At 39.9% G+C, this 144,179-nt stretch overlaps 5 protein-coding genes across 5 annotated transcripts; 2 read left to right on the top strand and 3 right to left on the bottom strand.

Annotated features, from left to right (window-relative positions):
- Positions 1-20,246: 20,246 nt before the first annotated feature.
- On the bottom strand, positions 20,247-70,882 carry ube2f (ubiquitin-conjugating enzyme E2F (putative)). Its single transcript, XM_069663818.1, has 10 exons — positions 70,689-70,882; positions 67,882-68,068; positions 63,739-63,768; positions 60,108-60,173; positions 51,419-51,486; positions 47,845-47,915; positions 47,649-47,706; positions 40,130-40,162; positions 39,281-39,343; positions 20,247-23,780 (listed from the first exon to the last, which is right to left on the bottom strand). Exons 2-10 carry the CDS (start codon positions 67,994-67,996, stop codon positions 23,730-23,732), a joined length of 555 nt encoding a protein of 184 aa, XP_069519919.1. The 5' UTR covers positions 67,997-68,068; positions 70,689-70,882; the 3' UTR covers positions 20,247-23,729.
- An 8,545-nt stretch (positions 70,883-79,427) lies between these two features.
- Positions 79,428-87,220, bottom strand: LOC138592480 (putative methyltransferase DDB_G0268948). Its single transcript, XM_069663299.1, has 6 exons — positions 87,079-87,220; positions 86,816-86,976; positions 83,217-83,433; positions 80,720-80,823; positions 80,027-80,164; positions 79,428-79,649 (listed from the first exon to the last, which is right to left on the bottom strand). Exons 1-6 carry the CDS (start codon positions 87,187-87,189, stop codon positions 79,553-79,555), a joined length of 828 nt encoding a protein of 275 aa, XP_069519400.1. The 5' UTR covers positions 87,190-87,220; the 3' UTR covers positions 79,428-79,552.
- A 3,697-nt stretch (positions 87,221-90,917) lies between these two features.
- On the bottom strand, positions 90,918-93,359 carry LOC138592834 (putative methyltransferase DDB_G0268948). Its single transcript, XM_069663714.1, has 6 exons — positions 93,249-93,359; positions 92,939-93,099; positions 92,572-92,788; positions 92,085-92,185; positions 91,155-91,292; positions 90,918-91,008 (listed from the first exon to the last, which is right to left on the bottom strand). The coding sequence occupies exons 1-6, from the start codon at positions 93,357-93,359 to the stop codon at positions 90,918-90,920; spliced, it is 819 nt and encodes a 272-aa protein (XP_069519815.1).
- Positions 93,360-99,664: 6,305 nt separating this feature from the next.
- LOC138592664 (olfactory receptor 6N2-like) lies at positions 99,665-100,612 on the top strand. Its single transcript, XM_069663505.1, has one exon. It carries the CDS (start codon positions 99,671-99,673, stop codon positions 100,610-100,612), a length of 942 nt encoding a protein of 313 aa, XP_069519606.1. The 5' UTR covers positions 99,665-99,670.
- Positions 100,613-105,116: 4,504 nt separating this feature from the next.
- LOC138592594 (olfactory receptor 52D1-like) lies at positions 105,117-106,046 on the top strand. Its single transcript, XM_069663428.1, has one exon. It carries the CDS (start codon positions 105,117-105,119, stop codon positions 106,044-106,046), a length of 930 nt encoding a protein of 309 aa, XP_069519529.1.
- Positions 106,047-144,179: the final 38,133 nt, after the last annotated feature.

Below are 144,179 nucleotides of genomic sequence, written 5' to 3' on the forward strand. Positions count from 1 at the left end.
TGTTAAAACCCTCAGGTTTAAAACGAGTCCTGGTCAATAGTACCATTTTTACATTGCTGACAACAAGTCCTTTCAGTGCACTGACCTAGAGATTAAATATTCAAGGTGTGCTGTTATGCAACGCCTGCCTTACGCTGCCCTATTAATTTTTTATTGTTCCAGGATTTCAACATTTAAGACTTGAATGTTTGTCCCGTAATGGCTTGAGGCAGGCTCACAGCTGTCACAACTCCAGTCTCACTTCAGTCTCACTTCAGTCCAGATCTCCGGTCTACAAACCTGGCATAGGATTGGCCTTGTAAAGCGTAGAAGAACTCTCTTTAACCAGCCAATTTGTAAATGTTAATTTAAGAAAAGCACCATGTAACCTTAAACAACCTGGTGCATGGAAATTTAATGAGAGTGCTACCTCCCCCCTCCAGAGCCAGTCATGTGCATTCAAGGGCAGTAAATACTCCTTGTTTGTGACATGCATTTTCAGTCTGAATAAGATGCACACTCTGTCCACATGTTAGTCCTTGAACCTTTAAAGAAAATAGGAAAAAAGAGCAGTTTGCACCCACCCAACCCCCCCAAGTTTCACCATGGTCACCATTGGATACCAAGGTACAAAGAAAAATTATGTTATTCTTTCCCTCAGTTCACCAGCCCATGGCATTGCACGTATGAGTCTGGTTCTTCTCGAGGCTTCTGCCTGTTAAAAAGACATTTTTCCTTCCCGCTTGCCAACTCCTGCAAATGGAGGATTAAGGATTAATGGTGGATTAAGTTGGGTCTTTAATGAATATTACATAGAGTACCATCTAGACCTGCTCCAGTGTTATGAGATAACTTTTTTGTGATTTGGAGCTATATTAAAATTGATTGATTGTTTCAGTTAATGTTTACTCAAGTCAAAGGCCAGACAGTCACCCAAGTCAAAAAGTCAAAAAAATAAAAAAAAGGCATGTCCTCGGTTGCATTCAAGAAAAACACCCAGAAAATAAAGAAAAAACGTATTTAAAAAATTGTACATCCTACCGCTCATACTGCTAATCCTGTTCAGGGCCTGTAGGCCTGGAGCCTAATCCAGCTGTCATTGGGCGAGAGGCAAGGTACACACTGGACAGGTTACTCGTCAATCACAGGGCTGACTAATAGAGACAGACAACCTTTCGCGCTCACACCTATGGGCATTTTGTTTTTAGAGTCACTAATGAACCTAATGAGCATATCTTTGGACTGTGGAAGGAGCCGGAGTACCTGTTGAGAACCCACGCATGCATGGGAAGACCTACCTCTGAACTGGGATTTGAACCAGGAACCTTCTAGCTGTGAGGCAACAGCGCTAACCTATATATGTTATCAGAATATCATGGGTTGATTAGAACCCTCACAGTACTGTGTTGGCGTGTCCGGACTGTGTTAATTTACATCTCTTGTTGCCTTGGCAATGACATTATGACCATTTATCTTTTTGTTAGTAGTTACCTCATGTCATTTAATAATGCCTCCACCCACCTTCAACTCTTTAAGCCAGAGTCATTCAAAACCTGTGTGCATGTCCTTAACATCAGGGAAGTGCAATAAACCGGTCCACTTGGCATTTAGATGTCACCTTTTCTAATACGGAAAAAAAAAAAAGCCCTCATCTATTATATCATTTGGAATCTGAACAATAACTTCTCACAACATGCCTTCATGCTGAGGAAGTGGACACATTCCTGTCCATGTGGACAATTTGGTGTTAATTGGTTAACTTATTACCTAATTTTCAATGAGTCATATTTGCCACACTTTTATAACCAGTTAAATTACTCTGGTTTTAATATATCAGTGATATTCTGAAGAATTGGAAAATAATTACCTCAACAACAGCAGAAGGAGGTACCCACCCAGCTTCAGAGTGCTCTGTCAAAAAGAGGAAGTGCTGAAGGTTATCCCCAGAACCATACAGGGCTTCTTGGTGCTTCCTCTAGAGCTATAAACACGCTTAGCCCCTCTCTTAAATGTTTCCTAGCTTATTTGCCTACTAGCTAACAAGGTATAAAGTAGCAGTTTTGAGCTGCAATGGGAGAGTCTTTGTGTTTTAAAACGTCTAGCGACTAGCCTTCATTATAACGTAGTAGAAAAAGGCTGTTTACAGTTTGATTAACATGCCTGTGAAGTTAACACTCTGTTAACATACATGCAAAAGACTAATTTCAAATCAATTCAAATTCGTACTGTACATGGCACTCCTTGACTATGTGTGTACCTGATATTTCCAAATATCCTATCACAGAAATATATAATATTACAAATTCAAACTATCTTAACTAAGAGGGTTTGCTATCAGCCGTAACCTTTGCCACCTACGCTTACTCATCTTATTAAAGACTGGACTCTTCGTGGTGAATTATTTATGGGGGAGAAAGGTAACCTGAGGAGATAAGGTGATGAAGCCACATGTGACCAATGATGCACCAATCTGTTAAATGTAACAACGAGGGACAGTGTGTGGGCTGAGGTCAGATAGATCAGGGTCAGTGATGCAGAAAAGTCCAGAAGATTTGCCCCAGAGTACTTTTTTAGTGTTTAGATACAATAAATCTTATTATAAATGGTTATTTTGGTTTAAACTAAATAATTTAATAAGAGAATACTGACTCATGGTACTGAGCTTTTGCCTGTGAATTGACTTTATTATAAGAACAGATATATTTTAGAAACTGTAGGCCTTTGTGTTAGTGTTGCACTTTTTAACCTTTAACAACAAGACTTATTTAAGGAACACGCAGAACAAGAACTGCAGATAAAAAAAATAATATGCAAATTATTTTAATTTATGATTTTTTTTTAAAAGATTTTATCAGAGAAAAGTATAGAAAATTGAGCCGGCAGGCAAGTTTGGAGAAATCTGTAAGAGTTAGCTGGACTTGAAAGTAACCAATGGCCAGCCCTTCCCGTCAGGCCTCATGAACCTGCACTTCCTGACTGCTGCTGGAGGACGAGTCAACTACAGAATATTTGGAAGAGGAATCTAGTGAGTGGTTGTCATCGCTAACCGCATCCAACTATCTTTCTTTAGAACGTAGAGATTCCACGAAGAGAAAACTTCCATTCTACTACTACTGTGCAGAGCAGACTAACCAAACTATTGGTAAGTAGTATTGATCACACACTTTGAAAAAACAACAGTGTGATGTTTGGTAAGTACTGTTATGGGTGTATTCTCGAACAAGCCTAGTTGGTAGAAAGGTAGGTAGACCATCATTTCACTTTCAGTTGTTTCTACAGCTCTGATTATACCTCAACTTTTTCACACCGGACTCATTATCTCATATCTCTAAGCTGTTCTAAAAAGGTGAATTGTAATGAAAATGTTCATCAGAAGAAGGCTGCTAAAACCTGCACAGTATTGGCCGTCTTTGCTTTGACACTTGAAATAAGTTACTTCTTGTAGAGCAGTCATTTGCTTCCAAAGTCTGCTTGAGAGAACTCTGACATTGCAAGATTAGGTCTTACTGATCCCAAGAGTCGACACACTATACACGCCTACTTGGGTCACATTGAAACTTTACCCCCACTTTGTTGTTCGTCTAACTGAACTTTCTAAGCTGTAAGCTATTATTATTAGTTTCTGTCACGTGTATAATGCTATAATGAGATGTCAAATGTCACATTAAATATGGCCAACATTTCAAATAATTAGTTAAATATATGTCAATAAATCTCGAAGGCTCCAAAAGCTCAGGAATAAAACTGCTCTGAGTAGTCGGGCTCTAATGTTTCTTTCTACTTTCCGGGCATCAGCTATTTGTGGTCAATCCCATTCGATCTGTTTTCCGACCGCACCACTCAGGATGATTTGAGTTTCAAGCGATGCTTATAAAGATTGCAAGCGCTACTGGGTGCTGGCACAGTTGCTTTTCAGCCAATCAGAGGAGAATGAGATTTTTAGGGAATGGGTTCCAGAAGACACAGGAGCTAAAACGGCTTGTTTCAAAGAGAGGCTGAACTGAGGGGCTGCGTGAAGGGCCAGTATAAGATAAAGAAGGATTTTTTTGACCTAAGACCTATGCAAAGCTACTCTAGTGGAACTCCATGATAAAATTATAAACCTGGAAATGAGTATAAAAGGTCCTCTTTAATAACCCCATTTACTCTTGAGTGTACATAAAAGGTGTACAAACCTTTATGTAAAGAAAGACTATATTATAACCTGCCATCAATTAGCCAACCATCAAATGCACACAGACAAGCTGTTATAACTTTGCCGCAGAAATAATTCATCATCACAATCCCCTGATTTACACACTGGACCTTCAATACTTCACTGCAACATTAAATGTTTTATAGCAACATTTATATTTTAGTACCAAACCTCCACACCTACCCTATCCAACCTACACACATTAGCAGAATACACAGCTACACATGACAGTGTCACTTTACCTACAGTACAAAGTACTCTGATGTTTACCCAATGCTTTTCGTTAGGAGGACATGAACGGCCCTTTGGTTTCTGTTTACTGCCGTCTTATGTGTAATGATCTGCGGCGAAGGGGATCTGTGTCCCTGTGGAGAAAAATCAGCTGCCTCCGAGCGTGAGACTGACCTGGTGAAAGTGTTTACTGTGGTTTGTAAGATTAGATGGCACTACCTGATAAGAGGACACCCACATGCACACATGGGGCCTTTCTCTTCTAAGTAGAGCAGATTAACTGCAGGCAGATTCTCAGGCTCAGCCAAGTATTATTTACAACACTGAAGCACAGAATAAGGGCTTTATGTGGATGTAATTTTCACCTAGATTAATTGTATATTGTTTTTTGGGAATAATTCACACACTGAACTCCTGCCTAATTTGTTTCTCCCTCTGACAGATGCTCTGTTGCTATTGTCACTGTACATCTCAACTGGGGTGTACTACAGAGCCGGATTTGCAGTTATCAAGGTAACTTCAGGGTTAACTCCGTGTTTTCAGTACTATGAAGTTGGTTAACTTCTTACCAGGGTAGATCGCCATGATAACTTATGCTGAACACCTAACCTGCTCCAGAGTTCGACATAAGAGATTAACCTATACTAAACACCGCCTACTGACCAGTCAGGTCTCTTGATTCAGGAGCTCTGTGAGCAGATCGTAAGAGGGAGGAGGGACAGAGAGCGGTAAAACACATCTGCTATAGGCTACCGTCTGATTTTATGAAATATATTCATTAAAGATATTCATCATGTTTAACTGATGCATAGTTATTATATCTTGCTCTAATGATGGAGCAGTGATATTATAGACTTAATCTGCACATTTACACAGTCTGGGATTTTGTTGTCCTTCCTGTGTTAAAATGAGTGTATTTGAGTCTGGATTAGATCTAACTTCCTCATATCTTTCTAATATTATCGTAATATATAGCTCGGGCTTGACTGAATATGCTGATCAACTGATGGCAGACATGTGTGAATGGTCATATGCTGCAGACTCCGCCCCTTTTATGTGAATGCCCTCATAGGCTATGTCCAGACTGCAGGCAAACGTGGCCCAAATCTGATTTTTTTTGGCTCATATGTGATTCAGGTTTTTTTGTCATGACAGCGTGAACAGCACAAATCACACTGAATCTGATATTTTCAAATCTGATTTGGGACACTTTTATATGTGGTCCTAAATCAGATACAGGTCGGATTTTTTGCAATGCGACCTGAGTCATATCGGGATTCATGCAACTTTTACGTCACTGTCGATCAACATTCATCACAATTCTGCGCTGGTGGGAGTCAGACTGTAAATATAAACATGGAAGACGTCTCCGACTCCGTGTCCACACACACCTCCGTACTGTAGTAGCAGCCATCGCTCCAGAAAGAGCCATAATTAAAAATGTGTCTCTCGTTCTCCTCATCCTCGTCCTCTTATCATCTGCTGTCAAATTCGCTGTCTTCCACGGCACGTCAATACATGAAACCGAAAACGCTGACTTCCATGGCACCCATGTTTGTTTAAAGGGATAGTTCGGTTTGTCTGATGTGGGGTAGTATGAGATACTTACAATAGTAAGTGTAGCACATACAGTGGATGCTGGTCAGCACGGCCCCGGTGTTTTGAAACCGGACAGAGTGCCGGCACGGATTCTAAGCTATATGCCGCTGCAGATCAATTTTAAATGGAATTTATCCACTTATAAGGACGTCCCACCTAAAAATCAACAGTGGTGTCAATTGTACGCTATATTAGAATATTTCACCGCGTTTCACTCTTCAGTAAGAACGCCTCTTTATTTGGCACTACTTTGTGTTGACCGCAACACAAAGTAGTACGTGTTACTACGCCTGCAGCGCACGGTGTCGGATCAGCTGTTTGTGTCAGCGGTTTGTAGAAGAGACAACAAACAGAAGAAAATACAATATTAAGGAAACAACAAAGTGCCGTTCACGGTGGGGACCAGAGGACATTGTTGTGCTTCATGCCTGCATGTTTGTTTATATCAGGACAAAAAAGTAAACAGCAAGTCTTAGTTTGATGAGACGATGACCTTCATGACAAAGTAGTGCCCCCATGGTTTAGCTATTGTTGTGTGCACATATGTTTTTTTTCTCCTAAACTTTATTCAGCAATAGTGCTTATGTACGACCATGCCAAACAAAGTGTTTTGCGCCATTGCATGTTGCATTCTGAATGGTTGGTTTGCTGAAAAATGTGAGAATTTGGTCCTGAATTTCAGACACAAATCAAATATTCTGATATGGGTCTCTGATGATTTCTCATTTGTCACACAGTATACTTTGACCACAACTGAGTAAGTTCTTATAAGGTGTTTACATTGTACTGCAGACTTCAGTCTTTTAGTGTGACAATGTTTTGTTTTTGTGTCATCATCTTTATTTACGAAGCAACAGTATGATGACAATAAAATAAAATATTACAGTCTTAATGTAGAGTATTTTTCATTGTTTCCTGCTGCCACAGTTCATCCTGTCACCAGCTGTGATGCTGGAAAGTAGGAGGATGTTGGAGAGTTAAAAAAATTTCGTGTCTGAGAGCCCGACGTCAGAAAGTCCTCCCACTCGCCTCCTCCTGAAGTCCCCACAGGTTAATAAGAGGCACCATAATGTTTTCCACAGATGTCTGCTGTTAATGCTAATACATGTTATTTCCCTGCACTGTGTGTGAGTCAGAATCTAACTCCCTCTGTTCCCAAGCGGCTCGTGAGTATTTCTGTCTTGTTCACAATTTCCCAGTGGAACCTCAAGCTACATTTCAATCTGCCAGCAGCCAGCACAGGCGTTGGGACCTTAACAAGAACAACCCGAAAACTAGATTAACTGGTCAGAGTTTTCTGGTGGCTGCGTGATTGAAAAAAAAGTCTTGCTTTGGCTTGATACATTGCGGTTTTATATCTGTTGGCTGATTTGCTTTGTACTGGTATCATTTCCGTCTCAGAATGGTGTATGTTATGAAAGATCATGTGAAAAAGGAAATTGCCAAGCACATATTTTATGGGTCGTGTGGATCTGTGACGCATGCAGAGCTTATTTATCTTCCGAGTAACATTAAGCAGTTTCATCAGAGCAGTCTCACGCTCTGCATTAAGCAGCCTTACAGTACAGCCTGCATCAGGGGAGAGAGAGAGAGAGAGAGAGAGGGTGGGAGGGAGGAAAACAGGGAGGGGGAGTTATGCATTAGACAAAATCGGCGGAAAGTAGTTGATACAACGGATGGATAGGGCATCCCATGTGCAGAAGCTGCGGTCCTCGGGTTCGACTCCCATCCTCTGCCCCGTGCTGCATGCCACCCCCATTCTTTGTTCCCCTGTTTGCAACACTATCCACTGTCCTCTCTCTCTCTCAGTGAAGGCATAAAAGGCCAAAAAAACTAATTCAATTAAAAAAACATATTCAACATTGTGTAAATAACAACAGTGATGTCATTGATTGATCTATTCAAGCTAGTTGCATATATATATTGGCGCTGGGCTTCATGTCTGCTGATAAGACATGAAACAATTATGATGCCATCATTTTATCCAGCAGGGAGCACTAACTTCTTTGGATTTTTACTTATTTTTGAAGTTATATAGTCATCGATCTTTTCTTTGTTTCTTCAGCCATAGTAGATTACTGTTTTCTCGCAACACTTGCAGAGAGCGGAAAAGCAGCCGCTTAGCTCCGCCTACCCCCTCTGGCAGACCAACCACTGCTGGGTGATGGAAAACGTGTCAATAGCTGGGCACCGCTTCTGATTTTTTCCGCCAGTGTCGCCACAGACTCACAGTCTGTAATACTGCAAATGCAAAGGCTTTCATCAGTGGGCCATAGGCTCAATCACCATTGTGCTACCTCATTCAGTGATAGATAGTGACTTACCAGACATTTATTTAAATGAAAATCGTATTATCACTTTAAGGAAAAAATAAAAGTTATCCACTGATATGTTCTTATTTTAAAATTGTTGATACTTCAAATATTAAAGCAACCCTGCAGATTTTGGACCACTAGGGGCACAATGGAGTAATGGTTTTAATAGTGGTCCCATCATTGTGCAAGTGTACACTCATGCCCACGCACACAAAGGAGAATGTACTGGATGCAATACAAATTGCAAATGTTTTATAGAGCAAGACAATGCTATCAAATATAATCTGCTTATTCAATGATCATATATTATGAACAGTGTCTTCTCCAATGACTTCACTGCACTATTTCATTCTCTCACAAAAACATTATCTCTGCAGATTGCTGTTTCCTCAGCAAGGTTAAAGAGTACAGTAGGAGGATATCGGGTGGAGCCAAGTGAGACTGCTTTGCACAGTGAGACTAATTAGGGAGCGAACAGCGTGTGTAACCTTTGCTCAACAGGCAAAGTGAAACATTGCTTTAATATGTAAGTCTTCTGTATATTAACCTTTTCTTCTGTTGAATCAATCCCAGCTGTCATTTGGGCGAGAGGCGGAATATACACCCTTGACTGATCGCCTGTCAATCACAGGGCTGACACATATAGACAGGCGACCATTCTCGCTCACACCTACGGCTAATTTTAGAGTCACCAATTAACTTAACGAGCACGTCTCTGGACTGTGGGAGGAAGCCGGAGAGAACCTATGTGAATATGCAGACTCCACACAGGAAGTCCCCCGCTGGCTGGAGGATTGGAACCAGGAACCTTCTCGCTGTATCAGCTGCATCACTGTGCATAGACTGCGGAATCAATGGTTAAATCTGATTGCTGTATGTTAATTCGCAACTTCAATCTGATTTATTCCAAACTTGGTCCATCTTGTTTGCTTCAATTTGTCTTAACTTCACAACATAAGAGCTGTCAGTATGTTTCAGCAACAAGCGAGGAGCTGAATCGATGTACTGCACATAAAGCAGCTGGATGTATGTGATGCTGTTCTGCACTCATTATGCTCTTTTATGTGTGCATAATGTTGTGGGTGTACGTAAGGTGTTTGATATGCATGCAGCTGTACATCACTCACAGCAGTGTATGTTTGAATGCAAAAAATCAGGCTTGTGATATGTATGTGTCTTCCGTCGCAGAGTAAACTCTTTGATTTGCACTTGGTTTTGTGACTTATTGTTCGTGCATGTGGCTGATTACAGCCTCGCATCCTCCGCTGAAGTGCTCTGACACTGACATTGAATTGATAATGTCAAAATTGTGTGCGCATGTTAACTTTGTTCCAGTCCAACAAAGCAATAAGAGCGGAGATGGAGCTTTATTTAATTACAGTGATGTAGTCATTGTTTCTGCTCCTGTAAAGTTGGCATGACTAACTGTATTATGTTTGCAGGCTGACAGGCTAATCTCACTGCACAGTGAAACGCCTCCCACGTCTGGAATGAGCATGTGGGAAGCTTTTTATGCGGAACAAAGGAAGCGGAGAGGCGTTTACATCTCAGACGCACACTGTGGAACATACATGGACACGTGTCAGACTGCATACGGAGAAACACCTGGACACGTATACAAAGAAATAAAAGGGTGAGACCTAACACATAAACTCTTAATCGTCCTTTATAAAGCCTCTCAGGCCTTTCATGAGGGATGAAAAGGTGCAGGTGTAATTAACTGTGTCCATGTCACAAGCGTGTCATGCAGTGACTGTAGGTCATAGGTAGTAGGAGAGGCAGGTGTTAAAGGAAAACCCAATTTAGCCTCAGGAAAGCCTAACGAGATCAGAAAAGACAGCTTGAAATAAAAAAAATCCTTCCTGAAAAATGTATTTTTCACTTCATATTGACAAACATTATTTAAACTTATTGTGTGGGATGTTTTTTTTTTTTTTTTTGGTTGAATTTGTCTGCGAGGATATGTAGGATGAGAGGTTTGATTTCAGAAACTGAAGTTGGTAGAGCAGGCGCCCCATATACAGAGGCTACAGTCTTTAAAGCACTGATCGCAGGCTACACTCCCGGCCTGCCGATCATTTGGTGCATGTCGTCCCCCACTTTCTCCTCCCCACATTTCCTGTCTCTCTTCAGCTGTCCTATTGAATAACAGCCAAAAAATAATCTTAAAAATACATACATACCAAATCAATTTGCTGTTAAATGCACTTCATAAATGCACTCTAACAAACAAAGGTCAATCTGCCTTCTGGTTTTGCTTTGTTGAGTTGTTCCAATACCAATAGAAAATGCCTCTGATACAGCCTGAGACAAGCTCTCGGTTATCAGGTACGTCTGTACGGCTGTTCAACACCAGTCTGGTTCTGCTCGAGGTTTCTGCCAAATGTTGCTAAGTGCTACTCATGGTGATTCATGTTGGGTCTCTCTTTAAATAACGAAGAGTATGGTCTAGACCTGCTCTCTTTGTAAAGTGTCTCGAGATAATTTTGGTTATGATTTGGCGCTATACAAATAAAATTTGATTGATGGATTGATTGACATAATGTCACATGTAACAATATAAAACTATAACGATGTACAGAGTGTACGTTTAATGTCAAAGCCAGCAAAAATTTTAGCATCAGCGTTTTCCCGTCACACATTATAAGGCTGTATTTCTGGAAATTTAAAGTTAAGGTTATTAAACCAGTGAAAACACAAAATAAAGACTTAATGTTAAAAATGTGTTTATTCGATCGTCAGCAGACATAGGATGACGGGAAGTGATGCGAGTAGAGATGCTATGGTTAGCTTAACCCTCCTGTCGTGTTCCCGGTCAAAAATGACCGCCATATAGGAAATGAATGGGTAACAGTAGATTATGTTCATCCATCAAATGGAAAACGTCCCCATTCACACCCACACATCCCCCCACATGAACCACACATTTCAGACTGAACAACTGGACCGATTCTTTGAACCAGATGAAGAGGAGATTGAAGTTGAAGCAGAGGTAGAGGAGGGGGTCTTAGAAATGGAAGATGACATCGATGGATTTTGGAATACATTTTCAGTGTCTATTCTTTGTATATTCACTGCAGTTATTCATGTTAACCACTAGTCTGAGACATTGTTTACAGCTTAAAAAGGTATTAAATAAAATTTGGTGATGCTTAATGGTTTTTGTGTTAATGTAAGAGCAGTTAAATCAGACCGGTCAAATTTGAGGGGGTAGTAAGTAAGGGGGGAGAAACGAACACGACAGGAGGGTTATCTTTTTTTTTGGTTAGAATTCCTTCATCAATTATATCAACCATGTCACATCCATGCAGATTGAGTCATCTATAGATGTTAATATCAGGAAGGCTGAAATAGAAAGGGGATTTTTTTCTCAGAGCTTTATGTATTTATGTATTTTAGAGGCACAGAACATGCACACATGTAGATTTAGAGGAACTTTCTATACTTTAAACATTGTGTAGTACCTCGCATGCTCGCAAATGCTTACAAAAGAAGCCTTTCAGTACTCTTTGACGTGCTGTTTAATCAACCCTGACTGTATGGCAATAATTCACTGAACCATGCACAGCTGAATCAATATTGTGTGGACGAGGACGATTTTCCAAATGACTTCATGCTCATAATTATACTTACGTCCCAGGGACTGGGGCATCTGGTGAGCGATGTACAGTAGATACTGCATATGGTGTGCATATGTTGAAGTGGGTGTGCTTACTTAAGTTAAGTATGCTTACTTTTGCATGCTACTTTACCCTGCAGGGATACAGACCTTTCCCATAAGGATCCTGTCAGGTCTGAAATGGACCATTAGGAACATTAACAAGCAGCCTCCTTTATCTGAAAAACACAAAGTCGTCACTTTTCTTTTGGATAAAGTGAGCAATCTCTGAAGACCGAAGACAGAGAAAGTACAGAGTGGGAAGGTGTCCGGCTCTGACAAAAGATAGAATGCTCTTTCATCTGAAACATAACAGCAGCAAATAAAACAAACGATGCAGATGGTTAGTTGGCAGCATTATCACCATGGTATCATAATTTTCAAAGCAATGTCCAGCTCAGGTTTGCTCTGCTATTAACCTGCGGGGCCTCAATCCCAAACACATTTTCAAACTGCTGTCAGCCAATCCAGCATCCAGTGATGGGAACTGAGGTCTGACCCCCTGCAATTTCTCACTTGAAGCAAGTTTATTCCCTCTAAAATTTCAGCCTTCGGTTCCTGCTGCAGGGGTCAAACCCCGACAGTAAAACTTTAGTTTAGCTGAAACAAAAAGGGGTGTGAAAAAAGCTGCAGAAATGAGGTTCAGCTTAGAAACATCCAGAACCAGGCGGCGTGGAGGATGAGAAGTTTGCACGCAGCTGAGCGATGGGAGAGGAAGGACAGAGAGGCGGGAGAGAAATAAGCAGCTGGTGCAGAACGCCCACCAGGTCACCACAACAAACACACACACAGACAGACGGACGGAGAAAATACTTGCGCACACACACACAAACACAAACATAATGGCTTACATACAAATACAGTGAATTAAAGAACAAAGAGGAACCTTTGACATGTAATCCGTCTCACACTGTCTGGCTTCAGGGATAACTGACAAAGCTAATAATCCATGATTCCTCTACATACATGCAGTAAATCTGCTCATTAGCTTGCCATTCATTTCTTCTAAGTGTAAGGCTAATTAGCATGTGAGGGTAGGATAGGAGAAAGAGCTACTTTAAATATTAACACATGATACGGAAAGAACATAAAAAAGGAAAGATTGGATGTAGAGAATGGCTGCCCTCATTACCCAATCTGCGTGTCAGCTGAAAGTAAGAAGGTACAGGTGGATAATGATCCTGCTCAGACTGCTCTCCAATCTGTGATGCTCTTCAAATTCTGAAGTAACAGGAAAGTGCTCTTGATGTGATCTGCCACATAACCCCACCCTAACAACGCATTCACACACACAAGCACAGGCACAGACTCAGTTTAATATGACTGTATGATGATGGAGACAAACACAAACTACTCTCTCTGGTCATCTTCTCCGCGACACTAGTTTGTGTGATTTTTGTACGTCAGAAAGGTCGAGAGAGGGAGAGAAGGGATGAGCACGATGTCTTAAGTTCCACATGAGCCGAACGTTGTACACACTTTTCACACACAGCACGGTGCACTGGAAGTCAGAGTTTGCCTGATTTAAAGATGAGTTATGTGATTCTATCCAATACAAGTTTAGTCAGATTCAGTGTATATCTCCTCACAGTTGACCAGTTTTCAATTTGTGTGAGGGCACATTAACATCCAGCGTTAGTACATAGCTCTGGCTCAGTAAATAGGTAACTTATAAAGTGGCTCAGATTGAGCCATATGACATGATTCCAGCCTATTAAAAACATTAGTATTCATGTGCACTCTGCCCTCTACCTCTGTCGAATACTCCCCCTCTTCCACGTCCTAACCCAAGAGGATCGACGCTACTGATAGCAATAAAAATCGCCTCCCCTCAGAAGCAGCCAAAGAGCCAGATAGTTATAAAGTTTAAAAAACGAGCTAAAAAGGTTTCAACATTTTAAGGTGGTCAGAAACACAAGTCAAAGTGAATGTTAACAGCTGGATGTGTAAGTTTGACTTAATACATCAATAATATCAAACTTAAAAGTGGAGTTGTTTCAAAAACTCTGCCTAATAATAACCATGCAGCGTAGTCATAGGTAACTGTATCAGTCCAATACATTATGAAAGCATTTCTTTTCTTTGTGCTTTCCAAGAACAATAGAACTACTGTCCATTTAATACAGAAATTTAAATACTAATGTGTTTCACATTTGCTTGCATATTAGGTTTTAATTATAATTATATATATAAATAATGAGGTAGGATTGACAGAAGCCCCTTTCCCACAAGTCAGTAAACCTGCTAACACTATGCTTTTTTGGTTAGTGAGAAAGGTTACAACCAGCATTCAGATAACTCTGCAGTAGACCCGGGTAACTGTCGCCTCGGCTCCAATCAGCATCGATGACACTGACATGCTAATCTCCGCCCCCTTTCCGGTGGTTTTCCACCCGTCTCCATCTGAGCAGCGCTCAAACATCGTTCCAAATTTCTCTGCACCGAGTTTGATAAACAGACTGAATGAGTAATATATACAATACAGACCTAACGACCATAATATCTTCACTGTTTACTAACCCTGTTTCCGGCGTGTTTGTGACGTCAGACGGTGACGCAGCAGAAAAGACACTGAAAGGAGGATACTTCACTGGCAATGGGAAAAGAGACAAGCGGCATTTATTAGCGGGTCTTCTCAGGTCTGAAAAACCTGCGTCAACGCGCTAATTTCTGTGGGAATGGGGTAAGTATCTCGATTTTGGTTACATTTGAGTCAGTTTCAGAATAAACAGAATTTAGGTGTCATTACTTTTACATTACATTACATAACTCTTGAAGTATCTGACCTGAGGTGAAAAACAACACTCTCACAACACAAAAGATAGATAATTTCCACATCACATTTCATAGAGAGCCTTTAATTTGCCCTAATTTTACTCAATGTGAAAATGAAACAAGACAAAGAAAAAGAAAAAAAAAGCTCGGCTAAGTCGTCTGTAAAGTTGATGTACAATGTAGACAGACATGACATCATGACTTCTGAAGCGTGTGACTTTAACATTCAGTGAAGCTTCAGCCCCCTTGAAGAGGCAAACACAGTAACTGTGTGGAGACTGGGATGTGCCTCGAGTAAATAGATGGAACAAATATTAACCTCACAAACAACAAGAAAGATGCCATGCATTTATATATTTCCATCATGAATTGCTTCCTTCTGATGGCCCAGTAGATTATATGAGAAAATGACTCAGGAGATGAGTCACAGGATAAAAAAAGGAGATGGCTAGTCATCCAGATAGATGAACATAAGGACTGTGTATCATGGTGAGACTGTGTATCATGGTGAGACTGTGTATCATGGTGAGACTTTAGGCAAAAAAAAAAGGCGCTCTGCAGTTCAACAAAATACTATAAATATAAATATAAATAAATATAATTTGACTTATTTTTTATTCTACTTGTAACTTGTATTTTAAGATGTCTCTCAGATTCTACTCCCATACAAAACAAATGCAACACATATTTCAGAGTTCGACTTTATCCTCTTTAACCGATCAACATCGGCTCCAAGGCAGCCAATTTGTATGACAAATGACCCGTCACTGAAAACCATTTATCTCCTCCTTAATATCCCTGGCAGGTGTGCTGTCAACAAGAAGTCTGCAGGGATACAATATCTGTTGCTCCTCATTATTTTTTCACCCCCCTCCTCCCCGAGGCTTTTAATAAAAGTGGAAGTATGTACTTTGAGCTAATCGAGGCGAGTTCAACAGGGCTGGTTAAGAATGTACCTCGGCTCTGCAGGTGTGTTGCGACCAGAACATTCAACAGGGTGTAGAAATGTGATTTATAGCACTCAACCATCTCGTTACCTGGCTGTGGCTGTCAGCTGTCACTGAAATTTAGTCATTAGTAGTAGTAACACACACACTCACAGGACAATCATTAGGTAGTATAGCCACAGGCCAAGGTGCATTATGATTGTTTCCTCTAAAACCTGGCGTAATAAGCAGGTGTGTGGGTGACTGCCAGTTGTGTGTGTGTCTTCCTCAGCCATCAATGTGTGACAGGCTGTCAGTTGTCAAATGGGGGGAAACATTGTGTGCATTCAAGCATCCAAGCACATGTAGCAGACTCTTGGCTAAGTACACCTCAATGCATGGTCCATGTGCAGCTACAAAAAGCATTCACACAACACAGGTTAATGTAAAATACCTGCAAAATCTACAAACGTAAAAAGAATGCAGTGTGTTCACATAAAAGTGAGCTGACTGCTGAAAGAATAAACACTACCATTGTTTCAAAAATGTATTCAGTCAGGGTACACTTACTAGCAGTTAAGTGACATCTCAGACCTCGGTAAGTGGAGTGCAGATGTTATGGAGCTTTGGTCATGTCTGAACTGAGCAGCTGATGAAGGCCAAAGTATGGCTAAAAGCTCCAGAGTAAGGGTCTGTGTCCATTAACGGTGCTTTTTGCGCCAGCAGCGCCTTCGACCTCAATTTCAGAGCGCTTCTCACCGGCTGCTTACTGTTGCTAGGTTATGAAAGTTGTCTTGCGGCACTTCCACTTCCCTCAGTAGTAGTGATCGTTATGTCAGTTTTAAATTGCTCTGTGTGATCAATAATTGTTTTTATTCAAGGAAAATATAAAAGCAATGGAAAGGAATCGTGTGCTGGCATTAGCAGCAGCACTACACACGGAAATTTTACCCTCGAAAAACGATTTGCTTAGGATTAGCTTCTTCTCCGCCATTGTCGTTGACAAAGTAGATATCTGAAGTCCCGCCCCTTCATTATTTTTGATTGGTCGGTGAGGGAGAAATGACACTGAGAGTGCTGTGAGCGCAGCGACAAACATCTGATGCCGAGGGCATTTTTGTGCTGAGGACGCTGAGCGCTGAAAACTCTGTACTACATTAGGCCCTAACTCTGGAGATGGTCTTTTGTGGAATTTATTGTCAAACCACAATTGTAGTCAATAAGAATGACCTTTCAACTTCAATAAATGGGTTGTTTCAAATTAGAAAAGGAAGAAAAAGTAGTTCCATTTTATTTACTGTCTTTACATTTTTAAATAGTGTCCAGTGATTACTTGCAATGGTTTTTCCATTAAATGCGAGGAGCGTTTTTTCCTTCTGTCTGTATAAAAATAAAATTCTGATATGTGACAATTCTGACAATAATCTGATTACATAAATGAATATTACTCTTTTTATAGTAATCTCACCTTTTAAAGAGTTTTTAAGTGTTAATGTCAAATATTACCTTGGTGTTCACTGTCACTTGTAAGAACTTGCCACAGCTCCTGATCTAATATAAATGCAAAATTAATATATCAAAGGATTAAATACCCATCAAGAAATCATGGAAGTCGTGTTTTTCCCATTCAAGTCAATAAATGTTGAAAAGAGAGACAAGACTAAGACTCAACGCAGCCATGCAAGCACCTCCATGAGTTTGTAATTAGGCATAGCAGTGCTTCCAGCTACAAATAAAAAACATGCTGATGTTAAGCAAGTATTATGGTTTCCATGTAGGGTAGCATTTTAGCATGCTAACATTTGCTAATTAGCTAGGGGGCATTATTAGGCAGTCTGCTCTGCATCACACCTAACAATGCCCCACAGTCAAGCCATATTAGTCATAGTATTTTATATAGGAACTGTTTCTTCAATTTCATAGTTATATTGATGTTAATATTCACTTAGACTCTATAGAAAATGTTTTAGTCGATAAATATTGTTTCTTTAAACCTAATTCTTTTCTGTATGGGTCCACTTATTCTTCAACTTTAAGATGGATCAAATGTTGTAGTGGGGGGAGGACTCCTGTAGAAGCTCTGTGGTGTCAGGTGGGACGGTGCTGCGATGACAAATGGCTGAATTTCGCTAAGGGCCCCGGGGGAGCTCAGAACGGGCTCTGTTTGCAAGCTGTGGTGGGTGTAGATTGTCTTGGAGCCAACTGCTTTATAAATCTGTAGCAGCATGGAGCCAAGGAAAGTCACCCCCATAACCTCTCTAGTATACCTACAATAGCAGAAAGAAAAGAGAAATGCAGTGAAATTACAACCACATTTGAATCTACCATCAGCAACTATCATGCTCATTTTTGCCTGGCAGTGGCCATTTGCAAACGGCATCAAATATTTTACTTTAAAGAGAAACACTGCACTACACTATAACATTTATTTTCCTGTCAACCAACAACATAAGTAGAGAAAGGTTGCAAAATATTCAAATGTAAGCATGCAAGCTGAAGTTACATACTTACCTTAAACTGTTGGTGTAGTTTGTCAGATTTCAACAGAGATGTAAGACTGGTAGATTCTCCAAAGATGCAACATGACACAGCAGGTTTCCTGGCTGCTTGAAATATATCCCCATAAGCTGTGTTTGTTTCTTTTGCTGCCATCTTTGTGCTCTATTGTGCATTCACTGAACCACATCGTTTCGTACGCTGGATGATAAATGATTCAGGCTTTATTTTTTTTCATTAGTCCGATGAATATGTTGCTGATGGACAGTCTAGTAGCCAGATGTTTTTTCGACACATTTGGCCTGAAAACATTTCATTTCAAGACTTTCTTAGCCAAAAAGTTTCCCTCATTAATTCCAGCATTTTTTTTTTTTTTTTACATTGATAAAACAGAGTTTTGATGGGCGGTGAGAGCTAGCATGGAGGGGGGTGGTTCTGGGACGCCAGCACTAACTGTTGAGCCTCCCCGAGGTATTGTGGTTCTAACTTAACCCATGAAGGGAGGTGCCAACTTAATAACTCTGTTTATGTGCTGGCTTTTGCTACTCATCTAACTACAAGTTTGAGTTTCTCTCTCTTCTCTTCTCTCATGAAAATGGGGGAGAAGGGAGAGGTACAGCGTACAGCCTAACCCGGCAGGGGTGAGGGCTAGCCCTAGACAGGGCACCTCACCCTTGCTCTGCCTTCCCTGTCTTCTTTCCAACACATCTCTCTCTACAAACTCTTCTCTCTATATTTTTCTCTTGTGTGTTTAATTCAAATGTGGGGGCCAGTAGAAGCCATGTGGTAGGGTAGGTAGTATCAGCGTTGTCAGGACCTGGAGCTTGCATGAATGGAGCCTGGGTCTGATGAAGTTGGCAATGCTGCTTGGGTTGCAGTGGTAGGTAAGTTAATTATAAGTACTGGGATAAGGGAACAAGGGGAGGGGTCTAACATTTCTACATTAGTCGAGTGCAGAAATATCTACATATTGCCATCATATCTGTATTTACAGAGTATTTATAATGGCTTTGAACGCAGCTCAGTGCGTTATAAACAGGGACCTGAATTATCTGTTGTAATAGATTGTTTGGGATCCATGAATGCAAAATTAAATGAAGCATTTACATCCTCCTGAACACATTTGTGTTCGTATCCCCTGAGATAAAAGAGAGACAGAATGCTGATTAACCCTAACCCTGGTGAGTGTGAGGAGGTCTGCTGTATTCAGAAAATTAATCCATACTGTTTACATGCAGTGGATGTCTTTCCTCCTCTATAATCCTGATGGACATCTTGAGGATTACGACTGACGATCGGACAAAGGAAGCACTTTGAAGAGGATTAATCGAGCTTAAGAAAATTAACATGAACATTTCAAGGCCAAACTGTTACATTAATTGATAATATAGAAATTGTACCTTACTGAAACGTGTATCTTGCAATGCAATTATATCAAAGACCCCCTCCAGTGAAAATCAAGTCTTTAACCTTGTAAACATCTCCATGTGGTGTTCTTCATGTGCTAGACACATCAGGAACAACATAAGCAGTCATCTCCATGGCTGGGCCTGTTAAACTGCAGTGTACCAAGGACAGGCTGAACAACACGTTTTCAGATTGGCAGGTTTGAGATGTCACAAACCTAAGGAGCCAATCCCGTTAATGGACACGTGGTGACGCTATGCATATCATTATGTGCAACCTATGGCAACCACCGCGGCGATACGCAAGCCAGCTGTAACTGTCATTGTAATTTTTGCAAAATCAGTACAGACTACTAACATTAAAGTTACTACTATTAAGTACTACATTTCAAGCTAGCTAAGTTCCAACAAGTTGCCACTAAACGATGGCAGACGTGTTTTGTTTTCATGACGGAAGGGCTGGTTGGAAATGTGCATAGTGGGCGGAGACTATGCAGATTGAGGATTCTTTAATAAGGGAGAAGGAGGAGATGGTAATTTAACATATTTAGCAGATAAAACATATCAGACACAATTCATCATTATCACAAATAAAGAGACAAGACACGTCAGTTTTATTTATATTCTCTTTAATATATCTTAAAAAAATGAATATACAATCTGAGAAAGAAAAGGTTGAGGATTTGAAGAACAGACTGTTAATCTTCTCCTCTGGCCCAAAGATGGAGTTAGCCCAAGCAGAGACATTTCCCAATCACATCCTGGGAAAAAAAAAACATGGCAGACTGCCAAAATAAAGGACATATGGCAAACAGGAAGCTGAAGTCAGAGTATTAGTAAGGCTATAATTAGGTACAAAGTATTGGGCTACCATATCCAGGAGGCAACTGCCACCATGGCAATTAACTGTCACAGCAATTACACAGAATGGCTTCAAATTAACAGGCAGTTACATTAGCCTTCAAGGTTTATTGGAGCAAAACCATGCTACAAAACACCATGGAGCAACCACATTCACATATGCTTTCAATAGTCCTGGTATTTGTAATATTGTCAGGTCCTTTATTTTGGCAGAAGCCAGTGTCTTCTGTTGTTCTGCTTTCTTTCTCTCGGAAAACAATATGAATTTGAGCTGTTTACCCCTGGGCCAGAATAACAAAAAGAGGGGTAAAAGGGAACCAGAGCATGCTAACAAGTCACATCATTTCAACACGTCGTACTTTAACTGCGCTCACGCATACACGCACTCAACAAGCACAAAATTTCAACCTTAACCCACACACACACACTTCCAACATAAAACTACATTTCTGACATCCTTAGTAAAATGCACCACTGGCAGATCACATAGACTTTGCCTCATGCAGACGTGTGAACATAAAGCTGAATGGAGTGAGACCAGACATGATGTTCAGATATACGACTCAGAGGCACAATGCTACCCAGGGCCGAACAAAACACACACACATACACACACCACGCCTTCTCTGGCTGACTTTATGACACTTTCTTTTTCTCTGCAAAACACAAATACACAGAATGAAACACATCTTATGGCCAATATCCACAACAGCAGAGGTTCAGAAAGACAGTATCTGGTTAGCTGAGGTTGTTAGAAGAGGTTCAATGCACCTCATCATCTTCAAGTCATTTTAGCCGTGGAATAGCTGCACCTATACTCTAGCAAGCCAACTAGCTAACAAGTATTGTAGGGAGCAAGCTATCCCACTAGCTAGCATTCCAAACAGACTGAAAGCTAGCCTTGGTTAGCCTACTGTAGGCCACTTTGCCACACTGTGAGGATAACCAGAGTTCCTGCAATAACTAGCTAGTGCTAGCTAGCTCATTCGCTAGTAGTGTTACCTCACTAGCCTTCTTGCTAGCTAATTAGCTTGTTATCTAAGAATCTTATCTTAAGAACCTCTACTATTGACTTCTCCAAAGACAACCAGACACTCAAAGATGAAGAGAGAATAGAACACTGTCTTCTCAAAGACAAACTTTGCATGTTATCCTGGGAAAACTCCCACAGAAACCAGCATGATAGGTGAGATACAGTGGGGACAGTTAAATGTCTTATAACGTACTGCAGCTGAGTGACTAAAATGAAACAATGACTGTGAGGTTAAAGTTCTCACTTTTAGCTTTAAGGGAGTTTTCAGGTGTTCACGTGTTTAATAGTGTAGGACTTGTAGATCCTTGTACACCTAATCCCCTATTAAGGTCAATAATTCTGAACATACAGAACAAGGATTTTATTGGAGGAAAAGTGGATCGTTTTCTTCACACATTCTTATATCTTATATCAGTCAGTGTGTGCTTTACTGGAAGACCAAGCTGAAGGTACAATCTTCAAAAACATCAAGAAGTAAAGATGGCTCCATTACTGCCCTTAAACAACATCATCAATTTCTGCTCATGTTTATGGGCCACATTCTTCAGTCAGTCATCTACTGCCAAAAATGAACAACAAAATATTTAGGATAACTTTAACTTCAATACCTGATTTTTTTCCCCCCTTCGGAGCAACAGAAAATTCTGGAACACATGAACTCTTTTATGAACTTAGTGCTATGGTTTACAAACTGCTCTTTATATACAAATCCAGCATTTAAAACATAAAATAGTCACTAATTTTGAGTTGTCTTTATGTCCACTTCTAAGAAGTATGGACAACATTCACTCTCTTTTACCTCGCTTTTGGTCCCAACCAACTCTGTAGCACGATATCTGGCTGCTAAATGCTCCACTTTTCTTTCAGCATGTTGCTGTGTCTGTCTGCTAAATGGTGCCGGGCAGGTATTATATAATGGGTTTTTAGAGCTTTCTCCTGCCTGTGGTGGCTTGAAACGACACTATCATTGCGGACCAGAACAGTTGCAGGCAGTACAGCTGAACAATGAGCTGAAATGTACTATACAGCTCCATAAAGCCAAGAGGGAGAGCAGATGCAGGTGATAATTCTCTGTGGGTTCACATTTGAAGTTTATATGTTCAGAAGCATTTTTACCCATTAAACTTGTGGAACTGTACAAGAAGAGCAACAATCCTACACTGCTTTGTTAGGGTTGTCAAATTAAATCTCAGAGTCCTTCAAACTCAGTCATTGCTTCACTTTAAACCATTTTTGCATCACTGTCGTTGTACTGTTTGATTGCACTGGAAGTATAAAACATCTCAGTCCTCAATGAAAAAAAAGGTTGTTGTGGGTTTGTGTGTATGTGACAGAGACAGAAGGAGAAAGGGGGGAAAAGGACAGTAAGGAGAGGAGGAACAGGGGCTCAGAGGTGGAGCTGAAAACAGTACAATACATTTGGCTGTGGTTTTAGTAGTCGTACTTTATCCCACTGGAGACGAAAACACACGAGGGATGTATTTGTGTGTGCACATGCAAGGAGAATGACAACAAAACGAGACGATGTAGTCATTCACATGCTGTCTTGTGGGGCTGTTGGCTCTCCAACTTCAGTGTGTGTGTTTGACTTGTAGGCAAGTGTTCAGCAACCTGTGTATGTAAGTGTAGCCTTTACTCCAGGATGTGACACTGTGTGTGTGTGTCTGTGTGTGTGTGTGTTTTTCTTTGTGAACTCACATGCATTTTCTCTTTAGCGACACAAACATGGCAGGCACTGAAACAGAGAACTGATAGAAACAGATATTTCTTCTCTTGATTCGTCAAATTTTCAGACAGCTAAATGTCACTTCCTTTCAGGGTTTTTTTACGCCGGTGAATCTCCCCATCGCATCTCTTGCCGTTCGTTGCCATGGCTCGTTTCCATCCGGCTCAGGGACACCCAGGCGAGTGCGAGGCGGCGCCATTCAGTGATCTTACCACAATGGACAGACATTGTGGTCATTGTAACACTCATTGATTAGTATAATTAAAGCACATTTTTTCTTTTGTATGCAAGCCCTTTCTCATACGCATCATTTTTTTTCTTTTTTTCTTTTGTTCCTGCAACGTGGAGTTTATTGCAATCAGGTGAACAGCAGGTCATGGGCAGAGCCGTGTCAAGAGGAGGGGAGTGGTCAGAGTCAAAGAGTCAGCTGTTGAGTCACACACGTGGGGGAGTTGGCCAAGGTAAGCAGAGGCAAGGTAGAGCAGTTTGGTTGGTTGGTGCAGGCTGACGTAGGTAGCCGATGCGTCTATCATCTGGCGTAGTGCTTGATGTAATCTTGAACCTTATTCCGAAAATCCTCCTGGATTGGAGACAAGAAGAGGTAAAGAGAGGGTATGAGAGTTAGGTGGAAATAACTTTAACTATTTGTAGAGGTTAAGCATTGAAATAAAACACACTCACACAAGTTAAACTAAATACACCGATCAGCCATAATTTTATGACCACCTGCCTAATATTGTGTAGGATTGTCTAAACAGCCCTGAGCCTTTGAGGCACGGAGTCCACTAGACCTCTGAAGGTGTGCTGAGGGATCTGGCACAAAGACGTAGCAGCAGATCCTTTAAGTCCTGTAAGTTTCGAGGTGGGGCCTCTGTGGATCTGACTTGTTTGTTCAGCACATCCGACAGATGCTCGATTGATTGAGATCTGGTGCATTTGGAGGCCGAGTCAACAGCTTAAACTCGTTGTCGTGTTCTTTAAGCCATTCCTGAACCATTGTTGCAGTGTGGCAGGGCACATTATCCTGCTGAAAGAGGCCACTGCCATTAGGGAATACTGTTTCCATAAAGGGGTGCGCTTAGTCTGCAACAATGTTTAGGTAGGTGGTACATGTCAAAGTAACATCCACATGAATGGCAAGACCCAAGGTTTCCCAGCAGAACATTGCCCAAATCATCACACTGCCTTCGCCTGCTCCACCGGAACACACCCTACAAGAGCTGCAGTTTTGGAGATGCTCTGACGCAGTCATTTCATCATAACATTTTGGTCCTTGTCAAAGTCGCCTACATCCTTACACTTACTTCCAACACATCAACTTCCAGGGGGGACAACATGTTCACTTGCTGCCTAACATATCCCCCCACTGACTGGTGCCATTGTAACAATATAATCATGTAATTCACTCAAATAGTCAGTGGTCATAATGTTATGGCTGGTGTATGTACATTTAATTTTTGATATTATGTGTAATGTATTCTCTTCCTCTCTGGACGAGTCTTAAAAATCAAGAGAATAGTGCACTGGCTCCGTCATAAAACAACTACAAAAAGACCCTAAAGGCCTCCATAACATGTTCAACAAAAAACATTTTTTAATGTCAAAGTAAGGTTTTGGGCTAATAATATCGGCCTTGGCATTGATTCTGCAACTCTACTGGAGCTATGGAAATTCCCCATTTAGTGTTTTGATGACAGAAGTGGAGAGCGCTGTCTCACACGTCAGTCAAAATCCTCCCATAAGTGCTCAACAGGGTTGAGATGTGACTCTGAAAGCCGTAGCGGATGATTCACATCATACTTATCAAACCATTCAGTGACCCCTCATGCCCTATGGATGGAGGCCTTGTATTCCAGAAGAGAACACTTCCATCAGTATAGAAATGCTTGAGCATTGAATCAAGATGATCACATAGAACAGCAGGAACACCTCCCTCTAAGGAGACAAGAGGACCCCAACCAAGCAAGTAAAATGCCCCCTATATCATAACAGAGCTACCATATGCCCTCACTGTAAGGGTCAAGCGATAAGGTTTTATTTAATTTATCAACCGACTACCACTTCATTAAAAAGCATAATGAATACATTTAAGTTTGTTTTAGCGATTTTGTTTCCTTCCTATGCTTATAAAAGTGAGCTTGAATAAATTGTATCTAGGGAGGTCCCTTTTGTTTTCATTTCACTACCACTATTGGATCTGATGACGCCTAGGGCACCACATTCTGGGCACTGGCTTGAGCCTCCATCGTGTTGAATGCAGCCCTGATGTTAAATTCAAGCCTACTGCAAGACTGACACCTTCACTCCCAACCTTTCTCTCTGCTCCACTCACATGTACCGTCAATCTACCGCTCTACTTGCCTGACAACTCACTCACTGTGCACTTCTCGACACAAGTTACAACAAGAGGAGCGGAAAGATACGTTCACATCCAGTTGGAAAAACTCAAACTCGACCTTCTAAAGGAAGGGAGGGTAAGAAATGTTGTTTTGACATACATATAATGTACGTTGTGTTGTTTAATTTCCTCGCCCTACTCTTCTAATCACACAGACAGACAGAACGACAGACAGACAGCATATAATAGAAAGGGAGGGGAAGAGAGACAGCAACGTGATGAAAAAAGAGAGGAGAGAGACAGAACAAATGATGGAGAGAAAGAGAGAGGAGAGTAGCAGATGATGAGAGGTGCAGCACTACAATGGATACACTCTATCTGAGAATGTGTACTGTGTCTAGTAATAAAGAAAAGCCCTTTTAATATAACGATAAACTAATGTTAACAAATGAATTTAACTTTTTTACATTTCTAATCAATAAATTATAAATGAAAGCAATTGAGGTGCATATTTAAATTCCCAATGATTACTTTGAATGTAAATAAAGAGTACCTGGGGGATAATCACCCAGCACCCCCTACTGGGGTCCTCACAATTTCCTTATATCCAAACACATTGGAGAAAGCTGGATTGATCCTCATCACAATATCAAATGCAGTGGAGGTGCCAAATTCTAAACTCGCCTAGGGCGCCAAAATGGCCAGAACCGGCCAAAACTGGCACATAGTTAAAAAGAAGTCGTTATAATCGACAGATGTTGCTGTGGCAATAAGAAAAAAATGTTGGTAGTCTCTCCATGACTCAGTTAATATAGCTGAGAGTAAAAACATTCAAATTTATAATGACAGGATGAAGAAATTGTGTTCAAGGTAAATTGGTGATATGTTGATGATACCAGATCATAAGGTCGGTATCAGGACCAATACCGATCCGTTCTACTGTATCTGTGCAGCTCTATTTGTATCTGGTTATTATCTGGACTGGATGAGAGGCATTCAGTGCCTAATTTGACTTCAACTGTTTGAGTGAGTTGATAATAATTGTTCCACAAACTCAAAGAACTCCACAGTATTCAGCTTTTTTGTCTCTTATTTTTGCGTGTGATTGTTTTTCTGTTCTCATTCAGAGCATATCTCAGTAAGTGAATAAGAGTGAAACCATATTAAATCATATCTAAATGTCTATCATAGCAGTTGACTTTCCCTGGTCAGATTCCCTCTGGTCATGTGTGCCCTCTGCTCCCTCTTCTATAGTCTCTTATCCTCTTGATCATTCCTCTCCTGGTTGTGTTTCCTGGCTTCCTTCCACCCCCACCCACCATGCATCTATTCTGCCAGCCTATAACCTCCCCTCCCTTGCTCCCCTGACCCATCCCTCCTGGCAACATCAAGCCTGATCAAGCTCTGCATGAACTCGACTCTCCCTCCTCTTCTTTGGCTCTATCATTTCGAGCCTTCTATGTCTATATCTCTTCAACCACTGGGGCTGTTTTGGAAACACATTGTGTTATTTAACCTGCTTTGCTTCTGTCTACGTGCTCTTTATTGATCATTCAAACTATTCTTTTTATACATCAGGCAGAATGCTTACAGCATACAAAAATATGTGGTCAGAGGCTGTAGACTGCTTTTATCTGAGCTGCAGTAGTTTAGTAAATATTGCTGGAGCAGTTCATATCTTCTGAATGTGAGGGGAGGGACTTAGCAGAATTTTGGACACATTTTGTCCAACAGGAAAGTTTTAGAAATGTAGGTTTTTGCAAGGGCACCACAAAGTCACTGAAGACTACATGTACTTTGGCTGGATGGCTTCCTCATGCATATTTAATCGGGAATTTGCTTCCTACATCTCAACTTACTATTCACTTCCCTTAAGGAGTTTATTTGTGGCTGTATTAATAGTGCTGCATGTACTCAAGAGAGTATGTTATCCTTACTTTCTTTGCACACTCCTTCCTCTGCCCACCAAACCTTCTTACCTGCCCCTCTCTTTTTTACTTGTTCAAGTAGAAGTTCGGTATTTTTAATCCTGGGCCCTATTTGTACAAAAGGACCAAAATCGGTCCAGTAGATAGCCTCCGCGGTAGCCGCGATACGGCCGCAATGGCTGCAACATAATCCAGGGGCGACTGCACCTAATCAAAGTACATCCACTAAAAGTGCTTGTTTTTGCCATCGACAGGTTCAGATTGTTACTCCAGGCGTTCGACAACATTGTGGAAGTGATCCCTACAAATATCTTCCTTTTTTAATGAGTAAGATCCTTTTTGTGTAACCAGAAACAGAGGTCTCGCTCAAAGTCTTGCTCTGAAATCACGCGGTTGGTGAGATGTTACCTGAACAGGACAGTGGAAACGTGAGTTAAAGTTGGAGAGAGGATTTGTTTCATTTGAATTCGATGGTATTCAGGGATGATACCTCGGACACTACACAACGCTGTGTAACCACGTCGGAGGATTTCCCCTGATCAAATGTGCTGCAGACATTCTTTCATGTGTCCAAAATAAACTGGAGGCGGCGGCCAAGATCACATGGACCAAACAGGCAACTATCTATCGAGTAAGTCGACCTATCAAATTTACATGCATCTCATTTCTTAACCTAGAAATGTCACTGTTTCTGGTTACACAAAAAGGATCTTACTCTTTAAAAAAAAGTATGACCTTTGTAGGGATCATTTTTGTAATGCTGTCGGACACATGGGGTAACAATCTGAGCCTGTCAGTGGCAAAAACGAGCAATTTTAATGGAGGTACTTTGATCGGGCGCAGTTGCCCTGGATAATGTTAGAGCCATTCCAGCCGTATCGCGGCTCAGGCAGAGGCTATCTACTGGACCGATTTGAACAAATATGGCCCAGGTTTAAAAATACCGAATTTCTCCTTTAAATGTATCATCCTTCCATCAGCATCGTGGTTTGAGCCATTAAATGTATTTATGCTCCCATGTCCCACACTACAACATGGAATTTCCCATCCATGTGTCCCACACTGACATCAACAAACTGATCTATGCCACAGCCCCAATGGTTAGTTAGTCATGTGTGCATTTCTGGGGCTTCTGTGTACGAGCGAGGACGTGAGAAATGACACGTGTCAGAGGAAGAAAGGAGATGGGGAGAGATGGGAAACAGGGGCATGGTGTGTGTGTGTGCGTGTGTGGAAACACAGATGACGGACAGGAATGCTGAAAAGCTGCCAGCGACACAAACTTCAGCAGTGATGACAGCAGTGTGACTATCTGTCCACAGAGGGATGATGGAACGGCCAATTGCTGCTGAGGGATGTCTCCCTAAGTGGTCTTCGCCAGTGCACTGACGTGGGTTTTGGTTGTATGGACTGTGTGGGTGTCTCCATGCACACAGGCTACTTTTACTTATGTAAGTGTTGTGGCAGTATGTGTGAAACGGCTAGGCCTGACAAATTAAGAGTAAAGTAAATGATTTAAAAAAGTATTGCTTTAAATAATATTCTACCACTGGAAGCTCACAGATGCTATTTTTATGTTGAAAGTACTAGTAGTCTGATTTGATGTGGTTTGAAAGGTCAGTGGTTCAAATAATTCAATGATCATTTTAAACTTTGAGCTCAGAATCCAGGCGTATAACTCAAACTGTGAGCAATGTGCGAGACAGCAAAGAAACATTCTTATATTGTCAAACATATTTCTAAGAAAAAAAAGGCCCAAGGCAACAATCAAACAAAAAACTACTTGAAATGGATTGCTACATAATAACACATCATGAATCTCTATTTCTCTTGAACTAAGTGAATCAGAAAGAAACGATCCATGCCCCAATGAAACTGATAAATTCAAAAGAAGTACTAAATAAAAAAAAACACATGCCTGTCTCTTCATATAGCTTGTATTGTATCTGAAAATAAGGCTGAGTCTAGGCCCATACAAGCAGAAGAATGATTTTGACCTGATAATGGCACCTAAAGTGAAAAACTCTAACCAGCTCGTGGTGCTAGAAGAAAGACACAGAGGTTCACCTGCCAACAGGTGCTATCTTCTGGGCACTACGAATGTCCGTAGATCGTTTAATGCCAATCATTTTAATAGTTATTGAGATATCTGGGTCAGGACCAAAGTGGTGGCCCAACAGACAAACAGACATCGCCATCCCCAGAACCATGCATGGAATAAAAGCACAAATACAATATTAGAAATGTGAGACCCACTCTGACTTACAGTTAGCATGCATAGGTAGAATAAGCTCTCCAACTAACTGATGACTGTATTGAAGAGATTTGCAACATAGACAAAAGCCTTTATCTCAAGACTTAGCTACATCAGAATGATTAGTCAATGCAGTGTTTTCTATAAAGAGTAAAGTCCTAAGATGAGAAGGGATAGAGACCTGTTCTTACCCACATGGACTGTATAACAGAAACTGTTTTTTAGCCTCATAAAAACTATTTTCCAATACTCAATGTGGTAAAAAATGGTTGAATAATGATGCAGAAACATACCCCCTCCAATCGAATATTAGATTTTGTCTGTCAGTCTTGTGGTGTGTGAAATGGTCCATGCTTTTAAATATAGTATAATGGTATGTGTTTAACTGCTGTCTAGTCTTTCTGGCATCATTTGTCAACCCAGTTTTCTCTTGCAAGCTTCTGTAAGTAATCCACAATAAAGGCAGGCTGCCGAGCATTTATTGGGTATTTATCAATATTATTTTCAAAGAGAATTTAACAGCAAATGCGTATAGAATGCAAGACTACTCAATTCAGTGGATAAAATAAGGACGGAAAGAAGAGTTCTCAAGCGGCAACCTTGCTAAGCTCCTTGACATTGACCTGGAGGGTTGTGCAAACACAGACAGGCAGAGATCACCAAATATTGATTTTAAGATTGTAATTAAACTAGACCCAATTAAGATGTCAAACACAGGTGGGACTAATAGGTCAAAGACATTTCTCAATGGGTGAAATGAAAAAGCAAAATGTAAAGAAAAAAAGACGTATCACTACATTTTGTACTCTTTTCTTACTTTGCTCCCCCTTTCTCTCCTAAAGCACTAAACTGGCCAAGACTGCAAATTATTCAGCCATTCATTAGTTAGAAGACTCCAAGTAAACTCTGCAGTCGATTAAAACACTGTTAGGCTACAGCTTAAATTATTTTGGCTCTTTTTCAGCCTTGGAAGGCAATTAACTCTCCTCTCCTCCAGCGATCTGTACAGGTACACTAAATATGGAGCACCCTCAGAGGGAAGGAGATGCAAATTAAACCCTGTGGGTACAAACAGTTACTTTAGAATCTGCTAAAAGTTGAAAACTAAGCACTGGAAAGCCCCAGGATGTACAAAGTAAACAGATTGAAGAGAAGGAAGATAAGGGGGAGGAGGATAGGTGTGAACAAGGGAGAGATAAAATGGAATAGAGAAGAGTGAGATGATAATGGATTCAGAGGAAAGAAGGTGTTTCTATCTAAAACTTATGGAAAGTTCATCTAGCTAAATAAACTCTAGTCTGGTTTCTTTGACATTACCTGGAGCACTAATTATAAAGAAACTAAAGAGAGAGTTCAACGAGCAATTCATGCATGACTGTCAAGAAGGTCTAGACCCTTATACTCTTTTCAGTCTCTTTTCTGCTGCAACACCGTCTGGCGTCACAAACGTGCCTGAGTAAGTGTAGTGTTAGTAAACAGTGAATGTTTTATGGTGTTTAGGTCTTTATCTATGACTCATTCAGTCTGTTTATCAAACTCGAATTTTAAAATTATGTTTGAGTGCTGCTTGGACGGAGACGGGCGGAATTTGCAGCTGGAGTCGCAGAGGTGAACAACAGAGCATAGCATCACGCCAGAAAGGGGGCGGAGATTAGCGTGTCGACACAGGTTTTGTGTTCCCATCATTGCCAATCAGAGCCAAGGTGATGATTACCCAGGTCTACTGCAGAGTCATTTGACACAGGTCTAAATGCCGACTGTTACCTTTCCCATTAAACAAAAAAAGCCCACTGGATTATTGAACATGTTACCAAATATTCTCAGATTAGACTTGCTGAACAAATATAAAACTAGAGAATCCTATACAAACAATACTGTATTAGAGTAAAACATGTGTAGCTAAGTACAGCCACTTAAAGTCCTGAACACAGGGCCTTTATTAAACACAGTAAAATTAAACTCAAATAGCAACAGAGCTAGTCCTAATCATGACGGACGAACATCTCTCTTGATGAGGTGTTAAAACCAAGGTCTGATATTTAGACATATAGCAACGGGCTGCAGAAAGAACGAGAGGAGGTTGTTGTGACAGCAAGGTAAGATGAGCTTCACCATCCTCCGTAATTTGCATTGCTGTCGGTCACAGTTTGCATAAACCATTACCATAGAGCCAGTCTGCAAGGGAAATTACCTTGTTTGCATGGCCTTCCACCTCATCAAGAGTAGAACTGAATGAGTTTTGGCTCGAACAGCAAGACAAGACTAAGAAAGTGAAACAAACCAATACAGAAATAATACCTGTAAACAGAACTTTTTTAATCAGTTGCCCTGTAGGTCAACAACACCATCCACAACACAATAGCTGCACAGCTTCTTTCACACTCAGCAAAGTGAAACAAACTGCAGCAGAAAGCCAGACTGTCCTTTGAATACCATGTTAGCATCCACTGCCGCAACCCAACTTTAACACTAAACAGAACAGGTACAACCCTTATAGAGGTGACTGGTTCTGCATTTGACTGTATTATTTATAAGATGACCTCACTCGATGTGACATTAATGATGAATTACTGTCAGCTTTTGCTGCCGTCTTACTTTTCTACATGGTTTGACATGACACCAAGATGCATGCATGTGATAATAAATTCCTTAGCATAAAACTGACATTGAGATATGTACATACACTGGTAAACAGTTAAAAATGAACAATCATACTTTTTGTTATTTGGGACTTTAAGTCCACTCTCTGTGAACAAAACAAAACCTCTCCTGCTTGCTGAACTTGGTTCAGCCCTCTGCCAGCTACTCTTTGACACCTGCATGAAAACTGGACACAATAGGTGGCGAGAGTCCAAGAAGAGAGAACCTTAATAATTTATAAAAAGAATTGTGTGTAGGAATAGTGTCACTTATATGTCATCAACCATTTCTGATGATGCTCAAATGTGTGTTTAGTTTGTGCGAGCAGCCCCGTGACGGTAACGCTGTGAAACGAAAGCTCACCCTCTCTTGCAACCTGTTTACTCCATGCATGTCATTAGTCTCCTCACACAACACAACACCGTACATGCGCTGCAGGGGTACACACTGCAAACACTCTGGGGCACAATCTGCACATGTAGCCACTAAGGCTGTCAACGAATATTCTAAATTCAATATATAACTGAATTGTAATAAAAAACGGATACTAAATAATTAACTGTAGTTCTAGCTGAAACGAGCTACTACAACAACTGTGTGGCGTGTGGTAATGATGGCAGAGAATTTAAATCCCAGTCCAATTCTGGCCGGAGAGACAGAGATTCTCATTCCCAGCATAACATACAGGTACATGTATGTTGATATTTTTTAAGACATGTTTTTAAAAAAATATACCTGTCACAGCACAGCTCGCTTAGAGCGCTAAATGTCTGTTCTACCGTAAGCAAATTATTTTATCTGTTTATTTTGCAAGGTGTAGGATGCCAATGTCAATCTTTTAAAAGGCATGTTTATGTTTAAATAATTGGACCTTTGCAAGTAAGTTTGTCTCCCGTTGTATTGGTGGACATATTGCGCCAAAATAGGTATCCGAATGGTTTGTGTTTTTTTAGAAGGAATAATCGAACGTTATTTTGGGCCAGTTTGACAGCACGAGTAGCCACAACGTTAACCACAAGCAGGACGAGGTGCCACTGTTAACAGGAATACACTCACTCGAAGGCTGTGTTCGTACTGCACCAAGCAACAAAAAAGTAGCAGCGTGACATCTTTGAGTCAATTTGCTCAACATCACACGTCCTGAGAAGTGGCTATTGCACATGTGCACATCACAATTGCAATAGTTAAACGATATATCGTTCAGCCACTTAGAACACACTTACAGGGATTAATATTGTACCGTTTTTATCGTCATGCTTCTGTTAACAAACTCAGTACAGAGCTGGAGGTACTAGATAAGCTATAAAAAGCATACAGCTGCACTTCAGAGACATGTTCATTACTGCTCAAACCGTACAGAATGATACAATGAATTTTATTGGGCTACACACAGTTACAAGTGAAAAGCAAAAGAATAACAAAATAAATCTATATTGATAATCAGTGAACTCTAGGGGGGTTTGTTTTTAATCCAGACCGTGTGTGACTGGAGAACAACCTTGATGTCTCTTATTTTCCTCCATTGGTGCAGTAATGAGACCTATAGTGCCACAGCGATCAATGCTCAGGGCAGAGAGCTAATAACAAGGACAGAAGCCAGGTCAGGATGCAGTAAAAAATGGTGTGTGTGTGTGTGTGTGTGTGTGTGTGTGTCTCTGAGGCCCCTTGACTTGATTGTCTATTGATTGAAGAGGCTAAGCCACTTGAGGTACCTAAGCAAGAAAGATCGTGAGCATGTAAGAGGAACAAGTGTTCTGTCACACTGATGAGTGACAATCAATGTAGACGTAAAGAATTTAGTATGCCAAGGGGGATAATGGGATGCATGAACTTTGAAGCTTAACCACTCACAAACCCGACAAGATCCCACCCTGTCACTCTGTGTGCTTAAGCAGGAATCAATATCAAATTGCAGCACACACTGCAGTACATCCCAGATACACTGGACCTATTTTTTATTTTCTGTTAGAATGCCGATGTCTTTTCTTTGCTCTGCTGATTTTTGAACCTTTCTGCTTTCTGGCCTTTTGCCATTTTATTGACATTTGACATTTAAATAATGGCACATGCTGCTGGTGGGTTTGTTAAAGGGTAAGAGTCTTTGCACTTCTGATCACACCATTCAGGCTGTCTCACTCTCTGCTGTCTTTAAAACCGAATCTATCCTGCTTTAGGATGTATCTAAGAGACTGTATATGATTTGATGTATTTCCAGATTTTGGTACATTTTAGAGGTATCTTTTCAGTTTCCTCTTCAGTAACACATGCAGAGTGTATTGTGATACACTTACATGCAATATGATTCCGGGTTATTTACATGTACAATTCATTTTAATCAAATAAAAAAATCATTTTATTTAATTTGTCATATGAAGCTCATTAAAAGTGTATCAGATATTTGTTTATGGCTACACCAAGATGACGGTGTAAATTCTACAATATTTTTTGAGGCCATCATTAGTGGTAAGGGACTTAATTAATAATTAATTGAGTTGTGTTCTTAATCCCCTGCCCCACAAAAGTATCTTACAATAGCACAATAGAGGCGGATTGTCGGGAGAAGTCGTTCCCCCTGTGAGCCGGCAGCGGAGGGCGTAACAGAGCCGTAAAGGCTAACAGCGGAGCCAGCAGGACGGAACAGTGCCGTGTGTGTATGTGAAGCTCACGCTGTTTGATTACACTTCTGGCGCCTTTTGCTTCCACATCGCTGGAACGCTATGTAAAAGGGGTTCATGTCCTCCCTGCTGCTGTGGAGACTTACTCAGCTATTGTGTGTTCAAAATTATTCTCTATTGGAGTAAACATGTCAAATTGAAAGCAGAGGTTCTGCCTAAATGTTAAATCCTCTTTTGTTTTTCCAAAATATTTCTTTCTGAAGCTATGACAGATGTGTCAGCTGTTATTAATATATTCAATTCAATTTAAAACCTGCTTAGAATTAGAGTGTAGCACAGAATTAAATAGAAGTTTTCATTCTGAGTGAAACTCAAATGACACTCATTTTGTTAAAACAAGATTGGTCTATATCAATACAGCATCTTTATTCTGTTATCTCATTATCTTTATGCTTTGAAGAAGCCTAATTAGTATTTACAGATAAAATTACTCTTCCAGGGTTTCAAACGGTCACAAGGGAGTGCACATTTCAAAGCTCAGTAATCTTTAGAAGCTTCAAACTAAAACGTACTGAAGGAGTCACAGAGAAAAAGAAGGTGCTTTGAATCTCAGCTGGAGGATGTACTCCGACTTCCCCCTGACAATCTGCAAAGTCTACCATAAATCCTTGGAAGTTATTTGAGACATCAGGGTTACTGAGAAAAGCATATTAAACTTAAAATGTTGATGTAAAAATCAGAATCCAGTATTAAACAAACATTCGTCAACCTTTAAACAAAGCTAATGCTGGAGCTGTACGTGTTTCTCTTACAATGTGTTCCTATTCAGGTAGCTGTGCACGTACACACATGTACACAAACCCACACCCAACCGACAAGAGTACAATTCAACAGTCACCAACCACCTATACACACATACTTTACACACACACTCTAAATTGCCCATGAGGATGCTCCCTTTCAGCCACTTTAACCAACAAATGTATTCAAAGAGGAGCTACAAGAGGTGTTCCACTTCAAAAACCTCAACACGCACACATCCACACACACACGTGTGCTGAGACACACACTCCCACAGTCCCACCTACTCACTGCAGAAGTTGATTACAGCAGGCTGGGACTCAGTGGGAGGGGGTCATGGATGGATGGCTTTGTGTTTTCAGTGATTGTAACCCCAGAGAATCAGAACAGATCAGTGAGGCAGCAGGAAACTTTAAAACATGGATTTTTAAAGCACATGTAAATAGTAAAGAATAAAAAGTGTTTTGCGCCTTTAGGCTTCCTTCTTTATTTACAGAATTAACTTAAATTGGAAAAGGTACTATGGATTAGATGTGTGATAAAATATTGAGCAGACTGAGGTTTAATTTTTTGGGGTAAATGGTAAATGGACTGTACTTATATAGCGCTTTTCTAGTCTTTGTAACCACTCAAAGCTGCTTTTACACTACATGTCACATTCACGCATCCACACGCTGATGGCAGAGGCTGCTACCTAAAGTGCCTAAAGGTCAATCAGTTGTCACATTCATACCCGCTGGCTATGCCACAAGGAGCAATTTGGGGTTCAGTGTCTTGCCCAAGGACACTTCGACATGTAGCCTGAGGGAACTGGGGATCGAACCAAGACCTTCCGACTGAAAGAGGGCCGACTCTACCACTGTGCCGTACGACACATTAACTGGAATTCTGTTTTGTGAAGTTAGTGCATTCAGTAAATCACCTACCCTCTTACCCTGGCAAGGAAGGTTATCTATTTTTTGAGAAAATTTTCACTTCCTGGAAATCAACTTCAGTGATGACCTGATGCTGAAAGACTTTGCACTACAAAAAAGTCCAAGCAGAATTGTTGTAACTAAAGCTCTAAAATCTATTTACAGATTTACAATCTTTAGGCAGGGACGTGGATTTTAGGGACGGCAAGTGTTCTGGTTTTTGTTTGTACTACGTTTGTAGTCCGAGTTGTATTGACCAATCATGTATCAGCATGCTGTGGCGTATGCAGGAAAAACAGTCCGTGAGGAGAGCAAAAGCAGGAGGAACGTAATCCGCAGTAATGACATCCCGGCTCCCATCAGCGTGATCTGACGCTGATTTAGCTTCTTATTAATCTCTTTTAACAGACATCTGTAGCAAGTTCAGCTAACAATCTGCTCTGCAATTCAACTTAAGATATATTCCCTCGGAGCTGTGTCACGAAAGATGTCAGCGTTCAGATTTCCCGACTTTCTCTAATGCATCAGAAATTATCGATCCGACCTCCGTTCAACAAACGAGCATTTTAAAGTAGTTTTCTTCTCCTCTTGAGGACAGACCTGACAAAGCTTAAATTTTTACATTTTACTAAACTGCATCATAAAGGTGACATTTTGACAAAGGTAAGACCTGTTAATTAAAGTCAATCACAAGTAAAAAAAATCTGGAAACAGTGCAGCACGCAGAAAAGCAGTCGTTTATCGCTAATCGCTGGCTACACGCCTGACATGTTCACCGTTGTCCCCAGAGGCTATATTTTCGTCAGACTACAGCCGATGGGATTCGAGATTGCCAAAACCGTAACTTTCTGTCAATCCTATTAAACTACACTACCTTTAACAGTTGCCTTTCAAAGCAACACAGCTTGAATAGATGTCCAATGGTACGAAGAAGCCTGCCTTCACTATTAAGACATATAAAGCACTACCTGTGACTGGACCTTGCAAACCAATTTGTATGTTTCTGTGGGCCAATGAAAATCAGGAACCCCAGAAGACCTGGGCTGTGTCTGAAACCGCTCTATTGTTCACTACTCCCTACATAATAGACACTCAATAGTTTACCCTATAGTGAGCAATAAATTGAGATGAGAAACAATGAGTGCAAGCAGGACGAATCACTATGTAGGTGCAAAGTCATTCGATGCACTTGTGTGTGTGTGAATCTACACAAAGCCTAATTACTTGCAGTAACTTATCCAACACCCGCTGTTCCTCACGGCTTCAGAGAAATTTCTAAGAGCCTTTGCCCCTACTCACAAATTAATCTGTGTTTCTGACACCACAAGACAAGGACCTCTTTGTATTTACCTCATGAAAGGCTCCCAATTGCCACCCTAATCCTACACTTGGGACTATTGACTCATCTAAACAATCATAACCCCTGCCACAAACCAGCAATCATTTCTTGCACACACACTCATAAGAAACACACAGACAAACTCTTTCATATCTAATGGGGTCCCAGGGCAACCATTATCACACACCGCTGGGTACACCTCAATGCATTATGGGAACGGTTGTGCAAAATGCCAAAGGTCAAATATTGTAGTTTAAAATGCTTTCAGCTCGTCTCTACTCATGCCAAACTAACAGCTACATCCCTGGTCAGCACATTCCCTGCAGTTACATTAGCTCGTTTAACAACCCTGAGAATGTCTGCTTTTTAATACTTTTTGATGAAAAACTGAATGAAATAAAGATGATACACAAGATAAAAATTAATAGCATAAAGTGGAGAGACAGAGGGAATGAGGCATCAGTAATCAATTAGCAAGAGTGCCAATCTTTTAGAAACAGCTCGAGTATTTGTTTTGCTTAGAGGAAGGCTGATATTCAACAGCTCCCACACCAGCTCATTGCGTATGCAAAACAGGTCGAATGAAAAGGCCTTGATAAAGTACAAAAAATACATTCACAAACTCAGGCTTGCATGCAGATGTGTACAAGTACATACACAGTCGCTCACACACATTATAAAAATAAGCAAGGAGAGAGGAGCTGGGAGGTTTGTGGGAGTTCGAGAGGTTTAGGATGCTGATTTGACTTACAAATCGCAGAGCCTGCTGTCTACTGCAGAGGCACTGAATTTAATTGTTGAAGTGCTTTTTTTTGGGTTTTTTAGAAGCACTATATGCACCTGTTCCATATACAGCCCTTGAACATAACATAACATAAAAGCTATTCTCTGCTCAGGAAGTGGGCTCTTTGTGTTCAGCCCACTATACCAGATTAAAGCCCTCTCGACTGATTTTCACGTAATCCCACCTACAGAAACAAGTAGTCACTGAAAGATGCAGCAGGAAATATAGTTTCTACAGCAGCTGGGAAATCTTCTCCAAGCACATTTCCTATGCAGGCTATCAACAGGAGCGAAGGTATGAATTTGATTATGGAGACTGTAAGCACATTCCAGGCGCCATGGGAATCATCTGCATGTCAATGATGAAAGTTACTGTTTGCACTGAATCTATGTCGGAGGAGAATTTAAGCTCAAGTTACAGTACTCCTGAAAGTGTCACTAATTGTCTTGAACTCAGTAATGTCCCACCTTGTCTCTCAGATGATGTTCTGCAGCATCGATATTCAACGGGTCGTCAAAGTTCAACAGGTCCTGGAGCAGAGGCAGAGAAAGAGAGGACGTGAAGGTACTGAGATTGAAGGCAGAACAAATTTCAAAACCAGTGTGAAACATAAGGGATTGATTATGGCCAGATCTCAAAAGTTTGCTCATCTTTTAAAGAACTTTTCAGGGTTCGATACTTTCTATGGGTTAAATGGAGTTTCCAAATAAATGAAAAACTGCTGAGGGAGATATTGACCACTTCAGCACTATTTGCTGCCTGCAATGTCACCCCGGACTCTGCAACTGCGGCAAACACAAAGGCCTAATTATGCTGTTGCCTTACAGATGCCGAGCGCAACAAGAAAAAAAAAGAAGTTTGTAGAGAGATAAAAAGGAGGCTGGCCTGAGAAGGACATGGGCTGAGCAGGAGGGCATGACCACACATCAAAGCAGATTACTATCACCATTATCACGATGAACACAGTCCTGACCTCTGGTACTTTCTAAAAGTGCAATTGATGATGGGTTTATGCAAGCTTGAATTAGCAGTTCATGCATATTTTGGGCTAAACTCATTAATCTGGTAACTTTGGCATCCAAAATGTCCACACAGAGTCCTGTATTTTATTGTACAATCTAAGAACTTGATATTTAAAAGCATTTTTATAAATTATTTTTAGCCTCCCTATGTTTTAAAGAATAAACATAATGACACTGATCCCAATTCTGAAAGGTTATTAATTATCTTCAATTTTTGAAGAATTTGCATTTTAGGTATTTTACTTTCTAACAACATATTCATGTTAAAATGAAGGCAAAACAAGCCAAACTTACAGTAAATAAGGAGTTCAATCCCCAGACCACATCCTAGAAAAAAAAAAACAATAATTATCAAACACTCACATTTGTATTACAGTTTAATACAAGCATTGAAAGCATTCAGGCAGCCCAGTACAATTAGATCGAAAGTTATAACAGCCTGTTCAAAACAGAAAGGAAGTAAAAACAACTTTCTGAATTACAGTATATAGTATATATTATAACCTGTATATAAGAGATAAGATAATACTTTATTGATCCCCTGGGGGACAATTCGGGATATATATTAGAGGGATGCGACAATAATGATTTCCTTTCCCTAATCTCAATGTTTAGCCCTGTTAAAGGCGAGGCTGTCCTGCTGTGTAGAAGTCACAGAGGCTGAATGGTGAGAGAACTGTTCCAACTTTAAGCTGCCAGCGGAGGTAGTAACAGAGGCAAAACAATGTCTGTGTAAATGGTGAAGCTGGGAGGAGAGAACAGTGCTGTGTGTGTGTGTGTGCGTGTGTGCGTGCGTGCGTGTGTGTGTGTGTGCATGAAGCTGGGGGGAAAAAAGGCACAGATTTATGTGATATTAATTATGCAGCATAACGTTATGCAGAAACCTCTGTTCACTGTTGAGTAATTAAAAAACAGTATATTTACATTCATTGTCAGTAAACTATTTTCACTGTCCCATTAGTCATTAACATGTACACAACCAAAAGTTACAAAGCTGAAGCTAACTGATCAAAACAATGAAAATTCTCCTGCCTGCCATAGAAATATGAGAACAATGGCAATCCTTATTGTAAATGGTTATATTAATATTTTATATACGCTACTAACGCTAAAATAAATAAAAATAAAATTGCACACGTTTCAACTTCCAGTCTCTTTATTGCTTTATCATATAGTAATACCCTTCAACATTTACCCTGTGGAAAAAGCTGCACACTGGTACAAGAAAACAGACAAGTTCAAAATGAAGTTAAAAAATAATCGAATCCCTGAATCTCCTTACAGCCGGAGCTATGGGACACAGCGCTGTACCACTTTAACATGCAGGGGAGGACTCTACAGCCGGTCTGACAGCTCTGTGTTTGTATAAACAACGGCTGCATCATAATTGCTTTTTATCACTGCAGCTTACCGCCTTCATTATCCCCTACTTCCTATTTACAGTTAAATTCCAGCACTGAAATGGCGACTGAATGAAACAGGTGGCTAAAAACAGGAGCTGTAATTCACGGGAGCTTCTGTAAACAACTGTTAGCTGCTCCACTGATTGACAATTTCAAGTTAATGCTTTCAGGGCTCCCATTCAATTATCTTTCACTCATTCCACACACTTACGTTTAATTCATTTACATAATGGAATGAAGCTTTGAACCTTGAGTATTTAGATAAGCAGCAGCTAGCAGTGTGTTTAGCCAACTGTGATAAAAAAATGTTTTAATGGGAATAATCTTGCAGAGAATTCCAGGCTGTTCTCCCTCTGTCTTACATACCAATGTACAGACTAATCCAACACACTACAGCTGTTTTTGAATGCTGGTAAAATAAAAACCTCAACAATGTATTGACAGTTATTATTAGAACCAGCCTGCTTTTAGAAGCATAATTTGTAAAAGCTATGAAGTGTTGTTGAGGTTGCTGTATTTTAAAATAAAGACACAGATTTCACGCCGGGGACACATCGGACGAGGAAGCGCTGCGGAGCGCCGCACAACGAAAATCTGCTCCTCAGCTGTCGTTTACTCACATTTGGAGCTGTTTTTTCATCATGCTCTCTTTCTCTTGCTCTCTCTCTGTTTGCGTGTGTGTTTTGACACCCCACCCCCACCCCCTATAGCCAGCCCACTTTGTGTCTCTCTCTGTCTTGTGTGTGTGTCTGTGTGTTTGTGTGTTTGTGTGTGTATGTGTGTGTGTGTGTATCTTCATCTCTCTCGCGCTCTGTTTAGATACTGACAAATATATAAAAGCACACAAATATAACATCGCATTTGTCAATCGCGGTGTTATATTTTGAAAATCGTTTTAATTTTGAAAATTGACCGGATTCTCTCGTTGTTTCATGTGTGACTTCCTGCCAGGATTGACGCGATCGCCTGCGGCTCGCGCAAAAAATAGACCAGACGCTGAAACTATCGCTGCAGGGCGCGAGCCGGCCGCGGAGGTGTGCGCCTTGGCGCGTCTGGTGTGAACAACACAAATCGGTTAACATGGGCGCCGAAAGGAAACTGGCTCCACTTCTCGGCGCTTCGGCATCCGGTGTGTCCCCAGCGTGATGTAGAATAACTTTAAACTGCCAATGACAAATTTAACTTCACAATCAGACATCAAAATGTTTTTTTCATTTCATTTCACACTTATTACACTTTTACACTACATGTCACATTCACCCTTTCATACACACATTCACACACTGATGGCAAAGGCCTCAGTGCCAATCTCCAATCAGTATTTATGCACATTCATACCCGATGGCGATGCCTTCAGGAGCAATTCGGGGTTCAGTGTCTTGCCCAAGAACACTTCAACATGTGACTGTAGCAGCCAGGTATCGAACCCCTAGCTTCAGATTGCGAGACGACCAACTCTACCACTGAGCCACAGACGCCCAAAAATGACAATTAATTTCAATTATTTTCAACTGTGACCTGCTCCTCCCTTTCCTTAATGCATTGCATTCTGGGAGAAAGGTGTGCAATAACAGTGAACTCAAAAAACAACAGCATTTAGTTTGCATTACGAAGGGTTTGTGTATAACCTTAATTTTGCATATCTTAAATTACAGTCAAATTAGTTCCCTTTACCATTCCCCTCTCTTTAGCTCTGTTGTAACCATGTTTACACGCCACAGCCAGAAGTTGAGAAAGTTAAACCACCAGAAACTCTCAGCACAGGGCCATCAGCTCCCTCTCCCTTCACCACAGTGTTTTTACGTTAAAAACAGCGGAGGGAACAACAGCAGCACCCACTTGCCGCCTAGAAGCACCTACCTCTACAAAATTCAAAAATTTGTCTGTGAGATTTCAATTTGACTGCAGACAGTTGCTATCTCAGTGGCCTGTTTTTGAGTGTATAACAGCAATTTCACAAAAATACAAACCAAGGGTGTATTTTTTAACATACATGTGTATTCAGTGCTTTGCAAATGAACTTGGTGTTGCACTGACCATATAAGTCATTGTTGCAAAGGTATTTAACATGACACAGAGTGCGTGGGTGTGTGTGTGTGGGCTGAAGTGGAGAGAAGTGGTGACCAGCAAAGAGGGACATCATCACCCACTCAGAAACTAACACAATCCTTTCTGACTCACAGCTTTTGCACTTACCTTTCTCATATATTTGGTGCTCTCACAGTGACACTCGCTGACACACATAAACATAGTTTCCTGCAGAGCATCACACCCGGCGCCCCCCCCTCCCCATGCCTAAGCTGTAAGCATTCCAATGCAAGCCGCGCTTTCATCTCAACTTAACAGAAAGCAGCTTTAATTCACAAATCTGTACAATAAAACCGTAAACAAATGCGTTCATGCCAGTTACATGAAATCTACAATAACAGAGAGTGTTTCTAAAGCCTAACTATGTGCTCATTGATTATTATTGCTACAGTGAACACAAACATACATAAAGATAAGCAGCCAATCAGTATGCAAAGCTGCTTTCCTTGTTGTGCCTTCTTAGAATCAAGGCCGAGGGAAAGTATTTGAAGGATTTAAAGCAACAAGGATACACAACTAAGGCTGCAGCACATTATAAAAGACATGGTTTATGTGTGTTTCTGGAGATGTTGATAAAATACGTATTATTCATCAAAATAAAGTGCACATTTGTCATTGTTAAACTATAAAAATGTTGTTATATGTACATGCCTTGGGAATATTTTCATCTCTTTATATATTTTTTGATGACAGCCAGTGTTGCAGTACTCGAGTCCAGGACTCTGATTTTCAGGACTCGTGACTCGGCTAGGACTCGAGCACTGATGATTTAGACTTGGACTTGGAGTCGAGCATTGACTGCATTCTGACTCGGAAGATGGAGAGGAGGACTCTGACTTATTCACTGATAAGGTTTTCTGTTTTTGTTTTTTTGTTTAAGGCCCTAATCATGTTTTCAGTTTCAAGCAAGGGCTGGCACATGTGTTCACCTGCCGTCTTGTTCAACAGTTCCTGCAAGGATGCCTAAAGAGGCACCACAAATCCTGCATTTTGCATTCAAAGATTTTAAAGAAAAAGCAAGCAAGAGCAGTGAAACATGTTAAGTATGAAAAAGAACCATCTGTCCAGCAGGCATAGAAAAGTCAATGAGTTATTTGGACTGTTGATGATGTTACCATTAGCTAGCTGCTAGCTAACTTGGACTCAACTCAGGTGATGGGGACTCGACACTGACTTGACTCTTCTTTGGTGAAAATGACTTAAACACTGGGGACTCAAGGATTGGCGACTCAACTACAAGCCAAAGGGAAAGCAATATTAAACTCTAAGGTCAACTCTGTCGAGACGGCTTGCTATTTGTCAGTGATGCAAATATAAATACCAGAGTTCACCAAGGATGAACTCTGCAAGGAACATTTGCACAGATTAATATTGCTGCAGCAGCAATATTTAAAGGATAGAGAAACTGTAAATATTGGCAGAAGAGAGAGATGATATGCAGCAAGGGGGACGAGGGCAGGAGTCAAACCTGCAGCTGCTGAGCTAAAACATCGCCCCGATTATGGTTTAAAACCTGGCCTGAAAATGCCTTTATCTAGAAACACAATTCTGATCCTGAGAGCAAGATTGTTAGATAAATCAAACATCAGAATGCTTGTGATACTGGCATTAGAACACTTTGTACATCCATAGTAATAATGAAGAAAGAAACTTAAAATGTTTTGGATAGTTAGAGTGTTTAAAGACCAAAGAATACTACATTTAAGATGTGTATCTACTGATGTATTGCAATCAGATGGTTGCTGAATGGAAGCATATTGGATCTGACCGCAGACAGAATGCAATCACATCAGAGCTTCATTTTAGTTCATATGAAAGTAAATAGATATGACAAAACAATTTGTTTTGTAGTTATTTTCCCTGGCAAAGACATTTTGTCTTGATGTATCATATGATTGAAATCATGCAGCGTAACATAATGTGCTCTATGATGTGGATAGAGAACCAGTCAAGATGACATTGCTATTTTCAAAACATTATCTAGGTTCACAATTTTCAATTATATGAATATGTTCTTCAATCAGTACAAGATGGAAAAGCAGAAAATGTGCTCATGTGTGCAAAATAACAGCAGAAACGGGGCAGAAGACGAGGCATGGTGTGGACTGACATGAAGCAGGAGAACTCTTAAAGGGCCAGTTTGCTGATTTTCAACCTCAGTCCTATCATGCTATTATCGGGAGCTAATGCCATTATGGTAGAAAAAAAGTGCAATTTCGCTCTGTGCCTTTGGAGGACGGTATCCGCTTCTCCAATGGGCCCTGGAAAACCTCCGGCAGACTACGTAAAACGCATCATCTGGTGGAGACCAGGGAGCTTGCTAAACTACACTTCCTCAATCTAGGATACCCGCCTTCGATGTCATGTCTTGTTTAAAATCGTCACTTTTGAAATGTAAACTGCAGCCCCGAAGATTTTCAGATGATCCACCGATATATTCTTATCGTATTTGGGATTCTGTACCGCTCTGAGCCACTGCCTGCAGCGAAACGGTAGTATTTCACTCCAGCGTCTCTCGCTGGGCCGTTCCTTTCAGAGGGAGGGGCGCAATGCACGCTGGGTGTTGTAGGAATGTAGAATGGGCGAAACCACAAGCTGTTTGTACAACTTTCTACACAACTATGGTGCAAATTCCAAATATAATTTTCTTCTATCGATTACAGAAAACACAAGCTTTGACTGACAGTGGCTTTTTCCAGGGGTGAATTTCTCCTTCAAGGATAAAACAAATCCTGACAAAAATCTCAAGAGCAGTCATGCCAGAAAACTCAAGAAACACTCAAAGGATTTACAGGTTGACCCTCTAAAGTGACATATTTCCATAAATAAGTGCATCCAAGTTGATTGGTCAAAAGGAATGTTGATCTAACTTTGTCTTTTTTAATTTGAGTTTACCAGTTTAAGTTTATGACAAACTAAACAAAGGCAGAGAGTCACCATTCAGCTACATTCACATCCACACCTCAAGTTTCTATCGAGCAGAACTTTAGTCAATTCTTGAATGAGAATAGCAGAGGGCGTCCTTGCTTTATTCTTCATAGACTGTCTCTAAACCACTTACAAATGGTGTTGGACTGAGTGAAGGATAAAGCTTAAGAAGAAACTCTTTTGTATTCAGCTGAAAAGCCTTTTTGTTGTGAAGTTTATCTTACAAAGCTCCGCAAAAGATTTTTCATTGTGTCCTGAGAGGATTCCACAGTGTTTCAACAGCACTCAGCTGTGTGTCTTACACCTCAACTTTGGCAGTTTAAGAAGGTAAAGAAAGTGATGGAATATAAAGGAGTAATGTTGTCAAAGAGTGTCACACTCAGGTCTTTTGTGTTCTAAATTACCCAATGTCTGGAGACGATGGCTTTACAATATTAGTCTTTGTAGTTGCCATCAACTCCTTTGAGCACTATGTAGATATATCTTTTACAAGATTACATTATTCAAACTTGGGCTCACAAGATTCTGTCACTGCTGGAGCTTAAGGGCCTAGAGAGACATGAGTTTATTGAAAGGCTTGTTTATGCGTTGTATTTTCTGACTTTCTATGAGGCGTGAAACACAAAGGGAAGTAGTGATACAAATAAAAAATAATACACAATCTCCTGTGCAGCACTTCTCCTCTAGATTATCATACATTGAGCTTCCCTTGATGGTGTCAGGGTGTGGCATGGATGGGGGAATGATATGCTTGTGTTTGTTTTTGTGTTCGTGAGGTTTGTATTATGTTGTTCATTTAGAAAAAAGAGAGAATGTGACGTTTGAGGCGCCCGGTCAGACAGAGCACGTTTTAGCAGCTGGAGGCGGCTTTTTTGTCATTGTTTTCAATGAGAGGGAAGTTTTTTACGCGCTGCTTTTGCGTTGCAGAACGCCTCACGTTTTTCCACTCTGTGTGCCTCGCATTTTTGAAGAAATGCTCTGAGAAAAGCGTCCGACGTCATTGGCGTTTTTTCTCATTGTCCAATATAACGGTTAGGTTAATGACAGCTGATGAATCAGTGGTTACCTTAACAACCGTAGGCTTCTACAAAAAAGGCAGTGCGGTGCACCTCGCGTTTTACATCCTGCAAAACGCATTTTGTCTGATCGGGTAAACCCTGTAAACCCTGTAATATTTGATCACTATGAAATGCTACAAATGTCAGTTCTGCAACAGAATAAGTTTAGGTGGTTAACGTAACGTCGTAACGTAGACCGCTAAAATACAGGGTGGCTTGAAATGGACCCATTAGAGTCAATCCATCATTCAAAACTTAAAGAGAAGATGAGGACATACTTAACTTACCTTTGCTTACATAAAGACACATTGTCTTTAATAAATGCAATTTATTTACCTTTAATGTTCTGGTGGGGGCCCAGCCTGTGCCGTCAATAGAGTGTTCCCGCAATAAGCTGAATTGGAAAAATAATTCCAAGAAAATGTCAACATGTGATTGTCAAATTCACTAAATGAAATGTGAACACTTGAGATAAAGAGAAGAAGAAGAAGTTGCATAAGTGAGAAAATGAAGAAGGTATAGGTTATATTACCTCAAACAGATCTCTCCCGTCTCTGTGATATTAGGATGCCATATTCTAGTCAGACATCTCACTTTAGGAGGCTGTCATACGCAGGAGCGAGACATGCAAGAAAGGGAACAGAGAGAGACACATTTCAGTTATTTTATGATAAAATTCACTTCTAAACAAACTTATAATAACCAATATTCAGGTGAAATAGCAATAACACCATGTTTTTGATGCTGTTAGAACATAAAATGCTTTGCTAGCTGAGCTTTTGGCGTCAGGTGCTCACCAGGAGCCAGTTTTTAATGAAAGCTGATCATCAACGACTACTTTTCAACAATATGTATGTTTTATGTATTAGGTACTGATGTATAAAGACAGGTTGCGTCTGCTAGAACACATCAAAATTACAACATAGATTAGGCTTTTGCAAACGACTTCTATATATATAAGTATGCACCATTATTTTTTGCCAAAGGCTAAAACAGACCATTTAAAAGAGGGACCCGAGATCACCTCCAAGGTTACCTTTTCTTTACTTTGTATACACTCACCGGCCACTTCATTAGGTACAACTGAAAAATCGAATGTACCAGCTCAGCCAAAAGATTTGCTTTTCTGTTGCCTGTAATGCACAGACTTTTTCTAAGCTGTCATAGAGGTGTTAATTTATATATTTCAGCGTCACGGTCATAATTGGTGGTGGGGCTATACTGAGCCGCATTATATTCAGAGGTGTTTCTAATGCTCTGGCCCCCTGAGAGGCATGTATGTAAATAGGGAGGACAAAAAATTAGAGACACATCTCAGTATAATTTGGTTCAGTACAACACCACCTTTAACTATGGCCTCAGTAATAAACATTTAATTGAATTTACACACTTCAGACTCTCAACAAAACAAAAGCCAACAAAAACTAAGCTTCATAAAAGCAGAATCCATGGCAGTGCTGTGGTATTGAACTGCATGAGATTTTTCAGGTGAACCTAATGAAGGAATGGAATAAAATCCAAATAAATATAGAACCAGCTTCACTGATTGGGGTAAATGACCTAGACTATGTTTGGGAACAAGTGGCCCAGCAGTCCATAAAGGGATTTTGAGATATACAGAGGAAGAAAAAAAAGAAATGCTTTGAGCACAAAGATGAGTTAGTGGATTTGCAGCCATACCAGCAGGTTTGCTGCCTGAATCCCCAATAAAAAAAATTATCATCAACAGCTCTGTGGTAATGTGCCTTAAATGTTTTGTGTAGTATAGTTTCCCCTTTTTTGGTTGTTTTTTTGTAAATCTTCAGCTTTGATGGAACAGCCCTCAAGACTCAGGCAAATGTTAACAGATGGTTTACTTTCTGTGTTTGGTCAACATGGATGTTTCTGTGCCTTCTGTGTCTGGTATGCTCCATGTCCCACTGTGCTTTAGGCTTTCAACCGGTCTGGTCTAGTCTGTGTTAACACTCATTTGAGTTCCTCATAGTCCCAATAGTATAGGAAGAACAGAGCGTGAATGTTTTGTTTTTTTTCGTTTTTATTTAACTTTTTTTTTTTTTTTTTTAAACCAACAACTATATAATTCCTATTTAATTTGCACTTGCTCACATGGCAAGAACAATTCTAACTTATCCTGGAGAACCAAAGATTTCATGTTTGGGGTTCTCAAACCAGCATAAAGACTTGATGTATGAATGATACTGCTATTGCTGTGCTAACAGTGAAAGGAAAGGGAAATATAAAGTGTAGGACAGTGGTTCCCGACCTTTTTTCCTTAGCGCCCCCCCTGCTTGTATTTAAGAAAGGCTGAGCCCCCCTAGCCCGCACACGTACACCAAAACAATAAAGTGATTCATTCCAAATCTTTATTGGCAAAAAATTAACACCAATCAGCCTATAGTTCGCAGAGGGGTGGCTGACAAAGTAGCTACTACATCTATAGGAGGACCAAAAATATATTTTTTAATAGTCTAACAGACTTTTGATTATCAAGTAAGTGCTTTTTTAATGATTTTATTTAACATGTGCAAATCTAATCTTGACAATCCCAGTGCTAACCTGGGGTCTGGGCCCAACCACTGGTGTAGGATATTTTTATGCAGGCATAGTCAGGTAAAGATTAAGTCATATAGTCAATTAACTAAACTTGATCTACTTGCGATGCACAAGAATCCAAATCAGAGGTATTTAACATTATTGATAAAGATTGATATAAAGTTATCCCTACAACAGCTGATGTTTACAGATAAAGTGTCAATCAGGCTGCTGGAAGAAATAATCTGACTTGTTTATTTCAGTCAGATAAAATAATAAGTGAGGAATGTAGACAGACAGCAGTTTGGCAGTTTATGGTACATTTTCTAATGAGGGACGCTTTACAGTTACACCGTTCTTTGCTGTTTTACAGTTTTAAATTACATTTTTAAAAATACTGTATTATTTATTTTATAGGATTTCATATTCTCCAGAAATCATGTTTTCATTCATTTTAGTCCTGATTGGCACACATGTTAAACCTCTCCCCAGGTGTTAATCATAGCCACTTGGTCTGTCACAAATAAAGGTCCCTTCCAAATGGACATCTATTGCTTTCAAGGGGGGTTGTCAGCTCTTAGCACAGACCGCTCTGTGTAACTGCAGAACCCAATTTTATATTTCACAGTTCTGCTGATGGACAGAAACCCATTTTCACCACAGACGTAACCTAAAGCCTGTGTGTATGAAGAAAAATCAATGAAACGCTGCTCAGGAGTCAGAGAATGACTGTTGTACCATGAGCTACTGTAGGATAGCAACCCGGTTGTCGAAAGCTTTTGTCAATTAATTTGATGTGCAGGCTAAAGGACATGAAAGTAAGATCCACCTGCTGCAATAATGACTGTCTATAATAACTAGAGGAGAGAGGAGCCAATCATTCCCCTGCTGTTCTTTAATATCCTTCATAGGAGCAATTCTCTTTGTGAGCGCCACTAGATACAACTTTATGAATTGATTAACATTTCATGATGATTGTTTATTATTTATCATTCTGTGGCAGGGATCAGGGATCAGGGGTCTGTGCGGGTGTGTGTGCGTGTGTGTAAATGTGTAATAAAAGGCTCAGAGAAAAGACGAGAACACACAGCAAACACACACATGTGCAGAGATCATATAGACACAAACAAAAGACACATTCACACCTACACAAACATACTGGCATGTTGAGATAAAGCCTGTGTAGCAAGGATGGATGGGAGAAGAGACAAAAAAACGATGCTACAGTATACTGCAAGCCTTTAACTCAGAGGGAAAAATCATTTGCAAAATTGAAATACAGTAACTTTTAAATTCCTATATGAATTATAATGTAAAGAAATACCACCCTGCACACATTTGAGTTGGTGACTGCAGTAAGTTATCTAAAGGAACCACCTCCTTGTTCTAGCCTGCTTCATACACAATACAACAGGACAGTTAGAACACCACAATCTGACAGCAAACCTGGAAGAGTTGTTATTTTAACAGGTCGAAACAGGGAGCTATAGACTAAGGCTGAAAACACAACCAGTCACACACTTACACACACAAACTCTATAGACCTAACGATGACGGATAACTGGGCCACTTACCACCATGTTATAGGCTTCTGGGACGTTGATTTCAAACTGAAACCTTCCACTTTGGTAGTAACCCTCATCTGGAAGCAGAAAGTGAAAGAAAGAAGACAAGGTTTACACAAATTCATTCATAAGACTATTTATAGTATGAAAAACAACAATTAGAGGTCAAACATTGGCAGACAGTCCTGGTCAGGGTTAAGAAATGCGTTAAAAAACCTTCTTGGTTAAGTATCCTGCACTGGATAGTTATCAAAACACATTCTTTTTTTTTACCCATTTTAATAGAAAAATACCAAAGGAAGCAGATCAGTCAATTATTGTCTTAGATTAATATTTTCACTTGGATGTCATGTTCCTACACATCCAAAAACACTGTAGAATAGAGTACTCGAGTACTACTTGCCATAAGGACAGCTCAGAAAATGCATCTGTAAGGATGGAGTTTGATTTTTTTCTTTCATGAAAAATAAAACCCAAAATAAGCCCCAGGTGTAGTTATAAAACTTTGGAAGCTACAGTCAACAAAAAGGGCACAGCTGTTAAACATAGAAGGGGCTGTGTTGATGTGTTGTAGGGCTGTCAACGAATATTCTAAATTCGAATATATAATTGAATTGTAACAAAAAACTGATATTCGGATATTAAAATTAATATTCGTTGTGACAAAAAAATCAGCACTACAGCGGCTGTTTGCAAGCTCTCAAGTTCACGTATGTCCTCACGCGCACACTTGGTTACGGAGCATCCTTGAATGCGGCTATCTGACGATGATTTAGCTTCTTATTAATCTCTATAAACAGACATCTGCATGCTAACAACTAACAATCTGTTCTAGATCTAAAATTCAACTTGAGATAAATTCCCTTGACACTGTGTCACGAAAGCCGTTCAGCGTTCAGATTTCCCGACTTCCTCGAATGCATCAGAAATGATCGATCCGACCTCCGTTCAACAAACGAGCATTTTAAAAGTAGTTTTCTTCTCCTCTTGAGGACAGACCTGACAAAGCTTCATTTTTACTTTTTACTAATCTGCATCATGATGTTGACATTTTGTCGAAGATAAGACCCGTTAATTAAAGTCAATCACAAGAAAAGTTCATTTTTCTGTATACAGTGCAGCACGCGGAAAAGGAAGTCCTTTATCGCTAAACGCCAGCTACATGCCCCAGCATGTTCACCGATGTGCCCAGCAGGCTATATCGTCATCAGACTCTATAGAAATCAAGAGGTAGGTTGTGTTTGAAATCAGTGCAACAGAAGCCAATTCTGATTGCCTAGCTCAGCTAAGATCCGTGAAACTGCGACAGGAGGATAAATGGGAGGACCATTTGGAAGAACAAAAGCTCTGTCTTGGAGCTTATCTCAGAGGCGTAACAGCCTAAAGTGAAACCTTTCAGTCTGACCACTTTCTGTAGGTCAGACTCAACTCTGGCTTTAGTGTGAATCTACCTTGTTAAGCTTTCCAGACACACACACAATGCCTCTCTCTTTCGCTCTGCGTCTTCCTCTCTCTTAGTTTCTGTAGCCTTTGAGCCAATTAAAGGCTCATTCAGAACATGGGTTCTGTCGTTAATTAGCTGGATAACATTCAGTGGTGTTGAAAGGTGTTCAATATAGTGATTCCCCAAGTCCAAAGTATGGCCACTTGCAGGGAAACTGAGTCCCCAATAAAATGATCTTGTTTAAGTAGAGATATAAGCACAGATCAAAACAAAATGATGACTGCTGGTCAGTTATCCTTTCAATATCATGCATCCCATGGATGTTAAAGCATCATTTGGTCATAACTGACAGAAGTTTGCCTTCACCACACCAGCATAGGCACTTAGCATTGTCTGCACACCATTTGACAGTTATTCAGATAGACAAACAACAGATCTGTCAGAAGAGCAGCGTTAACATCTCTCTCTCTCTCGAAATAATATAACAAAGAGTACGGTCCAGACCAGCTCTTTTTGTAAAGTGTCTTGAGATAACTTTGGTTATGATTTAGCGCTATACAAAATAAATTTGATTGACTGATTGATTACCTCAAGAAAGTAAAGGACAGATGGAAAAGAAAGCACTTGGTAAGAAGCCGTCATCTCCTCCCTGTGTGCTGTTACCTTGCCGTGGTGGGGAGGCTTGTGTGCTTCCGTGACTCTGATTGCTATACCGGCAGGGGTCGTACCCCCAAGCAGGTTCAACCAAGCCGGGCCGGTTTCAGGGCAGAGGCCAGACGAAATGCAGCGCCTGGCCCTCCAGGTTAGGGGTTGGGCTAACAACTAAATCCCGTAAAACACCATCTTGTTACAGAATCTACAAGCAGGCGTATGTTCCACAGAGAACGACGAGGATTAAGTCTGTGTGTATGTCATAATCTTACTGTGTGTGCACTACTGACTGAGCAGCCAGAACCCAGATTTGCATATTTTGTCTTAAATTATCTTTTTCAGCAGTCGAACATGGACCAATACCAAAGACCTCTGCAGTATATTTGAACTGTCTAATTTCCTTATACTGAGGGGCAAATGTGTAAGTGATAACTTTTAATATAATGCAATACATTACAAAAATGCCTACAGACTTATTTACATTTCAGCCTGACACAATATAAAAAATATATATAATAATGTTTCAAATGTAGAGATTTTTTTTACACACAACATTATCCCTCTCGCTCAAACTGTCTCCATGTCTGTGTGCTCACACTGAGTAACTGAGCAATCTGAGATAAGGTACTCGCCAAAGGGCCATCTAAACCGCACCGGATCTCATTCCCTTTGACAAAGACAGAGGTACAATTTAATTAGACGGCACAAACAGTCTCCCCTGTATTATAAATGAGAAGAGGCAGCGGAAGGGAAACGCTGTGTGGAATAGAGCGCTACGGCTTGAGGATGTGTAAGTAGAAAAGCGGAGGAAAGGGGGGGGGAAAAACGGTACCATGACAAAACCAAAGGACAAAAGCGACAAAAGAAAGATTATAGAAATGGAGGAAAAATAACAAACGGAAAGAAATGTACTGACTAAAAGCTGCAGTCAGAGATGATAAAGAATTCATGAGTGTCTTCAGTGGACTGGAACAATCAGTCTGTACTGTCACAAGACACTGGGCACAAATATATACACAAACACAGACACACACAAACACGCACACACACCAATAACTAAACTCCAAACCTTCTAGTTAAAAATGATCAAATGCCAAAAAGTTGCTAGTTTTAAGTTTGTTATTTTCTTCTGGCTATGTGCATTTGTGGGGATGAAGAGTTGCTGTGCGTTGTAGGAACATTTCACTTTGTAATGCAGACTGCTAAAATATACAGGAGGAGGACACAAGCACAGCACACCTGCTACAACTCCACTTCTATACCTGATGTAAGAAGGAAAGTCACATTCTGATGTGAATCAAATGGTGCCATGGTTGCTGAATGATTCAGAGTAATTATATACTGTATAATGCTAAGAAGATTGCTTAGAAGATTGCTGCTCTGACAGGTGTAATGATCAGACGACGTATGAAGGAAGATAACCTGAAGTCATTATGGTTCAGCATTTAAATGTATGCTAAAATTACATATCTACATCACAGAACTCAGTGATGGGGCTGTGATGATTTCCCTATAGGAAGAAAGAGTGCAGCAGAGCGGTATCGACACGGCACGATCGGTACTGATTCTGAAAGAGCTCTGAAGGACATAGTTTCAAGCGCAATACGAGATGACTTGTGTGAAAAAAAAAACCTGAGGGGTACATTTTTCTTTATGTACAGATTTATCCACTTGTTTAAATAAATTTTTTTAAGGTAGACTGGAGAATGGAGGAAGAAGCCTCAGGTGAAATTGCTCCTGGTCCCACAGGAAAACAGCTTTTGGTAAAAGGCAGATCCTTGACATAACACTGTCGCTGGCATACTTTCAGTTATGATAATTTGTGCATTATTTTAATTACTGTCATCATTAGACATGAGAGACAGCATGATTTAGAAGACTCAATCCTCAGCATAGATTGCCTTGTCTCATCTGTAACATTAATCTTAAATAGGGCTGGCTATCGTTAAGGATTTTTGGTCGCGATTCACAAGGTCCTGATTCGATTCGATTTCCGATCCGATCTGATTGATTCTTTATCAATTTGGTTAGGGGTATTTCAGTCACAATATCAATGCACCTCCAACCTGGTGCATTATCCAATTTTTTTATGTTTACAATAAGATTTAACCCCGCCTGGCTCATGGTTTTGATTAAACGAAGTGAGGTTCAACTTGCGCGAGATTTGAGAACAAAACCACGAGAGACTAAGAGTAACGGGGAAAGGCATTCTGTACAAAATGCCGAAACACTCGCAGCCAAAGCCGACGTTAACAGAGAGTAACATAAATATCAGTGTAAAACTAACTTACATATTCATGAATCATCAGAAACATTAGTGATTAAACATGTTTTTATACATATTTTTAAAGATCGATCTCTGGATTTATTAATCGATATTGGGTAATTCAAATGAGAATCAGCCCTAGTCTTTAACATACAGGGATTACGACAAAAGATATGAATCATAATATCACAGATAGAATATTTAGATAGGACTGTAAGATACAGCATGATTTCTCTAAATGGCCCTTATACAAAGAATTAATAGAAGATTCAAATTTCTGATAAAAAAACCAATTCTTTATAATACAGATGGTTATAATATATTAAAAAACTTAACTTAAAATATAATTTTTGCAATAATAATACCTTTTCCAACACGCACAATGACCTCCTGCTGACCCTTGAAACAGCCGCTCTTACAAAGAGTTTTATTCACACAATCAAAGTTTGTCTTCTGCACCAAAGTGCACAACAATTATTTAATAATTCATATGCAAATCAAGCAGAAAAAGGACCCATCTGACAGTGCCAATTTGTGTCTCATTTTTTTTAATTGTTTTATTTCTAATAGTCCAAATAATATTATGTGAGAATGTGTTCACCCCAGAGTGTTGCTGCTGTCCCCATTCCTCAGAGACACAGGGGTCCGGGGCTGTGGGGTCACAGCACAGAGCTGCTGAATGGGAAATTAAACTAAATAACATTCCAACTAATCTGAGCTTGAAAAAGACAGAGATATTTATGTAAGTTTTTTATGTAACAAAATGAATGTTTATTGTTGGTGAAAATACATTTAGATAAAATGTGAAATAGACAGTGTAATCATAAGAACATAAACACATAAAAACTAAATAATCTGCCTCGCCTCAATTACATCTAAACAAACAATCTGAGACCAATCATGTTTGTAGGTGTGTGTGTGTGTGTGTGTGTGTGTGTGTGTGTGTGCATATTCATGTACTATTTGTTTCTTTAGTGATTAGTACCAAAAGCAGCTTAGTATCTAAAATATAAAAAATGATGCAGACTGCCTTCTTCAATAAGATGAACTACTTGTCTCCACTAGAGCAACACAAAGAGTGCACTTTGGACATATTGAAGAAGAGTTCTACAAGTAAATATTGTTAAATGAGTGACAAAAACACATCTTCGTCTCATTCTGCAGAATATTTTCTTCATCTGAGGTTACAAAATGTTGAAAAAGCACAAGAATAAATGAAACCACTGAGCATAAAATAAGAAAAACACAAATGTTTCAGCACAAAAGGGATTAAGAATGTTTCTCTGTAATCCCAAAAGGCTGGGCAGATTTTATTTGGTTCTGTTTTGACACAATATGTGAAGCTGTGCGTTTTGTAGCAGCAACTTTTAAGACATTACCTGCATCGAAAAGTGTATTTAGAACAAACCCACTACTGCCGACCGTTCCCGTGAGAGGCTTGAATAACAAAAACACAAAAGAAGAAAAGGAAACAAAAGAATGAATGTACAAAAGCCTTGAGCTATAAATTCTCCTCACAACAAGTCGAGATGATTTTACCTTTCAATAGGCTAGTTGGGATAAAGGAGATATTGGACAACCTGCATCCTGAGGCAAGTTCCATTTGCAATATTTCTTTTCCTGCCTGACGAAAAAAGACCTTCCCTGCAGTGCAAATTAAAGCTTGTGGGTGTATTATACACAACTTATATACTCCAATGCTCAAAGGACATTTTACTGCACAGCATGAGAGCATTAGAGAGAGAGCACTTAATGTTGTAATTATCTCCTTACTTCCATTGTTATTTTTCCCCTGGAAATGATGCAAAGAATTTTTGCTATCTGATAACCTATTTTTATGTCTTTTCACTACTTGCCTTTAAAAGTTGGAGAAAGGAGGCAGGTCCACAGGATGGATACATATGATAACAGATATTCTCTTTGAATATGCACTAAACAGTGGCTTATATGACATCATGATAATGACATAATATTGACAGCTAATGATTCGGTGGTTACCCTAACAACAGTAAAAAAAAAAAAAAAAGAGCAGTGCGCCTCGTGTTTTACAGCCTGCAAAACACACTCTGTCTGATCAGGACCTAAAGCTTCTCCAACAGCACCAGAGCAGGTATCAAGCTATTATAAAACAGCTGTGGCTATTACCTGAACAGTGCCTATATTACTAATTTATAACATGTACCTGTCAACATCATCAGCCGTGATATCTCCATCATTGTTTCACGTCAGAAAGATGGTTAACGATTCATTTAGTGGGCTCAAACTGAAGCAGCCTTTATATAGTTCTCCACAATTAAGGATAAAAAAAAAAAGATGCTGGCTCAAATGCATAAATGGATAATAAAATTTGTCACTCAAATATAATTGCAAGTTAAGTTTATAGCCTCAAATTTGATTGACATTTTACTAAAGCCAGTGTAGACTGCATAAATGATTAACGCAGGCTCCCTGTAGGTTACATCTGTAAATCTAACTGCACATTCTACTGTTACGCTAGTTTATGTGAAAAAAATTGATGTATGCCTGGGTTTTATGCATACATATCATTCATACACGAGGCCACAGATGTCTTGGTCACAAATTGTGAGAACTGGTGCACATAAATCACCAGCCAAGCAGCAGCGGGTAAGAGGAAGATTAAACAAAGGGAGAAATAGAAGAACTAAAAAGGGAAATGAGCAGGTGAAAGGAAGTGAAAAGGAGGGACGAATGTGTGTGTGCCAGTGTGTGTGTACGGCAGGAGAGACAGAGGTTTTTAATAATTGAGCAAGTCTTTGTCTGAAAACTCAATCTCCTTTTCAACGCCTCTTAAAGAACACGACACCAAAGCTTGCCTCTAATTGCTGATCTTTGCTTTTCTCTGCAGATTTTGCTTACAAAGGCCTTTGTGGAAACTTAGCTGGAGTTACACTGCCTACTCAGGTGGCAGGGAGATAGATGAATCACAGACTTACACACATACACTCGCACCTAATTGCACTCACACACACGAGGCCTGGAATAGCTTGAAAACTTCATATACACTCACCACTTAAAAAAATATTAATCTTAGTTGACAGAAATTGATGCAGCAACTTCCATCAACTCTGTGGAAACATAATTCACAAACTAAATGAAAGACATTAAAATGCAGCTTTTAATCCCGCTATAACTCAAAGAATTTTGCCAAACTAAAATTTAAAACTGTGTCGCCCTCTTTCTGTTACCCACACGCAGTATATACACAAATCCAAAGCTATTCTTTTAGCTCAGTCCCAGGGCGTTTTGTTCTGCTTGTCTTGTGTCCTCAAACTGCAGATGAGGATAGATTTCCACATTCTATAACTGGGAGAAATGACTAGGCGACTTTGGGCTTGAGGACAGAGAATAAATGCGTGCGTGACAGACGGAAAGGAAGGAAATGAGAGGGAATAGAACCTCCAGGGACTAATTCCACACCAGTGTGTTCAGTCTGTTCAATATTTGACAGGTAGCATACTTAGCTGGAAACACTGCTGAGCAAGCTGGACTTGGGGAATAATGACATAGGCGATGTGGAAATGCAGTGAAGACTGGAGAGCCACTAAGGGAATACTTTAAGACATGCATTCCCAATCGCTAACATATGCAGTCCCCCAGTCCATCACACACAACATCCCCCTCCCCAACAATACACACACACAAACCCTGCATCCTCTCTGGAAGTGGGATGGCACAGAATGAGAAAGCAGTGGGTACCGCTGGATGTCCTAACTGGAGGTTAAGAATAATTTTCATTTGAAGTTGTATTCAGGAAACTGTGATCTTCGCCTTTAGGTGACTATTTGTTTTTTCATTTGGCATCAGTGCCGTCCCTGAATCACTTTAAACTGATGCACCAAATTCGATCATCATCTATTGCAAAGTTAACAGCCTGCCATGCTGGTGCTCCTGCATTGCTCTGGGTACAATGACGCAGCGAAACAGAAGTGCCAACATTCAACTGACAAAATGAAAGTTGGCTCGTGGTCTTTTTGATTTCACTGAATCATGGACTCTAAGAGGGCAGTTCTGTTTGTCATGTTTGTAAAGGATTAGTGTAATGATTCGAAATCCTGTCTTACACACAGAGATTTTTTTCCTTTTGATGTCTACCCTTAAAATGTCTTAACTCATAATCGTTTGCTCTACACCAGCAAATTTCAACTGTATTATTGTCTTATATTAAACCGAGTGTGACTTAAAACTAAAATAAGAAGCAAACAAAAGCTAGTGTGTATTTTATCAGCATTAGTTATTATTAGACTTTTTTTCTGCACTTCACTATTAAAGCAGTAACATAGGTGACTTGAGAAAAGACAACAGGTGTTTTGTCTTACCTGGAGACACTGCCAGGTGAAAATGATGCAGCTTGTCCTCATCTGGGAAATTGGCTTTGCATGTACCTAAACAAGAACAAACAGGGGGAAAGTTATTCAGTGTATAATTCAGAACCATTCTACCATTGTATTACTTGCCTTTAATTAAAATAATATATTTTACTTTAATTAAATCCTCTTAAGCAACAGAGTATGAGAGTAACAGAGTAACAGTCACACTTCACACGGACTGCAGGATTTCAGCCTTAGGACTGCCTGTGGCTCCACATCCCCCCCTGGTGTTCAGTGATATGTACTGCACAAAACTACAGACATGACTTGGGACAGTGTTTTTTAACCATGATCATGTATATATTTTTATTATTTAAATCAACAACACATAAGTTCTTGTCACTGAATGACCCTTTCAATTGTTGTTCTGTATAAAATAAGACACAAGGCATTATTTTATTACACTGAATTAAATGCAGCAGTTCAACTGCTGCATGCAAAACAGCACTCAACAAATAAAGGATGATCCGTTTATCATCTCTGAAAGTCAATTTGTCATTTTCAAACTGTCACCAACAAACTCATCGATCAATTATGCCAGCGTTGCCCGCATTGCTCACAAAATATGCAGTGAAACGTTTGAGTCATTAAATGCACAAATGTTAGGAAGTGTTAAGAAAATATCTTAAGCATCACATCGCCCTAAAAAATTATGTCAAATAGCACCATATAAGCACAAACTAAAGTGGAAATATACAATAAAAGTATAAAAAGTGTGTCTCGTGATGCCTGGGAGAACAAAGCCACACCACATCCATCATTTTCCAAATTGTATTTTTGTGTATAATTTCAGCTTGTCTTGTCTTAAATTAGCTGTTTCACCACCTGTTCATGAGGAGGTGCACGTCTGTGAGAGGTCATTTGCATAATCAATGCAAAATCTAATCTAAAATGCTAAACGAGGCAAGTCTGCTGTGATCATGAACCACACTCACATAAACCACAGCCAAAAGTAGGAAGAACTATTTCAGACAATGGAGATTAAAGTCGTGTTGCCAAAAATCAGCAGACATAAACACGATAGGAGGAGCTGTGCGAGTTGATGTTTCTTCTGTGTTTCAAGCTCAGCTCCCAGCAATCTACTGTTTTGTTGTTTCTCCAAGGAAACCTGTACTTTGCATGTCCTAAAATTTTATTATGATATACCCGTTTATATCTGCTATAAACCTTGAAACTAAAATGTTGGCTGCTACGATAGAAGGGGAGATAAAAGACAAAGCGGTTGATGATACTTGACAGTCACATGGATACAACAAAGAAAATATTTTAACTCATATTGTCAGGGATATAAACCATATTTTACAGCACAATTTAATGTAATAATAGTAAACAGAGTATCAAAGTTGTTTATTTTTGTAGCAAAGGCTTTTTAAACTACAATTTTTTTATGATCAAGGCCTTTTCATTTTGTTCATATCCATTTTCTAAACCGCTTATCCTATTCAGGGTCACGGGGGGCTGGAGCCGATCCCACCCTGGAATGATCGCCAGTCAATCCCAGGGCTGACACATAGAGACAGATATCCTTTCACGCTCACATTCACACCTCCAGGCAATTTTAGAGTCACTAATTTACCTGACGAGCATGCCTGTGGACGGTGGGAGGAAGTCGAAGTACCCGGAGGGAACCCACACATACAGGTGGAGAACATGCAAACTCCACACAAAAAGGCCCCCGATGTCCTAACCAGGATTCAAACCCTATAGATGTGAGGCGACTGCACTAACCACTGCACCACCGTGCTGCCCAATTTTGTTTATATTCAAGAGAGAATTCTAAATATTGGGAGGAATGATGAATGCTAGAAATCCTCTCAAATAAGATGTTCCTGTCACTTAAAATCTGTTTAAGGGGTTCTTCTATCAGCCCTTTTATTCCATCATGCTGTTTTGATAACACCTGTGTTCATTTGGATAACATATGAACAGATCAGATCCCCTCCTTCTTTTTCCAAAGTTCCTGCCTGCCCTTAACGGTGACAATCCATCAATGTCATGCAGCAGGTCCAGACGCACAGCATGAAGCCAGGTTTCCATAATTATTGAAGCCTCATGAAAATCGGAACAATTCTTTACACAGGACCATATTCCATCAATGTTGCTGGTAACGAGCCACAGCTCTGGATGGTTTCTTCACAGGCGTGGTGTCCTTATTCCACCCCTGTCATTCACCTACAGCTTCGGCGTGCTCCAAATTCTGTTCCCTTCTCTGGCTTTCATTGTCCTCAGCTGTGAGGTCAAACTCATCAGGCCACAAACTCAGGCATGCTGAGTTCGGCCAAAGCGATCATAATTCAGCACTCGTGCATTACAATATCCAGATAACTGACCAATGAAGATCTTACAAGCTGTGGTAAATTTTTCTTCAATTAAAGCCAGAACTTGAGTAGAGGTTGGGGGTACAGTATGTTTGAACAATATATCCCCAGGCTATGAGTAAAACAAGTATGACACTAATCCATGGCTCACAGAGCATTTGTTTATACTCAGGATTAGGGTTCGTTTCCAGCTTAACAAAGCAACAGTTACATGTCCAAGTTGGGGATCTGGCACATAATTACAAAACATTCTATCAAAAAATGTTTCATCAAACATGGGGTTTACAGAAAATCTGAAATCACATTCTGGCTCAACACTTAAAGGGCCAGTTTGGCAATTTTCAACCTCAGTCCTACCATGCTATCATGGAGAGCTAATGCCATTATGGTAGGGGGAAAAAAAGTTTGCTCTGTGCCTTTGGAGGACGCTATCCGCTTCTCCAATGGGCCCTGGAAAACCTCCGCCAGACTATGTAAAATGCGTCATCTGGCGGAGGCGAGGGAGCTCGCTAAACTACACTTCCTCAATCTAGGTCATGTCTCGTTCAAAATCGTCAGGTTTGAAATGTAGACTGCAGACCCGAAGATTTTTTAGCAGTCCACCGGTACATTCTCGCCGTGTTTCGGATTCTGTACCAGTCTGAGCCGTTGCCTGCAGCAATACAGTAGTATTTCACTTCAGCGTCTCTCGCTGGGCCGTTCCTTTCAAAGGGAGGGGCGCAATGTACGCTGGGTGTTATAGGAATGTAGAATGGGCGAAACCAAGAGTTGTTTGTACAACTTTCTCCTCAGCTATGGCGCCAGTTTCAAATCTTCTATTAATTACAGAGAAGACCAGCTTTGAATGACAGTGGCTTTTTCCAGGGGCAAACTGCTCCTTTAAAGCACTACAATACAGCTTAACGTAATGTTACAAATAACCTATATGCCCCATGCCTCTGCTCAGACATTTGCAATTGCTCTACTAGCTCTTTTCATGCCAAAACTAAATATACTGACAAACAGTCTGCAAATTTGGAGCATTACATCAAGCAATGAAACAAAGAAAAGCTTTTGTCTCTTAGTTGAGAAAATGTAACAACCGGAGGCCAAGAATTTTATTTAGAGATAAATAAATTATTAAAACTCAATTATTCAGCTGTCACATTTTAAGATGTATCGACTAAAAATGATGCAACATGGGGAGGAATGCAAAGTGTAATAGAGTCTGGCTTAACTAACTGAAAGAGATCGGTGTGTATTGAAGTGTAAAGCATACTTACTAGGGAGATGGGCTTCAAGTTCTGCAACTTCTGTTGAGAAGAAAAAGAAAAATGAATAAGGGAGAATGAGAGGGTAATGTCAGAGAGCCACAGACACACACACACACAAATATACGATCCATAAACACAGACAGCTGACACTGTCACACTCATTAAACGAGGCACTGAAATGCCACCTGATCAATTAGGAAAATTGCTCTGCATAGAAACGTAATTTCTAAAATGCTAGTTGTCAAATGAATTGTCTTGTGCAATGAAGCAGAAATAGTCTATTAGTGAGAAACAAAATGAGGAGGGGAAAAGAGAGAGAGAGAGGAAAGAAGAGAACCAGCAGAAAGTAGAGTGCTGTTTAGCTTGCATTGCCTCTGGGTTAAGTGTGGCTGGCTTTTTTAAAGCACCCAGTTCTCTGTTTTGTTTTCTCATACTGACACACTTTTCACTGCTTATTTGTGTCAGCATTTTAACACTTAACAAAAAAGGCAAGAAGGGGTTGTCTCTCTGGGCAGTTACCGTTATTGTTCTGGTGAGTCATGCTAAGAATTTTCCATTGTCATGCGTTCAAACCCCTCTCTTTGAGACATGCAGGCTGTGATAATTAGGTACTTTCTTTCCATTCTACCCTCAACACGGAGGTCAGAGCAGAGGGTCAGCCATTTAGCAGCTCCCTCAGAACGAGCAGGGTGTTACTGTTTTGCCAACAACTGCTTGTAATTAGAACAAGGACTCTTCTCTAAATCCAACATGTAAAAGATGTCAGGTCCATATGAATATTTGAAAAATGCCTGCCTAAAAATAATCTTCTCAGATAAGAACCATCAAGATCCAGACATATAATTAGAGTCCTCCTATCTGGCTGAAGATGTTACTAACAGGGATATCAGCTTCTGCAGTGTCTGTCTTTATACTTCTTGTCCTTTTTGTTCAACATGCACTGCTTTACATTTTCACATAATGAGTATCAATAAGTCAATAAGACATCAATACGTTTAGATTGTTGAGGCAGAGCAGGATAATTAAACAATCGAGCTTCCCATGCGAGAACAGGAAGGATGAGCAGTAATAAGATGGTTTTACACAAACATCAGTGCGTTAGAACAAGCCGGCCAACCTTACTTTGAACATAATGACCTGCTAGTCCCAAGCCAGCTCATTTAGTGGTTTCCCTAAGTAAATTAGATTTTGAGTCTAAAATTAGGAACATGGAATGGTTTTTATTAGTTTTGCAGCTTCACATGATTGATGTAAAAATGTATTGCATTGCATGCTCTGTACTAGGAGTGGAACTAGAGTCTCTAGTGGAAGTGTCTGAGAGGAGGATGCTGAGGAAAGTCCTCAGTATCACGGACAACACCGCTAACCCCCTGCACTTCACACTGGAGTCCTACCAGAGCACCTTTAGCGGTAGGCTGAGACCACCGAGGAGCACCACAGAGCGCCACAGGAAGTGTTTTCTACCTGTGGCCTTAAGACTGTATGACTCCTACCCGCTCAGCAGCAGGAAACATGGAGCATGAAGGGACTTTTTATCACCATGCAACTTCTGATATCATGTGCAATAACACTTTCAATATCAGGTTATATGATGTTTATTTGTCTCCCGTGGGAGAAATTTGTCTCGGACAGAGGGGTCTGCTGCAGACAGGACATTCCACCCACAACAACATTCCACTACACACATACAATAGTCAGAAATAACAATGAACAATACATAAGAAATAAAATACTCAGCAGAGTCACATAAAGTGCAATTCGTAAAGTGCAATTCATAAAGTGAAATTTGTAAAGTGCAATTCATAAAGTGCAATTCATCTCTGTGCAAATTCAGCGTCACATAGCCCCTGATCATTTCCGTCCATCCTGAACAATCTGCCCATTGATGAGCTTGACAGAGAGTGGGATGAACGCATGCTTATATCTGTTGTGCTTACATAGAGGGACTCTATACCTCCTTCCTGAGTTATATAAAACACATTCAGAGTGCAGTACGTGAGATGTGTCAGATAAGATGTTACCAGCAAGTCTAAGGATTGATTGTTCAAACAGGTCTTGGGGAGTTACAGGTGCTGTCATACCCATGATTTTCCCTGCAGTTTTAATCAGATTTAATATCTGAGCCTTTGATTTAACCGTTAGGTTGCCGAACCAGCTGATAATGCCATACCGTAAGACAGATTAAATGGTTGCTCTGTAGAAAATCAACATAATATTCCTACTGACACCAAACACTCTGAGCCGACGAGAAAATGCAAGCGCTGGTGGATTCGGGCACAGACACTTGCCACTTGCGTGTGCCAGCTTAAGTCGCTATCAATATGGACCCCCAGATATTTGTAAGAATTACCCTGCTCAATGTTACGTCCGTGTATGGCCACTGAGCTGTGATCCCCAACTGACTTTGGATCCATCAGCATCTCCACTGTTTAACCAGTATTAATCTGGAGTTGGTGAGCGTCACACCAGCTCACAAACCTGTCCACTCCAGATCTGTGGCTGTTTAAGTTGGTATTGGTTTTTAACAAACTAAGTATAACAGTGTTGTATGAAAATTTCACTACATGCTGGTCTGGCTGGGAGCTGACACAGTCATTGGTGTACAATGTGAATAAAAACGGCGAACTGACGCAGCCCCGAGGGGCACCAGTGCTGCTCAGTACAGTATCCGAGAGAGCAGAATTAAGTTTAACCTGCTGTGGCCTGTTTGACAGGAAAGAATAGTACCACTGGATTAGGAAGGGGTTCACGTTCAGCTGAGTCAGTTTTTGAAGGAGGATGTGTGGCTGGATACAGTTGAAAGCAGAGCTAAAATCGATAAAAACTAATTTGGCATATGCAGAGGGACTCTCGAGATGTTTTAAAACTAGGTGCATTATAGTTAAAATGGCATCACTCGTACTGCGATTCCTTTTGTACGCAAACTGATGTTGGTCTAGGTGTGGTTCCACCTCTACACGAAGCTCTTGTGCAATAATACTTTTCTACATTTCTCTTTTGAGCCCATACATTTTATATTTTTACTTATATTTGAATTGTTGTTTGCATTTTGTAGTGCTTGTATTTTACTGTATTTTTTGGAGCTATCTGGCACTGTAATTTCCTTCAGGATTAATACAGTTTTATCATATATAATAATATAATATATAACTGTGAATAATTTATGGCACCAATTACTAAATTATACTTCTTGCTGGCTACAACACGTAGGATGCATCTTTCATTGTCCCACATGACTACCCGGAAGGTGCTCACATACCTGTGCGACCCAGACACAGCTTGTTTGTGTGACTCTTTTTCCTGTCTGCTGCTGTGCACCCTTAAAGCTCCTATGAGGATTTTTTTAGCTGGTTATGAAACGGACTGAAATGAACACTGATGCCTCTATATGAGCTACAAAAGCAAACAAGACCATCAGCGACAAGATTGATTATTTCTTTATAGTTATTTTAATGCCTGTAACCGCTGCCGGGGGGTAGGTGTCAGACGAATTGATTAATTTCATGCTGTCAAATCAGCATTTTGACTATATTTTCCATGGCCAAGATTCACAGTAAGTGATACGCTTAAATGTTAAAAGAATGAAAGAGGAGTCTTTTTGTAGAAAAAAACAGGTCTTAAACATGTACAGGACAAGATCAGTAAGAAATAAGAGGTATCACTTTGTCCACAGGGGTCGCCAAAATCAACGCAAACTGAAAGTTCCTTATAGGAGCTTTAACTATATTTTAGCTCTTGGTATAATTTATTTGTCGTTTGCATGTTGCTATGTTTTTATGTACAAGCTGCTCCAAACCGATTGCCCCTTGTACGATTAATAAAGTAGTTTGAGTTCATGGAAGAACTCTTAAAAAGAGAGAAGGCAGGTGTCTGTAAGCTGCCTCCTAAGGCGATGAAAGGTTTCTTTGTGTAACCAAGAAACGAGAGGCAAAAACAGAGAATTAGAGGGGACTGTAGAGAGGAAGCCAAAACATCCACGGAGGAAGGAGAGCATGAACAGATTAGGAAGAACACATAGTAAGGAGACAATTGTCTCGTCTTACTGTGTCAGTTTTTAAATATTTAACTGTCTAGTTGTTTTTCTTCTGTACAAAAAAAAGGGTTTTGGACTAAATAAATAACAATGGACGAATTGGACAATGACCACGTTACCTTTGGTAAGGAGGCGGTCCCTGATTGAGACCCTGTGGGTGGAGTCTGAGGCTCCAGAGGCACGGCCCGTCTTTCCTCCATCATCCCTCTTCAGCTTACTGGCCAACGTAAGCATGGCTCCGCTGCTGTGGTCTGCCTCGGTCTGCCCCACGCTGCACTGGGCTGCACTGCACTGCTGCTTAAACACCTGACAATCACACAGACCATAAAGAATGAATTAATCAATCCCATCATATGTGACAATAAAAGGAAAAAATGTAAAACTTTACACAGCTGAACATGCAAACCGTTAAGCATGCAGGCAACTCGTGCTTGCAGTTGTAAAAGTAAAAGGATGTCTGTCTAGATGACTCAGCCCAGTGTGCCGGAACATTCTCCAGCCCCCCACCGATATGAAGATAATGGAAGGTTTGATAAATGGATGTAGGAAGAAAAACTATAAAGTAAGGTCTTTCAAGGAAATGACTGAAGCTCAGTTCTGTTTCAGAGGTAATAGATCTTTCAGATCAAGCTCGTAATACACAAATCGCAAATCAGGCTACATACACTAGGGATTTTGAGGCAATCTCAAGGTGATACACAAAATGAAAAGTGTTTAGTAAGTGACAAAAGGGAAAAGGTGAGGTCTGAGTCGACTCCTATCCTTCCTATTTTTCTTAAAGAAATAACTAATACTTTTACATCATTAAATTATGGCAGAGTAATTCAATGAGAGACATTGTTTAAGGGAAATCATTTGCAATTCGACTACCTATTATGGAAGGTCCATGAGGTTGCTGTAAGTGTTGAGTTATAGTTTTGTCAAATGGGATTACTTGTAATCAACAAAGGGATTTAACATGGTCGATGGAACTTTCCTTCACACAAAAGCCTAATTGCTTAAACAGATAAAAGCTATCTAAAGTTAAAGGAGTAAACTTTCAACCATCTTCTTTTAACATTCATTATCAACTCAAGCTTGTTTCAGAGAGATGAGGGTTAATGAGTTAATTAATCACAGCTGAAAGCTGACAAAAGCATACATTAGCTGTTGCGGTTATCTTAAGTGTTTATTCAGTAACGGGACTGTTGAATGCAACTGGGAACTCAGAAGTTCATAAGAAAGAGTTACAAAACATTACTCTCTTTTAATTATAATAAAGTGAGTGTATCAGACAGAAGAGAACCTATGGAGACAACATCAACAATCCTGAAAGGCAGCAGCATCTTCTAACTGCTGAATAATATCAAAACGACTCAGCAAGGTAACAGGAAGACAAAAGAGTACTTCAACATCTTCTTCCTGCCAAATTTCTTACAAATGATGCTGCAGGAAGTGCTTATCTATGGCATGACACTGTTAAACTCAGGGATAAAAGCATGCACTCTTCATAAACAGCTCGAGGGGGTTTCTGCCTTAGCTGTAGTGTTCTCAGTTCTGAGATTCTGAGAATTTGTACATTGTGTCCTTTTAATTGTTGACAGGTTTAGATTCATTGTACAGGCATTTGAATAATTAAATGACAACAACTGTAAAGGATTTAAGTATTTAAATCCATAAAATACAACTTGCAATTAAGTGTGAAGCATAGAAAGAAATGTATTCTATTTTATACATAAATTAAATTGTAACATTGTAACAACTGTAACATAAACAACACATAAAGAGTACAGGATGTCAGGAAACAAAAATCATTCAATAACAAAGCAACCTTAAAATGTATCTATAATCACCTTGCCTCGTGCAGTAGCATCTGTACAGCGTAACAACCAACTTGGCAAACTGCTTGCATCACTCATTTAATGTTATACAGTTCAGTCTGGCTGATCCCACTGATCCCCTCTGCTATTCTCACAATTTTCTTTCCCCCCTGGTTCTCTGTTAAACCATAGTATTACACTTTGACTGTTGTACAATTTCACATAGGATGCAGAGGTCTTAAGCCTTGCTCAGGGAGCAGCTCACTTGCATCTCTGCAATCTGTGTATCCACTCTGAACACTGGGAGAGCTCATTCAGGGAGCAGCAGTAGCAGAGACTGTAAGTATCAGGTATCAGTAAGCCCTTTAAATGTGTGTCACTGAGTCTGACTCAACACCCACCAGCCCTAGCTGTCAGTCACCGCACACTGGCTTCACTGACACAGACTACCTGGATGTTGGTCAAATAGTAGTAGGAATAAGAACAGGGTCATAAAGCATAAGCAATCAACACAATCGTCAGAGAAAATACATACATGAAATATCTGTTTTTCTTCAGTTGTTGATACATCAACTCAGAATTCCCTGCCACATCCTTTCTCAGTATAGCAAGCTTATTAACCACCACCATATAAATCACTGTTTGCATATAGGGTGAGTTCACCTGTTCAGTAAAAGGGTAAAGCACGTATTTTGTTTTGAAATGTCCCCGTTACCTTTTTCCCCTTACAGTAAAACTTAATGAGTCAAGTTAACTGAGTATGGTACTTAAACACAAGCAGGAGCATTTCATACAGACAAGAACAATTATGATACTGAAAGCAAGTTACATGACTAAGTATTAATGCCAATGTACATAGATTTATAAGATGGTTACTTTCTCATTATTATAGTGTACTTTGAGCTCGGTAATTAAACGTAATAACAAACCGCTATCACTGCTAATCACAGCTAGCTCGACACAATGTCCAAGCCTAAATTCCTCTCAACTCAGGCTTATTTCTCCCACATGTGACATATAGCACGAAGAAATGTTTGTTTCAGCGAAGACGAACGTTTAAGTTTTTTTAAAAAAGTATCCATGCTAGCCAGTGTTAGCTTGTGTGTGATCTGGACGTTGTTTTTTACCTGCTGTCTCAGAGCTAGCGCTCCGTGCTACACCATAATCAGTTGCCCTCCTCTTGTTCAAGCCGCAGACTGCAACTCCAGCTGGAGATTATCTGAGGCAGGTCCGACTGTAAATAACCTCCAAAATGATTATTTTGGGTCTCAGAGTGGATATAAACTGATTGGAGAATCAGCTGTCAGAACTTCGTTCCGGTGTCATGGGCAACGGAAGCGCAGTGAATGCCGCTGGTTATTGTTGTCCGTGTCGACACTGCGGCAGATAAATAGTTCCACAGAAGATAAATTCCAGTCACTTCTCGTCAACTACCGGTACTTATGTTTTAACGGTTCTTGTAGGTTCGTGAAAATTCATATACACTCAAAAATCCCACTGGTAGTGAATTTCTATGTTTTACTGTTGTACAAATATCATGCATTAATTGCATTATTCATATTAATTATTTCCAATAATTTCAATAACAAATAGGCCGAAAAAAGTATATATTTTCTTTAATATGCAATAAAATAAAATTAATAATAAAATAAAACCAAAGTTCAAAACAAGCTCTCTACAACAAAAGAGATGACAAAAAATAAATCCAGAATATGCTGTTTTTATCGCTGCCCTATTCTTTGTGAGTTTATATTGGAAGTGTATTGTAAAATTTACTATTGTTACTTATTAATTTATTCATGTATGTTGCTTCGTAATTAGGCCCAAATTAACAAAATAAACATCTTCTATGATTCACAATAGAACTACAGATCTGTTTATAGGATACTGCAGATACTGAGCGTGATGAGAAGGTTGGCATCTTTCATCATCGCCTTTGCCTTCAGTGTAAAAATGTGCGTGTGAATGTGTGAGTGTTAGCATGTTGGTAAAGCACTTTGAAAGGTCCAAAGACAAGAAAGGCCCTATATAGCTTATTTCATCAGGTATCTTATATTATGATTGCTATCTTCTGATTAGTCATTTTCCTCAAAATGTTCTTATTGGCATTCCTATTATTAGTATCTATTGCCATCATAGCTGTTACTGTTTGCATTTATATTGGTGTACGTCTCCCTGTATGTCTTTATGCTTCTTTGTGTTTATCCATCTCTCTTATTTCTCGTTCTCTCTATCCTACTTTCTCTGCCTATCCGGTCGCACCAGATGGCTGTTCACCAACGACCCTGGTTCGGTTTCTGCCTGTTAAAAGAAAGTTTTTCCTTTCCACGTTTGCCAAGTGCTTGCTCACGGTGGACTAAGATGGGTCTCTGTGAGTTATATTACTAAGAGAACCGTCTGTATCAGCTCTATATGTACGTGTCATGATACAACTTTTGGTTGATTTATATAGATCTATAGACAAAAATTTAGTGATTGTTTCATATGAGCAATACATTTAAAATGTCTCTATTCACAAGAAATAATTAAAAAAAACCTCTCTTATAATACTTAGGAAGAAGCATCCACATGATCTGCACACATATACCACATTTGCAAAGTAGAAAACTAAGAATGACTGTTTGACGGGACAGCTCATTCCCTTCTTGGAGCTAACTTCTTTCCACCTAAAGTATTTGGACAAAACTGTGAATCACTCAGCCAGTTGTTAAGGACCCATGGGGAGTCGGGGGGTCGTCAGTCTTAACGAGAACATGTTCTTGACTGACCTGCCTGGTCAGATGAATGTTTAAAAAAATATCAGTGTATTAATCTTGGAGCGGTTGATTGTACTGTATTTTATCTGTATCTGTTTAGACAGGTGTTGGCCATCAGGCTCTCTGCTGTGGATTTGCCCCCAAGACAATGACGTGTTCACTAACTCCTCCTCGCATTGGTGCGCTGAACACAGGGCTTTTGTTTTTCAATCAATGTCAACTGAGGACAACACATACATCTGTATTTATTGATAGGAGATGTATTACTATGTTTTTAGAGTTGTAACAAAATAGAGGAGAAAATTAAAAATTCTAGAAAGAAAGGACACTTCTCTGAAAATTCTATACTGAAGACATGTAAGATATAAAAGTTTCTAGCCTCTCCTTAAATGACACATAAAATAGAAAATCCACTCCTGAAGATGAAGCCTTTCACTTTGATATAAAATACTTCTGTCACTTCTGAGTCTTGGAGCTTCAAGGGGATAATACAAGTTTGTCATGATTTTCTATCCAAAGGGGGGCAATTAAACGACAGAGGATGCACCTAGGGACTATTAGACTTCTGTTTATCTTTTTGGACAGTGTTCGACAAATTAAATGTTAAATTAGCTTCTGTCAGCTTTGATGTCTGCAGCCCATCAGTGAATATTCACCTTGAGTCAAATATATCTGCTGTCTGGAAGCCTGATAAAAAACAAAATTAGCATTTGTCTCCTGCTGCTGTGCCTGTTGTGTACAATTCAGGGTTTTTAAGTAGTCTAGAGGGAAATTAACTCACTTTCTCACTTTCATCTTCACCTCCCGTTTATGACTCAGTTTCAGTCACTCCCTTCATCTCGCTGTTTGCACAGGTCATGTAAATATTTTTTTCTCTCATCAGTGACTCAAAGAAACAGAAGCTTGTATTGTTTACCTCCCTCACAATTCAAATACTAGTCTTTTGATTCAACATAAAATTGCCAAACAAATGTCACAGATCATGTGCTGCATAACTACCATTTAGTGCCATGTGCTTTAGATGGTCTAAATAGGGCCCTTGATATTCATTTTAAACAACGCAACACTTTTTAATTTAATTTAATTTGAAAATAAATATAGACATCTTTAAATCAATTTTATGTGTTTTGTGTTTGAAATAACAGATTACCTTTATCACCCACAGCCTAAGTGTAATTATCCAGGAAGTTATCTCAAAAGCATAATGTCAACTCAACTAAAAATCTACGGCCATGCTAGCAACTCTGTGACATGGTTCTTAGGCACAAGAGTGCATTGAGTTAATTGCTAACATCAGCATGCTAAAGTTCACGATGGCAATGCTACCATGCTGTTTTGCAGGAATAATGTTGACATATTCACTCACTTGGTTTAGGATGTAATCATGCCAACAGATGCTAATTAGCCTCGAAACAAAACACAGTTAAGGCCAATGGAAATGTCGTTAGCTTTGCAGATAACATAGCCTACTAACACACTTAGTCGATTCATCAGAAGCCAGGGAGCTTGTTAAACTACACTTCCTCAATCTAGGACGCCCGCCTCCGATGTCATGTCTCGTTCAGAATCGTCAGGTTTGAAATGTAGACTGCAGACCTGAACATTTTTTAGACGATCCATCCTTATATTCTTGTCGTATTTCCGATCTGTACCGCTCTGAGCCATTGCCTGCAGGCGAATTGCTCCTTTAAAGCCCATTTGTGGCCATTGCTTATCCCTTGTTGAAAACCTTTATATTCATTTTTAACAGCCAAATACTTTTTTAATTTCTTCAGCAAATTTAAAAAAGTTAGAGGAAATCTTTTAATCCAGTTTTATCAATGTGTTAATTTTATTGCTAATAGCCTCATTGTTATTATCCAGGAAGTTAACTTAAGTGTATAATGTCAACAAGACTGAAGTCTAAAGCCATTCTAGCAGCTCTGTGACATTGTACTAAGGCACATGAGTGCATTAAGTTAATTGCTAACATCATGATCATAGTTCATGATGGCAATGCTAACATGCTGTTGAGCTGGAATAATGTTGACATATTCACTCTCTTGGTTTAGCTTGTTACCATGCTAACAGATGCTAAGTACCCTCAAAATAAAACACCTGCCTGAGACAGCAGGTAAAAAACAACGGTTAGACCCTGTGGCAGTGCTCAGTTTAAACTCAGGAGATCAGCAAAGTCAGTGGGATTCATCCTCTGGGCTCCATGATTCCTTGCACGCATTTTTCATGGCAATTCATTCAGTAGTTGAGATGCAAGTCTTGACCAGAGGATTTGTTATCTGAGCTCAACCAAGTTTAAGTTATCATTGTCATACCACCAGTTACTTACTGCATTAAACTGACATCCGGCTGTCAATTCACATCAGATTGTGACTGCGGCTGCAGCAGCAGTGACAGGAGCCCCAGTGGCTCTCATCTTAGTCATGTAAAAACAAATTGTTACACCAGGGGCTTTGCTCTCCCTGCCGGACCACATAAGTCAAATGTGAACACGGAGTCTACTCAGTTTAGACCAAAAACCTTCACTGCAACAACATGACTAATGCACATGTCATAATAATACAAACCCTGTCTTACTGTCTACTACACGTTTGCTTTGGTTCTACTGCACTGTCTCTATAACCGAGGGCTTTTTAGAAAAAGACTAGAGCTATATCTACTTCATTCGAAATAAATAAATGAATACTTACAGACAGTAAAAGTGCAAGCAGAACTCGTTATGACCCTGAAAGATGCGTGAAAAACAGTCTATTTTATAAGTAGGTTATGCAAAAACCGTAGTGATTAAAATTGTAATTAAACTGTTAAGTTTACTGCAGGAGCTGATTCCAAACTCCCACTGTGCAACCTTGAGCATCCATTTTTGCACGAGTCATAATAATGACAAGTATATCATCACCTCTTGTTCAATCAATACAAACAAGTGAAAGCATTTAATTTGTAATTGCTATTCTTAAAACTGAAAAGGATTATTTGCTTTCGAATTGGAAAAAAAAGGTGGTAAATGCATAATAGGCTTATGTCATATTATTATTTTAAATACTGTATAATTCTTTCATTTTTTTCTTTTGAAAATGTCAACATTAGTCAAGTAAGGCTTTCAGTTCTGGCTCAGAGCCATGAGTGGAGCACTTTCAAAGGGGAGATGGAAACATCTGTACGGCAGACACACCAGACGTGCTCACTGTTTGGCAGAACAGCTCGCTTTGTTTGAAGTCAGTCCAACTCACTCTGCAGTGTGAACGCGACAAGACTGTACTGATAGTGTGAGTTACTATCAGAGCCCGGCGTCATTGATATAAAAAGGTAGACTCCATCTTCGTCTTTCACCGGGAAAAATGTCTTATCTCTCTCTCCCTCTTTCTCTCACACACACACAGACACACAGACTTTACACAAAAGGGATCTTCAGCAGTAACTTCTGTTTGATCAGTGAAAACGTCCTTGATTTGAATATGGAAAGAGAGATGCAATGACTTTGCAAATGAGTTTTACCTTCTATTTGTGTATTCAAACATTGGTGCTGAAAAGGACTTGTAATGAATCTACCTTTGAGGCAGACGTAGGATTACTTTTGACTCCTTATGACTGCCTTTCTAACATTGCACATAAATAAAAATAAATAGACACTGATACTCTGAATTACAGAAGGGAGCATCCTGTCATAAAAAGACCCTTTTTCCTAATACACAAGAATAAAAAGAAACCACTTGAAGCTTCATGTGAAGAGGTAATGTTTTCCATCTGTAATCTTCCAGGCAATAGCACAATGTTTGTAAGAGATATGGATGGAACTCGGACAGCTGCAACAACAGAGAGAAAGGAAAGACTGGATTTGCCAGATGGTGAGATGTGTATTCAAATTAAAACTTAGAACTTGGCGGCATATCGCCTCATTTTCCACTTGTAATGAATCACTGTTGAGTTTTAAGATTTTCCCCAAAGAATGCTCTAAGTTGACATGTAACAGAGGGTTGTATTATGATTAGAATTATAATGAGGGCTATTACCATGTCTTAGTCCATCACTTTTCAATAAAATGGAAATATTTATAATATTTTTGGAACATTCACGGGAGCCCCATACGACAGGCATAAAACATGCTTCTTGCAAGTTAGCATAACTTTTGCTCTTTTATCCCCTTACATGGTAGGCCAAACAAACCACAAAACCATACAGTAACAAACATTGTGGTAGCTATAACCACAAATTGAACCCTTAGGGGTACTTGATACCTTAAGGCCATAGTTCTCAAATGGTGGGTCAGGACCCAAAAATGGGTCGCAGAGCTGTTGGGGCAAAAGTTGGGGCAAAAAGTCGATGCTGCACTTTTATTTAGGGTTTCCTATGATGTGCATGCAGTAGTAGTGTAGTTTATTCACACACCATGAATCTACTGATTGGGTAATCCCAGCTACACTTACATTTACATTATTGAGACCTCATGAGCTGTACAGTAGTTGCATTTATGCAGCAATTTTACTTCTGTTAAAAAAAGGCTTCTAATTGAATGAATTGTCAAAGGAATATTTTTCCTCTTATGCACCGCCATATGCTGCTCATTTTGCTTGATTATTATACTGTTGTGTTTTGTGAAGTTGACATATTGTTTGGTTCTGCCTCAGGTCCAAACTGCACCATTTTTCATTAAATACATTCAGTGGTTGAAAATGTAAAACATTTGGGTTGCAGTTTGTAATGCGGTGGGTGGTGTCGGGTCCTGAAGCTAGACCAGCTGAGAACCGCTGCCTTAAGGTATCACCACAAATAAAGCAGTAACAAGTAGTATCAAAACAGCTCTAGTCAAACACCTGCATTCTATCCTTTTTGTACCCATATCTAGATAAATATACAGCCCATAACCTCAAGCTATCATGTTTTAAATGTGATGTGTGATTGGCCTCCTGTAGCAGCTACAACCCCACAGTCTGGGATGTGGTGAAGTGGAGAGTGGTGTATTTAAGGGAGGTCATCTGGATAATTTTCCAGTAACTGCAGTAGCAAAAACAAACAAACAAATGAAGCATTTAATTAGTATCAGTATCATTGTAAGGGTACAGGTATTTGTACTACACACTTACAGTAGGATTGTGTGGTATGACTATGATGGCCTTACAGCAGAGGGTCAAACACAGAAACAGAAATAGCTCAAGGCTGAGAGATAAAAACTGACACCTCGCTGGCCCCGTGTTACAGGTGCAGACGATACACACATTCCCAGTCAGAACACTTGCATTAGTCAGAGGCCTCAAGTCAGGCCAGAGGCTACCAATAGCACAAAGGACTACAGTCTAACCCCTCATCATTGCTAACTCTAAGAGGTGTTTAGAGCTAATGTCTTCAGCACGAAAGAAGTCAAGTTAAGGCATCAAGGACGATTCTGTTTATTAAAAAGTGTACACAGTAAAAAAGCAGAGCAGATGTAACATGAGCAAACTCATGTTGTCTGCACTGTCATATAAAGAGAAACAAGATTTCATGAAGAGGCCGTAAAGCCATCATGAACTTTCAACAATAATCTCTTTTCCGCCAATGTGTGACCAATACAATGTTACAATTATGTAATCGAGAAACAAACTAATCTGATGTATTTTGCCAGTGTCAGATTTAGAAATGAATCTGATAGGAAGCAAAGTCTGAGGGATCTGCTTTTAAATACAGAACACAGTAGGGCATAGTGTTTTGTACATTTTCTTCCAGCAAACTGATAGTGGTGTAAAAGTAGTGGTCTCCCGCAATAGAGCTAAAGGCCCCTGACCCTCCTGACCTCTGGTGTAAATGTAGCTTGTGAAGAGCCTGTCATGTGTGCAATAATGACATGAAACATGGAAATCAAAAGGAGAGCCAAGAAGGAAACAAAATTCAGGGCTCACTATAAAGAGGTTCTGACGAGACTTTCAATCCTGAAAAGAAAATCTGAGGGTGCCTTGGACACTATGAGGTAAGGGATGGATTCATATAGGCCTCTGCATATGACTCAACAAGCTTGGTTGAAGGAGAGGTCTGCAATGAGGTTGCAAGGCTGCATTACACTTATAAAAGCAACAGACAAGGTTTTCTTTTCACATTTTCAGGCATGACCTATAGCATCAACCAGATGTAGCAATCAGTGTTGTGTTTGCTTCAGCCACTTTCCGCATAAGACAGCTTTAATCCACAGCGATACTGGTTTTTACAAATTTCTGAAAGTAAGTGTACATTTTCATGAATCATCTACACTCTGCACATTTTATATAATATAATTTTGGATTATACATGATTTATGTCAGTCGATATGGTGGCACGGAGTCCCATGCAACATACCAGTCATATTAAGAAAGTGTCATCATTCACTTTGCATCAAATGCTTCCCTCTAGTGGTATTTTGGAAAACAAAGCTCCCTTGATACGACTATATATATTCAGGGGGTAATTCATTTCCTTGACTGGCTTATTTGAATTACCAGTGACGCATAACAGATCATTTACAACAGAGCTGCTGTAAGCTTCACACAAAGGTTTTCTGTGTGGTCTACCAAAACACATGAAAATGCATCTGCATGGTGTTAGCAACTTTAACAGAGAGGCAGGGGAATACAGTAAATATCATATGATCATACTAAATTTGTAACAGATAATCATCTGTACAACTTCACAACACCAACCAGTATTTGGTGTGACCTTAAAGCAGTAGTCTGATATTTCCAGAAAGCTTTCATGCCAAGAGTTGGATCAGAAGATTAAAGTGTCACTCTAATGATTGTGTGGCTAATAAGTAGCTGAAGCCAGCAGTTGGTTAGCTTATCTGTGTTTAAAGACAAGAGACACCTAGGCTATAAAGGTACCTGCAACAGTTGAGCTTAATGATTAGCACATTTGTCTGTTTAATCTATACCAAAAAACTATTTTTAATCTAACAAAAAACAAAAACATTATTAAAAATGCAATTTCAACAGAAAAACTATAACTCCAAATTTGGACTGTTTACGCTTACTTAAATAACAAGCCTCAGGCTCCAGTAGCTTCATATTTATTGTAGAGCTAGTGTGGTATCAATCATCTTGTCTCTCAAGGGAAAGTGAATTACAGTTATTTCCAAAATATCAAAGTATAACTTGAAAAAAAAAGTAAAAAAAGTGGCATTTGTTGGCTAAACAGGGAGTGCAAGCTTAGACAGCAGTAAGGTTCGGTACACTAACTTGTCCTGTTATGCTACTTTCAAAGTGAAAACATTAACCCAGAAAAGTTAATCAAATACTTCAGGCTTCCTGTGGTTTGCAGGCCAGAAGGTAAAAGTACTTCACAGCCACCACCACCTCTGTGTCCTCAGAGGTCACCTGCATCACAGACATCAACCTGGGGAGAGGTAGACAGGAGGAAGAGTGTTTCATTTTCAGTCAAAGGATGCAGTTTATAAAGACATATTATAATCTTTAGATACTAGTAAAACATGTCCAACATTTTAGGGATACACAAAACATCCCTGAAAAATATGACATTTTGTTGGTTTTCTGCATGTCAAAAGTCACCAACGAAGATATTAGAATGCTGATCAGGTGAACTTGCATATTGTTCATAACACATAAAACAATAAATGGAAACAAATGCAAATCATCAAACTATATCTGCAGTGCTTATCATGAGTTTTATAAATCTTGTGTGTGTGATATGCATGCAGTATATGTGTAGAATGTATTGTATGTATGCTACTGTATATGAATGTAGGCTTTTACCTTTGACAGATGTCCTGGGAGAGTTTGGCGGCTTTCTGTGGGTCTTCCCTCAGCAGACGCTGAAAGCTGCTGAAAGACTCCACTAACCCAATGAAGCGGAAGAGAGGCATGGGCCTTTTCACCCACACACACTCCTGCCTGTAGTATATAAAAGGACACACATATAGTCAGTACACACACAGTCTGTATGTATCTACTATATATCAATCAATCAATCAATCAAATTGTATTTGTTTAGCGCCAAATCATAACCACAGTTATCTTGAGACAATTTACAAAAGAGCAGGTCTAGACCAACTCTTTGTTATGTTATTTAAAGAGAGGCCCAACATGAATCACCATGAGTAGCACTTAGCTATATTCGGCACACTGGCAAGTAAAAACTTCCTTTTAACGGGCAGAAACCTCGAGCAGAACCAGACTCATGTTGAACAGCTATGGGCTAGTCCAAGCCTGAGCCAGCCCTAACTATAAGCTTTATCAAAGAGGAAAGTTTTAAGTCTACTCTTAAAAGAAGAGAGGGTGTCTGCCCTATATACATATAATTACTTAAATACTAAATTACATTTACACAAAACTCTTTGGTATTACAATATGACTGGTGGCTGATTGCAGCAGAAATCTTGTTATCTGTGACCTGTGTATTTGAAGATTCAAAGAATGTTGACCAAACAAACACATGCTGTCACTCACCACTCCTTGTCTGGGTATGGGCTGGAGTTGTAGGCCTCTCTGTATAACTCAATGGACTTGCCACCCAGGTGGGGACTGTAGTAAGGTTTCAGGGCCTCATAAAACTGTTAAAAATCAAGAGACGGGAAGTCATAAAGGTGCTAATTTTAAAATGTTTTTAATTGCATGACATGAACCACATGTGTTGCTCTCTGATGTGTGTGCCTAAGCCTTAAAACAAATCTAATAGTTAGATTAGTGTAATCATACAATCCATCCAGAGTTAGAGTATATTTTTTATAAGTGTGTCCTTTGACACTGTCATGGTGCCTGACATTAAATTACATTTAACATTTCCACATTGTTTATTTGAAAAATATGGCAGGCTTTAATTGCGCTTGCAGACATTAAGTTAAGAAATAGTGTACCTAAAATGGTCCACTAGATGGTGCTGTTGTTTCATTTTGATTACGGGCCAATAATTGTTGTGGCCAGAAAACTCACTTAAGTGAGACATGGCGATGTGTCTGATGATGATGACATACAGTATGTCCCCTACACAAGCGGGAGTGGACAAAAAAAAAAAGATTCTCCCTTTGAGCTTTTGTATCAGGAAAATGTACTGTTGTGCAAAGCCAAGGAAGAGGCTAAGAAGAAATACACTATGTGAGCCTTTGTCAGAAATGCTTTTCTGGTTTTAAAGACTAACTGTTGTTATTTTTGTTCATTTTTTTATTTTTATAAAGACTTTATAAAGAAGTTTTACAACTTTTTTAAACAATAAAGCAATTTTTAGAATAAGACTTAGTAATGGTTGGTTAGTACCTCAACTGAACACATTTTGAAATGTCATATTAGGAAAATAAGATGTGTTAATAATAGTATAATTGATGACTGATTTCAATTTTGGATTTCAAGGTTCTTGTATTATTCCCTCAGGTTCACTCCCACTCATGACTTTTTGGGACCCTTCATATTATTATTACAGTGCCATCACATTAAGGCCATGCATCTAGTGCTTTCAGTAACACAACAACACTTTCCCTACTTTGACAAGTAAAAAAGTCTACTGTGAAAAAAGTGTCTTTAATATAGTTTTTTTTTTTTCAAATTAAAATCTGTGATAAAAATATTGTATTTTATGTATTTCAACTGATTTTATACTCTGGCAGACATCAAGGGTTTCACTGATTTTCACACCTTCGGTCTAATGACAAACGATAACATGGTTTAATCTAAAAACAGAATGAAGTCATAGATACCCTTGTAGTGAGTTCTTATTGTTCAGTTTTGTATTTCATTTATTCTTGTCACAATTTCACCATGTTTAGTTATATAATTAGTGTTTCATTGTTTAGACATCATTTCCTGTTTTATTACTATCAGGCTGTGTTCGAAATGCTGTACTACATACTACATACTACATACTACATACTGCATGCTATATACTGCATACTGCGTTCGGCGGTAGTATGTAGTATGGAGGAGCTTTTCAAATGAATTTTGCAGTATGCAACGCCAGGTTAACAATAACCGCTGCTTCTTTAGCTAAAGCGCTCCCTTCTGCTGGAAAGCTGCTGCTGTCGGTCATTTCAACTGCCGCTGTGATGTTCCGGCCCTTTGCATTGTGGGATACAGTAGGCGAGGTAGACTGGTCCGATGCATAATGGAGATTTTCTCCGAATCAGTATGACATCATGTGCACACTGCACATTTTGCTTTTGTTTGCATACTACATACTACATTTTGGCCATATCAGTACGTACTGCTGGTATAGCATGGCATTTGAACACAGCATCAGTCTTGAGTTTGGTTTTAGTGTTTCCTGTTTTATTTAGTAAGTTCTGGCCCCATGAGTCATGTCTTGTTGTACTTCCTGCCTTTTTGTCTTTTCCCTCTTTTCTGATTATGTGCCCAGCCCTCATTACATGCCACCTGAGTTAATTAGTTTCACCTGTCCCTGTTTACCCCAAGTTTAGTCTTTTTCTTCCCCTGTTAGATTGCTAGTTCGTTGTCGTCCTTCCTCCTCTGACTTATTCTTTGTGGCTCGCTCTGGGTTTGTTCTTCCTTTTTTGTTGGACTTTAGTTGGATTTTTTTCATGGACGATGTTGTTTAAAGTTTTAAACATGACAACGCTCCGTTTTTCATACACTCCTCACTTTATATTATTATACATTACTGTGTGCCAAATCTTACAGTATATGCAATCAGTTTTGATAAATGTGCTTGTGATTATATGGTCTCCTGCTTAACCCAAGCCTGAAACTACAATGTCCATACTATCAATGGGTCTCTGAAGCACCATGTGTTGAACATTATGCAGATAAGAAACAATATTGAATGTATAGTGTTAGTATACACACAGGTTATGTGTGTGTGTGTATACGTACTGATCATGTTCATGCCCATGTAACTATACAGAAATATTTGAACACAGCCAAATGTCCTGTTATCTATCTCTCTACATGTGGCTGCACATCCACCATAACTTCTCTCAGTTAAAATTCTTGTCAGCACCTCTTTGCAGACTTGGTTGAGTGTCTGTGAGCAGCAGTCCGAGTAGCTGAGCTCCATGTCAATGGTGTAGTTTAGTAAAGCCAGGCAGCCACGGGGCTTCAGCACTCTGTGGGCCTCCCTGAGGAAGCGCGGCCGGTCAAACCAGTGGAAGGCAGACATGGCTGTCATCAAGTCCACTGAGCTGTCAGCAAATGGCAGCTCCTCTGCCACGCACTGTCTAAACATGGGAAAACAGACGACAGACAAATCAATCTTCCTGCTGAGGAACAGTGGAGCAGAAATTTGAGCCATCCAGCTTTTTTCAACTCAAACATGAGCATACAAACATGCATGATGTAACAGCTGCTGACAGCATTAAGTTAAGGAAATTGTCTAAAAGTTCTTGAATTATTATCCTTTTTTTATTTTTTGTGTATATGTAGGTTAAGTGCCCCTCAAATTTAACAAGTCTTTACAGTATAGCCATGCTTATGCAATGTATGTGTGCTGCTTGGACATTTTGTGTGTAGTTCAATAGCAAGTATATAACAGAATTTCATGTACAACTAAATATGTGGTTTACAGGCTACGATGTTTCAGGGCATCGAAAAGGTTACATTTTTTAAAAGAGGTGGAGATTTGAACAGATGTTTATACAGAGGGAAGCTTTTAGGATTCATTCTTTACAAACTGAGAGCCCTAAAGGCCTAAATGAAGAACTGCTGCTTGGTTGCTTCTTGTAATTAGTATTTATGACTTATGGCATGCACCTTTATATTATATATGCCTATTAAGATTGTGCAGTGTGATGTAGTTATGTATATGTATATGTATTTGTACGTGTGTATGTATATATGTGTGTATGTATGTATATATATATTTATGTACGTATGGGTATATATTTGTATTTCTACATATGAATTTAAAATAAGATTAGCCAGACATTTGTCTGTTACTTTTCACTGCACTCGTTGAAGAAGCTTTATATTTTGCTGCATATTAAGTTCTCCTAAGTAATCACGTTCTCTCTAATATATATTTATTCTATATATTTTTTCTATTCTATTTCTCTATATTCTATATTATTCTACACATTTTTAAGATTTTACACTGTTTGGCAGGGACAAAGGAATATGGTATAGAATTGGTATAGAGCTGAAACGCGTTCATTATCCACATTAAACATCCATGATTCTGTGAGTGCCAGAGCTTTTGTTTTTCTGGATATTTTGTGTGACCAGATGGTTGTAGCTTTTTGGTTCACTGGTGAATTTGATCTGCGTAGGTGTAAATGCCCCTAGTGTTCTCTATTACATATATAAGGCACTTTAAAATAAAAACATGTAGTTAAATATTCGCTAATATAAAATAAAATACAATTTTTTTTTGCAAAAATTGGCTAAAACTCAGAATCATAAAATGTTTCATTGGATTTCATTGGATTTCATTTTCAAATTAACAATTTTACTCGACAATTCCATCTCTTTATTTATCCAATTTATTTATTGTCACAAACAGGCCTTATCACAATGCTGTCACATATCACCGTAATACATTTTTCATAATGCTGCTTTTTAAATTGACAGATCTTGTTCAACAATTGTGCCTTTCTATGACAGTGATGTTAACAAGTCACTGCCCCCTCACTGTTCACCAATCAGTCCCTACCCCTTTTAAGCTAGCAAGTTTAACAACTACTACCAAGGTTATTAGCACTGTTAGCTAGCCTCTGTTGGCAAAAGCAACAAAAAAAGACTCCCTCTTTTTGTTCCTACAGAATAGTTTCTATTTCTCTCAGTAACATCTTAAAAATCAAAATGATCCTGCAGTTACCCTGAATGAACTCACTAATGTGAGCTGCTACCGCAAACAGTCTCTTCACAATAAAAGTTCTTAACCCGGCCTGGCTAATTGGCTAGCTAGGTAGGTAGAATAAGAAGTCTTGTTAAGCAATAAGTAAATAAAATGAGATGTTAGGCTTTGAGACTGTGCCCTGTGTATATTTGCAGCTGCCGTGAGATGTTTATTCTAAATTACTTTGATATTTATGGTGACCTCCCTAACAGGAGCGAATTTGCTACATCCGTTAGCTAGTGTGTTTTCTTAAGAGGCAGGGCACAGGCTGGATGAAAGGTGCGAAGACAGGCATTACAATTACACTATGACATGAGAAATGAATTGGAATTGGAATAAATGCTATTATGAATAGCAGTACACATATTATTTACATATTTATGATTCTACATAAAATTTCAATGTCATGACCCTTTCAAGAATTTCAACAAAAAGGCCAAGAAGTCCAACTCTGGGGACAGGAACCTGTGAATACTACAACACACAGGTTTAACTAAGCATCTGAGAAACTATTAAAATCCTAAACACAAACCAAAGTCCTATCGAACTTAAAGTTGATATTACCCGCACATTATTGATAGCTGCAGATTATGGCTTAAAAACTACACATCGGCATCGACAGATGATATATCCCACCGATAAAACAATGCTTTTATCATACTCAATGATTCCCTAAATGAAGAAAAGAAAATGTTACATGCAAATAAATATGGCATTTTGTACATAACCTAACCAAACATACGTTTTTGTACTTTTCTTATATTGCCCAGTGAATGTGTACATTTTAAAAAGCACTGTGTTATGTTATTTCTGCATCTGCCAGAGGGCCACTACAATAAGAGTAGGCATGATATCAATTCAAAGGGGAGACCTGATGTTCTCTGCAATTATGTGGGGAAAAACCTGAGCCTAATATATCGGTATCAAATTGGCATATGGGATATCAGCAAAAAATCCAATATTGTGCATCTCTACTTTATTATCTATATTTTCCATTATGTAAATGTACAGATGTATCTCATAAAAAGTTATTTTATGACTTAGTATTGAACATTTTGGGGTCCAATATGGGGGACCAGCATCTGACAGCATTTTTATCCTTCAAAAAGACAGACTCCAGTTTGCATTAACTGTAGAAGTAGACTAGATTTATTTCTGGTGGTCTGAGTGTTGAACTGAACTGAACTGAGATTTTCTTTTGCATACCTTCACGGTTTACTGGTTGGAAATCACTAATCACAAATGAAAGTGTTGCAGCAGTAAAATTACTAAAAACAAATGCTAAAGCATTATAATAGCAATGCTTAAACAAAATACATGCAATTTTTTATGGGAATATTTTTTTAATCTGGTATTATTTTGAAATACATATAATTGGTGTTCTTTCATTCACTGAATGCATTCTTATCCAACCCTGTGGGGCACACAAACATTTTACAGGTATTTCTCTGTCCTGTGTTAACAGTTCATTTGCTCCATTGTATGGGGCTTATACCGCATGACCAACTTTCACTGGGCAAGGGTCACTCTGTCCCTGCTTTGGCCAAGGGTCAACTAAGTAGTTTACTGGGTTTGGGTCAAACAAATTCTGTAATGTTAACTGCATTTCTTACATTTCTTTTAGAGTTGCTTGATTTCACATTCTTAAGCCAGAGAAACACATGGACATTACGTTAAAGCACCGGATTGCATTCATGTCTTATTCATGACTTATTGTATCGTTTGATTGTTTACAGACTTTTAAAAAAGCTTCTTTGTTGGCTTACCTATATGTAACATTTGGCTCTTTAGAATGTTGCTGAGCCACTTCCACCTGGGCAGGACTAATATCTGTCCCCACCACAGAGGCAAAGTGTTTGGCCAGCAGCACTGTGCCCTGTCCTGAGCCACAACCCACATCCACAGCCAGCTCATAGGGACCCCCATTCTGAGGAAATATTTGACAAATTACATTACTTTAAAGTTATTTTTCATGCTTTGTTTTAACTAATTACACACAAGCCAGTATCAGTTTTTCATGTGTACTTACCTGTTTTTTTAGGAAATCAAGCACTTGTTGTATTAGGTGATCTGATGGAGAGATCCTGTATTTCCAGTAGGAAGACGCTTGCTCTTTGCCTTCAAACAGACGGTAAGCCATGGCTAGCCGATTGTTTTCTGAGTAGCTGATCTAGCATACACGAGGTTACTGGATAAAAGGAGCTTCCTTCCACATTGATTCAACTGCCTGCTTTCAGCAATAACATACACGCCCACACAAAACGGGGGTGCCTGGGAAATGGGAGGTTCCACTACTTTCACTGGCACGTGGCATGTTTGACAAAGAGGTCCTTTAAAGGGACAGACACTTTTATTATATAATACAGAATACATTTTAACCTTCTTTTCTAATAGGTAACACAATGCTATGTTTTGATAGTTATCCTTGAATTTATGTAACTAAAAAACAAAGGTTCAGCTCAAAAGTAAAATGTGGGGTCAGTTAATAGGTCAGGTCATGTGATAGTATGTGTATTTGTCAGAACCAATAGACACACCCTGGAGATGATCTGGGTACAAATGGTATGTGTACAAGCAGAGGGGGGAAGTAACAAAGTAAAAAAAAAAGAGATTCCAGGTATATACTGTAGCGTTAAGGGGTAGCAAGATTAATAACTAATTAATAGCAAAAGGATTTAGGTTTACCTTAAATTCAGTGTTGGACGCCACCCAATTTTGACAAAACAGGGAAAACTTATAATTAGTTATTAAAGACTTTAGGCTCATGATCTCAGGGTTGCTACGAGGTTCTTGGACATGGTGTACAGTGACTTTACCATTTCATACACACACAAATCACATGGATCAAGGTCTTTATAAATGAGAGGTTTATTTAACTACTTCTAAGTGGAATATGAATGAAGAAATAAACAGGGACAATGAATACAACGATGAACAATACATGAATGACAACGGACCACATTGTAGAAAGCATTTGTGACTGGTTTCTTTGATGTTTTAGAATTAAATGGTATTTAATTACTAATGCATCGTTCAGCAGTTGAGAGTTTAAACGGGCACCAAGGAAGATTGTGAAGCAATTCAAAAGTTCTAAAAGATTTTAGGTTTAATGTTAATTAATCCTAGTTAATTTAGCATCAAGCATCAACACATGGAAGATGTAATTGTATCACCTGATGATCATCTGATGGGTGTGGCAGCAGGCTCTCTTTTGGCGCTCGGGCCTTTTCAGGACGGCTTTTGTCCCTCGTGGCCGATTCGGCTTGAATCAGGTTTCTCCATCTCTCTCTCTCTGGCTCAGCAGGTAGCTGAACCATCTTCATCTTCACCCCCCTTTCTCTGGCTGGGGTGAAGTCTGTGGCAGTTTTGCCAGACATCGTTCGGGAGTGTCTTTTGTGCAAAGTCTCCTTTAAAGGTTGCTGGATTCGGCTTCTTCAACACATTCAGTGCAGCACCGGATCAGCACAGTGATACTGGCGGCGTTCTGCAGCCCAGTACACAATAAGGCCGTTCTTGACGGCTCAGGACTTCAGGAGAGGTTCAGGCTGCATGAGTTGACAGCAGAACCTGGGACAGGCCATCTGGCCAACCCCCCCCCCCCCCCCCAGGGGGGGAAGAGAACTCAGAGGAGTCAGGAACAAGAGCAACAGGAGAAGAACAACCAGCGAAAAGCCCAACAGGAGAAGAGAGCAAGAGGAAGTTGCTTGGAGCTTTATAACCTTGGGACCAGAGGGGTCTGGTCTCTGTGGTCCCTCTCTAGCCACACCCATATGGAGAAGGCTCTGAGAGTGAGATTATGTCTTTTAAAGCATTAAAATCAATATTGCCTACTTCACATATTTAATTCTTCCATATTTAAAAGTTGGCCTCTGTGAACTACAGAACGATACCAAACACTTTATATTAATTGTTGAATAAAACCTGTTGAAAAGGGATTAGATGAACTAAACATTAAACAACAAGGTTGATGGCAACATCCATTATGACAACAAATAGTATTAAAATATGTTAGCTCCGCATAACATTACTTTAAGTACATTTCAATTGCATAGGAGAATCAGTCACTTTAGTCCTTATATTCTTTGCAGAAAGGATGTGTCTGCATGTGAGTTATCTTCTCTGGAATGTGAGAAGGGTCGTAAATTTGGGGAATGGTTGGTACCTAAATTGACCATTTGTACCAGCATTCTTCTTACAGACTCTGCATGTGTCTGTTCCAATGATCAGAATACTTTGTAAAAAGATGCAGAATTAAGGTCAAGGCGATTCACGCTACAATTCTTTATTTTAAAATGTATTCTTCTCACAGCTTTTAACATTTACTCAAATATACACCACATATATCAGTACTTTCCACTGCTTAAATTCTAATAACAGCCTTTTTACTTTGGCTTAATTGATTTGAGGGGGATTATTGATGTTTTTATTTTGCCTGATTGCAGTCTGCCTTTCAAACATGAAGACTTATTTCAGCATAAATGGATGGGATGTGACAAAACATAGAAGAGAGGGGAAACTCAATAAGTGACTCAAAATGGTGCACAGACAATTACCTGCAGATAAATGTCAAAAAGACAGAAGATATATTAGAAATGTGTATTAACTCCAGTTCACACAGCACAGCCCACATCTCCACCAACAACCCTGTCTGCATTAACAATGAAGCTGTGGAGATGGTGGAGTGCTTCAAATATGTTGGTCTCACACTGGACAATAAACGAAACAAAGTATTGAACATCACACTACTGACATTCACAGAAGCTGCCAACAAAGTCTCTCTGCCATCCGCAAACTTAAGTCACTTTCTGTTCCCCCCACATCCTGCTGCTGCTCTACAAAAGTATTATACAACTGCCACTGTAAGTCAGAGAAAAAAGGTGCTAATTTTTGCCATTTTAGAGGGCTTTAATTTTGAAATTCAAAATCAGAATGACCTGATATGTTCTGAGTGACACCCTGGGGTGCTGCACTATCACTCTGAAGTGAAATTAGTGTGTGATAACAAGTTGTTTCCTTTTAATCCGAATCTAAAATCAGGGGGAAATTAGTTAATGTAAGCCATTTTAGAGGGCTTTAATTTTGAAATTCCACATCAGAATTACCTGATATTTCTTTTTACATTAAATGTTAAGTCAATCTTGACTTTTGAAAATGTCATGCCAATTTTATACCTAATAATTCACCAGTGCTAACTGATATTATTATAATGATAGGTAAGGTTTTTTACTTTAGGACTACACTGCTATATGAGAGTTTCAAGTTTGTCCAAAATGGTAAAATAAAGCGAGGACCTGAACATTTTTGAATAGATGTTTTTAATATCAATTCCCATGCACATTACATTTCATTATTTCATATTTATAAAAAAGTAAATTTAAACAGTACAGATTTGTGTCCTTTTAACTCCTTTATGAAACGCCTACCATGATCATTAGTTACTTCAGCTTCATTTAAAATGCACATAGCAGGTATAATACAAACTGTCAGCAGTGCAAAGCTTCGTTTGACCTCCTGAGAAAGAGCAGAGAATAAAGGAAAGGCACTGAACCAGGTAAAACAAGTAAATGGGCCACCAGCTGTGCCTTGTTGGGCTTGACTTAAAAAAAACTTGACTTCTCATTTATACCAAAGCATCTAAGCTCCCCTTCTGTGAAACAACAATTGAAGGCCTGTTTTAAGTTTATTTTTCCAGTTGCGTAACCTCTCAGTGTGCATGAAGGCTGCAGGGAATCAGCTGTTCTATAGGGGAATATTGAGAGTAGATTCAATGTAATATACGGCATAAATTGGAAATTTCAACATCTTTTAGACTCAAACGTCTCTCTCTCTCTCTCTCTCTCTCTCGTAACTCCACTGCCACATTGTTGATTATTGTGGTTTTGATGCCAGGACACAGAAATACTCCTGCTCCAGCCCGATTTCAGTGTCCGGAGACGTGACTCCCATCTCCTCCAGAAACCTGTGAAGTGGTTTAGTTATTGATTAGTTCTCTTGTAAGCACCACAGAACTTAATTTAAAAGAATAAATGACTGAAGAGCAAATATGAAATTATAATTACAGACATGTACAATTTATATATATTTATGTGTGTGTGGATGGATGACCTCTTCTGAATGTTGAGCAGCAGGGCTCGAGCACTCTGAGGATCTTTCTTCTTGTAAGCTTGGAACATGGAATGGGACTCAATGAAACCCACCAGGTTCCTCACAGAGATCGACGAAGTCACCCAAATACCCTCAATTCTGTTGATTCAACATAGTGATATTATTATTACTTAAATAAAGTTCAAAAAGAAATACATTAATACAGTAGATGAAGCTTTAGTATAATCTAACTCTCCATTTAGGGTTTATTCAAGGTAGGAATAACCAAGGAACAAGGTTATGTCAGGATTTCAGCTACTTATTGTTTGTCCGAAATTAATAAGGGAAAACAATGAGCAATGAGCTTTTTGATTTTGTATTTTGAAATACTTTTCTGCACTACTGATGTGAAACTCATGTTTTGCAGGGACAGACAACCTGTTCTCACTCCCAACTTGTAAATATGGCAGCTTGGTCAACGGCCCTAACTTCAAACTATGATGTTCTAGCTATCTCTCTTGAGTGAGTCTGGCATATGCAGGGCTCCATGGTCAAGAAAATGGCTAAATATGCAAAACTTAGCTTGAAAAATAAAGCCTCCAAATTAGCGATAATAAATGAGCAATGTGAGCAATTCCAGCTGTCATTGGGCGAGAGGCGGGGTACACCCTGGACCGATTGTCAATCACAGATCTGACACACAGAGACAGACAACCTTTCACGCTCACACTCACAACTACGGGCAAGCATCCTAACAAGCATTCTTTGGACTGTGGGAGGAAGCCAGAGTACCTGGAGGGAACCTACGCAGGTTCTCCCTGGAAAAAGGCTAGCTTCGTCCAAACCGGTATTTGAACTGGAAACCTTAGGCGCAGCCCAAGCTTTTTAGTATCTGATGCATTGTAAGAATAAAAGGGCAAAAGGTAAAATAAGTGTCTGTGTGATAGTTACCTCTCTTTGTCTGGAAAAGGGATGGCTGAGTAGAGCTCTTCCAGCTTACCCTCAGTTACAGCCACTGGACTGCTGGTGTATGGTAACAACACCTGTTTCACCTGCAAGTAAGTGTATACAACTTTTTGACTGTTCCAGTTTGTAATGCATGTACACATTTAAGGACATAGGTCTTCTCTACACGCATGATGGTACTACGAATCCTGGTGACTGAACAATGATGGCAACACTGCAGGAGACTATGCAAAGTACCTACAAAGTGGAATGCAACAAAGATAGATGGGTAGTAGTTCTTTCATTTCTGCAGGTGTACAGAGGGGAAATAGCTTGGCAAAGTGGCTTTATGCTAAGCTAAGCTAACCATATCTGGACTTTTTCTTTTTTTTTTTTTTTTTAAATGTTGGTCTCTCCCTTAAAAAAAATGAATAAAGATTTCAATACTCATGTGGTCCTAACTTGAGGTCTAGAGGTCTTTGTCTACACCCACCTCTTTATAGATGTGAACGAGTCTTTCTCCACAGTCCTGGTAGTAAAGTTTGGTGTTGGAATCACTGAAGCACAGCAGTGCCATACATCCACGGGGTTTTAAAACCCGACTTGCCTCAGCCAGAAACCTGGACTGATCAAACCAGTGGGCTGCTGACGCTGCTGTCAGCAGGTCTACAGAGCTGTCGGGAAAAGGAAGCTCCTCTGCCACCCCCTTCCTGCAGGTTCAACAAACAGGTCACACAAGTAACTCCAAATACTCTGAAACATTATCATTTTAAAGCCATGCGTTATTTTATTTCTTTGAATTTTAATTTTTTTGAAAAGTAATTATATCCACACATGCAGAGCACTTCAAATGCTCCTACCTGTATGTAATGTTAGGGTACCCTGGCAGTCCTCTGGCCACCTCCAGTTGACACTCACTGATGTCAATGCCCACCACTTCCTGAAAGTGTGGTGCCAGTAAGCGGGAATTCTGACCTGTTCCACACCCAAGATCCACTGCCAGCACATGTGGCTGTCCCTTCTGAGGATGACAGCAGATATGCAATACTATTTTGAATGTTGAATGTCATAAACTTTAGTTCACTAGGCAGAATGCCCTGTTAAAGGCCATATATACACTATGACAACAGAATGTAGGGTTTACTCATGGTTTATTTTGCCATGGCATACCTGTTTTTCCAGGTACTGAAGAATAATGTTCTTGACCTCCTCTGGGGGAGTAAAGCGATACTGTTGGTAGATGGAAGCATGATCCTTCCCCTCAAACAGTCGGTACGTCATGGTGGTGTTTCTTCTTTACTCTTCTCTTTCTCCCACGTTGCCAATTATTTCTTCTCTGACTCCTGTTTCTTCTTTATTGCTTTTCTGTCTTGTAACCCTTGGTTGTCTTTTCTTGGCCTCTTTGACCCTTAAATGTCTTGCATCTTCTTATCTTCCCGCTGCGTCCATTGTTAAAGCTGTTTTCTACCCGACTCTTTGACCCACTTTCACAAGTGCAGTTCTTCAGTTTATCATTTACAGGTTATATGAAGCAGAAGCCAAACACCACACTACAAAAATACAACCTTAAATAAAGAGATGAAAGCAAAACAGATAATTGTGTCAATAAAAAATTTGTAGTAACCAGTTGAAAGCGGTTCTTTATGGTGGGAGTCTTGACAACTCTGCAGATTAGTTGTCAATATGTAACAGATGCTGGGGGCAGGCCTCTTGTGTAACCCTTTCATGGCAAGAGGTTTCTGCTGACTGTATTTTAACAACTTCATATTAACAAAATGTTAAATTATACTGAGAGAAAATAATGTAAAAACAAACATAGGATCTTAGTTACTACACTTATCCATAAAAAAACCAACAACCTTAAATTAAGCTAATTCTCTAAGCCTGGCTCATAAAACTGAATAGACTTCAATAACTACTTATTTATACGTTTTACTTTAGTGTACTTATATCAAGTGTCATTTTGCGAGGGTTATCGGCCAAAGAGTGGTTAGACCAAGAGGCAACCTCCGGTGTTGAAAAATGAAGCCAATGTGAAAGTGCAAAAAATTGCAGTTGCTCGAGTGGCCATCTGAGGATGGCTCCAGAAACCAAGAAATAACATTAAGGTAGATGGGAAAATGCCCATTTTTAGAGCAGAAATAAACATGTTTACGGCTTGGCTAATTTTACTGTTCAAGATAACTGTACAGACACACCCGTTTTAATTATATTAAGCTTTAAATCACAGGGGCCGGGTCACTTGAGTGATGGTGGATACGGCTTGTTGTGTGATTTATGGAAATTAACGCTGGCCGTGCAAGAAGTCTGAGCTCCAGCTTTTCAGTGAGTTAAATGCTAGTATTATTGTATTGATATATTTTTCGCACTTAGTAGCAGGTATACTGTGCTCGCTATAGGTGGCCTGTTAGCCTGTTCAGTGTTTATCAAACATTTATTTAATCATTGGCCAGTAAATAGGAGTCAGAAGTTGAGTCTGCTACTTCTTTGGTCTGATAAATAAACACCTACAGTCAGTCCCCACCACAAACAGAATCTCCTTGGTGGGAAACTTGAAGTTAAACTATCTAAGTCACCAGCTGATGGATCAGACTCAGACTAGCCTTGATAACTTGGCTTGACTTGGTTTACCAACCATTCATTTTTCTGCAGCTTCAGCCTCTCATCCAAATCTGGTCACTTAAGGCTCCAGTAAACCAACATGGCGGCAGCCATATTTTCGCTTCTTTTTCACGGTCAAGACGCAAATGGGTGATGTCACAGTGGCTACGTCCATTATTTATACAGTCCCAGGTGCATGGAAACCGACATGGATGTTAGACCATATCAAGGACGAAATGCTGGGCTATGATGTTGACTCATGGGGGAGCCATAAATGTTACACGTCTCTTTTTCATGACCTCTAGATTTACATTCTGTTGTAATTCCTAAGTTGTCAAATACCGATGCTTTATCATCGCCCTTGGCATCTTATAGACTCATGAGGTACCCTCCAGCGCCTGCATGAAACACACCAAGGTTTCAACTAAATACAATGATAAGTCATCCATGCCAATGTTTGCTACTGCTTTGAGTTACCTAGTAGGAGGACTGGTTCTAGTTATTATTTTAGCCTCCCCAAGGACATTTTCCCTGACCATGTGCGTCTTTATTTGATGCAAAATTGGTGTGACAAAGCTCTTGTACTTCATGACCTGGGGTTAGAACCTGTTGAGTATGAGGCTGTCTAAAAAAAACTGTATAAGGTATTATGGATATTATCTTTCCTCCTTGACATCTCATATATTACAAAGAAAGTATTTTGGTTACTAATGAAGGCTAGTCAGTCACGTTAGCTTGGGTCAACTTATGTCTGGCGACGCGCTGGGCTTACAAAAACAATGTCAGAAACCTGATTTGGCTTCGCTTTTACAATCAGATAACCAAATATGAGCCACTGTCTGCCCATATATTGTGCCATGGTAACTATGTTTTAAATCTGGGTTGTCATTTAGATGGAACAGCCATGTCTGTAAATGCAGGTCACTTTTAGTGCAAAGTACACTACATAAAAGCGCTCAGTCATAAAATATGCAGGATCAACAGGTCAGTCTTTTCTGTCTTTGTTAACCTCTGACTAAACCTGTAGCTGGATGTTTGCCAGAATGTGTTCATTATCTTGACCCTTTACAAGACTGAAAAACATCTCTGTTATGATTTGGTTTCCCATGGTGGCCCCAAGGGTGGATGAGTGTGTTTAATTGCTCTCCAGGGATAATAGAGATAATGACCTGTTGACCATATCCAACTTAATTATTCTGCATTATTATCCTTTAAAAGCACAGCATGCAGTGTCCCATCCCATGGGCTCTCATTAGTCCTGACAGCTTCAAACATTGCATCAGAGGTATTTATTTATCACAGTTTATGTCTTTCATATTGTTTTTTTTAAGACAGTATGACTATTATCCAAGTTCTTTATTTTCAACACCTGGTGAAGATAATGGAGGGATGTCAGAGCAGTGTTGTTAGACAATATGGAAGGTTGTGAGTCTAATTGCAGTCTGTTAAAAGATACAGCCTGCGATATTTGGTATTTTTCTTACTGTAAAACTGAATGAATAATCCTGCCGTGAGTAACCAAAGTCTGATATAACGTATTCCTCTGTGCACAAAGCTCTATTGTTGTAAAAACTCACAAAAACACACCAGTGAGTCACACCTTTGGATTTTGGCGACACGCTTCATCACAATGAACACAGCCATGATATTTTGTTCATCAATTATACATACTACACCCTGCTTCTGTTCAAACTCACTCGATGTTCCAAAATGACACCCACTGTGTGTATTGATTGACCAGCTGTGTGGCATTGTGAAAACAGCCATTGTTAGGCTGAAAACATGAAAAATGATGCAGGTTTATGCTTCAGAGAATTTCTCTTTTAACACAATGCTTACAAAGATAGGGGGTTTGAAAAGTGTGGGTAGTGATCCCCAAACCTTTAACCCCATTGACTGTAAATAAAGATGGACGACACGTCTCCATCCTCTTTCATTACAAGAACAAAGCTGACAAAAAATAGCTGCCATCTTGCTGGTGTCGTAATTTGGAGCCAGAGTCTGCGATTGGCTGGTGAAGCTGCAGTGTTGACATCCCGCCTCTACCGCTACTTAAAACACAGATGTGTCTTAGGGTGGGTTCACACCAGCCTTGTTGAGTCCAATTGAACCAAACCCTGGAGCGTTTGTCCCCTCGATGCGGTTTGTTTAGGTGGTGCGAACGTTGGAATGAAACTCTGGTGCGGACCAAACAACTGGACCATGGTCACGCTAGAAAAGATGGGTCTCGGTCCCTATCCAAACGACGAGTTTGATTCTGGTGAGAACGTAAACGGACTTAAAGTAGGACCAGACACAGGAAACAAACCATAAAACTGTGCATTGTAGTATGTTTACGGGTGCTGACATTTGCAGAGACACGCAGCGAGATAAGTAGAGGACAGACGTGAGGGAGCAATGAGGAAATGGAAATATGGGCTGACCAAACTATTTCACAAATGTTCAATGAAAAACTAAAGAAGAGTGGAACTGATCGATCTTTGGAACAGTGTCGATTAAAAGTAAAAACTCAGACGACAAAACATTAAAGTCCGCTATCGTGTTCAGTGTGATCGGTCAGTGTGCTCTCTTGCTTTGTTTACTTCAGGGAGTTTTCCCACGTGGAAATTCTGACCAATCAGAGAGCAGTTTGATCGCGCAACATTGTAACAATTTGGTCTTTGATTCAGACCAAACAAACGAACTTCAGGGGCTTTATCCTTCCAAGGTCGCAGGCTATGACCCTTTGATTTCACAGGATCCGTCTCCGGCACGTTCCGTGTGCGCCGCGACCTCTGGGTCTATTTTTGATGGAGGCTGCCTCAAACACACGTCAAGCTGAACAGAGCGAATCGTTCCAAACAGGAAGTCACACATGAAAGCAGCATACAGCATCCGGTCATTTCAAAATAAAACACCATCTACAGACTCTTTTTCTGTTTATTTTAAGATCAACACACTGATATCTCGAAAAAAGAACACTTTTAATTAAGTAGTGTACTCCTCCATGGTAGAAGCACAATAATCACGGAATGATTTCCAAATGAGCAGATAATCAACCATGGATGTGCAAACTGAACTGTAGTTTGTGTGTTGCTCCGTTAGCATTGATGTTATCGCGTGATTTCTCAATTCTCCCGCGATCTTGTGATCTCGCGAATCCAGCTGCTTGAGCCAGCGCTCTGCTGCGCTGCGGACCAGACACGCTTCCTGTGGGAGAGGGCTCACGCCGTTGACAGACCAGAAATACGGCGCAGACGGAACGCGCCGGAGACGGATCCTGTGGGATAATGCACCTGAACAACCGGTGCAACCCCTCGATCCCACAACAAAAGAGAGAGAGGGAGAAAAAAATGGAGGCAAAGATTTTAATTTTATTTTAAGCTGTGTACTTTCAGCCAACAATGATAGTTAACATGAGCTAGTTAACAAGTTGGTTATTGTATGGCAAAATTCAGTGAACATTGAGTGTACTGAAAATAATTTTATGTTTAAAATGACCAGAGAAATGTAACTGAGTACGTTTACTCAAGTGCTGTACTTGAGTACAATTTCCAGGCACTGGTGCAGAACACTATACTTCCACAGTATACAGATGCACCCACAAACACACACAGACCCCAGGTCTTTATTGTGGTCCAGCAGCGCCACCAGACTCCCTGCTCAGCAGGTAAAAAATTACACACTTTACACACACTGAATATAATTAAAGTTACTGTTGTAACTTGTTAAAGGTTGTAAATTGGTCTTATTTAAATTAAATAAACAATGTATTAAACAAACACTTTATTTCATTAAATTTTTTTCTGCTAATTTCTCAAGCAGTGAGAAGAGTCTTTCCATCCTCTTCCCTGCCTGTCCTTGCTGCGTTATTTCTCTTCTCTTATCAGCTTCAGAAACTCTTCATCTCTATCCCTCTGTCTCCACCCCTCTGACTGGCCTGCCTCCTCCTGGTCAGCCACTGCTGCACTTGGCCATTGTGTGTCCTCAAGGATCAAGGATGGAGGCAATTAGCAAGAGGGGTGATGGAGGACCTCTGTCCTAACACCTCATCCCTATCACTAGCTTTTTCGATGGAGTTGAAACCAAATACTTTGATCTTAAAGTGTATTTCTTGGACACTGGAGAGTCCACCATCTCGTTTGACTTGGCACGCTATGAATCTTGGGTTAGGTTGGGCCATAAAGGATGCACCCGATTGATCGATGGAGCGGCTAGTGCTGTCATCTCACAGCTAGAGGGTTCCTAGTTCGAATCCCAGCTTGGACGAAGAGGACCTTTCTGAGTGGAGTTTGCATGTTCTCTCCATGCATGCGTGTGTCCCCTCCAGGTACTCCAGCTTCCTCCCACAGTCCAAAGACATGCTTGTAAGGTTTCATTGGTGCTCGTTAGGTTTCATTGGTGACTCTCAAATTGCCCTGTGAGTTTGACAGCTTGCTTGACATCTTGTCTGTCTCTATGTGTCAGCCCTGTGATTGACTGGCGTTCAGTCCAGGGTGTACCCAGGTGTTTATACACCTTCATTATCAAAGCCGTGGTCACGTGAAATGCATGGGTTCGTGCATTTGTTTCCCCATGGGATTTGCATGATCACTGTGGTGACAATAACGTATGGCGAGTTAAAAAGGCTCTCAGCTTCTCCTGTGAGATCACAGTGGCTACCTGCCATGCCACAGAGCGTACACAGACAGCATGACACCGTGCAGGAGTGGTGAAAGCCATTGGCTTTTATACAGATCTATGAATGTAACTGAGATTCTGATTTAACATCATTTTTGACGTTGTTAATTGTTGATGGCTTTTCAGAAACACGTGTACTTACTTACTCTTAATGTTTTTGCATCTTTTGTCACTTTGGAAATCTCTGTTCTCTGCTCAGTTTGGTGTTCCTCGTACACTGTGTTTGTCACTGCTTATTTCAAAACCAACCTGTGACTGCAAAGGTGTCGATGTGTTGAAGCTTTATTGTACAATCTTAACCAGATAATATTATGTGATTCATCTCATTGTAAATGGAAAACAATACTAACCCTCCTTATTTCAACCTCACCATGTTTGTGAACATAGGCGTCTACCGCTACCCAACATTTATCTTGTGTTTCCTGTTGTGTGCTTTCATCATCTCAGCCAACCTTGTCATCATTTTGGTAATATCACAAGAGAAGACTTTACATGAGCCCATGTACATTTTTATTATGTGCCTTTCTATTAACTCTCTGTACGGCTCTGTTGGCTTCTACTTCAGGTTCCTGCGAGACCTTCTGTCTGATAGTCATCTGATCCCACGGCAAGCTTGTTTGACTCAGGTCTACGTCATTTACACCTATGCGTCCTATGAGCTCACCCTTTTAGGGATCATGGCATATGATCGGTATGTTGCCGTGTGTCAACCTTTACATTACCACACCAAAATAACCTCCAAGTTGGTCTCTATTTTGGTCGCCATAGCATGGATCTATCCAGCCTTTTCTGTAGGAGCCTGTGTGTATCTGGCTTCCAGGCTTCCTTTGTGTGGCAATAAGATACCAAAGGTATTCTGTGCAAACTGGCCTGTTGTTAAACTGTCGTGTGTCTCTACTGTGATTAATAACCTGGTTGGAATGCTTGTGTCCTGCTTCACCGTCTTTCTGCCCCTGGCTTTTGTCCTGTATACATACATTCGGATTTTCCTTGTTTGTAGGAAACGCTCTGCAGAGTTTAAAAGCAAAGTCATCCAGAGCTGTATGCCACACATTATCACATTCGTCAATTATTCTATCACTGTGTTCTGTGATGTCGCTCTCAGCAGGACGAACCTTGAAGAGCTGAATCCCTTTCTAGCTGTGATTTTATCACTCGAGTTTGTTGTGATTCCTCCAATCGTGAATCCTCTTGTTTACGGCCTGAAGTTACCAGAAATTAAAAAACATATTTTGCGAATGTTATTTTGCTCGAAACCTGTCGAAAAAACTTAAGACGTAAGAGTTATATGAGAAGCCTGTGCCGTTTCTTTACGTTAGGGGTCTGATGTTGACTGTGTTTTCTCATCAGGCTGCAGCACTGTGTGTCATATTAAAATGTTAAATACCTGCAAAAGGAAGATCTCATCACTGCCTTTAATGTGAATACATTTATATTGTCTTATGTTAATATTTTACAGAAAGTTTTCTGTTTAACAATAATGAACTTTAACCTCATTCACTGTACTCAGTGCTGTAACCAAATAAGACTCCAACTCCAAGGCTGTTAAAATCTTTTGGCACATTGACTGACTGCTTCAGAGTTTGTCATGATATTTTTTTGTTTTTTTGTTTTGTTTTGTTAATGTAAGAAATAAGATTCACTCTGGAAAAACTGCTTTGTGCACATTTTGAAATACAAACTACTGTAATCAAATAAAAATTATATATATATATCTATATTTATATTTTAAAGAGTAACTGCACATTTAAACATGTTTTCTGAGCTGTAATCTAAATTATATTGCTGTACTGTGATGAAACACATCAATGCTGGTGTTCATATTGACCATGCTTACCAAATATATAAAAAACTGCATTTCATGGGTTGCATATGGCTCATACACGCCATCTATTGGTTTAATTCAGCCCTAGACCTAGCCAGACGATGGTGAGTCGACTGTTTGGGACAAAATGACATTATGAAATTTCTATTCTAAAAAATGAACGTTAACGCCTGTCAATGCACGCACGGTCGGCGTATGCGCCTTGGCTCCAAAAGTCAACTATTAAAAAAATAAACTCATCCATACATACACAGGTGTATGCACACATGCATGCAGAAATGCCTCCTCATATTTAAATTTATCTAAAAGGGGTGTTTATTATAATAATTAAAGATAACTTTGATAAACTAAAACAACAAAGAACTATAGGCTGATTGGTGTTAATTTTTGCCAATAAAGGTTTGGAATTAATCACTTTATTGTTTTGGTGTAGGTGTGTGCGGGCTGGGGGGGGGGCTCAGCCTTTAGCAGGGGGTGCTCCAAGGAAAAAGTGGTTGGGAACCACTGGTTTAGATGACAGAAGTCAGGTGTAAAACTTTTGTCATTTGCGAGATCAGCAAAACATCCTTGCATTTATAATTCACTCAATAATATTAAGTAAACTTAGTTAATTTTTAAATAAAAACTCTATCTGGCTGTGGTAATGAAGAAATGTTTGCCAATCTGGACTTTATTGATTCACAAAATGAACCTTGTTAACATTCAGGCCTACAGAAACAATGAGTGAAACACTCCTTGTAAATGTTTAAGTATATACACGTATAGTCGTTCTCTCTCTGCCTGCTCTTAGTTTGGTTGACTTCCCGGTTCAGGAGCCAATGGGCAGAGCCGGGGAGGATATCAGGGAACTGCCTGCACCTACGTTTCAGTTGGTCTTCAGCTTATTGAAGTGGCTTCCACTCTAACCTGTCTGTCTTTCTCTCCCAGCTGTGCCCAGGTGCATCACTGAACAGATAAGACACAATACAGATCGGTAGGGAAACTGGGTGATTTCCATAGTGATTTAGAAAAGCCTAAGAGCTGTGTGTGGCTGCCCATGTTGACCTGTGTAAACTGAAGCATAGGTAGACAAATTGTGGGCTCATCCTGTCATAAAATTAATCCATCAAATTGTCTTATTGTAGAATCGTTTGCTGGTCTAACTTATTAAAAGTAGACCATGTTTGTGAACTTGTGTAGGCTATGGTGTCCATATGGCCTTAGTGTTTGTGGTTTTTCTGGCCTTTTGGAGAGGGTTTCATACATTCAATTGTTTATTTGTGGTTTCCCTGATCCAGTTTTAGGTGAGGAACTATTTTTGGTGGGGGTTGGGATTAGAGGAGTAGCATTTGTCCTCTTTTAGGTTTAATTTCCTTCATTTTGTTTTGGCTTGATGGTTTATTTTTGGTAAGTGTTGGGCCTTTTGAGTACTATATCTTGGAGGGGAGTTACCATGTTTTTGACCCATGAAACTCATGTTTATGTTTCGTTTGACTGCAAATAAGTTGTTTTTTAAGCTCTGACAGTTATTCACTGTCACACATGACATGAAAGCAGATAAACAGATGTCCTCGAAATTAACTTTGAGAGTTGCATGTATAGTTGAATCATAAGGCTGGTGGTCTGAATATATAAAATATAGTTCTAATAAATGCTACAATTGGAAGAAATTAGGAATTATGTCAGCGGTCTCTGAAGGAATCAACAGCATCAGCAATATTTTTAACTCCCTGTAGTTCTGATTGTCACAGTCAGCCAAGACTTGCAGACATGGATTGTTCTGTCTGAATCAGAACATTACTGGAATAAGACTCTGAACTTAAAAATAGAGCATAAACATTAAAAGGAAAGGAACTCTTTACTTCTCCAAATGATATTCATTAACAGATGAATAGCATCCCCTGCTGGCAAGCTGAATCTACATTGAACAGAAACCATAAATAGATTTTTTATTTCAAATGTTGTTTTTTGTTTGTTGTATTGCATCTTGATTGACATCAGAATTAAGTTTCTGGTCTGCTGTTTTGAGGTGATAAAATGTCCCATGGTTAAAGCAGAGCTGTAACATCCTACCAATTCCGACTGTTTTGCTTGTGTTGCATGGATACCCGACATTCATTGATTCTTGTCTGCCTCCATATCGTCCAATGAAGTCTGAAATTCCCCCAAAATCACAAAAGAAGCCTGAGGGCTGCAAAGCAAAATAATACATTTGTACACATTCAAAGCCTAACATAAAAGATATTGCATTTTCACACTGAATGAGACGATTGCGTAAATTTGAGTTTATTGTATCTCAGTGTATTTCTTAGTTTGATTTGTTTTTGATTCAGACATTTTAAATTGTCAACAGAACTGCCCCGTTCTTATTTCATTAGATAACCTGCTGACTTTGCTTCTAAGCGTTTTCATTACTTAAGTGACTGCTCAGTTTTGGAGGCAATTTATCTGCCTCTCCAAAAGAACAGCTGGTCACAGTCTGGCCCCTGCTGTTTAAATGGGCCACACCACCACTGCTTCCTGGTTTGCTTACCATTGTGTGGTGCACTTCACATGGGCATTATAGCGTCTCACTCCTGCCTGGCTGGTCCAAAGCCTTCACATTGCGTAACCTTTACACTCATTAAATATACTCTGTATCCCATCTCAAATGAACTTTTTAATAATTCTAAGGAAAAACTCATTTTAAAGGCGGGCCAGTGCAAATAGTTCGACAAAACATCAGACAATTAAACTGTATGTGTGTTTTTTTCAAAATCTGCAAACAGAGACCCAGATGTTACACCAGCAGGAAGAAGACTATCAGTAGTACATGAGTGTAAATATTTAGGTATAATAATGGATTCACAACTCGCATTCAAAACACAAGTTAAAAAAGTTACAGAATCAAATTTAATTTAGCAAATTTGAGACACATTAGGAACAACTTAACGACTGAGTTGTACATCAATGCCATGATTTTCTCACACATGAACTACTGCTGGATACAGACATTTCGGACCACATTAAAATCGGTACAAACACTTAACCAAATATGATTTCTTAAAACATGATCAAATTAGCAGATATTTTATTTGTGTATAAAATATTTCATGTTCTGCTAGCTGACATTAGAATATGTCATCAAGTAATTTTAAGTCTAAAGATCCAGTTTTTTAGTTGCGCGCTAATGGAAATTAGCATTGCGATCGCGTTAAATTAACTTTTCACTTTTCTTCTTCACATGCTTAACATAAAATAAAATGTGTGCTCATACTTACAGGAATATAACAAGCTATTAGCTGCTCACTTTACAATGCTAACAATCTGCTGCTTCAATACTGCACACTAACCAGGTACAGCAACCTCAAAGGGTCAAAACTCAGAAACGCAATGGGTTTAAAAATACAGCCACCACTAGAAGGAGACATTGCGTGCCAGGAGAGGGCAAACCTGTCATACCGCACAGCTTAATATAAACATAAATATGCACCTAGGTTTATGTATGCAATCTGAGTGATGGGCTAAAGTAAATTAAAATTTTCCAGGACAACATAAGTTATTTCCAGGATATTTGGTCATTTTAATCAATTTCCAGGTGTTTCCAGGACTGGAAAACTAGTCTCTAAATTCCCAGGTTTTCCAGGATGTGTGGGAACCCTGTTGCTAGTGACTGTGTACAAAGGACAAAAGAGATTTGACATGGACATTTAACAATAAATCAATATATGATGTAGTTTTTGAATATGGAGGGGAAAAAAATTTAAAATGTTGGTGAAGACAACCCCACATAGTGCCTTCAGGGTTTATTGTTGTCATTTTTTATAGTGTTAAGATTTGTAACCAGGTGATAAACATGCAAGGCTCTAATGATTGGTTGATTTGAATACCCACCCCAGCCTTCATCTGTCAGACAAAATACTAATACCAGTGAGCAGAGAGCGCAGAGACTGTAAGGGACTAGGTTATCCCTCAAAGGAAACTTAAATCCTACTATGATGGATAATGTTTCTTCAATGTTTTTTCTTTCAGGGTTAAATGAAACAAAGAACTTACGCTTTACCATCTTCTCTCTCACTTTACTGTGTTACTGTGTGATTTTGCTGGTTAATTTTGTTCTTGCTGTGACCATCATCTTAGACAAAAACCTGCACGAGCCCATGTATATTCTACTGTGCACATTCTGCATTAACGGACTGTATGGGGCAACTGGTTTCTACCCTAAGTTTCTCTGGGATCTGCTGTCTCCAGTTCATGCTATCTCATACTCTGGATGCCTTATTCAGGCTTTAGTGATGTACACGTTTGCCTGCAGTGACCTGTCTATCCTCGCAGTCATGGCGTATGACAGATATGTGGCTATATGTCGGCCTCTGGAGTACCACTCTATTATGTCAAAGCAAAGACTCACAAAGTTAGTGTGTTTCTCTGTGATAACACCTTTTTCCGTTATATCCACTAATATTTTTCTAAGCTCTAGATTAAAACTATGCAGCCAGTATATTGCCAGACTGTTCTGTGTGAATTGGATTATTGTTACGCTTGCTTGTTTCCCAGCTGAAACAATCCTTAATAACATAGTTGCTTATATTACAATAATTGTTTATGTGTTGCATGGAGTTTTTATAGTTTGGTCCTACATATATCTCATTAAGGCGTGTGTGTATTCTATAGAACAAAGGAAGAAGTTCATGCAGACATGTGTGCCCCATATAACCTCCCTGGTCACTTTTCTTTTCACGATACTCTTTGATATCATGTACATTCGATACGGCTCAAAGGATTTACCTCAAACCATCCAGAACTTTATTGCAATAGAGTTTCTTCTCATTCCTCCGATTATGAACCCTCTTATTTATGGCTTTAAATTGACTAAAATACAAAACAGAATTCTTGGTTTTGTTAATTTTAAAATTAAATCATAATGTCTGATGGCTGACTGTACTACTCTGTAGTTTGAATGGTTGTTATTTTGTATGATGAATATGCAAAAAAATAACAATAAAACAAAATGCATATGTAAAGCATAACGAAAGGCTCTGTTGGGGTATCAATAGCACACTCAGTGTGTGTTCTTTGTGGATTTTGACTTTTTATTGAAGCAAAGAAGAAACATAAATATTGCAGGTTATTCCAAACCTTTCAATGCAGGTGTGATTGATTCTGTGACACTCAAGCTCGTCTTTATTATGTGGGAGTCATGTTAATTCCTACTTTCAAATCTTACGTAAAAATGAAAGGAAATTCTGCGTATTTATTTGTCAGCAAATTGTGTTGGAACACTTTTAATGAAATTAAAATGTGTGACCTGTATGCTGACTTCTTGCTCTTTTAGAATAGGGTATATGTACATTATTTGTATGTGTCTAATGCTGTAGTCGACTACAGGGGAGAAATAAGTGCGGATGCATCTCATTTTCTTTTGCTTTTCCATTATACTGTTAAGTTTATTCTATTATACACTTCATTATACATTATTTATATTATATCTTATAGCTTATGTTTTGTAAAACATGGACTTTGGATGACAGTGTCTAGTTTAGCAAAGGACTGCTGTTTAGTTAAGACACAAAAATCTTTCTTGATTTCCACTTTGTTCTGGATGTAGGCAGGGTCTTATTGAACATTGCCCTTTTTATTCGTGTTATAAGATAAACTTCTACATGCTGACCAGATTTAATATGAAAATACATATCTTATTTATTTTTTTACAAAAACATTGAAACTTTTTAAAATGGGGTCTCAGAATGCCACATCCTTATTTTTTAACTTGCACCCTGCAATGCTTATTTTTTGTTTGTTTCTTTGATTTATTCTTAACCTTTTTCTTAACAACTTTATTGTCATGATTATACATGAATGTCGTATTTACAGACCATTATAACAAACCTGGGGGCACAAATGTTCTGACAAAGGGGATAAAGGAAATATTTAAACTGAAATAAAAATAAATATCTTTAAAGCTCACTGAGGACAAATGTTAAACATCTATTGTTTGTAGAATGAGATGTAAGATTTCAGAGACGTTTGTTTATTTGCTTTAATGAATTAGATTATCAATTTGTTTAAAATGATCATAATCAAATAGAGCTGCAAACAGAAATTACTGTCATATTTAGTATTCAACCAATAACTTTCTCCAAAACAACACAAAGTTGTGGATGAATATTATCAACAATAAATTGTATATTTTAATCGTTTTTATGGTATGTGACCAAAACCAGAATAAATAAAGCAGTTAATCAAGCTGACAAAACCTCTGAATCATTTAAAGGATACCACTTTAGAAAAATATATTTGGAAATAGCCAAACTCTCTCTAAACAGACAGCCACAATACATGTTGACCAACATATAAGACAGAGGGTGTATGACGTCATGATAAAAAAGTTCATGGATTGTTTCATTTTTGTTCTTAGTTTGCCATGAAAAAAAAAAACCAAACACGTTTTTTCCAACATGGTGGTTGCTAATTACCTTAAGAACTTTAAAAGCAAAACTCCTAAGAGAGCAGCATATCAGACAAGAAAACATTTGATGAATCAGATAGTTTAAAGGGGACATATTTTAGCTATGCAATCAATTCTGGGCACAACTATAAAAAGGACGGCTCTCACCTACGACTCAGTTCCCTTCGTTCGCACCAATGAGCCATTCAAAAGAATCGGACCGTTCCGAGCATCACAACACTATAGCGAAAAAAGGCAGCCTGAGGAGAATGACGGTGAATGACGATTGGTCGATTTTCAGCGAAAGCAAGGTTGTAGGTAGAAACCTGCAGCTGTTCTGAATGGCTCATTTCAGGGGCTACCTTTTTAAAATGTAAAAGTTGTCGTCTTTTCACTGTGAACAATAAACACCCAAAAATGTTAAACCCCAAAAAATGAAACCCATGCAAAATATGAAAATATCCATTTATCTGAGAGCTCAATGCACAGCAACTTTGTGTTTGCAGTGTTTTTGTATTTGCAACGTTTTTCTTTTGCAGTATTTTCATGTTTTTGTGTTTGCAGCATTTTTGTGTTTGCAGCGTTTTTGTATTTGCAGCGTTTTTCTTTTGCAGCGTTTTCGTGTTTGCAGCGTTTTTGTATTTGCAGCGTTTTTCTTTTGCAGTGTTTTCGTGTTTTTGTGTTTGCAGCATTTTTGTGTTTGCAGTGTTTTTCTTTTGCAGCGTTTTCGTGTTTGCAGCGTTTTTGTATTTGCAGCGTTTTTCTTTTGCAGTGTTTTCGTGTTTTTGTGTTTGCAGCATTTTTGTGTTTGCAGTGTTTGTCTTTTGCAGCGTTTTTGTGTTTGCATTGTTTTTCTTTTGCAGCATTTTTGTATGTGCAGTGTTTTTCTTTTGCATTGTTTTCGTGTTTTTGTGTTTGAAGCATTTTTGTGTTTGAAGCGTTTTTGTATTTGCAGCGTTTTCGTGTTTTTGTGTTTGCAGCATTTTTGTGTTTGCATTGATTTTCTTTTTTTTAACGTTTTTGTATTTGCAGCGTTTTTGTATTTGCAGTGTTTTTGTGTTTGCAGCATTTTTGTGTTTGTAGCATTTTTGTATTAGCAGCATTTTTGTGTTTGCAGCATTTTTGTATTTGCAGCGTTTTTCTTTTGCAGTATTTTCACGTTTTTGTGTTTGCAGCGTTTTTCTTTTGCAGTGTTTATTTGTTTTTGTGTTTGCAGCATTTTTGTGTTTGCAGTGTTTTTCTTTTGCAGCGTTTTTCTTTTGCAGCGTTTTCGTGTTTTTGTGTTTGCAGCATTTTTGTGTTTGCAGTGTTTTTCTTTTTTTTTGCGTTTTTGTATTTGCAGCGTTTTTCTGTTGCAGCGTTTTCGTGTTTGCAGCGTTTTTGTATTTGCAGTGTTTTTGTGTTCGTAGCATTTTTGTATTAGCAGCGTTTTTGTATTTGCAGTGTTTTTCTTTTGCAGTGTATTCATGTTTTTGTATTAGCAGCGTTTTTGTATTTGCAGTGTTTTTCTTTTGCAGTGTTTTCGTGTTTTTGTGTTTGCAGCATTTTTGTATTTGCAGCGTTTTTCTTTTGCAGTATTTTCATGTTTTTGTGTTTGCAGCATTTTTGTGTTTGCAGTGTTTTTCTTTTGCATCGTTTTTGTGCGTCTTCGTGTTTGCAGTGTTTAAATTTTTTTAGCGTTTTTGTATTTGCAGCGTTTTTCTGTTGCAGCATTTTCGTGTTTGCAGCGTTTTTGTATTTACAGCGTTTTTGTATTTGCAGTGTTTCTGTGTTTGCAGGTTTTTTGTGTTTGCAGCATTTTTGTGTTTATAGCATTTTTGTATTTGCACCGTTTTTGTATTTGCAGTGTTTTCGTGTTTTTGTGTTTGCAGCGTTTTTGTATTTCTAGTGTTTTTCTTTTGCAGTGGTTTCGTGTTTTTGAGTTTGTAGCATTTTTGTGTTTGCAGCATTTTTGTGTTTGTCGCATTTTTGTATTTGCAGCTTTTTTTATTTGCTGTGTTTTTCTTTTGCAGTGTTTTTGTGTTTGCAGCATTTTTGTGTTTGCAGCGTTTTTGTATTTCTAGTGTTTTTCTTTTGCAGTGTTTTTGTATTTGCTGCGTTTTTCTTTTGCAGTGTTTTCGTGTTTGCAGCGTTTGTCTTTTGCAGAGTTTTCGTGTTTGCACCGTTTTTGTATTTGCAGTGTTTTTGTGTTTGCAGCATTTTTGTGTTTGCAGCGTTTTTGTGTTTGTAGCATCTTTGTGTTTGCAGCATTTTTGTGTTTGCAGCATTTTTGTATTTGCAGCGTTTTCATGTTTGCAGCATTTTTGTGTTTGCAGCGTTTTTGTGTTCGCAGTGTTTTTCTTTTTGTAGTGTTTTTGTATTTGAAGCGTTTTTGTGTTTGTAGCATTTATGTGTTTGCAGAATTTTTGTATATGCAGCGTTTTTGTGTTCGCAGCATTTTTGTGTTTGCAGTGTTTTTCTATTTGCAGTGTTGTCTAAATGCTGTACATGGGTTGTGAAATTGATGGAGATGTTTTCTTAATTTGCTTGTGTTTTGTGTATCTGCATGTGTTTCCTCAAGTTACTGTGAGTCGAACCTTCATGGCCACCACAGATATGGCCCCTTTAAAGTGTGGAAGTCAATTTTACTCACGGTGACTTGTGCATGACAACAGTCGTGAAGAGGCGCCGACCGCGAGAGAACAGTACCGACTCCACGCCACACGGCGGCGGTGATGCGCTCTTTCCTTAACCTTACCGCGACAAAACATCCAGCAGAAGAAGAAGGCCGACAGCAGACTGGGAGCACTGCAGTACATGCGACCATACAACCGCTCACAGTCTGTGTTCGTTTTTCTCCACCGCCAGCAACGACGCGGAGGAAAACAGTCGTCTGTGTTTTGAAGTGAAGTGGCGGAGAAGATTTCGTCCTATCCGGACATTCAAACTTTCCGTTTCAACACGAACCGTGAGTAGGCTGTTAGCTTGTTATTTTGGGGCTGCGGAGGATGAAACAAACGGGGTTGCTAATATGATTTGGGTTCCGGTTGTGTTTATGTAATATTAGGCTGGTAATCCTCTAAATCAGCGCAGACATGGGGACTCACTCAAAATAATATCGCCGGTTTGCCAAAATATGCACTTCTGCATCTGTAAGCGTTGTGAAATTATCCTGTGTGTAACGTTATGCAGCACGACAGTGGGATTTATGGCTGTCATCTTACCTCAGCTTTGCCCTGTCAGTGGTGCCTGTGAAGGTCTACCCGGGAGACCGCATCATGAACAGTTCACAGACATACAGTAATATTTAGGCTATGCTAGCTGCGGCAACACATTGGAGTGTTAGGCTTTGCAGGTGTGCGTTGCGGTATTAAAACCTGCTCTAGTCTCTGCACACACAGTTGCAATAGCCCTGTTGAAAGGCGAGCAGGGAGAAAGAATGAACTAAGTAGGCTTCATGTACCTACAGCACAGGGCGATGTATTTAGTAGAGGGTCTTTTCAGGCTACTGTCATGTTGAAGCTATTTTGGAAGTAATTCCTGCCTAAAAGGAAGCAACTGGGTTGTTCAAAAGCTGCCTAACCCAAGGGGAACAAAAAGTAAAATCTAAGCTGAATTATGATGTTGCTTTAATTGTGTATAGGCTACTATTCCTGCAGCTAACGAAAACAGATTAAATATCCCACATTGTATCCAAACGTATGAATGCACTGTCATGTGGGAAAAGTAGTTTGTTAGTATTTTTTCAAGTAGCTTAATACTCCCCTCCCTCACGCACATTTCTCACTTAGAGTTAGAGCCACTGGTTTGCCACAGTGGCTGTGTCCTGCTTAAATCCTCCACACAGTTTGATTTGTTTCAAGGGAGCACTTCTTTTATTCCAACACTGTGTAATAAAGCCAGATGGATAATATAGTTACATGTATAGATTAGAATTCTTTGGGTTATAATTATCATACACTACCAGTATGGCTGGGAAATATCACAGTCGTTAAAAAAATAGGAAAATGTCTATCGTATGTCTTTTTCTATATCGTCTCTATCCATATGTCACAAAAACAATGGCTGAACTGCTTTACGGCTTTTTGTACATTTTGACAACGCTCTACACTCTAATCTTTGCACGTGGGAGTGAACCTGGAGCGAACCTTAGAAGGAGGTGCTGTTTATTAACATGGATATTAATGTGCAGAAAAGGACAAGCCAAAACAGAAACTCAGGACTTTTTATTTGTCAAATATTTAATTTACACAGGATTATCCAAAAATAGGCTTTACCATGTGGTTATTTCATATAGACGAATTATTTGTTAACTTACCAGTAAACATGCAATGCTATATTGTGATATACTGTATATCATTATTGATATATGAAAAATCCTATATCGTGACATATGATTTTGGCCATATCGCCCTGCCCTAACTACCAGTATAAACAATTATTAAAAGTTTGCTGCAAAAAAACCAGCAAAACAAAAAGGATTACCTTTTGCAATAAAAGAAAAGAGAAGGAGAAACTGTTTGTTTATGCCTTCTACATGCAAAAGTTTCACCTGAAGGCATATTTCAAATCCTTTTTACCCCTGTGTCCCCTGTCTATTGGAGGCCACTAATCCATCAGTCATTCAGCTCTGAATGACTTTCTTAATGTGTCAATCATGTGGTCTCTTCTAGAACCTAACCTTAGATTTGCGAAACTCTTGTAGGATTTACACACGTTCCTTCTTTATTGTGCAAGTTGTTTTTCATTGTGTGACGTTACCATGGAGGTTATGGGAGAAGTTTGGCTTCAGGGCTTTCTGGCAAAAAGCCGTTTAAGTCAGAGAAGACTTTCTGTTCGAGAGCCCTGCTTTTCCAAAAGCCTCAGGTGACATGGTGTGAATTGCTACAAAGTCAATGTAGGGAGCAGGTCGGTTTGGATGAATGGGTCAAACACAGATTATATAAATTATAAATCACTCAAACTGTGTGACAGTTTAATTTCTAACTCTGTTGGTGCGCTCTGAGCTTCCTATCTAACAGCTGTTGTACTCTGTTGTTACAGAATGATGCTTCTTTTACTTGACAGACAATCATTGGATAAACAATCTTTTTCTGGTTGTTGAAGAGGCAATTTATTTTTGGTTTATTTGCTTAGTTTTTATAACGTGCACAGGCTTTAATTCTCTCCTGTTCAGACTCTCCGCTCCTCTGTCCGCTGTGTGCTGCGTGTGTTTGTGGTGGTGGTGGAGCTCAGCTTCGTCCTTGAGAAAACACCAACACAGAGCTAAGGAAAGACAGATAGAGGAGAGGCTGCATACACGACCATAAATCACCCCAAAACTATATTTTCCACTCTGTTACTCTCACTCCGTGTTTCTTAGAGGACCATTTAAAGAACTTCCCTAAACTTACCCCGGCTTTTTAAAGATTTAGACCCGGTTCCAGTTCAGACATCCCAAGTCAGAACTTCGAGTCATTCGCACAGGTGCTTTGTTATTAATTATTCACATTGTCACACTCTAGTTTTCCCCCACATTTGCAGACACAGTGATGGCACTGTCCTGTCTGGGTTAAAATTTTGACTATGCTGATATATCAGTCTAGGTCTGTCTGAACGTGGTGGTTTCACAAACGCAAATGTGTCAGTGGTGTGGTGGTGCTGGGATTCTGTAGTGCCAGTAAATATATACCCACAGGAAAAAAAGAACAGACTACAAGTATATCATGTATAATCTCCCTTTTTAAAAATTGTTTGGTTATGTCATTATTTTGCTTTTGCATACTTTTCCCATAAAAGAGAAAATACTTTACAATAATTATTTCAGCACATTAAGGTCTCACCTGGTCCCATTACTAGGCTGAGCAGTGCGTCTCCACCTCAGCCAGCCTCTGGTGTACACACACTCACATACTCACACAGGACTGTTTCCTGTAACACTCTTAAACACTGTTAGCAATGACAAAGCTTTGAGTGAAATACTACTGTTTTCGCTGCAGACAACAGCTCAGAGCGGTACAGAATCCGAAATACGACGAGAATATACCGGTGGATCGTCTAAAAAATCTTCAGGTCTGCAGTCTACATTTCAAACCTGACGATTTTGAACGAGACATGACATCGGAGACGGGCGTCCAAGATTGAGGAAGTGTAGTTTAGCGAGCTCCCTGGCCTCCACCAGATGACGCGTTTCACGTAGTCTGGTGGAGGTTTTCCAGGGCCCATTGGGGAAGCGCATAGCGTCCTCCAAAGGCACAGAGCGAAACTGCATTTTTTTTCTCTACCATAATGGCATTAGCTCCCCATAATAGCATGGTGGGACTGAGGTTGAAAATCGGCTATCTGGCCCTTTAAACAGGCTTGAACATTGAACAAAAGTCTTAATCTTTGTTCTGCAAACTGCTGTCCTTAAAAAAAGTTTGAGATGCTCCAACTTTGGACTTTTGGATTTTTAACGAGAGGACCCTTACACTTGGACAGTTGGAAGCCTCGAGGAGGATTGCAAGTGCATGGTTGAAAGCATCTCATCATGCTCAGCATTTGACCTCTGACTACCACTTCAATGGTGATGTTTCTGTGATTTTGACTACAGAGTCAAATTAGCTAGAGAAAAGCCAGGAAAAGTTCTGTGTTTGACTCGTGTATGTGTGTGTTTTTTGGGGGTTACCACTGTCCTGATGAAAGACAGTCTGAAATAATTAATGAGTGCTACGAACGTGCGACATTAGCAACATTCGCTTGTTAGCCGTGTGGTGTTCCCCTTTGAAGGTAGCTCATTCCTACAGGGAACCTCCCTTCCAAATTAGTTTCGGGGTGTGAGATTTGGCCTAAACAAGTGACAAAGACTCGACTTTTCCTTTAACAGAGTGAAGCATACTTGGATTAATATGCAGAAAGCAATACAGGAGAAGATTTTTGCTGACAAACACTTGTTTATCTGTAAAGAAATGATGCGCAATGATTGAATCTACTTCTGTGGGAAATGCAATTTTCTGATTTACTGTTTAAGACAGTAATTGAGGCTTTTAAAATTCAAATCGAAAACAAAACACGTTAAGCAAACACTGATCAATACTTAGTTGATGTGCCAGCTATGAAACTCCTTAGTGTACATTTCCAGAAACTGCTGCAGTATTGCTCCACTCGCTGAGGTAACAAGCTTAAAGAGGAGAAAACAGCTTTGGCCAAAAAGTTCACTCAGCTCTGCTGCATTGTGCCGTCTCAGGAAAGCTGCATGCTGCTGGGATGCTGTGCTGGCTCTCTGTTAGAGGACTCATGCAGCAGCAGCAGCAGCAGAGAGGCTGCTCCTGCTACTACTCATGCTAATAAATTGTTGCTGGCTGTCAGAGGAAAGAGAACCCTACTCTGCTTTGATGCTCCTATAATGCATAACTGGAGGCAACCCAAATCATAGCCATCACCCTCACACAGCCCCATGTGGACATAGCAGCCTCTGTCATCGATCCATATGTCCCCTGACCCGAGGACATAGTTGTTTGAGCCCTGATGGATGCACCGTTGCCACATCGTGAGGATAAGGCTCTATAAAAAGACAATGTATTTCCTCAGGACCTGCAGGCTGATGGGTGCTGATCAGGATACACATATGAAAAGACCACAGGGGCTCAATGTCAGCTGTTGTTGCGATAAGCTGCTGGATAAACATACTATTAATAACTTTGCTACTCTAATGAAAGTATTTTGACTCACCTACAAAAAATTAGGCATGAAACACGTGAGGGATGATTCAAAAAGGACCTCTGAGGTCAAAGAAAGGGAACTTACCATTGTATGTTATGGATTGTTTTGGCTTATGGAAATAAAATAAATATTAACCATATATAAAATGGACGTAGCCAATGTCAGCCATTGGTTTGAACCCTCAAGTTTTTTTGGAGTCAGAAGTGAAGCCATTTTTGGAGGAGACAGTGGTGGTTGGAGAATCCTTAATTATCAAGGTTTTACAGTCTACCCCATGGCTAATACACTAGCAGGCTAATACGATTCAATCTTTTTTGGTCTCTGACTGGAATAGTTGTGACTTAAAAAAGCTTAGAGTTGTAGAATGTAACAAACACAACGCTAGCGCTCACAAATCTTGGGTAGTAGAACAAGCTGGGGGGTGATTTAAACGAGCCAGGTAACTTAAAATAACTGGTCTTCTCTCCACTTGGTCATCTCTGCTATTAAAAGCCAAAACCAATCCTTAGTTTAAAGTAGCATTGTTATGAATGAGGAAATGAGCTCAAGTGGCCATCCGAGAAACTGCGGTATTAGGCACTTTGGCACTGGCTTCAAACATTATTTCAGCCCTCGACCTTGTCCCTTGAATATAACTCATGTTACATACTTTGTGATATATTATGACACATCAAATTAGCTATGGAAGGGGTTAAAAGGAATTGCTTAATTTTGATGAAGTAGGGAAGCAAACAACCTAAGTACCAATTTTCAGGTGCTCAAGTCAGCTTTGTTCACTTTCTTCTCCACAAAACTGCCTCATATTGAATTTAAATGTAGTCTACAGTTTGAGCTACACCTGTCTTGTTCATAATGTAAAGCGTCTACAACACAAGTGTCGAGAGCAGCTAGGTCTGTGTTTCGAGGATTGTCCCACTGTGATGAAATGTAGTGCTTGCAGACAAAATGATCACCTGCCAAGCACAAAATGTAGGCAAATTGTACCTTTAGTGAAAAGAGCACCTGCTAGATTGGGCTGTAATTGTTTGAAAGCAAAATATTTGAATGCATAGGTTGGATAAAAAGAAATCCCTCTGGCTGCCTCCACTCTGGATGCCTTTCTGAACCTATTTGCTTTCCGTAGCGGGATAATGTCAGTGCTATGAAAACAAATGTCAGTCCAGTCATTGCAAGGTTGGTGTGACTGAGCTGAGTAAATTGGACCTCTTTTAGCTGAAAAGTGATTATATGAGCTGTTGAGAACTATTCCATAAATAGTAATGTGGTTGAAAACAAGCTGCCTGTCTGCAGAGTTTATAGTTCTCCTATTAACAGTCCTGTTCTAATTACAGCAGGAATCCCTCTATAGTGCGGTTGAACATTTTCTGTCTTAAGCTGAATACATTTTATGATAGAGAGGTCTCCTTCTGACCTCCATTGTTCTTCTTATCAGTGGCCATATGTGTACTCTTCATCTTTTTGTCCTGTGTACTTTTCCTGAAAAACAGCAGGCATCCTGTTTTCTTCTCGCTTGCTAAGTTACTGATTTAAGTCAGCAGAAGCTAGAATTTTAATCCGGGGTCAGCCAGTTTGGCCTGCATGGCAGTCTCCAAAACGTTGTGTGCTTTCTTAGAGATTTACAATAGCAAGTTGTTGTAGTAGTGTTAAAGGTTCTTTCTGTTGTCTTTAGACTCGACTGATGTGAAAGGAAGGGGACGCTTGTAGCCTGTAATTAGTTAGGGCCTGTGTCCACCAACAGCGTTTTTGCACTGGCAGCGCCTATTATCCAAGACCAATGTAGTTCAGCGTTTTCAGCACTCAGTCCTAAGTGCAAAACCACCCTCTGCGTCAGCTGTTTTTTGTAGCTGCGCTCACAGAGCTAACCAACCAATCAAAATCAAGAAGGGGCAGGACTTCTGACATCATCATTGTCAACAACAATGGAGGAGGAATCCTTTCGTTTTATAGAGGATGAGATTTCCAGGTCTGGAGCTGCTCCCATTGCCAAGACATGATTCCTTTCCATTGTTTTTATGTTTTCTTTGTAAAATTTTGATGAATAAAAGCAAATATTAAGCATGCAGAGCAATGTTACTGTCACTACCAAGGGAAGCGGAAGTGCCGCCAGACAACTTTCGTAACCTAGCGCCGGTGAGAAGTGCTCTGAAATTTAGTTGCGCTGCCAGCGCAGTGAGTGGACACAGGCCCTTAAGGGATTAAAAATGCCTTCTAACTCTTAATGATTGGCATAAAAGTGCCAATGGTATATTTGCAGTGCCTCCAGTCCTTCAGTGTTGTTTGTTGTGGAGGAGAAACGGGGGTCATGGATGAGGTGAAGCTGGTTGCCAATGTTGTACATCCCAGTCTCATGGGGCAGGCAGTGAGATAACTAAGAGACACAAAAAAGTTTTTGGATAAACCTCCAGTTTGAGCCAGTTTTTGTAATCGTGAAGTGGAATTGAATGCTTTGCTTGGCTTAAAGGTGAAGCAGATTGAGGCTGTGAAAGATGCAACATTTGAAGGAGACAGTTTAGGTGATGACTGAGACATTTACCCGTGTTTTAGTATTAAACAGTTAAAGGTCCTAAAAACACAAGTTCTACTCTCAATAATGCAATACTACACTAACATAATGTTTTCAGTCAGATCGAACAGTTAAAGATGCATCACATTTTGGATTGCAGTTCTGTTAGACAAAGCTGACACATTGGACACACCTCTCAGGGTTAAGCATCATTTAAATCCACAGTCCTGATGAAGAAGATAAGAAGAGTTTAGCTTTTTAAATTCTTTATAAATACTACTAAATATAAAGTGTTAAGGGACTTAACGTAATCTTGTCAAACTGTGGAGTTTAAATTGTATTGTGTGTAGTTTTCTGTGCACTTGTTGACTCTGCCTCCAGCAGATATGAGCCCTGATGTTTCTATTTTTATATGCTCCTTTGATCACACTTTGGTTTTTTTTATTGTTCTTTTATGTGACTTCTGAAGTGACAGTGATGTGTGTTGATGTGTGGCTGACTGAAAGGCTTCGTAAAGCTCCCTTTTTTCCTACTTGGCTTGAAAGGCACGATATTAAAACAGTGAATGTAACAAGCAGCTCATGTTAGTTTGACATGTTTGCCACAAAATAATGAGGCTACAGACGACCTTGCTGTTCCACGTCTCACTGCGACTGTCAAACATCGTCCTGCAATGCTGTTGTTCCCACCCAATTTTGAATTAGAACAATTGATTTTTGACTTGGTTTTACACGAGTTGGCAGTTTTTAATCAATTAAGTCTGTACATGCTGTAATAGATGGTGTTTGCTCAGGGCTACTGCTGCTAACTATGAGCTACAGAGTGGTGTCAAAGAGGCTGCTGGAGAGGCATGAAGCGGGGGATATTAATTATCACTTTACATAGAGTCACAGTTGTGTAAAAGACGAAAAGAGGATGTAAAATAAGATGTTTTTACATAATTGTTAGACTGTAAGGCAGTCGGGTTGCCTTTTATTAATATGAATTACAAACTGGTTTGCTGAACCAAAAGTAAAGGGTCAAGGGTATAAATTTATCTATGGTGTATTGCACAGATATAATGATGCGAGGCTTTGTGCTCCTTTCATACTGGAGAACCCTCAGCTTTATCTGGATGTAGGAATAGATATTGTTTGGCTTACAAAACACTTTTCTCCATGATTTACTGTTGCCACGTTATCGTCGAATAGCAGCACTTGATAGTCCTAAACACCGCCAGGAGATCATGTTTGGTCGTGTGTCAGGGGTGACAACACATTCCAGCATTGTTGCACAATGCATTTGTAGGTACGTTTGTGTACATTTTTCCGACAACTCTTTAACCCCATTCAGAAGGGAGACGTTGCAATAGCGTTGAAGCTGATGACAAGGTTATTTTTTATCACCATGAGGAAAACAGAAAGCCAGCAAATATCTACTGAGAACCGTTGCATTCTGTAGCATTTTATATCTGCTGGCCATTTGTCAGTACAACGTGAGCTGAAGCATTCGTTCCTCTGAGTTGTCCTCCACCTGTAAGGCATGCCATGTTAAGAGCACTTTGCATTTCTGACCAACAAAAGACCAAAAAAATAAAACACTTAATGTGCAAATGCATTTACCCATTCCACCTTGCGGTCTTGTGCACTCTCAGCATTTGTGGATCTCATGGGAATCAGACCTCTTTCTTCATACAACACTCCACTGTGGGGCCACATCAAACTACAAAACTAGGACAAGTCCACCTTTTAGGCAGTGTTTTCACAATGAGATACAGAATCAAAAGCCCAAAAAGAGGACCTTTTTTGTATTAGCTTGTGTAGCCCAGTGAGAACATATTGCACTAAAGGGCAAGAGGCTTTAATTTAGGAGAATGGAGCCATAATAAAGGCTTGTGCAAAGAAAGCAGTAGGCCCTTACGTGCTTGCTTGCTTGACTCTGCACCTCCCTGAGGGGGGCTACATCAATGCCACCTCATCGCCCATCACCAAATTGTGGTACGCAGGAAGCTGCAAGTCGTAGCCATCATTCATGCACACAATACAATTGTGGCACACTGAGTACATAATTTATAACTCTTTAATACAATTGTATATGTTAGCGTATGTACTATTGTGACTGCACAGACAGCCCAATGTGCATGTAAAGGACACACTGCACCTTTTTTACTCTCACTACTGATGAGGTCTCAGTGAAAGCAGAAGAAAGGGCTAATGCACATGCCAGACAAGGTTAGCAATCAAGCGTGAATGTGACATAACAGTCAATGCCGCACACACACTCAGTCAAGAGTTATCACCACAAAGGGCAGGACACGACCTCCGTGACATCACCAGGACTACACTTCGTCCTGGACCACTCATCTGCAAAAACGCTACGCAGACTAGCCTGCAGATTATTGCAAGGTTAAGGAAGGCTCGTCTGCTGTAATTCTTTGCACATGTGTGTAAGATATTGTTTTATTACTAATAAATTAGTGATAATAGTATATTATCAATTACATCAATTGAAGTTAAAGTGCAGTATTATAGTATGTTGGGTTTTTGCAGACAGAAAAGACATTGCACAATATTTGCGGAGTGGGAAATGCTTCGGTTGTTTTGAGTTGAAGATAAAGTTCCTGCTGCACTGAAAATTGTGTGTACTCCTCGTGAGAGCATTGTGTACTGATTTTTCCATAACCGCGTTGCCATTTTTGCGGTCTCGCACTGAAAGCTAATATGAAGGAGTTTGAAAAGAGGTTGGCCTGTTTTGTGATTTTAATACAATTTTTAACGCTAATTTATTTTACTGGAGAGTTCCATGTTGTTTTATAATATCATGCTTAAAAGTATTTGGTTTGTGGAAGGGTCAGAATGTTCTGTAACCTTTGCGGCTTGAGGTATGTCTGGCTGAGTATTCATGCCGTATTTCACATTTAAATGGTTGCAATCATTCAAAACCGCAGGCTTCCCACTCCAACCACAACTATGTGGCCACATGGCTGCGCCTCTCGTGTAGGTGGGGGTTAATTGCACCGGAGTAGGGTATCTAAGTGGTTCTTTGTGAAACAAGGTAAATATTGGCGTAATATTGGCAAATGTCACCTCGTAAGACATTTTGTCTATCAGTCAAGTATTCCTGCATTCTGTGATCATGCTTTGCCTGACGCAGCTTTGAGGAAGCCCCATTCTTCCTACTCTGGACATGTTTTGGGAGATGACAGTGGAAGTTGACCCAAATCACATGATCATCAGGGACAATGTCCAATATCAATGACAACATGTTATACTTTAATTTTACCAATGTATCTATTTATGTCAAATAAAACATACAGTTTATTTTGTCACACAGGAAAAGTGCAGCCCTGCTTTCCACAGTGATGTGTTCAGCTTTGATAGCTGGACTGTGGGCCTTACACTGCGAATATACTCCACTATTCCAGGACCGTTGAGAACAAGCAATACACATTTAGTATTTATTAGTTGAAATCATCGGGGACAAACCAAACTTATGAAAACATAATTAGTTCCACAGAGATCTCTGACTATTGTTGCACTTATTTACCCAAGTTATTATTATTTTTTGCTTCACCATGCTTTACCTTTTATTTTGTGCATGGAAAGCATGAAAACTTTGGAAGTTTAGCTTCATGTGAATGTAGCAAGCAAGGGATAACTAAAGCCAATAACTTAAAAATATGGAAGATTAAGATCATCACAAGTTTATAGTTTGATAACAAACGGATAGCCTCTAACTTAAAAAAAAAACAGTGCTATGTATGTGATATGGCAATTGAAGTGATAATCTTGAAGATTTTCCTCAAAATAAATGTCTGTTAAGTCACTATCTATCGCTGAATGAGGGAACAGAATGGTGATTGAGCCTGTGGTCCACTGATGAAAGCCTTTGCATTTGCATTATCACAGACTAGGTGTCTATGGTGACTTTCATGGAAAAAAATCACAAGCGGTACCCAGTTAGTGACGCGTTTTCCATCACCCAGCAGTGGTTGGTCTGCCAGAGAGGGTAGGCGGAGCTTCAAAAATATACAACTTCAAAATTAAGTGAAAATCCAAAGAAAAAGAAACAAATTGGACGTTCAGATGAAGGCAAACAGTCTAAAAAGGAAAGTGACCTTCAGCGAGGAAAATCAAGAGTTACAACCGGAGCCAACCGTGGATGTCACACATGCAGCACTGTCTGGATATCTGGGAAGTGTGCTCCCGCAATTACCGGTTATCGCAATAGGTACTGCGAAGAGAATGAAACTAAGATCGTTGAGATTATATCTTTAAACAAAAATATAATATTTCACTTGGACACAGAATAATAACTTGGGTTATATCAATATGGTTTTGAGCACCTTTGCCCATTCACACTTCATAGCACATACAAGGCCTGACTGATTTCATTTTGCATCCACACAATCCATTTACTATAAAGCTTGGAAAGCTAAGCATGCAGACATCCCTGTGAAGCTTTGGGAGGACACTTCTGCTCCATCCCTGCTTCTAGTCTCTCCCAGATGTACTTATAAGCACGACAGAAGTGTACCTGTCACAGCCTTTACATGCACTTTCAGTAGATCTCTGGCATACTGGAGGAAAAGCCACATTGCCCTAGGGTATGGCTATAGCGGGCTGCCATGTCACTCAGTATAGCCTCTACGTGCCTTTGAACAGTGTCTCAGGCAGGCTTTGTGAACATATGCACAAGAACAGACATCCACACAAAGGTTTGCATCACTGTGTGTGTATCACCGCAAAAAACATGGATTGTGTCATGATGTGGCTGTACATGTATTCACAGGGGATTAAGCTAAGCCCATCAATAATGCAGGCCACATGGAGAAGCTGTGAAAACAGTCCTTTCTTGTTTTTATAAGCTGTTCTTTGCTCCTTGGCCTGACGCCTTTTCAGAAGGTAACGTCAGACAGTAAGTCCTCCGCATTCTTTAAACTTTCGAATGAAGTACGAGTCCTCTCCTCGCTTCCATTTCCTGTTCTTATTCATCAACCTTCTCCGTTTCCTTCTCTTACTTCATATTCGATGGAGCGCTGCACAGAGCCCTTGGTGATTTGGCTATATATAGACAAATAGAGTGCCTTTTAGTGCGCTGTCCTGGGAAGCTCGCTCCAACGCTCCTGTTTGAAGGGGTTAATGATGCCTAGATTTAGCCAATAGATTGTTTTGATCTGTGCTGGAGTGACAAAAGGTGAGGAAGAATCTAAGCCTCGGCAGTCAGAGATAGATGTCCTCACCGAACCACACAACCTTCTGGCTTAATGCCCTTTGTAAAAGGACAGATCTTCTAGCACCTAGCTTACTTTGTTAAGAAGTTTCAGAATCGAGCAAAACCTGTTTTGTTTTAGAGCCAAAGATTAACGGTATTTTCTTTTTCTGTTGTGGCTTGTAGAAAACTCCTTCAAGGCTTCCTTCAAGTCCTTGAACACAAATCTGTTACCAGCTACAATTAGATGTACAATATATATAATATATATATACAAAACCACAGCTCCTGGTGCAGGGTCACTCAGAAGGCAAGCTAGATCACTACTTATATTAAATATACATTGTTAAATCAGATGCATCTTACCACTGACTGTAAAGTGCAAGGTTCAGAATTATTCTTATAGATGGTCAGTCTCATCATTTCCTCACTCCTACATAGCATTGTTGTATACTGTTTACAGTGCTAATTATGGGAGATTAACAGCCATAAGTTCTTATAGATTTTGAAATAATTTGTCTCTGATTAAAAAAACAAATAATGACAATAACAGGCTTCTGATTACAAGCTGTTAATATTTGATTTTGTCAACTTAAATGACAACTGTTGGGAGCAGATTTAGTCAGTAGCAACAAGCCAGCTTATTAAGCTAACGTTAGCTTAATGAGTTTCTGTCTTCAAATGTTTTTCAATGTTTCCAGCAGACTACTATTTTGCCAAAGATTTTAATCTAAGTGTCTTAGATATGCACTTGATTGCTACATACATGGTATGATAAAAGGCTGAGGCCAGGCACAAAGTATCCTGTGTATGTATGAAAAGGAAAAATGTAAAAAAGTGTTTGGCTTGCTGAAACTTGTTGGTTTTCTCAAAGGGAATGTTGTCACGTCTAATGTTTCAAGAGACGAGACTTTTGTGGAGAAGGACTAGCGTATGCACTTATCAAATGTAACTTTATTTCAGCTTACGGTTGCTGGTATCGCGGGGGAGTAGATCCAATAAAGTGCGAGACAGAGATGCTAATGTAATCCAAATAGCATCCAGGATGAGCTTCCACAATGTGGGGGAATACTGCACAGTAAATGCACTAGTTGAGAATAAGGCCTACATTATAACATACAGCAATATTATAACAACTTATAACATAACAAGAACTTAAAGACATAATCTTGAAGTTCTCAGTTTCATTCTATTTGGTGGCACCTTATGGCGATAAAAGGCAGTTGTGGGAGCAAAAGTCCCAGATAACCAAACGTCTACGGCTGACTCCCTTTGTTAGGGTTGTAACTCTCCTCGCTGACGGTCGCTTTCCTTTTTAGACTGTTTGCCTTCATCTGAGCATCTGATTTGTTTCTTGTTGGATTTTCACTTATTTTTGAAGTTGTATCTTTAGTCATCGATCTTTTCTTTGTTTGTTCAGCCATAGTAGATTACTGTTTACCCGCAACACTAGCAGAGACCGGAAAAGCAGCCGTTAAGCTCTGCCTACCCTCTCTGGCAGACCAACCACTGCTGGGTGATGGAAAACGCGTCACTAACTGGGCGCCGATTGTGATTTTTTTCCACGAATGTCGCCACAGACACCCAGTCAATAATAATACTATATACTGCAAATGCAAAGGCTTTCATCAGTGGGCCATCTTTAAACTAGTGAAACATAATGAGATAATAATTTCCTTTGAAGTAATCCTTGTTACTAATGCAGACAGTAAGCTAGTTAGCGGCACATGCTAACAATTGCACCTTAATTGAGAGCAAATAAACTTCCATCCAAGCTGATCAGTGGTTCAGTTGCTCTCTCTGGTCAGGTGTTTTTAGAACTGATAGAGATGCTACTTTGGATCTAAACACGCATCAGAGAATTGCTGGGAGGGTGAGGGAGGGTGTTTGCTGGGGAGCAGAGCGTAGCAGGTGCTGCCGGCCCATGGGGGCATATTTGTGTACTTTGCTCACTCAGTGGGAACATTTTAATTTGAACCCTTTGTTTCTATAAAACAGGTCAGGATTTGTTCTACCCCTGGGCAATTTGTGTCAGTGTACAGAAACCACTGTACTGATGCAGGAGCGGTGTACCGCCATGTGTTTTCGGATACAGTCGTCAAAACACACCCGGTTTATGGGAATCTTTTGATATAGTGCTCTGTATAATTGGGTTTGTTCACCAAGGAGGCTTTAAAGCTCTCATTCAAGCTTTACGAGCATCAAATCACACACTATAAGTCAAAGGCACGCAATAGTGGGATCTGTCCTACCATACATTCAGAATGACACCATGTCATTTGAAAGAAATCTTGCCTGCTACCATGATTATCTAATATATGTTAAGAGTCGCTGGAATTCCTTTCCGCTCGCAGTCTGCATTTGCAACAGATAACGACAGTATTGTTTTCTCAGCAGTGGAAAATCCATGTACGCCTCGGTGGAATGTTCCCTGTTTTCTGTCCCTACGTGCCTAAAGTTGCAGGTCATTAGCAAAAACAAATCATTACAACAAAATGGAACATAATGTTCCCCAATATCACAGTATATATCCATTTTAGGTATAAAATAAGATCACTGAGGCTCACATTTAAGTATGGTAATGCAATATTGATTAAAATCTTTTGACAGAGCTGGTAACCATGCTTGCTTTGTGCAAATGCTAAAATGGGAAACAGACTGCACTTACATAGCGCCTTTTTAGTCTTGTGACCATTCAAGGAGCTTTGCATGACATATCACACTTCTACCACACTTCTCCACACTTATCAAGTGTCATACCAAGCCACTAATAAGCTAATTATTCACACACATTCATACACAATAGGCTTTGCTATGTTGCCCTGTGTGTGACCCTTATAATACTTCATATGAAAAATGGAGCCATAGAAAGCCATCATAAAAAAATTGCGCTCTGAAGGGATTAGTCAGGAAGGGATTGCAAAACAAGCATTTTGCTACGCTTGCAAGCTAAAGGTTGTATCAAACGATATAATGCCAGAGTTCTCATTTTTGTTCTATTTGGCACCACCTAATGACGTTTAAAAGCTATTAAAGTCGAGCTGAAACAGCTTTTCGATAGTATCTAGCTTCCGTATCGTGACGTATTTCTGAGTGAAACAGGACATGCACGCGGGACATATCATTGGAGGGATTTGATTTGATCGTTGAGAAGTGGGTGTAGACAGACGTTCTCCACAGCGCAGTAGCTAACTAACTGACGGAACGTTCTTGGGGCTCTGCAGCTAAATGTTGCAGATTGATTGGTTGAAATTGTTTGGTTCTAGCCTACGTAAGCACACAGGATTTTTTTTTTTAGAGGAAGAAAAAATGATCGGATTTTGATATAAGAATATGAAGAAATTGATTTTCTGTATTTTTTTTGGCCTATAATGTCAAATAGATGCACAAAATTACCGGGGATGTGATCTAAAATGATTAAAATTACATTTTTAATTTCACCTCGACTTTAAGGGCACATACGTCCCAGATAATGAGGCTCCCTTTGTAACGCTTGTAACTCTTGATTTTCCTTGCTGACGGTCGCTTAGCTCCGCCTACCCTCTCTGACAGACCAACCACTGCTGGGTGATGGAAAATGCGTCACTAACTGGGCGCTGCTTGTGATTTGTTTTCTGTGAATGTTGCCACAGACACCCAGTCTGTAATAATACTTTATACTGCAAATGCAAACGCTTTCATCAATGGGCCATGGGCTCAGTCACCATTGTGTTACATCATTCAGTGATAGTAGTGACTCAACAGACATTTATATCAATGAAAATCTTTGAGATTATATCTTTAAACGCAGCAGACAAACACTGTCTGCATGTAGGCTACTGCTGTAGTTCTTTTCTGCCTCCTCTGCCTTCTGCCTTTGAACATCTGCAGTGTAGCGTGTTTGCATGTGTCTGTTTGAGAGGTGGCTTTGCTTTTCCAGGCTGTGTCAATTTTGGCATGGGTCAGGTCTGCTGAAAGCCCACTCCTCTGCCTACTGTTCTTGCTAGTTGTCATTTGCCCTCAGTACCAAAGGCACAAATATAGTATATTTGTTGCCACACCATCGCATGTTGGCACATTGTGTGTGTATTCACAGCCACTCAAAAATAAAAGTAGACTCTTGGTAAAGTTTTAATTACACTGTGAGACCCAGTGTGGCCTTGCTGTTGAGGAGTTTTGGGTGAGTGCTCGCTATGTTGTCACTTCAGCTCTGGCTCTCAGCCTCGGACTGTTCATCTGACAAGTGTGTCACTAGTAGGATCACATCAAAGTTCACCACTCGCTGTCAAATGAGACTCTGATAGTCCTCTTTATTTCTTGTTTCTGTGTGGGTGCTTCTCCATCCAAGCTGAAATCAAATCTTGGTATTATTTGTGAGTCACATGAATCCTCCGTGTTTCATCTCTGTCATGAGGCTTCTGTAGTGTCACTTTAGGTATTTCCTTCCGTCAGTTTTTCAGCTGCTTGAATGCCTGAGAGACATCTCTCCATAGACAAACTCTCACACTCTCACAGACGCACATTCTCTGTTATTCCCAGCGTTGACAATTTTTCTCTGCAGGCAGCACGCTCTCTCCCTCTCGCTCACACGGATCGAGTGGTGATGAAAGATGTGCCTAAATTAGGACGCTCTGCTCCACTAGAGGCAGGTGTGAGTTTTTAGCACCATCTCCCAAATTTTACACTTGCGCTCAAATGTGCTCTACATGCTGCTGAACTTTTCATTAGGGGCTTTTCTTTTCTCTAAGAGGCTTACATTTCCATCAACACGTTGAATTGCAGAAGCTTTTGTAATTAAACCTGCGAGTGTGCCCTTTGTGTGCCTTTTCATAAAGCTTTGTTTTTCCTAAGTGAAAATATTAGCGTCCTGGAGAGGATTAGTGAATATTAATTTAAAGTTGCATCCATCAGACTTGGAGCATGGCGTTGGCGGTGTGTTTATTGATGTCATGAAGTGGAAGTTTGGACTGACGGATGGCCTGAATCCAACAAGTATTTCAGCTCGTTCTCATTCCCAAGGTGTCAGATATCAGCACTTTGTCGCTGCCCTCTGCATCTCGTACAGACACACAAGGTAACATTCAGCGTCTGCATAAGACACAGTTTAATGTGAACTCATCTGCAGCAATATTAGACACCAAGAGTAGGGCAGTCATGGTAACTGCATGACCGCAATATCACAGTTATGTGATGCCAACCGCGGGGTGGACTTAGTGACCTTCATCAGCGCTATCAGCTACAACAACAACAACTAGCAAGTCACCACAGATTTCAGTTCAACTATTAAGGATACAGACTTAGTATTGGTAATCAACTCGCATTTCCACCACTCATGCTGTGTTCAGTAATGTCGATGATGTTTTACCGTCTGAGGGACGCAATGTAGTTAAATAAACAAAACATGATCCGGCAGTGGGCTGGGGCGGCGGTTAACCGTCGAACCGCAAGGGGGGCGTTAGTGTTTCACCGCACTTAGAAAATGTAGTACCGTGCCAGCCATAGCTCAGAGGCACTGCTATTAGTGACGTTGTAGAACCATCCAGAAACTCAGTTAGGTTTGGTGGTCAGAGGAGATGGGTGAGTCAAACAGTCAAAGTCCTGTGAGAAACCAAAAGTGAATGTCAAGTTAATGTTTTACCAACCCCATGATCTTATACTTAACGGTTGCCATGTTTTTTGCCTAAACCTAACCAAACAGACCCTTTGACTTTAACCATGTGTTTGACAGGAAGAAAACAGACCCTACCATGTGCATCTCTTCGACACGTGACAGAGCTACCTTGAGCGTCTGAATGAGATATCAGAGGGGTGTGACAAAGCTTCAGTATTTGACGACCTGGAATGAGAGCGTGAACGCACCACAGGACAACAGCACGTCTGAAATCAGTATTTTGTTCCTGCATTGTGTGTAGAGTGACGTTCAACATAGCGCCCTGTCCTTGGTACAGCCAAGCACCCTGCTGTGTATTGAATTATTCAATAATAACAACACATTACGTATTCATACTTAGAAATCTCCAGTCAGCTTTTAGCAACGACTTGATGTCATTATAGGGCCGAATAAAATCTGTTATAGCTTTTTTTCTACATTCTCAATCCAATCTCATCAATTTTAAACTTTAAGCTACCAATCTTATTGCTGCCTTGTGAAGAGCACCAAAACTTTTGTGAATTCATTTGGCAGTATCTTAGAGTCGGGTCTTATGTGTATGGCAACGCCTTAATATTATCTTACAGTCCCTACTGTGCTTAAAGCCAAAACCACCTCAGACAAAATGCAATTACAAGGTGAGTGTGTTTCAATTAGGTGAAATGATTGAGCTGAGTGGTAACCCAACCCTATGACCTACATAGACCCACAGTGGAGGGAGTGCTGCCTGGCAGACAGGGTCCGAACAATGACACTCCAGAACATGCACAATAAGTGTTGTGCTGCCTTGAAATGGCAGAGTAACAGCGAGGGGCAGTAGGAAGTCTGGGAACAACACTTACAGTAACACTCTGGTTTGTTAGGGATTAGCAGGGCAGATGGCAGCCTCCCTGTACACTTCCATTTTAATGACATTTTGGCGGTTTGCTGATCCACTTGTGTGAAGACACTTAGAATGACTAGAGTAGTAAAATAAACAGGCATTACTTAAGTATGAAGAGGCCAAAGCCATAGCAGAGTATTTATGTTCCAAATATTCCCCTGGTGCTTAAATGCTTTTGTAAATAAGAAAAGCAGGATTGGCGGAGAGAGACTTGGAGTTCGAGTGGCACAATAATACATGCACACTTCAGACACGAGTGCTTCCAGTAAAGGAATGTGTGCCACTCGGTTTTCAGGCGGTTCTGTTTTTGTGCTGTGCCGTGAGCAGCTTTTGTTGCAACTTGTTCCCTTCCCCTGTCGAACACAAAGCTTTTGTCTGGGTTTGACGGCCAGCCACTGTACACTTCCCATTCACATCGACGTGACCCCGCCTGTTTACCTCTCATCGACAAAGGGTCATTATGTCCTTGAACTTAAGGCATTTTTCAATCATAAGACCACAGAGAGTCCATGAAGAATCACGTTAGAGAAAGCTGTGCTGTTCTTTTGAATCTGTCGATTTGATTTGCAACCATTAGTCCATTAATAGTGCGGTCAATAGAAATGAATGTACAACTGTTTGGATAATTGATAAATCATTTAAGTTGTTTCTTGAGTGATAAATGCAACAGATAATTGTTTAGATTGTCTCGAATGTGACAGATTGTTTTCTTTTCTCTTCCTTTTGTCTCTTTCTTTTGTCCGTAGGATTCAGGCTGTTTGTAGAATCTTGAAACTTGTTTTATTCTTCGCTATAGGCAATAGCAAAATAATTGGAATTTTTCTCTACTTCTGTCAGTTATTGAAAAAAAAACAAGCGATTGTAAAGCTAATTGTTAGTTGCAGCTTTCTTTGTATTTTTACCACTAGAGTTTTTATAGAGACACACAAAAACATACGGCTCGCCTTGGCATCTTTAATTCATGCTGAGTCTTTCAGTTGATAAATATTGAATAAATATACTGCAACAATTTTGACAGTGAGGCAGAGGTTGCGTTAGCCTTTCTCGCTGTCTGTCATTTTGACAGACAGGGTCGTAAAAATTCCGTCATGATGTGATATTTACCCGTCATTTTACTTTAAATTTTTCTAATGCTAACGAGTTATGACCTGTTTAAAAGCATTTCATTTTAAAAACAACTCAAACACAAATAATAACATCTAATATGAAGAAAAATCTCTCAGATTATGCATTTATAAGGGCATGGAGAGAAAAGATGAACAGACACTGACCCTGTGGTCACTTTTCATGTCAACATCACATGAAGCATATTTTTCTTTTTTCCGATAGCAAGTAATAATAGCAAGTGATCTTGCACCCACGTTATCGACCATGGGCGTGTTGGTGTTAAAATTAGGTGTGGTCAGGCAAACGGGTCCAGAGCAATATAAGGGTCGGAAAAACTCGAGTTCCCAGTTGTCTGGAATGCAGCATAAATTATTTAACTGGGCATACATGCCAGTTCACAACGCGCCTTCCTCTGCTTGTTACTCACACAGGACTCCTTCCTCAGCACTCCCTCTCTTGAGGAAATATAAGTTAATTTGCTGATACAGTAAAATTAGGTTGTTTATGGGACAGATGACTGTGAGACGGCAAGCTTTCGTTCCCTCGTCTCCTTAAATCATGATAGGCCTACTGCTTTCGGTTGGTACCGATCCGGTGATTCAAGCTCACCGCTGTCTCCACACACACCTGCTTCACCTCAGGGAGATTCCTGCTTAAGCAACACACGGGCCAAAAACTACAGAGACGCCAAGCTCTCCATCATGCACACTCATTCTGAAGCGCGCTCTCTCTAATACATGCAGAAACAGACACACACTCACACACCCAACTAAGAGGAAAATGTATTATAATCCTGAAACATAACTACCTGCGGCACCGACAATAAAGCCCGCCTCCTCCATATTTAACAGATGGGACATGAGTCAAACTATAAATTCAAAATACACGCCAAATACATTATTCTCAAACATGGTTTCAGTCGTTTTGATTTATGTCCTCGTGTTGATTTTTCTGAGAATTTTAGTTTTAATTAGTTATTTGACGCTATAATCAAAAAGGGTCTAACGCCATGATTGACAGCTCGGTTGACAAATATGGCTCCTGCAGCTGATCTGCTCCCGAGTTGCAGAGTAGAGGAGGAGCGGCGAGAGGAAAACGTAACTAACACTAACACTACAGTCATTGAACTTTCCATAACCGTGAATGTCTGCTTCAGACCAACACAAGAAGCTGTTCTGATGTTTTGTCTGTCAGTTAAATGTGTGTTTTGGGTAGCGTCAATTCTGCAGCTCCACCAGCCGATTGCTACAGCACAGACTCGGGCTCCAAATGTGCACGTGACCGCTCCGGGTGGTATTTTGGCTTTTTTTTTTTATATGAGAGATGGTCGAGACGTATCGTCTTTTCTTAAATACAGTAAGTGGTTGCACCCCGTATGTGTCGGGAGGGTCTACACTTCTTCTGAGCTGGTTCAGATAGTTTTACAAAAATTTGGCATTGACGTTCAGAGAGGTCTCCTATTGATTTGGTAGCCAAATACATAAAAAAACAAACCCATACCATCAATTAGTAATGATACAAATCCTTGCTCTGCTTATTTGTAACTTCCTCTCTTTATACATTAAACATAGTCTTAAATGTTGTGACTTGTAACTGTATAAAGGTTGTTTAACACCCTTAATCCCCGCCATGGCAGCACACACACAGACTGTGTAGTAAAACGCCCTCTTTATATTCATCAAAAGCCTGTCCCATTAAACCTGGCTGCTACGTGCACCGGCCCATATGAAGGAGCTGTTTGTATCCCACAGAGGAGCTTTGCATCCTCACAGTTTGCTGCGGGCTGCAGAGCAGAGTGTTGCAGACTCCGCTGGAATGCGTCAGCAGGCAGGCAGGCAGCGCTCGTGCTTTTTGGAAGGGAGATGTAGCAGGCCTATTACTCACCTCTGTAGCAGGGATAGTGCTGTGTTGTGCCTCCCAGGGGTTCTGTTCAATCATTGGTGCACACTTTATTACCTTGTTCTGTGGAGGTGTGTGTGTGTTTGCTGCAGAGCCCTCTGCTCTTAACTTATGCTTTGCACAGGGACTCATATTTTTGTATTTACAGTAGTCTGTGCATTCAGAGGTGCGTTTCGGTTTGTATCATCCCTTTAAAATGCTCCTGTGTGTTTTAGATAAAACGCTGTGTTTTTCATGGGTCACATATGCATGTCAGACTCTATTCTTCTCTCCTCCTCCTCCTCCTCCTCCTCCAACACCAGTGCTTTGGTGATGATGCTGCAGCTTTCTCGCTGCATCCGCCACAGATGCTGCCGTGACCCAGTGGACAAAACAGGTTTTCCCCTAATTATTCGAACAACATCTGTGCACAAGGCCGAGAGGAGGCGGAGGAGTACGTCCGTCCTGGAGGGCGGTCGGCCGTAATCGAACCGTAAATAAGACATGGCTCAGGAGATGTGGGAAGCTTGTGCAAGCAAGCGTGGGTTTGTGTGTGTGTGTGGGTGAGAGAGAGAGAGAGAGAGAGAGAGAGAGAGAGAGAGAGAGGCCATTTCAATAGAGTGCAGAGCAGGGCAGAGGGGGAGGGGAGGAGGTGGAATCTGCCATATGGATGAGAGAGAAAGACAAAGGGAGAAATAGAAGGGAGGAGAGGAGGAAGGAGAGACTCAGAGGCCGACGTCAACTCACTTAAAGCTCCCTGCTGGCCCCGGGGATGCTGACAGCACAGTTTTGTTGATTCATCCCCCCCTCTCCAACTTGTTCCCCCGTCTTTTGCCGTCAGTCTCTCGTCCTGTTGCCCTTGTGCTGCTCTATTTGTGATGCTCCCCGATCTGTCTCCTCGTCCTCCAGCCTGACCTTCCCAATCTGGACTCTTCTTCCCTGTCATATCGTCGGGTCAGCTGATGCGTATGACCGATGCCAGAGAGTGTCGGTGTCTTCAGACAGTAAACTTTAAGCGTTGTGTAATCTTCCCCACAAGGTATGAGGCGAAGGGTAAAGACGGCGGGCTACAGGGATGGGTTACTGATGGATTGATGGACGGATGCTACTGCTCTAAATATAACACTCAGGCACAGTGTAACAGTAATATGCAATTGGGAGAATAATGTAGCATTGCTGTCTGTATGCAAACTATCTTTTCTTTTTTTGTCAAGTTGTACACTTACTACAGTGAGACCTCAGGGTGTAATTAAAAGCAAAACAAGCGGACATGGTGATTAAAACCAGTAAAAAGACTAAATAAAGAAGTTTCCTGTTAAAAGTCAGTGTCTCTTCCGTGTTGCTTCGAGGGCTGTAATCCGAGCTATACAACTAATGATAGCTCAGCTTATTTTTTAGGTGTGTGTGTGTGTGTGTGTGGGGAGGGTATCTGTTGTGGTCTCCTCCTCTCCAAATCAAACAGACCTGCTAGAGGTTCGCTGCTGCTAACTTTGTCTCAGCTTATTTCAGATATGTTAAGATCCAGACATCCAGTTACAAAGATTCTTCATCGGCTAATACATACAGTGAAAAACAAGAAGAAGAAGTCATTAGCTGTGTCCCAATCCAGGGGCTGCAGCCTTCGAAGGAGGCGGTCCAAGGAGGATGCTCCATTCATAGCCTGCGTAGACCGTTAAAGCTGAACTGTAATGAGACGGTCTGGTCTGCGGAGGATTTCCTGTTTTCCGCCACCAACTGTTCCCGCCCTTACCCTCGCGTCACCAAACACTGCTCCTGTCGCCTAGCGACAAGTAGCTAGCAGGCTAACTAGCTTATTTTAAAGACAATTTGTTTCAAGGGGCCCTTTTGTTTTCTTAAACATGTGTGACACTAGCTGTGACGCAATCGGCTTTCAAATACGGCCTTAGAAGGCTGCAGCCCCTGGATTGGGACACAGCTAATGTGACTTGACACACTAAGAAAGTGAAGGAAATTATGGTTGTCACAGTACCAGAATTTCTAATTTGGATACTAGTAAAAATAAATGATACTCGATACCTGTTTCAATACCACGGCCATACCACCATGAGAAGTGTTGAGGTAATGAGGTAATTCTCTTTAATTTCCCACCTTTACATGATGCTGGTAGAAACACAGACCAGCTCATTTGACACACTGTCTTAACATTTGCATCTTTATGAGACGTGAACGGGACTTCACAAAACGTCTTCATTTGTCATTCTGTGAATGAGAACAGTCTGCTGTGTCATAGCGCTGTATAAGAGCTCCAGATGTGACGGAGGGCGGAGCAGACAGACGCACACAGTCGGTAGGACTAAGTGTGACTTCAGTCTATAAAAGCAAACTCCTTCCTGCGGGGTAGTACGCAGGTGTATGCGTGTTAGTTAGTTCTTTAGAGTGTAACTGCTGTGAAACAATCAGAAAATAATGTCTTATTTCTCTGTTTCACTGCATCATTTACATTAACAGCAGTCTCGCTTTCTTCACTTCCTGTCTATGTAGCTCGACCACAGCCTCTCTCTCTCTTGCTCTTGGCAGCTTTGGGTTGAAAATCTGACTGTGGATCTGTTGTTTTTAGTTTTTTTTGGTACCTTTTGGTACTATTGAACGTGAAAATGGACATTAAATAGTTCTAAAACACATGTTTCCGAAAAGTATTGGAAACATTTGACAGCCCTTTTGAAAATGGAAATGTTTCTTTGACAGCCAGCGCTCTTTGAAACACTGATGAACTTGTGTGATTCTGCTAAAACATGAGACATGAGAGTATGAGGCGGCGCTGAACTGACAAAAAAAAGGACGAATTGTCAATTGTTCAAATTCAACCGCCAAATCCAATTAGTCTGTGAGTCATAAAAACTCAGGTCGGCCCTACATGCACGCAGGGAAAAAAGTCAACTTTGAACCCCTTGGCAGTTTTTGTGTTCAGTTTGATGTGAAATGCACAGATCAAATACATTTTATCAAGGCATCATATGTCGTCCTTTTTGGTGAAAAGCTGTTCAAGATTCCGTCTACCAGCTTTGCAGCTTCCGTACCTTTTTAATTGGTTTGGGCGCACTGCTATTTAATGTGAATGTGTAAAAAAAGACGCTATAAAACAGGCTCGTTCTGAGGTCAGATGTGGTGCATTCCAGCGGGCTCCAGACGAATAGAAGCAGTCAACACTACCAAAGGCAACTTACTTAATGGGAGCATTCATGTAGTAAACAAAAGTGGGTTATGGTAGTGCCTTTGTTACGTTTGGGGAAGCTTCTGGCTTTTGCTGAGTGAAAACAGATTTCGGAAACTAGACCACCATCTGTAGTATAAAGACCAGCTATAACCTTTTACCACTTTGTTGTTGAGTTTTGCTCGCAGCCTCTGTTTTTGTCTTGGCTCAGTGTGATAAATGCACAACTTCACAAATGTTTAAAGGATGGAGCAATCTGTTTGGAATTTAAACTTTTTTTTACAATACAAGTACAAAAATGAACATTGAACCACAATCAGGTATCTGCGCACCGTGTTGTGTGCAGGTATGTGTGTGTTCATAAGTGATTTTAAATGTAACCACTGTTAAACAATCAGATAAAAGTGTTTTCTTCCTGTGATTCAGCTTTGTTCCTGCTTGTCCCGCTCCCTTTCTTTAATCTTCATGTTGCTGGACCACCACTTTTCCTCCCTTGCTCACCACACAGCCTTCAGTAGAAAATCAGATGGCAGTTATTTATTAGGACTGGTATGTTTGATACTATTTAAAGCATAACCCACAGAGAATGCATGATGTTAAACATGATAAATTGTATCCAAAATCTTTGTATCACTACTGTTGACAGCCCTAGCAGAGGAAAATCCCCTCTCAATGTTATAAAGGGCTTTTGATAAAAAGATAAAGTTGTATAAGGACGGGTGTGCAAAAATCATCTTCAGTATTTAATATGATGTTGTCTCTCCTCTGACAGGCTATCCTGTTTTAGTTTTTAAATAATTTTCTTCCTGATTGTAGATGAAGACAGAGGATCAGTGGTTCACATTTTCTACTACAAAACAAACTTAAAAGTGCGACTTGACTGCCAGCCAGAGGCTTTTTCAAGATGTATGAGAGGAGGCATTAAGTCACACTGTGGTAAGGTGTTTATTTACAGGTTCCAATTTAACCCTTGGTATACCCGGACATTAAACGCCCTATACACAAAAAAACTTTTTAAACCATTTGCATTACTTTATAGTTAAAGTAGACAATGGGTAGGAATTAATAAGTGTATACTTCTGTACTACTCATTTTAGAACTTCATTGTTGAATTTTTACAGTAGAAATTGTTGTTAAGGTTTACTTTATTTTATTTTTTATTGTTATTTCTGTGTAGGTAATCTATTTTTATTAAAAAGTTGGGAATAATCAGTCAAGCCCAACATGTTCACATAGGCACTAGAACAGTGGGCACACTGGAAAGTGAACATCACAGGAAAAATCTGTTCTACATAATGGTTAATAAATTGCTCTTGGTTCTCTGTAGACATTGGTTTGCCTATAAAGCTAGGGATGTTAATTGCATGTGCGAAACAATGTTAGAAAGTAGCCGCTTTCCCACTGGTCAAAAAACCTGCTTACACCCGCTAACACGCGGCTTTTTTGCTTTGTGGGAAAGGTTATAATCAGCATTCAGACCGGGGTCAAATTACTCTGCGGTAGACCCGGGTAATTATCGCCTCGGCTCCAATCAGCATTGAAGGGAACACAAATCCTGTGTCGACAGGCTAATCTCTGCCCCCTTTCTGGCGCGATGCTATGCTCCATCGGCAACTTCTGCGACTCCTTGTCATCTCGGCTATAAATGTTGCCCGTCTCCGTCTGAGCAGTGCTTGAACATCGTTCCAAATTTGTCAAAGATTTGTATAAATTTGTATCAAATCGTTTGATACACAGACTGAATGAGTAAAAGATACAATAAAGACCTAACCACTGTAACATCTTCACTGTTTACTAACCCTGTCTCCGGCATGTTTGTGACATCAGACGGTGACGCAGCAAAAAAGAGACCGAAAGGCGTATACTTCACTGGAAATGGGAAAAGAGACAATCGGCATATATAAGCAGGTCTTCCCAGGTCTGTGCGTCAACGTGCAAATTTTCGGTGGGAAAGGGGTATAATATAATTTAATTTGGTTCTTATTCCATTCATCGAAATGAACAAGCTGCAGATTAAAGTCAGCAGCAGACCAACATGTACCTGTAACAACCAGGTGTAATTTCAGAGGCTACAGTGACGACGTCAGCGAAGTTTCACAGCATCAGGCATGTTTTGTATCTGTACTCACTTACAAGGTCTTGTCAAATACTTATTTGCCTAAGCTCATTGAAGCCCACTTATTTAATTAAACTGTACAAATGAGCACCAGCCTTCCACTGATTGAAGGCCACTTGTCTTTTGAAGTCTTAAAAAGAGGGAAATGACATTTTCAAAGGACTTTTAATTTGATTATAGAGTGTTTCTGCTGCAGCGTCATCTCTCAGGGCTTTAAGAAATGCGAGTACTTTGTGAGAAATCCGGTGTGAATGTCAGGCTATTTCAAAAATATGAACATTTGATATCTTCACATGAGCTAATAAGACGAGAAACTTCAAGATAGACACAGTTGTCAAACATTTAAGGAAAGAAAAAAAAGTATATTTCTTGATTTGAGAAATCATTTTGAAGGACATGCAGTTTTTACTTTCACACTAGTCTGTACCTTCTTGTGTGAGCTCTCAGAACAAGAAATTTAAAGAGGATATGATTCTCATCAGCGCCAGTTTCCTGTATGCCTAGAAGTCGGAGTTGGCTGGACTGAGTTAATCTGTTCAGAATTTTTTGAATTAATCTGTAGCTGATATCCTTCTCATTTACTGCTCATATAGAGAGAGAAGTTCCGAACAGAAAGTGTCTCATGTACTGCTCACTGCTTTTTTTTAAGAAGTACGAAATTATGGTACCTTCAAAAGTACTTTTAAAACATCTGATCTTTTAATCCATTTTTTTCAACACAGAACTTTTGTTGAAAGTGACTAACTGTGTTAAAGTGATAATCTCAAAGATTTTCATTTAAATAAATGTCTGTTAAGTTACTATCTATCGGCAAATGAGGTAACACGATGGTGATTGAGCCTATGGCCCACTGATGAAAGCCTTTGCATTTGAAGTATATCGTATTATTATGGACTGGGTGTCTGGTGTGACTTAGTGACGCATTTTCCATCAGCCAGCAGTGGTTGGTCTGCCAGAGAGGGTAGGCGGAGCTAAGCGACTGCTTTTCCGGTCTCTGCAAGTGTTGCGAGTAAACAGTAATCTATGTTGGCTGAACAAACAAAGAAAAGATCGATGACTACAGACCCATCTTCAAAAATAAGTGAAAATCCAAAGAAAAAGAAACAAATTTGACGCTCAGATGAAGGCAAACAGTCTAAAAAGGAAAGCGACCGTCAGCGAGGAAAATCTGAACTACGCTTGTTACTGGAGGATACCTCAGGAGGGCACACCAAAGAGCTCAGGCCGTATGCAACTACAGCGTATGTGCGGGATGTAAACAACAGACATGGCGACGCGCGAGATGGTTACAATCATGTTAATTCTGAGATCACGGCAGAAAAAGTGACAGCGTTTGTGTGTGGACAGAACACACCGTCGGCACCGTCCCCACTCCTTTTCTCCAGCATTTTACTCCGTGCATGAATGTAACGGACGTCCCGGGCACGACTTCTAAAATAGAACACACCTGAAGCAGCTATTCTGACAGGCATGTATGTTGCTGTGCATTGGTAATGACACATCGTACAGATGGATAATTGCGGACTTGGTCCATCAGCTTGTCTTCAAAACTTTCTACCATTGTTGTCCCTGCTGCTGTGTTGACCCTGTCACATCCCCTCTGCCTCTACACTGCCTCTACTGTTCATGTGCATACTGCATCTTGAATAAGCGTAGCATTCATTTTAGAGGACGTGCACAGCCGACACTCCAAACAGACGCAGGGCATGCTGGGAAGCCATCATGTGCATTCAAACGTGTAGTTAAAAGCAAGTATATCTGCAGCTTTATTAGGTGGTTGCTTATTAAAGGTATAGATGGAGACTCAACAAGCTGTAGTCTGATAAACATATCATATAGCCATATTGTTCCATTCATTACCTTTGTCATTGTGCTTGCATTTGCCTCGCTTGGGGGTCGTTATTTTTCTCTGACCACTTGAGACTGAATATTGTGGCCATTTTTCTGTCGTTATAATCCAAAACACACTCGGCATTCATCTGTAATGCTTATTAACAAGCATGCCCATCAAAGAGGACAGCGCTGACAAAGTTGGTTAAGTCAGAAACACCTTAGTTCAGATCAAACGCAGAGCAGCCTTTTAGATCTGTTTGAAGGATTATTGGGCTCATGTTAAATCATCCTTTTGTTTTTCCTGCCCTTTTTCATTACGAATACCAAAAGTGCTTATTCCAAAGTACCTTTAATGGTCTTTAGATGATGAAAGTCCCGTCCACTAAGACATGTTTTTGTGTTCCCACTTAAATAACTTAATTTCTGTTTTTAATTTTCATCAACTTTTTACTGAATTTTGCAGAAGTTCTGCTGGGAAATGTGGGAAATGTGAAAGTTTCCTCTTGAAGACGAAGCCCTTTAGAGACATCATCATAAAGTCCTAAATGAAAGCAATGAAGGTAAACAACTATAAATAGAAAAGCCATTAAAAAGCAGAGATCTGAAAGCTCATTAAACCGGCTTTTGTTGTGTCAGATACAGCTCATTCGAGACCGTCTTCCTCTAACTAAATTTATGCACAGCAGCCTTGGGAATTTCTCGTCTGTTACCAAACACCTCTTGTGTTTTGGCACAGTATTGCGAATGTTTTATCACTCTATCCTTTAAATGTTCATCCTTTTTAAAACTTCTGTATACTTTTTTACAGAGGAAACATTGGCACTGCCTGGCGAGCCCCAACGCACGCTTCCACCACCCACTGACTTCGACTTTATTGGAGAATTCCTTGGCATTCATCAAATTTTGTGTTGACTCATTGTACAAGCACTTGGAGGTGGGCTCATCTCCCTGCAGGGCTGTGCTGTCTGTTTGAGAACGGCATGCTGCAGTTTAAATACTTGATTTAGGAGTCAGTTGATGTTATAGTTTAAGCTGAACTGAAAGTATTGACCCTGTCCTCATCGCTCAATTTGAACCCGCTGAGGAGTCACAGTGACCTTTTTTTACATGGATGACTCCTACTATAGATGTCAAGGGCATAGCGTTGTAACCCGCGCCTCCAGCAGGCCTTACTCATCTTTCTCTTCCCATCTTCCCTCCATGCGCTCTAATAGTTCAACATCGTGACTTGTTGTGATTCTGGAGGACAGATCGTGCTTGACAATACCCCGCCCACAGACTTGTAATAGACATCTTTGTGAGATTAATAGTTTTTGAGAATTGAGTGCCAAAAAGTATCAAAACATCCTCTGAGATGCCTCGTCAGCCAATTTGAATTTTGCTGTTATTTCTGACTGTTTAATTTGAGAGGACGTTTCTGACAGGCGAAAGCTGCTGGGTGTGCTGCCTGCACTGTTAAATGAGGATGGACATCTACTCATCTGCCTGTTTTTGATGTTAGACTGGAGCTCAGAACAGATTTGTGACCATCACTTGGAACAGATAGATGTCAATGACAGTCTGTTATACAGGTACATTGCAACAGTTTTAGTAACATCAAGGAAGAACGTTCAAATACGCACGCCAAGACAGCTTGATTCTGCCTTGGCTGATTGATATTCTAAGATCGTCTTCCCTCTTTTTCTCTTAAATTTTGTTCTGAAAGCAGAAATGTGGGAAAGAAATTGGGGCAAAATCTTGAATCTTGTTTATGCTGGTGCAGTCTACTGATTTGTTTTGTTCGTCTTTGGATGCCCACACCAAGCATTCTTTCAAATAGAAACTCCCAAACAATCCTGTAATCCCTGTCCTTAATCCAAATCCTCTTCTTTTGGAAATTGTTCATCAGAATAAAACAATAAAAATCACCCAGGTCGCAGAGATCCCCCAGGAAAAGCTGGAGAAAGTTGCAGAAGAGAAAGGTCAAGCTGGCTGCCCCTGCTTCCGTATTACCCCGGAAATTATAAACTACTGCTGCAAAATTTTAAAGCGACTTATTTTCATAAAAACAGTGTGAAGACGAGCCTGCAGAAACATAAAGCCTGGCAGAGAAAGTGTGTCACATGCAGCCTCTGGTCTGTTGGCATGAACGAGGCACACTGGCGAATTCATAGATTTATAATCTAATGTTCTTGCCGAGATATTTTAAGAATTGTTGGAAGTTACTGATCAAAGAAAAGTCTCTTTTCCTCCACACAGTCAATACACACAGTTTTGTATTAGAGCTTTAGACGTGCGGCATGTTGTTCGCAGCTCTGCCGCGTCGCTGAAAACACCACAGAGGATGAAAAATGCATCTCCGTGATGCTGCCTGAGCTCTGCCTCGTGCCCACAGCTCAATGACTCTTATAATATCAATTTTCCCTCCACTCGTTTGTAGTCTGTGGGCAGCTAACTTGAGCTCAGACAACGATGACAGCTTTTATGATTTATGAGGCCAACGTCTGATCGCTCTGTGGCAGAGATAAATGGGATTGTGGTTAGCCAATGAACTAGGCCTCTGTGTGTAACTGTGTGTGTGTAAGTGTCTGCATTTCTATATGAAGGCATCCCCCCTCGCTTGCAGTCGCACATACAGTATGACCCTTTCAGTGCAGCCATCATAAACTCCCAGGACAAAAGCTTTTGATTGATTACTGAGTGACAGTTATATGTCCTCTGTCATCAGTGAGCTGGTTATTTGCTGGTGATTGATTGTTTTTATGCCAAACAATGAATCAGAGAGGTGTGGTCGTGCATCTCTGGTCATGAGACCAGCGTGGGATTTGTGTCCTTGAGAAAACTCTGAGAAAGCCCAGTTTAGCTTTGTTACCACTGCTGTGAGGGGGACAGAAAAAGTATATTATGCCTTTATTTACTTCTATCAAAACTTCTATTAAGGGTGTCTTCCATTGAGAGTGTGTTCAAACCAAAAGTTAATTCCTTTTGTCTGTATCAATGGATGCATTCGTAACCTTTTGCGTTTTTCTCTTGGTTTGGTTTATTTTTCACACATAATTATTCGATATGTCTGGTGGCTGTAGTGGGGAAATGAACAGTAAGAAGCTTCTGTAGATCTTTGATATCATATGGGGGCGGCTGTAGCTCAGTGGTACATTCAAAGTCTTTCAATGGTTTGATCCCCAGCTCCCTCAGTCTACATGTCAAAGTGTCCTTGGGCAAGACACTGAACCCCAAATTGCTCCCAGTGGCATAGCCAATGGTGTGTGAATGTTGGGCACTTTACTTAACAGCCTCTGCCATCAGTGTGTGAATGTGTGTGTGAAACGGTGAATGTGACATGTAGTGTAAAAACAGCTTTGAGTGGTCGCAAGACTTGAACAGCGCTATATAAATACAGTCCATTTACCATTTTACCAGTGTAGGTCAGACCTCAGTTCATTCACCAGCTAGGTGCTAGCTATGGTTGATATCACTCACCTGTATCCCAGTATGCAAAGCGCAAACCTGGCCACGTTAAAGCAGGTGTTTTCTATGTCAAAAAAGGAAAACAAAGTAAATGTTTTCCTGCCACTCTTTTTGGTAAAAATCATGCTCTAGTTTTACACATTTTTTCCTTTAAAAAAACACTTTACAAGCTGTAAGCTGGCCCTGTTTGCAATGTACCATTGGATTAATCAATCAACTTTTATTAATATAGCCCCAAATCACAACAGAAGTTACCACAGGCTGCTTTACATAAAGGGCACGTCTACACTGTACTATTTGTTATATTCTGAACAGAGACACATTAATCCAAGAATGAGAAAGTACTTGGTGACAGTGACAAAGAATTTAACAGGCAGAAACCTGAAGCAGAAACCAGACTCATTGGTGGCCAGCCATCTGCTGTGACCATCTATACAGACAGTTGCACTTTCTAGAAGAAATCTCAAAATCCCGAAGTAACAAAAGGCATATTTTTCTTTATGAATACGAAGCATGATGAACTGAATCATAAAATATGGGTATGATGTTGATGTGTTTAGATTTGACTGACTTATGGCTACAGGGAGTAGTATGATTTTTGACGTAAATTAGCAGCTATAGCGCTAATGGTATTAAAGAACCTAGTTTGGCTAAGTGTGACGCTTGTCTTTGCGACTGATGCAGCACCAGCCGTTAACCGCTTTAAAGGATGGGACAAACTACAATAACTCACTTCCTGTTGTTTTACAAACCGATGTACCATCTGTCTCTTTCACCACATGGAGCATCTTTGCTCCACATCTGCATTCACTTTATTTCACAACAAATTCTTATCTAATGTGAGAGCTGAACAAGAAAGATTAGTTCCAGCTACGCTTTGAAAAAAAAAGAGCTCGTCAGGTGGGAAAAAAAGACACACCAGGGCTTCATTCTGAAATTTGTGAATCCCTGACGCTGCTGCAATATTTCATGCCTCCACACGTTTTCAGCTCAGTGGGGTATTTATAGTGGTAGGACTGAAGTTGTAAATAAGCAGAGCTGCAGTGCACTTCATTTGTATGCAGTGCTGCTAATTAGGACCCAACACAGGACTGTATTAAAAATGAGTCCCCAAAAGGAGGCATGTTTTCTGCCACTGAACTTGAAAAATGACTCCAAGAAAGCGATAAATATATCGACCAATTCATCATTTT

Source organism: Semicossyphus pulcher, unplaced genomic scaffold (assembly GCF_022749685.1).
Source record: "Semicossyphus pulcher isolate SPU_LCO1_2020_fin unplaced genomic scaffold, fSemPul1.0.p SCAF_15, whole genome shotgun sequence".
NCBI lineage: Eukaryota > Metazoa > Chordata > Actinopteri > Labriformes > Labridae > Semicossyphus > Semicossyphus pulcher.

Excerpts from the sequence above, each read along its gene's own strand:
- LOC138592664 (XM_069663505.1), top strand. The coding sequence starts at position 99,671 with ATGGAAAACAATACTAACCCTCCTTATTTCAACCTCACCATGTTTGTG.
- LOC138592480 (XM_069663299.1), bottom strand. The coding sequence starts at position 87,189 with ATGGCTTACCGTCTGTTTGAAGGCAAAGAGCAAGCGTCTTCCTACTGG. Across the intron at positions 83,434-86,815 it reads GAGCCAAATGTTACATATAG|ACAGTGCGTGGCAGAGGAGC; the intron begins GTAAGCCAACAA and ends TCCCATGTTTAG. Across the intron at positions 80,165-80,719 it reads CCATACCCAGACAAGGAGTG|GCAGGAGTGTGTGTGGGTGA; the intron begins GTGAGTGACAGC and ends TATATACTACAG.
- ube2f (XM_069663818.1), bottom strand. The coding sequence starts at position 67,996 with ATGCTTACGTTGGCCAGTAAGCTGAAGAGGGATGATGGAGGAAAGACG. Across the intron at positions 39,344-40,129 it reads GATTGAACTCCTTATTTACT|GACCTGTTGAACTTTGACGA; the intron begins GTAAGTTTGGCT and ends CCTCTGCTCCAG. Across the intron at positions 23,781-39,280 it reads AACATCATCTGAGAGACAAG|GAGGATTTTCGGAATAAGGT; the intron begins GTGGGACATTAC and ends TCTCCAATCCAG.
- LOC138592594 (XM_069663428.1), top strand. The coding sequence starts at position 105,117 with ATGATGGATAATGTTTCTTCAATGTTTTTTCTTTCAGGGTTAAATGAA.
- LOC138592834 (XM_069663714.1), bottom strand. The coding sequence starts at position 93,359 with ATGACGTACCGACTGTTTGAGGGGAAGGATCATGCTTCCATCTACCAA. Across the intron at positions 91,293-92,084 it reads CCTTTTCCAGACAAAGAGAG|AATTGAGGGTATTTGGGTGA; the intron begins GTAACTATCACA and ends TTGAATCAACAG. Across the intron at positions 91,009-91,154 it reads CTGCTCAACATTCAGAAGAG|GTTTCTGGAGGAGATGGGAG; the intron begins GTCATCCATCCA and ends ACCACTTCACAG.